Source organism: Seriola lalandi, unplaced genomic scaffold, assembly GCF_002814215.2.
Source record: "Seriola lalandi dorsalis isolate HSWRI2012SDOR001 ecotype SW California unplaced genomic scaffold, Sedor1 jcf7180002054580, whole genome shotgun sequence".
NCBI classification, from domain to species: domain Eukaryota; kingdom Metazoa; phylum Chordata; class Actinopteri; order Carangiformes; family Carangidae; genus Seriola; species Seriola lalandi.
In genome coordinates, this window is record NW_019525133.1 from 1,289,648 (window position 1) to 1,433,826 (window position 144,179).

The 144,179-nt window shown below is 39.9% G+C and overlaps 6 protein-coding genes across 13 annotated transcripts in view; all 6 read right to left on the reverse strand.

The window, feature by feature from the left end:
• The window catches only part of chrm3a (cholinergic receptor, muscarinic 3a), an 81,409-nt gene extending 66,379 nt beyond the window's left edge, over positions 1-15,030 (reverse strand). For 3 of the 6 annotated variants that reach the window (XM_087177096.1, XM_087177093.1, XM_087177095.1), the window contains exon 1: positions 14,761-14,919. Coding sequence is in view for 1 of the 6 variants with exons in the window: in XM_023418036.2 (XP_023273804.1) it covers positions 8,588-8,598 (11 nt within the window). In the remaining 5 variants the exon portion in view is untranslated. The other 3 variants (XM_087177094.1, XM_023418036.2, XM_023418037.2) reach the window with 3 other exon arrangements.
• Positions 15,031-39,978: 24,948 nt separating this feature from the next.
• Positions 39,979-102,014, reverse strand: ryr2b (ryanodine receptor 2b (cardiac)). Of its 2 annotated transcripts, XM_087177098.1 has the most exons (105): positions 101,967-102,014; positions 99,288-99,407; positions 98,525-98,629; positions 97,780-97,854; positions 97,570-97,648; positions 97,282-97,394; positions 96,786-96,909; positions 96,342-96,438; positions 96,178-96,252; positions 95,626-95,782; positions 95,289-95,453; positions 95,015-95,136; positions 93,956-94,139; positions 93,733-93,868; positions 93,394-93,489; positions 93,005-93,123; positions 92,522-92,655; positions 90,133-90,374; positions 88,995-89,187; positions 88,573-88,792; positions 88,309-88,413; positions 88,033-88,136; positions 87,778-87,861; positions 87,491-87,650; positions 87,254-87,401; positions 86,429-86,637; positions 85,480-85,654; positions 85,073-85,281; positions 84,728-84,914; positions 84,284-84,416; positions 83,917-84,031; positions 83,443-83,603; positions 83,080-83,239; positions 82,783-82,869; positions 82,318-82,544; positions 81,799-82,012; positions 81,070-81,699; positions 80,782-80,982; positions 80,534-80,645; positions 80,273-80,413; positions 79,658-79,934; positions 79,397-79,511; positions 79,042-79,174; positions 78,478-78,581; positions 77,928-78,063; positions 77,013-77,199; positions 75,999-76,107; positions 74,922-75,042; positions 74,560-74,729; positions 73,759-73,979; positions 73,043-73,133; positions 72,795-72,935; positions 71,629-71,792; positions 71,297-71,375; positions 70,961-71,050; positions 70,465-70,608; positions 70,238-70,315; positions 69,696-69,771; positions 69,487-69,607; positions 69,022-69,137; positions 68,538-68,614; positions 67,621-67,742; positions 67,331-67,380; positions 67,127-67,187; positions 66,404-66,651; positions 65,880-65,961; positions 65,365-65,495; positions 64,909-65,229; positions 64,550-64,787; positions 64,157-64,244; positions 63,958-64,044; positions 63,624-63,785; positions 63,421-63,483; positions 62,245-62,352; positions 61,219-61,331; positions 59,610-59,706; positions 58,494-58,624; positions 57,531-57,582; positions 56,981-57,034; positions 56,652-56,751; positions 56,261-56,340; positions 55,587-55,663; positions 55,345-55,418; positions 54,971-55,051; positions 54,567-54,655; positions 54,218-54,346; positions 53,949-54,053; positions 53,731-53,812; positions 52,346-53,640; positions 52,269-52,271; positions 52,064-52,134; positions 51,612-51,759; positions 51,351-51,437; positions 50,579-50,794; positions 50,225-50,355; positions 49,952-49,994; positions 48,006-48,142; positions 47,071-47,131; positions 46,531-46,677; positions 46,135-46,269; positions 44,816-44,972; positions 44,538-44,602; positions 42,784-42,884; positions 41,301-41,352; positions 39,979-40,344 (listed from the first exon to the last, which is right to left on the reverse strand). In XM_087177098.1, the coding sequence occupies exons 1-105, from the start codon at positions 102,012-102,014 to the stop codon at positions 40,249-40,251; spliced, it is 14,886 nt and encodes a 4,961-aa protein (XP_087033224.1). In that variant the 3' UTR covers positions 39,979-40,248. The 2 variants fall into 2 exon arrangements, with proteins under 2 accessions (XP_087033224.1, XP_087033223.1); XM_087177097.1 differs by lacking the exon at positions 52,269-52,271 and having other exon boundaries at positions 51,612-51,756; positions 62,245-62,373; positions 69,487-69,610; positions 92,522-92,667.
• A 3,160-nt stretch (positions 102,015-105,174) lies between these two features.
• On the reverse strand, positions 105,175-124,247 carry actn2b (actinin, alpha 2b). The gene is made up of 21 exons (XM_023418075.2): positions 123,944-124,247; positions 120,400-120,514; positions 120,079-120,198; positions 119,867-119,953; positions 119,520-119,607; positions 119,005-119,083; positions 115,989-116,070; positions 115,538-115,623; positions 115,202-115,294; positions 114,664-114,894; positions 114,184-114,331; positions 113,634-113,784; positions 111,238-111,346; positions 110,263-110,403; positions 109,837-110,019; positions 109,369-109,503; positions 108,830-109,009; positions 108,420-108,566; positions 107,388-107,453; positions 107,111-107,269; positions 105,175-106,889 (listed from the first exon to the last, which is right to left on the reverse strand). Exons 1-21 carry the CDS (start codon positions 124,070-124,072, stop codon positions 106,731-106,733), a joined length of 2,688 nt encoding a protein of 895 aa, XP_023273843.1. The 5' UTR covers positions 124,073-124,247; the 3' UTR covers positions 105,175-106,730.
• Positions 111,926-113,609, reverse strand: LOC111663766 (uncharacterized). Its single transcript, XM_023418076.2, has 3 exons — positions 113,094-113,609; positions 112,940-112,998; positions 111,926-112,818 (listed from the first exon to the last, which is right to left on the reverse strand). The coding sequence occupies exons 1-3, from the start codon at positions 113,114-113,116 to the stop codon at positions 112,052-112,054; spliced, it is 849 nt and encodes a 282-aa protein (XP_023273844.1). The 5' UTR covers positions 113,117-113,609; the 3' UTR covers positions 111,926-112,051.
• A 127-nt stretch (positions 124,248-124,374) lies between the features above and the next one.
• p4ha1b (prolyl 4-hydroxylase, alpha polypeptide I b) lies at positions 124,375-138,544 on the reverse strand. 2 transcript variants are annotated; one of them, XM_023418088.2, is made up of 15 exons: positions 138,324-138,544; positions 134,224-134,306; positions 133,919-134,015; positions 133,629-133,780; positions 132,872-133,009; positions 132,383-132,622; positions 131,186-131,403; positions 130,908-131,084; positions 129,727-129,797; positions 127,912-128,011; positions 127,718-127,771; positions 127,554-127,619; positions 126,736-126,804; positions 126,098-126,194; positions 124,375-125,841 (listed from the first exon to the last, which is right to left on the reverse strand). In XM_023418088.2, exons 1-15 carry the CDS (start codon positions 138,335-138,337, stop codon positions 125,771-125,773), a joined length of 1,647 nt encoding a protein of 548 aa, XP_023273856.1. In that variant the 5' UTR covers positions 138,338-138,544; the 3' UTR covers positions 124,375-125,770. The 2 variants fall into 2 exon arrangements, with proteins under 2 accessions (XP_023273856.1, XP_023273855.1); XM_023418087.2 differs by lacking the exon at positions 129,727-129,797 and adding an exon at positions 130,575-130,645 and having other exon boundaries at positions 138,324-138,543.
• Positions 138,545-139,215: 671 nt separating this feature from the next.
• LOC111663734 (dual specificity protein phosphatase 26-like) lies at positions 139,216-141,647 on the reverse strand. Its single transcript, XM_023418025.2, has 3 exons — positions 141,479-141,647; positions 140,655-140,791; positions 139,216-140,244 (listed from the first exon to the last, which is right to left on the reverse strand). The coding sequence occupies exons 1-3, from the start codon at positions 141,508-141,510 to the stop codon at positions 139,592-139,594; spliced, it is 822 nt and encodes a 273-aa protein (XP_023273793.1). The 5' UTR covers positions 141,511-141,647; the 3' UTR covers positions 139,216-139,591.
• Positions 141,648-144,179: the final 2,532 nt, after the last annotated feature.

Consider the following 144,179-nt stretch of genomic DNA (forward strand, 5'->3'; position numbering starts at 1 on the left):
GTGATAAACATTCCTTTTCAGTTTGTGAATATATAGGCCTGCACATAAAAAGAGGGAAGCGCTAATTGTAAAGGGTCAAACCTCAAGGCTAAATTTTCAATTTGGTTGATGAACTACGAGGGTTTCATTTCTCTACCTTGTCATTAGGCTGCTGTTGTCTGCTGGTTACTATTAAGAAACACTTCAAATCCCCATAGGGACATTGTGCACCTGCGTCCCTCTTGTCTAATTTTGCTTTCAACCTGTCTAATAAGATCCCACCACTGTGCGCTAAAAGAGCGACAATAAAGAATTGAACCAAACACTTCTTAAGACGCACACTGACAAGATAGGAAATTGGAGTAAAATTATTTCCATACCTTTTTTGTTGCTTTAGACTCATGTAAATGTCAGCGGATGATTTGGTTCACTGGCCTGAGGACTGTGGGTCTTGTTGGCTTGGATTAATATTCCTCTACTAAGTTTAGCCAGAGGGCTCGCTCTACATCTTGCCCTAGCCTGGTACAAATTCTACAACTCCCTGTCTGCTTCTGAAATGTCAATCAAACTGAGGAAGGAGGAGGGCTCAAAGAAAGGTGCTGGTTTGCACTCCCTTTACAAGACTGGCCAAATTGTCACTCTTACACCTGCTTCAGGGAGAAAAGCTAGGAAAATTAAATTTCAAGTAGCGCTGTCCGTTTGACTTTACTTTGCACATGTCATTCTAACTTTTGGCGTTTGGTGCGAACTTGGGCAGGCGATAATACCGAGAAAGGCACAGAGCTGCACAGGAGGCAACCTTCAAGCATCATTAAGAGTCCAGCTAGAACAAACAAACTTTCGTAAGAGAGATGAATCAGGTATAATGAAAACCAGCTGTGTAAGCAGTTAACGAGTTTCACAACTGTAACATTAAAGAAACGATCAATATTTGATCCCCAGAGCATGACTGCAGCATCTGCTCAGAGTCTTAATAGTACTATTCTGTGAAAATAAAGGACAGATGTTTTTCTAAAAGGCTTGTAAGCAGCACCATTGTGTTCAGAATGTGGTCTGAGTAAAATGTTAAACAGGTTCTGCATCTCAAGACATATGTGTACATACTGTATACACACACCCAGACACACACACACACACAAACACACACACACACACACACAACAGATAGACAGACAGACAGTCAGACAGACAGTGCATCAAAAAGGTAGATGTTAGTGTTAAAAGGCTGGAGTGCCCTTTAATCCCATGAACCAACACAAACAGCCACTGTCACAAAATGAAACTGTAATGGAAAAAACTGTTTTCCTCCATTTCAGGTTACGTTTTCTTTTAATCGGACTGGACCAAATGAACCGTATGAACTGATCTCCGCAAATAAATGTACACTTAATGTTTAAGCGAGATAAACATACTTTGTACCCTGGATGAAAGTTGAACTGTCTGCTTAAACATGTGTATTTGATAGTGATTGGAGGGTGTCCAGACTCTTGATACCGTTGTGGTGGAGAGAGACTGCACCCTATTTGGCCAAATAGTAATGTGTTGATCTTTGCCTCTGCTTATGATCATTGTGTTGATTGCTGGTTGTTCATTCTAATTTGACATAGTGTTCGGTAATAAATCTTTGAATCACGATAGATTCATTGTTGTCTGCTTTCCTCACCTTAGAGCAAAATTGCCTCTACAGAAACCAGCAACTTGTTGGGATGTCTCCAGTGATACTACTCATGCCTCAGTAGCAGAAGAAAAACACATCACATCAGACACAGTGGCAGAATTTTAAACCACAGCACACACTCTATAGTAAACATATAGAAATGCTGCTGCTTTGCAGAGTATCTCTGCCCAAATCTTATCAAAAAACACATTTGGCTGCAACTCAGCATAGATATTAGCTCTAACAGGTTGGCAGCGCGGCCAATCAACAACTCCAAATCCCCTTGACAAAACCACTCGCTCACCTTTTTAAAATTGCATCCCTATGCGCAAACTCCTCGACAGCGTCCTTTATCTACATCTAGTACAGGTATGATCCTCTCAGCAGACATAATGGCCAGCCCATTCTCTTTTGCCATATGCTGCTCCATGTGTAGTTTTTGATTAGTTCTGATTTGGGAAAAAGGTTACTCATGCCGTTTTAATTGTGCGACAGGTGTTAAATGAAAGCGTGGCACAAAAAGGCCCATACTTCACTCTAAATTACAGAGGCCCATTAACAGAGATAAAGCCAAAACAGCAGCAAAGGCAGAGCAGCAGACACATCGCTGGGGATTAAACTGAGAGATGATCCACAACATTCAAGAGACTTTAGTGATTTCAATTCTTTAACACGCCATTAATATGTGCAAGGGCCACATGTATGCAATGGATGTCACTAACCTGGATATACTGTCTACATCTCTAACTCTAAGTTGAAAAACTATCTGATATGGTTCACCTACTCCTCATGACACATTCCTCTACCCCACCCCACCCCCCAGCCCCCTGTGGAAAACAACAAACAAAATCATGTGAAATGAAGAAGTCAGAAAGCAGCAAAGATAATAATCATTTATGCTAGAAAGTTCCTCACCTCGCTCCAACCCCTGACATGATTTGGAGACGGAACATTACAAAGGCAAACAACGCGATTAAGTCAAGATATTCGTCAAAGCTGAGCGACTCGACACACAATTTGACTCACTTGAGATGTGCTTGATGAGCTGTATTACAAAATCAAGAGGGAGTCGGGCAGAAACAAACAACTGGAGAAAACAAAACATAAAAAGGTGAAGCAGATTTTTTTTTTTTTTTTTGTAATGTGTCAAATATTTCACGGCAGAATCCTAAAAAGAAATTACTTATTGATAAATTCTGACAGATTCCTTTTGACAGGAACCTAATCACACAGCAGCATCTAATCTTACTTTATGTTGGAGTGATTAGACATCAAACACTTTCAATTTACTTTTAAATTACAGTGTTCTTGTTGTGACATTAGTAAAATGGATTCATCAGCCATAATCTCACACTTATAATGAAAAGGTATCCTCACTAATCCCAGAGATATATGTGCCTGAGCACATAAAATGATATGTAATCAGGCCGTATGCTTATTGGAACCTGTACCCAGGAGTTAAAGCATTTTATTGATCTAACAATAGATTGAATTGATTGTTTGTTTGTCTACACTATCATCTGTCATTGGAAACTGTTACCATGAATTATGAATTATCTTTTTATCTTAATATGTAAATTTTTTTTTTCCACACAGCATTAATTCACACGTCCATTCATCTTTATGTATAATAGCATCGCTCCACCCCCACTATGCCATTATTCAGTCCATGCAGCGTGGCACAGTAGGTGTTACTCTTTAGATTCCTACAGTCTGAAAGATTCCATCAAATGTCCCGCTGACAGACATCATCGTCACTTTTTCCAACATAACCCATAATGGCAAATTGCACGGTCTATACTGTCACCATAATGTTGAGAGATAGCTCCCTTGTGTGTGTGTGTGTGTGTGTGTGTGTGTGTGTGTGTGTGTGTGTGTGTGTGTGTGTGTGTGTGTGTTTCAGACAATACTTTGAATGAGTGAAAGCATTTATGTAAGTTAAACATAAATGCCTCCACTCTGGATCACATATGTTGTAGTTGAAATGAACGACGACTGCTGCACTGTCAGGGCAATGTGAGCAGACGTGGTCTTCGGAGAATTCAGCAATGTGGAAAACAAGAATCAGGAACATTCAAAGGAAACGCACTGTTTTAGAAAGGAAAAGATGTATTGTGGACTGGCATCGTTGTGCTTTTTTACCTCGATTTTCGAAATGCTTGAAAAAGTAACATCTTTTTGCCGCTTTTGTTTTGTTCTGTGTGCTTTTTTTTCCCAGGTGGCTAAAGCATTGTACAGTTATCCCTGTTTTTCCTCTTTGCTACTTTCAGTCTCCCTTCATCCACAGTAGCAGTTCACCCAGGCAGCCGTCTAGTCACTGCTCTCTAAACATGATCTTACACTAGCTACTTTCAAGATTATTAGCTATAGAGTATTACGAAACTGAAGCCATTACATAGCAACAGAGGGTAATTGCTATCTTATGAACACTTGAAACTTGCAGCCACCAGTCCTAACATAAAATTAAAGTGGAAGGACGAACAAAGAGTTCATCAAGGGAACTAAACGTTCGGCTCACAATTGCTCAAAATGTTTACAAAGAGCACATTCTTGTTAGAAATGTGTTAGTTTTACATAAACTCCAATGTCCCACAGCTACCGTAGATAGCTTGTGATAGATCAGTGTGCAAGAAGAAAGCGAACAGTATGTTAGACTTTCATTTACAAAGCAATCTTTAGTGTAATCAATTCTGTGTGAAACTACATTAACTCAGAATAATAAACAAGCCATCAATGACGGCAACATTAATCGGAAACAAAGCAACATATGGCTGCATATTGAGAGTTTGAGGCTGGTCCAGACTAAGTCAAACATCCATCATCATCATAATTTCCCCTCTTTCTGTGTGTTAACACCAGTCTCTGCTCTCCAGTGCTTGAGCTGGAGCTGGTGCACATTCGCTCTCGGTTGGTAATTTGGTTTTTGACTCACAGCATACATATTTCACCAGAGCTCTATCGTTCGCTGTTGTCTTGTTCCCTGTCCCTTGTTCTCCCTCTCTGTATGTGGAGCACAGGTGTCTAGAACTCCACTGAAAATGATGGAGGGCAACTTGTTATTGATTTATTTGCAAAGAACAGACAGAGAGTAGACATAAAAGTGCAGCCATATATTAGACATGAATCTGAATTCCCCCAAGTGAAGTTTACTTTGTCAAGAGAGCAGAAGTAAAGAGGGTGAGACAGTGAGAGAGAGAGAGAGAGAGAGAGAGAGAGAGAGCGAGCGAGAGAGAGGCAGTGACACATGACAGATGTAGTAAGATAGACAGGGCAACTAAAAATTCAGAAAAGGGATGTGCAGAGAGAACCGCGGAAACAAAAAAAAAACTCCGAACAAAGATCACTAGTGCACTGGAGTGCACTGGCGGTTGCTAGACGTTTCTAAACTGTACAGAAATACGGGTAAGGATGGCACACAGTTGCAGCTGACAGATTCAAATGGGCACTCACCAGAGAGTTTATATGCTGAAAAGACCTGCATGACCCTAAGTACACAATATTATCGACCCCCACCCCCCACCCCCCACTCTGCCTCTGTAAATCTACCTTCCAGGCCAATTTCTGACCTTTGAACTATAACTCACTCACATTATCTTGATTTGTGTGTGTGGATTGCTGTGTGCTGAACATACACAATATCCTAAGGCAAACATGAGGCTGCGCTGTTAACAGCCCTGAGGTGAGCACCTTATTGCCACCAATAAGGGGCAGTTCCAGCTAAACTTTTAACGACTTGTAAAGGTCATTGAGTGATGATTGGCAGTTTAACACATATGTTATGTTAGTTATAAAAGCCTCCATTGCATCCACAGTGCAACATTATTGCAAGTAATATAACCATGAGACGACCAAATAAACTGCAATGTCAATAACCTGTTATTTGCATTACGTACCTATATAATTATGATTAAACCCACTCTTATGTATTGAATCTAAGTTAATGGCCAAATACAATACATTTCTGCTTAAACTGCCAAGATGTCAAGCTGCTTATTAGGCCACTGAAGTCTGTCTATGTTTTCCCAGCACTGTATCTCTGAAGCTAAGCAGGCACTATGAGAGTGGGACAACAACAGCGGCTGCCCAGAGAGTGGAGACAAAGACAAAGAGGCGAAGCCCTCACCTCATAAGGCTTTACTGTAATTGCACCCTCAGGCAGCATCTCTACTTACTGGAGAAACAAGCAAAGACGGGAGAGGGAGCGCGGGGCTGCATAAACACAGCTGTTTATGGACAGGTCAACTGAGCAGACACTGATTGACAGCCATCCATCTGACGCTGAAAATCACCTTTCCCCATCAGCTCTGGAGAGTACAAGCAGCACAAAGGTTGCACCTCAACGCACACATTTAAAGGCTGCCTACATGGAATTTGTGTTATTGTTTTAATAATTGAACCGAGATGGAAAAGTTTCTGCCCATGTGCTGTCTAAAGATAGACTCTGTGCTTCGCTCTGCTGCGGTCTGCATGGCTGTGAAAGTGGATTAAACAGGCTTTAACATCAAGACGAGCTCTAATGAAACCCAATGGGGGAGTTAGCCCGTCTGTTTGGCCAGCTGACTCCCGTAAAATACCCATCACTGTCTCCTATTGCCTGCTCTAAAAGTAGCCTGGTGGTGCCAGTCTGTGCACGCTTGTGCCTGAGGGTTAAATTGTTTGATGCTTTTGTCTGAATCAAACAGCAGCTGCAACGCTCTATTTGTCTAATTCACCCAATCATACATGTTTTTTTTTTTCCCCTTATTCTTGTGTTTTATTGTAATTTTTTCAACCTACCTGGTTGAAATAAATTGAAAATGATATGGTGAAGGGCAGCTCAATCGCATCATAATCATACTGTTTTAAAGGAACATTTTGGGAAATTCACTTCATCCCCGTTCTTACTGAGAGTTAGATGAGAACATGGACACCACTCTCATGTCTTTATGGTAAATATGAAGCTACAGCTGCAGCCGATTAGATTAGCTTAGTACAAAGACGGGGAAACGGCTCGCCTGGCTCTGTCCGAGGGTAAGGAACATCCATTCACCTCCAAAGCTCACTAATTAATATCCCATTTGTTTATTCCTTACAAAAAGAGGACAAGTGAAGTTGTGGATATTATAGACTTGAAGTGACATTTTGCTTTTGCACTTATGAAACAAACATGTTCATTATTGTTTCGAGGTGCGTTGTTTCAGTTGACTTCAAACAGCACTATATCCCCTTGTTTCCAGACTTAATGCAATGCTTAGTTAATCACCAGCTGGCTGTAGCTTCATATTTACTGCACAGACACGAGAGTGGTATTGATCTTTTTCATCTGACTCTCATTTAGAAAGCAATGAGAGTATTTCCCAAAATGTCAAACTCCTTTAATTTTAGAACTGAACTTTAAGGAAAGAGCTTGACTTTAAGTTCCATTAAACTACAGTGTGATAGGTAGGTGGGTTACCCAAACACTCCTCACCAGCGTTCATTATTATTTCAAAGGCTTCAGTACATATTCACAAGCTTGGGACTAATAAACCAAAAGCATCAGCATCTGCCAAGGCAGCACCCACACACAACAAGTACAGCAGATGGTAAAAGCAAAGACATTTTCATCCTACTTGGAGCCATCTACAACTCTGTCACCAGGGCCAGCACTATCAATGTACCATCCTCCACCCCCAGTCCATTTGGGAAAGTCATAATGATGATCAATACGGTAGTAGCACTGTGCACAACAAAACCATCTATCAAGGGAGGGAAGCCTGAAAAATATTAGTCAACCAATATCAACCAGAGCTCAAACAATACATCAAGCCATGAAAGCTCTACTGCTGTTCACCTTTCTCTCTCATCTTCCCCTTCACGCGTCTCTTTTCTGAATGTCCTCCACTGCGTCTCTCCCCACAGCAGGCAATGGAAAGTCACAATCATCTAAACACATTCCTGCTCTACCTTTAACAGACTAGTAGCAGACCGTGAATTCGGCGTGAAACAGAACTTGACTGGACTGTTCCCTGACAATGGCTTTGTTGATATATTGATACAAAAAACATGCTGGTGGTGTTGACATATGCAACATAGTCAAATGTTAAACTATTGAAGGCTTCGCAGCCGTGCTGGAGTAGTTTGAGATTCATATACGGCTACTGTATTGTCAAACTCACACTGTGGCTCCTGTGATGAGTGACTGCAGCCGTGGACTAAAAGGAAAATATTTGCACCATGGCACAGATGCCATTCCCTCTGCTCTTACTCATTATCCAGCACAATGTCAAAGTACCCCCAGGTCACTGAGAGGGAACATTCCTTCACATTGCCATCTATGGGCATCATAAATAAACAGTCACCCCAATTCATGAAAGCCTACCACTTGCCATGTATGGACACAATTAATTTTATCCTCCGTACACAGCAGTGCAGTAACAATTACTTTGCCCCTCATCACCATTCTAATCATAAATGTGCCACAAGAGGGAGAATACGCATTAAAAGACCAGCCCTTTTTTAGTGACAACGATTTTCTTCTTTTTAATTAACCTTCACTTTGGAGAATTGAAGGTAGGAAAACTGATATTTTTCCGTATTGTTAATTAACTTTACAGGAGCACATTTGCTTTAAAAGCCACATTGTCTTTAGGAAGGAGATGCATCTGAAGAGCGCAGAGGGCTGGGCAGGGATGCTGAGCCGGGCAGCGAGGGAACAGCAGCAGCACTTGTTTGCCAAACTTGCATTTAAACAAAATCACATCCAATACGAGCTTCCAACTCTAATCTGGATACAGTATATGCGCGTTGGAGTCATGCACAAGTAATTAAATAGGATTCTGTTTGGTCTGCAACTTCAAAAGGCAGCGTTTTGCAGCTGAAAACGTGGCACAATAAAGCAGCTGTAAATCGGCTCTGGGAGTGGGAGAACAAACACTTTGCTATTAAACAAATATTTCTAAAACTTCAGTCTTCAGCCTTATTCCCACTTACCTCATGAACATTCACTGATGCGCGTGTCAATAGCAGAACAAGTAGATGGGAAAATGGCAATCCAGTCAAAGTTGTCAAAGGTTCGTGTTTGGCACAGCGGCGGTACGGCAGTCCAGCCCAGTCACATCTGAAGCGCTAACGGTACACAGCTAACGAGGCTCGCCACCTTCCACCGTCACAGAGTCGTAGCTTGGACGGCAACGTGAGGAGCACAGCGGGATCTCAAAGGGCGCACTGAGAGCTACTGCGTCAGGATTGGTCAGTGCAGCCGTGACGCACCAGCAGGTGGCACACCCGGCGAATAAAAGTCGAGATTCATTCATAGATAATAGCTGTGAGAGACCATAGGAGCTCAACACACACACACACACACACACACACACACACACACACACACACACACACACACACACACACACACACACACACACACACACACACACACACACACACACACACACACGAGCAGATATAACCAACAAACACTCTATGGGAGGCATACAAGATCCAAAATTTGTCAGGGTCCTCCTTATGTCATCTCTCTCTCTCTCTGTAAGCTCAGATGCTATTTTTTTCCCGTCTTAATTATGGCACAGTGTCATCATCAACCAAAGCTTCAAGCTGTTTAATTTGGCACAAAATGCTGAGCTATTTCATTTGGCACATAAAAAATGTCTTTTTCTAATTGCACTGTGTTTCCAGAGGTGATTCTGCTGCAATTTGAAAATAACAAAACAAAAGGCAGGTAAAAATGATTTTTACTTAAAACAAACGAACAAAGTAGGAGAAAGACAGCAACAAACAAAATTAAAAAAGCAAGAAAAAGAAAAGCAGTAAGTACAAACAGTAGTGCAGTCAGAGTCTGGGGACTACTGCAGACAGCTACACATAAATAAAATAGAGAGAACTTATGAAGGTGTTCAATCAGAACTTAAGAATTACTTGTTTATTTCACCTAGAGTGCAGGGAAAAACAAGGCAAGTGGAAACTGAGTGTGTTGTGACACTTGTCTGAGTGTAATTCAGGGAGCCAAAGCAAATGTTTTAATTTTTTTTTTTTTTTTTTTTATAAAAACAAATAAGGACTGAGTGGTAATCCTCGGAGGAATGTGTAAGCCAATTACAGCTGGCTGCAGGGACTTGTGGAATGGAGCCTCGGAGCTTCCTGCTCAGACTCAGTGCAGACCCTCGGACCACATTTCCTGTTCCCAGTGCATGAGCAATATTTCTATGAAAATATAGAACGGTTAGAGACATGAATAGGATATCGTGCCGACTTCCTCCCAACATTTTCAGTACTCTCATCATCCTAATGCCTTGTAGGCTGCTTGACACTGTGCCTGTGTGTAGTCTCCCATCAGTGGCTTGTTTGTATCCTGTGAGTGGATGCTGGTGTATACGTGTGTGCGTAGGCTTACATAATATCGTGTCTGTTGTAAGTAGATGAGAAGGATGGCTTAGACAGTTGTTGATCTGGTTAGTTAATGTTCCGGAGTTCATGTTGGGTGTGCTGTGTACTATGCTGTGCTATAGACAATTGCTAATCTGCGGGTATTTAAAGAGTCTTGCTTGATGTAAAGGAGAGAAGAAAGAGACAATCGAGGTAGAATGAGGGCAAATATTGACATAAAACCCAATTCATTTTTATTTCAATGTTAACTACAACTGGCCTTATAAAACAAATATTGCAGATGCAGGCTGCAAATGACATCTGGGACACTGGGGATAACCTACGGCACAGTGATCACCGCATTATCTGCACCATCTCTGAAGTGTAAACACCATGCTAATAATAAAAAAATGCTTAATGAAATAAGGTACCAGACATCTCACAGTAAGACACATAGTTAGTCTGGTGTCAGGATTTATTTTTTTCAAGTCATAAATAATAAAATGGTAAAGAGAACCCAGTCAGTGGTTCTAGTCCAGCACACTTGCTATGTGGGCCTAGATAAACACACACTCTAAGCTGAGCCTCCACATTCACCTTCCTGCAATTTCACACTGTCTGATTCCTCGAGAACTGCATGAACACACTGATAACCGAGTCACTGTAGCCCAGTGGTCTACAGAGACAGTTTCACTTCATAATGGCCTCCACCATCCAGCTCCCCCTCTTAAGTTTGCCGACAAAATACACAATTACATAGAAATAATGTGGAAACATTGAAGTAACTTTTTTACCCACGTAACACCTGAACAAATCCCCTTCTGATGAAAAATTCAAGGTGCGATAGACAATCAGAGCTCGAGTTTGATTCCAACAAAAAGAATATAGGCTATGCTTCTCCTATTCTGATTTCTTCAACTAGAAATAAAGTTCTGCGAAAAAGAGAAAAAAAAGCTTTGTGCACGACGTGAGCCACAGAGAAAAAGGTGCTGCAAACTGCAAGATATAAAATAAACCTCCAGTGTTTGTGCACATTAAAAATATATGAGAATCTCATAAGCTGCCATGAGCACTGGTGGTTTATTTTTTGTGAAATAAAATTCACATTGTTAGCATTGAATGCTATCTGGAGGAATGTTATACATACTATACATGTAAAGCTTGACTACATACTGTATCTACATGAGCAGTTCCTATTTGCATTTTGGAAAACTACATGAGATGAATACGGACTGAAATAATAAACAAAATATAATACAACAAATTAAGTAAAATAAAGTTAATACAATGCTGCCAGCATTAGAGTTATTTTAATTTCTTCACTGCTGAGTCTTGAGACAGAAAACGCTCACAGCTTTTGTGTATTAAGTCAACACCCAGATTGATACGATAGCATGAAAAATCAGTATGAAAATTACAGAAAAGTTTCACAGATGTAATATTCTCCTGTGAACTTCTTATTGGTATATAAAAATAACATTTGATGGGAGAGATACCAGAAAAAGAATAATTGAGTTCAACCAGACAAAAAAACCCCAAAGCTTTCAAATACACCAGCTCTATTTCATTTTATTAATTTGTCTTTGATTTGGTCATTACAGAAAAAAGGAGAAAAGTCACAGCATGAAAACATCATGCATCACTGCTTCAAATCATGAAATGTTTTATAGGAACCACAGTTGGGGTTATTCGGGGTTATACTCAGAGAAAACGTTGCCTGCTCGATCCTACATTTCTGATTTCACAGTGTGAGCAATTTCCACTGATGATTACAGCTCAGACATACTGCTATGAAGCTTCAAAACCTCATGTTGGCAAATATTCCTGGATAAACACATCTGCATTGATTAACAAATTACGACCACATACAAATAATTATCACAGTTTTTACATAACTTTAGTCTTAGCATAAAAGCGGCTTTTACACAATGAAAAATGAACACCATGTGTTCTCATGTTTTGACACTTGTCGGGTGCTTGTGCTGATGACATGTTGAACACCACCAATCTTTGATTTTCTGGAGGGCTTTTCAATTTAGAATGCATGTTTTTTTCCTGGAAAATAATTAGAAGCTAACACCCTCGGGGTGATTTCTGTGTGTGTGTGTGTGTGTGTGTGTGTGTGTGTCCTTCCTTGACATGTGCAATGAGAGATTTGCATCTGAATGCCAATGAAGTGTTGAATTATCAAGCAATCCCAGCTCTACACTGCTTTGTCATATTTTCTCTTTCTTCCAACTCCTACTTTCGTTCAGTTTTTCTTACCTCAAGCATACACATTCAGCCCAGTATTTTCCCTTTTATAGGCTTCTCTTTATCCCTCTCTTCACATGAATAAAAAAACCTAATCCTCTCACTATGTCCAAAGAATTCTGCATTTTCATAGACATTTTAGCACTGACCTTGATCACAGCCTGACTTGTCATCTCCACTGTCATCCCCGTCCTTTAGCAAGTTGTAAGCAGAATATACAAGCAGGCCCAGTCTTTCTCTGTCTCCCTGCAGAACTTATTTGCCACACGGGCTGTCAACAGGATTCTCAGTCCTTCACCATGAAAGCTCTTCATGGTGAAGACTGGTACGCAAAATATATGGCTGCATGTTTCCCATTACTCATACAAACTCTGACAAGCAAAATTCACTGGATGCCCAACCGCCAATTGCAATGTGTCAATAACTCTGGTTTGAGGTTGGATCTGGAGGTTTCTTTCATGGGGAAACCATGGGGAGAGCAATCAGTCAGTAATCGCCCAGAGGTCAACAGCCTGCTGTTAGAGCTTCTGCCATGTTGTGACAAAGAGTAATCACAATCAAATAGAGTTAAGTATAGAGAAAGTGTTTCTTTTAGACAGGAGAGGTGACACATGCTGACTCATGGCTTGAGTTAATCAACTTTACACTCGGCTCTGATTCAGTGGTGGGATAGATTGGATTCTAATCAAAAGGACAGAGACACCGCTTAAATTTGGATTTTGAAAATTTGTGTGTAACGAACAGAGAAACAATGATTTTTAAAAAAAAAAAAAAAAGATGAGAGAAATGAAGCTAATTCGCATGGTACATACACAGTTTACAGTGATAACTGTGGCAGATTCACAACTTGAAATTCTTACTATTTTGAAACAATGGGCCCTTGATACCACACAGAGATAGACAAAAGCAGCCTCTCATTTTTAGCCCGCGACCGTCAATCTTGCCGAAATGCCATCTGTCACTGGCAGATTTCATCAGCTCTAGCTAGCTAGCTTGATTTAAAATGAAAACCCTATAAAAGGCTCCTTAAAAGGAAGGCCACGGCCAAATACATGATATCGAGATAAAAGACAGAGACTAAAGCTGCATGTCTCAGGCAAAAATCAGTATCCTCACCAGAGCCATGCAGAATACATGGGAATACAGAGAGCGTTCTTGCATTGCATTGCATTGCAGAGCTAGTTAGTCTTACAGTGAGTACAATTAAATAATGAAAAAATTTCAAAAATAACTCGCTAAATACTGTAATAAGGAAAACATCAGAATTGAACTTTCACTTCCTACAATGCAACTTGATAGCATCTTTCGTTCAGTGCTCCCTGACTGACAAACGTTCACATTTCTCCGCACCTCCAGTTTGTAACTAAGCGGTGACCTTCGGGACTGAAAAATGTAGCCAGCACAGATGTGCCAAAAAGTTCTTTGATCTGAGGCTGGCTCCAAAGCGAGTCAATCCCCATAGACTGTCATGTTAAAAGGTCCAACTTAACAGCAGAAATAAACATGTTTACAGTCTGGTAGCTAATGTCCCCCTTCATGACAACTGCACAAGGTGGTTTATTTTTAACTCACCCATTTAAATTTTATTAAGGTTTAAAGTTATGCATAACTGAGGGCGTGGCCACGTTTATATAACGTCTATGTTTGTAACACAGGCCTGTAGTCTCAGCCAAAATGTGAATAGCCCTGGCAGCATCCATATAACATTATCTGGGTTATTTTTTCAGACTTTTGAGAGCTCCTCCAGAGTCACAGGAGACGTTTCACAAGTTGAATAGTTCTCCTTATGACGAGCAAACTGATCTGCATAAAATTGGTGGAGTGGCCCTTTAAAATGCAAACAACTCTGAGTTTGTTCGTTGAATTACTATTTCCTCAGTGTCGTTCATAACCTAACACTGTGATCCACAGCCACAAGATAATGTTAAGACTTCTTAGTCATCTCATGCTTTCATTCTCAGACTCGAAGACGCTGTCACTATTGTGATGCATGTTACACAGTGTCCTTCAAGAAATCTTACATATTCTTCTCAATAGAATTAGGTAGAGTTAAAAATTCAGCTATGGAGTAATTCTGCTTCTGAAAGCATCATTGAGAAGCAACCAAACAAAACAGACTCTTCAAGTTGACAAACACATTCAGTCACCCCAGACTTTCCTGTTTCGCCTTGTTTCTCCATGTCCCATCTGTCACCAGTCAGCAGCTATTCAGTCAGAACAAAAGTCAGATTATCGAGGGTTTTAATTATGCTGAAGGCATAAGCTAATTAATTATCACTATCAGTGGTATGGAACATCCCCTTAGATAAAAAAAATGAATGTAATTATCTTTTGACCTCTCTCTCTCCCCTCAGTAAGCTCCTCAGCAAGTGTGCAGTCAACATGCAACACTCGTGAACTTGAAAGTCGAATATTAATATTCTGCAAAATTTCACTGCAGAATTCTGCAACAAATCGTGTTCGCTGGCATTCATTGTCTCACAAACACACAGGGGATAGACTGAAGCTTTTCCATGCTTGAGATAACTTACCAGCATAGCTCAGAGCTTTGACAGACCCAGTTGGACTAATTCCTCCTTGAGCCACAAAAACAGGGCTTCCCGCACATCCAACAACACAATGCCAAAATGCATCAGTGCCAAAGTGCATGAATCACTTATTTGTATCAGTATGCCATGAACCAACCACTTGCTCACCATATGCTTCTTTGTCTCTCCTCCCTGAGTCCCAGCTCCACTCCTTTCCTAATGATTTACCAACTGCGCACCTGGTTAGTCAAATACTGATCTTCCAATATTTACAAAAGAAAGAAATCCAACAGGGGTTTTACTGGGTACAGTTCAAAACGCAAGTACTCATGAGGACATGTGTGCGTGCTTATGATAAGCAATGAGAGTGTGACACTGAAAAAGAAAACAGAAAAACAAGAAATGGAAGGATGGATAGTAACAGAGCCCGATTTCTGAGTTTTGAACTCTTATATGAACTGGATAATAGCTGAACCTTAGAGGCCAATATGAAGGTGCTCATCCTTTTTGTCTCCTGAGCAGATTCTTGGCTTGGTTACTAATTCTAGACAAAGACAAGATAAACAAAGGCAAATAAAGGGACGCAATGTAATAAAAATAAATTTGTGTCTGTATATGTGCTGTCTGCCCACACATGCAGCAAAGGTATGTCTGCATGTCTATCTTTAAGCACCCAAACTGACTCTGTTTATCTCTTTGCACTCAGGTTAAGTGCTGATAATTATCCTCCTCCTCCTCAGCTGTCTGAAGAAAAACCACATCTGGTCTTGGTTGTTAAACTCATATTTGCTCTTTATGCAGGACTAATCAGAGCCATCCCAGCCGGGGTTACAGGATAATACTGGATCATACCTTTTTGATGGACTGAGAGCCAGTGCTCTGCTAACAGTTTATCGCATCACATTACTTCATGAGGAAGCATCTGCAGACACCGTGCTATCTTTACTTGACTCAGATGTGATACCTCTGATGCAAACACACTATTGTGTATATTGTACTACCGAAGGATGCTGCAGCATACGCTTTATTAGTCACACAGCTCATGAGCACATTCAAAATCAATTTAGCTGAGCTACATGAGCTGAACTAGCAGCTCTGTGAGGCTCTATTTAGGGACAGTAGTGTTGGCATTAGGGTTAGTTGAAACGAAAGTATTGGACTGACTAAAGTTTTCACTTGATGATGACACTAATGGAAAAGTTCATCTTGACATCAATTCATCCTGTGGGAGACAAGAGTGGTGGCACTACAGGAAAAGTCAGCAGATTCCAGAGGTCAAGAGGATCCATCATTGGGGAAATGTGAATGCCTGTACAATTTTTGTGTCAATCTATCTAGTAGACACAGATATTTCACTAGAGACAGGGAAATTTGGCTTGCTGGTGGCTCTAAACCAGTAGTCACGGGATCATCTGGGCTCCATATATGTCTTTTCAAATGCCATGGCAATCTGTCTATCTGTTTTGAGATATTTCAGGCAGGACCTTCTCGCTTAGAGGAAAACAGAATTTTTGTATTTCATAAAAAAAATTAATTAATTTTAAAAAAAGGCATTTTGACCGGGACTCAGGTGACTGTTCTTATCGATAAATTATTCAACGCTGCACACTCATGTTTTCAGAATGAAAAATGTACGTATTCTGTATGTACTGTATCATTGTAAAAATGACTCTGGCAGAAACACATCTCATATAGCTGAGCTGAGTGCTCAGTTCCAGTTAAGGACGACATAACACAATAAATATACACACAATTTCAGGTTATTAAAATGGACAGATAGTTTATCATATCCCTCTGGGTGATAAACAAAGAGAATGAAGAGCGGAAAAGACAGAAAAGAGGCAAAACAACAGAGAGTGCAAGTCATTCCCACTCTGCACTGTCTCGTGCTTCTTACTAACCTTTTACCACAGAGGTTTCTTTTTTTTATCTAGTGTAGACAGAAGTGACACTTTCACTGTATTTTCCTCCAATGTGGAGAAACTCTGGAGCTCAACTTTAATGTTTACATATTTGAACACTGGTAAGTCCATGAAGTGTCTGTTTTTTCCGTATCTCAAAAATAAGTTTCTAGCTACAGTGGAAAATGTGACTATGTGGTTCTTTCTCAACTATTTCCCCCAGCAGCAGCTATCTTTCAGATACGAAGATTTGATTAAAAAAAGATTAAAAAAGGTCCAACCCCAGATAATTATAAAAGTAGATTAGTAGATGCCTCCAAATTGCTTCTGAGCTTCAAATATGACATTAAAATACTGGCAGGTTTTCATTTAGTTTTTCAGCAAAATTAAGCTCATTTTTATACCATTAAGACAAAGATAATATGAAACAAATATCCCACACCAGCTTCAAACCTAAATGAGAGGCATGTAACATTCCCTGTAGCCAAGGAGAACCAGCTACACTGTACATTCACAAATTAATAAAACAATAGAAGTAACCTCACACTAACTTCAACTTGGAGTCTCTGATAAAGGATAATTCGTATTAATTTTGTAATATTGCGAAAGTTTTCCTCAACCTCGTCTGAAGTGGTTCAACAAAACAAGGAGGGATTGCAGACATTTTAGCAGTGACGAAATTTGCAGTACACCACAAGGAAGAGGAGCGTTGAGAGTCGGGGGGCCGTTCCCCCTTTATTTCAAATGAACAACTTCAGAAAACCACAGACACGGTGCAGAGTTTGGCATCACCTGATGGCATTCGCGACATCGAGGATGTTACAAGCTACAAAGGCCGGAGGAGCCTCTGCAGTGACAGAGGAGGCTTTCACAGCATGTACAGACCCACAGTCAATACATGGCTGTCACTGTAAAAGCCCGTAGCAATACAAAAGGGATATACTATGTAATACTGACTGTGTCCTTTTTTTTTTTTCCACACCGGAAACTGGTCCTCATAGATGAGTTTTTCCTTATTCTCAATTACCTGTCAACTGGATGCACCAAGAGAGGGATTGGCCACCATTTTAATATCCACTGCACAACGGTCAGCAGAATCATTATAACATGAGCCAACTCCCTCTACTGCCTGCTTGGATCCGTGTGAACATGGATGACACCTGAAAAAATTTGAGCTCATCTTCGACATGAGTTCAGGGACTTAGCGCCTTCTTCCCTGCTACTTCAGAGTGAAGTTTTCTCCTCATACAAGGCTCGCTGCACCCATTAAGGCCATGGTAGGCATGACACCCATGGTGCTCTAACATTCTTGTCGGCGCTTCATGAAGGCTCTGTGAGTCACAGACAGATCGTCAGACAATCAGGCATCATAAATCTCATGTCCCCTGACATAGCTGATTGGTGATTGGTTGATAAAGGCTTCCTAATATATGACCTTGCCTCTGGCAAAGTTCACCGGCCTCTCTGTCTAAAGGAAACCAAATGTCAGCAGGTGATTGTTCTTGAGACCCAGTTTATTGCTCGTTTGAGAGTCCCCATGGAGAGGTTAATTAAGAGGATCAAGGAAAACAAACAGTTTGATTCTGTAATTCCTCTGTCTCTGTCTTGAGCATCAATCAGCTATTCACTGTGGCATGTCTCCTCTCCAATTACCAGAACGGACTTCTGGTCAGAAAGTGGAGAGTAGAAGTCTGAGGATGCCGTTTGGCATAAAACACTGAACACTTGAGTACACACCGAGTTGATATGCTGTTTATTAAGTTTAATTGTTTTTATTTAAGTTTATGGATGGATTTCTCTGTAAACTAAAAATCTTTGGTTTTAGACTGTTGGTCAGACAAAACAAGTGTCCCATTACTCTGAAAAACGACAGTGATTCAAGAAAAACCAGGCTTCTTAACTTTTTTTGTGCATTGTCAACAGACCTCACAAACAACTATTCATGGAGGTACAAAAAAATCTCTTATCACTTGAACCACATCCCCGTTTCTGTATTGTATACATGTATTATCTGCCTCTGCACACACCACAAAGTCACACCACTGCATCCCTGTAATGAGTAGCTTACCCTGTATTTGACAGTAGTATGCATGCCTTTGCTTTAACTCCAGGTCATCATTTTGCATATTAAGATGTGGATAGTCAATACAGCTCTTTACTTTAGGACATTTCATTTCAACAAGGCCAAATTGGGGATTCTCAAATGGGTACAAGGCAACCCTGTCTAGCGATGAGCCAAGCCATGGAACACCAGGGTAAATTACAAACCCGCAAGGAAAGTAGCTGACCGTCTTGATCTGGCAGTATTCCTGAATGGCATCTGCTTCATTTCAAAGCCCCTTTTCAAAGCTGCGGTCTGATGGATCCCTCGGAAAATCAGGTCAGCCAGCCGTTCTACAGAGCTCCGTTGAGCAAGGCATATTTCCCCAAAATGTCAGGAGGTAATGTCCTTAGTAGGTTTCCTGGTTGCCCCCTCTATCTTGTGAGCCACGTCAAAGGTAACTTGAAGAGACTTTAAGTTCAGCTGTACATGTTCACTACAAGTAAACATGCATGCAGATGGTTGTAGTCTATAACTAACCAGTGGTAGATCTGGGCATAGTGGAGCTGTGAGGTCACAGTGGCCTTGACCTTTGACCACCAAAATCTAATCAGCTCATCCTTGATTCCAAGTGTCCAAGTGTCCAAGTCTGTTTGTGCTAGATTTGAAAAAATTCCCTAAAGGCGTCCCTGAAATATTGTGTTCTCAGGAATGGGATGGACAACCAGGAAACAGACTGACACAGCTGTCACCAGAGCAGAGGCATAAAAATGGTAGTCAGCAAAACAAACAAGAAAGAACGAGGAAGTTTACTATGCTTAATAAACAAACTTCCTTGTTTCTCGTTACAGCAGTAATAAGCAAATGAGGAAGAACAGTACGTGAGCAATACTAAACTCAAACTGTTCAATCCCAATTATTTAAACAAGTTTAATGGATGGATGAATGAGTGAATGAACACATAAATGCATGACTGAATGTCACCTGTGGGCAGAGTCAGCTGAATAAAGGTCTATTTTAAGGCTGAGGCTTCTAAGTAAGCAGAGTACTTGTACGTGTGTGTGTTTTCTTAAATTGGTGCAGACTGTGGTGTGCTGACTGAAAACCTAAAATTGATTTAAAAAGAGGGAAAAGTTAACTTCTGTGTAGGCGTGCGTGCGTGCGTGTGTGTGTGCGTGTGTACATTAGTGCTACTTTGCCACTGTGCCAGGATCCTGATGTGTTTACAATCACACCTTTGTGTTATTGGTTCTGCATCAAGGACTGCCAAGATACTGCCACCACTGGGAGGACTGTCACAGCATGTAGAATGGGTGTAAATAACATCTGGGATAGAGAGTGCCCACAAAGAGAGGCAGACAAACTGGAGTTACTGCCTCAAGGTTGTATGCATCTGCCAACCAGTCCACCAGTCAAACTGCAGTTTACATCTTATGCTGCTTCTTGGCTACTACTTTCCTCCATGAAACATCATCTGGCATTGCTATCCCGGCACACAAGGCCATCCCAGTCCAGACTCTTCTCCTTTGGTTCAAGAATCTTTCGAAAAGACTCATCTCTTCAGAGAGCACCTCCTCTCCTAACGCCTCTAACACCCTAATATGCCTTACTCACACTTACTGCGCACTTGCACTTTGTCTTATTGAACAGATTTAGTACGTAGCACTCACTCCAAGGTCTCCTACTGTACTGAAGCTGGATTGTTATCCCTCACTTTTGATTCAGTTGACCATTGACCTTGCACCACCAAAGTCTAATCGGTTCGTCCTTGAGTTCAAGTGAATATTTGTAGCAAATTTGAAGGAAATTCCCTCAAAGCTGCTGAAATACTGCATTAATGAGAATGGGACAGATGGAAAAACCTGAAAACATGCCACAGCTATTACCTGCTTGAGGGCATAAAAAAGAGACAAAAGGAAAGACAGAAAAAGACCCACACACTCGTGCATGGATGCACAGTTTTCTTTCTGATGTAAATCTTAAAAATCAAGTTAAGTGCAAAGTATATAACTTCTCCTGCTAGTTTCTCCATCAAAACAATAACAAAAGACAGCATTTGGTGAAGTTATGAAGTACGAAAATTGCTGGAAACATTTGGAATGATATAAGTGCACAACTCAACAAAATGTATAACATAGGCCTAATCGAAAATTGGCAGTGGATATCACTGGATATCAAACACGGACTAAAATGACCACCTCCAAATATTGACAGCTCGATACTGCTGATGTAAAGTGATTGAAGAAGCCTTTTGCCACACACAAAATTGAAATGTCCTCCACTTTGCAAATAAGTTTGCAAATTTGCCAACTTCCATGCCTCCAACCAACTGTATGGTGGAAAGATTTGTCCAGACCTGAAGACTTTGTGGACAGGGGCTTCAGCCAGGCGTTTAACGTTCACCCTGAACTGCATGTTTGGTTTTTCCTGGTCTGTCTGGCAGCTTGCCCTGCAACATGACCCAACTCACTACCAGGAAGTGATGAGCTGACAGCTCTGCTCTTCTCTTCATCTCAATTTTTGCTAAGGTATTCAGGACCAAGGTACACTCATGAACTACTGTAAAAACAAGGGTAGAATTTTATTCCCCCACAATTTCATACAATCATGTGCTGAGAGATACAAAATTACACGTTCAGCTTACAATGTAATGTAATACAATAAAACACTGTTGCAAATGATGGTCTTAAAAATAGAGTTGAACCAGGTATTGTGCCGATTAAACCAGCTATTGTCCTTGATTGCAATACATTGTCCATGTGTTCGTATTGTTGTGATCACCCAGTTTAAATTTGCATGACAATAATTAGACAGCTCTTAGGTAGCAACTGTGCTAAACAGCAATGGGTGGAAGAAAGGGGGAGAAAAAGGAGGAAAAGATGAAAAGAAAAAAAGAAAGCACAGCACTTCCCAGTTCAGCTGGTGTTAATCTCACAAATTCTAAGAAGTTTTTAACGTTGAACTCCATGGTCAAATTTTAACATTTCTCTTTAACAGACAACACATCCATGAGAATAAAATCGATCCAACACTATACAGTAAACAACACTGAGCCAACTGCTAAATTAAACAAATCCCAACAGCAGCGTGTGGCTCTCACTGCTGGCTATATGTATGTGTGTACCTGCACAGACTGGGTGAAAAGTTTGTTCCTTATTAGAAAGACGAAGGGTTGCGAGGTGCCGGCTGCTTGCTCTAAATTGGGCTGGGTGAGGAACCAATTAGTGCTGCGTAGCACTGTTAAAATTCTCATCCCCTCCTGTGCCAATCATCATGATGCAATTTCAGCTGACAAATTAAGTCCAATTTACGGAGACAATTAACCTAACTAAAACCAGAAACTATTCTTAGCCCCCCCTTCTCCCCTCCTTTCCACCCTCACGGATTCAACGATAATATATGTATATATTTACCCCATTTATTTATTTCTGAAGGAGAAAGCAAATGAATAAACCTTTATCTAAGCCACAGTTTATGAGTCCTCGCACTACACTTACACGGACAGAGGGGCAAAAGGAGAAATAGAGTGAGAGACACACAAGAGAATCACAATTGTTCTCCAAAATGGTTGCATTGGAGATGAGCAACCACTTCAAGGTAACTGAACAATTCCAGTAGCAGAGTAACGGTCTACTGCCGACTCTGAGGCTAATTTACACCATACTCAGGATCTAGATAAGAGACATAGCGAAGTGTGTGTTGTGTGTGTGTGTGTACGTGACGGTGATAAAGAAAGGAAGTGGACAGATCCTATTAGAATGGAAAGCTGACGATGAAAGGCAAGTGTTCAGGACAGATAATAAGAGCAATCGATAAAAGTCTGAATGCCGGTGTGGAATATCCAGTTAGATAAAGTATCTTTTTTCTTCTCCCTTTCTTGCCCCCCCTTGCAGGTTTGTTAAGGCAAGAGTGTGTAATTTTTCCCCTGCAGATCACACACACACACACACACACACACATATACATACACTCTCACATTATGAGAAATGGGGAAAAAAGCGAAAAACAAAAACAAAATGTAAAATATATAAGTAAATATAAGTAACAATAAAATACAAAGTGAACTGAGTTTATCAAACATAGGAAGAGGAAGGAAGAGAAAGAAAGAAAGAAAGAAAGAGTTTGTCTATTGTCTCTGTTTCTGGGAATGTGCCTGTGATGTTTGGGAGATGGTTATCATAGCTGTGGTCTGTGGTCATGTACATGGTTTGGGTCTTTGGGTGAATTCTGTTTTAGGTTTAGAAGAGTTAAGAATATATTCCAGGTTTTGAAAAAAGGCTGATTTAATGTTCTTTCTGTAAGATGCTATTCTTGCTATTGAAGTGTGTTCTGTAACTAGGTTAGAGTGATTTGTTTTTCTAGATTTACAGTTTTGAAAGATTATTTCCTTAGCCATAGTTAAAGAAATGAGTGTTGGGTTGGTGTATTTCGTTGTGAGGGCAGCTTGTGTAATATCTCCCAGCACGCAGAGTGATGGGGACAATGGGATTCTGCAACTGAAGATATTGGAGAGTTTCTCAGTTACCGCCGTCCAAAGGGAGAGAACTGGTTGGCAGACCCCAAGTGGCATGAAAATAATCGTCTGTGCTGCCCAAAGTGCATTGTGAGCAGTAAGCCAATCCCATTTCAAACATGTTACCTTGGGTGATGTGGGTTCTGTGGATAGTTTTACATTGTAGAAGTTGCAAATTTGTGTTAGTCGTCATAGAGAAGGTGTTTTTACAGATTTGTATTCATTTTCCCATTTCATCGCTGGGAAGGTAATGGAGGCATTTTTTTTGAGCTTGTGTCTTTCATGATCTCGTCACTCAACTGAGAAGGTTGCTAGTTTCGGATTTATATATGGTTTTAAATTTTTTGGTAGTGGAGGAACTGGTCTCTCCCAACCCCGTACAACCGGATGAGTGAAATGAATGATATGAATTGGTTGTTTTGGAATAGGTGATGGAGACGAGTGATTCCCTTTTTGCAGCCATGATGGTGACATGCCATGACGCCATGTAGACAGTGTAGCTGGAAATGTGGATTGTGCCAAATTGGGGTGTACCTACATGGTGTTAGTGATTTCATTGGTTTTCCACCAGGCTGTCAGAGTTGAGGAGATTGTTTTATTCTTACAATAATAATTCAGTTTCTTGATTGATTGTGGTAAAAAAAAAAAGAAGAAAAGGAATTGCTGCTGTTGAGGTTGTTTTGATCTAATTTAGCTATGGGTTGTTGAAGTTGTGCTCTTGGGTGCATTTGAATAAATATTGTTGTTGATTTTGCCAAGAAATAGTAGATAAAGTTTGGTGCCCCAAGTCCTCCATGTAATTTTCCATTTTGTAATGTTGAGAGTGAGATTGTTTTTTTGTAGGTTTTTTTTTCCAGTAGAATTGAATAGTTAATGAGTCAGATGCTTTGAAACATTTGTCAGTGGGGGATGCGGGAAGCCCTGAAAATCAATAATTAATCTAAAGTATAGTTTTCATTTTAACATGTAGCGATGCGCTCAATGAGAATGAGTGGGAGTTTGGTCGAGCGTTTGAAGTCATCATATTTTTTTTTTTCTTTTTAGTAAAAGGGGTGTGATTGAGGTTGAAGAGCTCTGACAGCCTGGGAGAAATATTATTGCCTAAATATTTTATGTTGCCACTGTGAAGTGTAAGAGGGGAATCTTGGGCTGCAGAATCCCAAGCATCTCCAGACAGTGGTAGTATAGTTGATTTATTCCAGTTTATTGTGTAGTGTGAGATTGTGGAGATGTTTAACGTTTCCTGTGGTGATGTAAGGGTTCTTAAAGTATTATAATAAATCATCAAAAAGAAAATCAATAAAAACTGATTTTATGCTGTGAATTAAACATCCTGAATTCCATCACTTTTATTGTTTTGTCATATTGCAGCTGCAAGTGGTTTGATAAAAATTGTAGATAGGGATGGGTAGAGTGGGTTTCCTTGTCTGGTTCCGTATTGAAGTATAAAGTTCAGTGAGGTGACCCCATTTGTGATTATTGTGGCTCGAGGTGAAATAAACAATGGATGAATGACTCTCCAAAACTAAACCTGTGCAGGGTATAACAAATAAAAAAGTTCACTTTACTTTTTTTTGGCATCTAATGATACAATTATGGTTTTCTTTTCTTCTGTGGTGATAAATTAAGTTAAAAAGCCTACAGATGTTATCTGAAGCACGTCCACTTTTGACAAAGTCTGATCAGGGTGGAGTAGCACAGCGAGTGACTGTCTCTATTCTGGTCACTAGGGCTTGGGTGATCATTTTTAAGTCAGTGTTGATTAGTGAGAGAGGACGGGAGCTGGAAGGGTGGGTTGGGGGGGTTTATTGGGTTTTAATAGAAGTGTCATGACAGACAGTTAAATAAAGTAGCATTATTTGAAAGGACAGGACAGCTAACCAAACCAAGTGATGATGACTCTTCAGCTACTTCTTCATGGTTCAAAAAGCCAACTCCTCTACATCTGTGCTAGAGACAGACCATTATCTATGTGCAACTGTGCCTAGGATTTTTTTCCACGCTAGCATGGCTCTGTGTCAGTCGGTGCACCACACATATCTCTAAAGGTTTGGATGGATTGCAATGAAATATTTGTACAGATATCCATGGAGCCAAGTAAATGATTTTCAATGACTCAGGTGAACCATATAAACGTTGCTCTGGTGCCACTGAAGTTGACATTTTTTCTTAAAATGTCTCAACAACTACTGGATGAATTGCCATGAAATTTCATATGGTTGCGACTCCACTGCCTTTGATGAATGAGTATCTCACACCACACTGGATGTTTGCAGAGAAAACAAGCAGACCAAATCTGAATACATCTCTGCCTGCTGCTCCTGTTTTGTCAGTGGACAAAAGTAAATTTAGGAGTAGGCTCCACCTGTTCGCAATGCAAACTAAGTCGCTCTTTGGCTTGATTTTGCTTTGAAAGCAAAGGGGAAAATTTGCATTTTTAATGGAGTAAATATGGGCAAAAGTCACCTCTTGCAGAAGGAAAGAGAGATGACCAGAATATAAATTGGGCAGTTGGCACTACAACATGTCTCTCCTAATCTACGGAGCCAAAGGGATTACAGCGGAGCAATGGCACAGCATTTTAACCTGACACATTCACTGACTGCTACACTCACAATCTATCTGTCTGACACACTCTCTCCCGCTCTCTGGCAGGAGGCGAGGCCTCATTTCTCATCTGTCAGGGGGCGTGGAAAGAAACAGACAGACAGGTGGACTGACAGACAGACAGACAGACAGACAAACAGCCTCACTGACTCAGCTAGCAGCTACAGTAGTCTGGGAACACCGAGTCCAATGATGACAACACATTCCTATCATAGCCACACAATGTTCTCGGAGTTGCACATCACATAACGTCCCTGAAAAGCTCCCATGGGCAAAATATATTGAAACTTTTCCCCGGCTTCTTCCAAAATGTATTAGTATTGTAGAGCTGAGGAGTTATACTTTTCATAACCATAAATCCCTCTAGAAGAACAAATATTGAAAAGGAGCAGCTTTGGGCAATTGGGTTAAACACCGAAATGTCTGAGTGGTTGCTCGGTGGAAACATGAAAATACAGCTACTGTCACAGTATCTCATGACAGACCTTTTTCAGATTGCACGATGGTACAAGTAAAAGAGGTCATTAGGATCCCAGATTATCTGCAGTTATGAAGATGAAAGTGTTCAAAATTAATTTACGAAGTTGCATTGCATCTCGTGTCAGATCCGCTTTGTGCTTAGAGATCTGTTGGTTGTCAAATAAACCGGGCGGGCTGCTCGGAAACAATTTGCCTGTCATTTGAGGTGAATTTCCTGATGCATTTAATGGAGAATCATGCAGAAGAAATGGGTCACTTTTGCATGGAAAATGACCTGTCAGCAAGTGCTGATATGCACAAGGGCTGTATGTTAATGGAAGATTGTGCTGAGGAAGGGAGAGAATTTAATTAAACTTTGTTACAGGAAAATTTCAGTGCATCAAAACAAGGGAGCTGCACTGAATCACAAACAAATTGTAGTGACTTCTTAGATAGGAGAGGGCACAGGAGTAATAAATAAACCCATTGTCTCACTATTAAGCCAAACAGACTGAAAGTTGTGGCTGTGTGGTCAAACATGAACTTGGCATCCATTAAGCTGCTGATGTGCTACGGTGACTAGACTCGTTTAATGAAACATTTAAACTGTGTCTATCCATTTATCCTTTCTTTTGTGTGTGTGTGTGTGTAGGTTTGTTTCGTTTCTATTATATTTATTATATATTCGCTTTTTTTAATCTTTGAAATGCATTTCAAAACATATACTTATGCCAATATTGCTGTTATTTATTTTACTATTTCTGGGTTTAATTTAACTGTGTGACTATTAGTATTTTGGCATAACAAAATTTTCTTTTCTTTTTTCAATGTGCAAATTTTAACACTGAATCTTTTAAATGTATAGTTCAGATTTCTTTGACATACTGAAATTCTCCAGCACTCAAAATGTCAAAGCAAAGAAGATCCCCCAGTTGCTTCCTATGTACCACAGTCCTGATTGGCTAAAACCCAAACATTTCAGTCACTAATTCAAAATATTAATTATGGCAACAAGTGGCAGCACTGAACACAAGCCTGCTGAGCAGTTGATGAGCGTCATCTTTGATTTAACATGGAGTTTATTGACTTTAATCACCCCCTTACCATCTGCCTGAGAGTGATCATTTGTTTCTTGACGTCACTAAGGAGCTTGCTTTCCCTCCAGTGATTTTTTGTGTTTTCAGTATTCTTCCTCTAACGGTTTTTATGAACGCCTGAGTGACTGAGACGTTAAGATTGCCTCTGATAGACGCTGATAACTCCGACACATAGTATAATGGTTGTGCATTACCACTGGGATATGGCATGAGCACACTGATAGAAATCTGGCATTATTCCTGATTGGCACGTCCTCACATTCACAAAGCATTAGACAGTGATTGAGAGACAAATTAAACTAGACTACGAGGAACTAAATTACCATAAGAGTGTAGGCTACTGCCACCTGATCAAAGCGCCTACTACACAGCTGTCCGTGGTGACTGATAACTTAATGATCTGAATATAATGACAAAGATAAGCGGGAGGAACAGACAGCAGCAGTCATCCATCCAAATCACAAAGCAGGACAATAAGCCCGTATTTATATTCAGAAACCTCCAAAGGCAGTTTTGGTTAAATTAGGCACACACACACACACACACTCTCTCTCTCTCTCACACACACACACACACACACACACACACACACACACACTCTCTCACACGCACTTAATCAAGAGGCAGATTTGATTGAAGGACTATCGAGAGAGGGAAGTCTGCACAGACGTGCGAGGTTGAGATCGACCGTGACGATGACTTGTGCTCAGTGTGTTGAACTGATGTGATGAGACATTTGTTCTGTAGTTACATAAGTGGACACAAATGTTTGGACTGACTGATGAAGCATCAGTCTCTTTCTCTTCTGCATTCAATCGGATGCCTTCCAGTTCATCTGTGGACGCTGAGCACAATACAGCGCAAATCAACACAAATAAACAAAACACAATCATTAGTATAATCAGTCACCAATTACGCAACGTACTGTTTGTATCGACACTGTCTATATATATAGATACATATCGATCTTATAGATTACAGGAAAATAAGAGGATGCCACGAGGAAACCAACTAGAGAAATATAAACTTCTAATGTTTATTTGCAGGATTAGAGGCTTTAAATTGCAACCAGTAATCAAACATGCTTCAGCATCTCAAGGCAACCAGCCTGAACTCTGACCCCTGAGGAAATCGTTGGAGATTAGTGTCACTCAGTAACTGATTCGAGTCTGTCTGCGGTGTGTGATAGTATCTCCATGATAACCTCCAGTCGGGCATTTGTATTGGCAGGGAAATGGTCTCCCTATGACCTTGAAAGAGGAGCAGACGTATTTTATTCCTCTATTCCTCTCTGTGACTGCATGCAAGATTGTTGCCTTTCTGATTTTAGCGATCAAGCATGGCAGGTATTCTGAGCCAACAGCTAAACGATGAAAGAAACCCAAACTTAGGAACTATGCTGGCTTGTATAAGTCAGTACTGCTGGGTATTTTCATAATTGAATTTTGAGGATTTACTGTGAATTACACAAGCTTATGTAAAGTTTGTCAATGCCTTGAGCCATATTTTATGCAAACAGAGGAAGACACAAGTGTTTTCTAACCCATTAAATGAGTTAAATGTAATCAAAATTATACTTTTCTAGTGGGCTACCCATGCTTGACAGTGTTTAATGGACCCACTCAGAAAAAAAAGGCAAGTGTGTGTGTGTGTGTGTGTGTGCACTTAATCGTAACACTGAGCTTAATTATGACTGTGTGCACATGTGGGTTTCCCTTGGCAATATCTGGGTCATTTTAGGAGACAAGGAAAAAGCCCATTTGCAAGCAGTGAGGCCATTCACACACCACATTTGCCCCTCATTCAGCTGTGTTTCCATCAAAGCCAACCAAAGCCATCTGCCACCCTGCACCAGGCCGTGGCACAGGTAAGGCAGAATTGGTCCAAGCTTATCATTTATTCACAGACCGTGAGGGAACCTCTGTTTTAAAAATTTCCATTTCTGCAACCTTTTTGTGTAGTGCGTCAAATATAACAGATATCTATTTATTTTATTTACAGTGACTGTCTGGCAAGAAACATCATATTTTGTGAAGGAGCGGTGCAGGGATGGGGTTTGGATGTGAGCAGCATTTGTCACATTTCTATGCAAAACTGAACCTCATGAGATAATGAACAGGACGACTTCTGCATCCATGTGTGTTATCAGGCAGAAGCCCCTGCTATCAAGCTTGATAGATTGCACCTTGATACTTTAAGATGTGTATCATTTTGCTACCTTTCTGCCTGCTATCAATCAAAGAGGTTTTCTGTGTGAAAGGAGGGATTTTCAGAAGACTTACTTTATTGGCCAGATTATCACTGTACGTGCTAATGGAATATGGCCCGAGAGGCAGGATTTGTGGTTAAGTACCAGAGAAAATGGAAAGCTAGATTTGATCACAGGCAGTAAAGAATATACTATACTATGAGTCTTTGTTTTCAATTAGAGATTGTATGTTTATTGTAGAGCTAAATTGATAAGTTGATTGACACAAAATCAATCAACAAAAAGAAATTGCTCAGTTATGGTTTCTCTTGAATAACCTTTACATTTTTGCTTTTGGTTGAACAAAACTATTTTCTAACATTTCAAAGATCAAACAATCAATTAATCTAGAAAATGATTGCATGGTTAAACAACAATGTACATACAATAATTGTTAGTTGTAGCTACAGTGACTTTCTTATTCATTTTAGAAAAATGAGCCTGTATTACTGAAACAGTATGTTTCACACAGAATCCAAAACAATATGTTTTGTCCAACATAGAGTTGCATTTCTAAAGAGAAATGCCAATACTGTGAGATTAGTTTAGGCAGCAAGTCAGGCACGGATGATTTTGTGCTCAAAAGCGAATTGAAATCAGTGGAGAAGAGCAAAGGGACGTACAGTAGAGAATGAACAATAGCTTATCAAAGAGAAAAGCGATAAAGCAATGTTTAAGAAATTAGACACAAACTCAAACACACTGCATGCAGTGCAACAAAAAATGTGAGTCTAATCTAATGTTTTAGAAATGAAAATGAAAAACCCACACATTTATTTTTCAGCTGCCCTAAATACGTCCCGATGTTTTACATTTTTAAAGCTCTGTGCTGGTTGTATCAAATGCTACAAAAGAAACATTTTTCAGACATTATGTAACGTGTAATATAGAAAATAGCTGAAAAAACTACAAGATTCACCACAGTCCATACATGATAGTCTATGGACGACTGGTGGATGAGCATCTTACTGGAATGTTATGTGTTTATCCGACCAATAATAATAATAATAAACTAACATTTCTTACACTTCATTTGAGCTGAAAGTTTTGAGCTGTTAAACTGGTAGAAGTAAAAACTTGCACACTACTTATCTACTGATTCCTTCATCAAGGGAAACTGTAATACTGATTACATGAATTTCTTTTTTGTCCTCATAGGAGTCCCCATAACATGAGTAATACAAGTGCACAAACACGCATGCACAAGCGCATGCATGCACACACACACACACACACACACACACACACACACACACACACACACACACACACACACACACACACAAGCTAAGGATAACAGCTGAGCAGGCACATGTCCAGACAGCTGTGGATACAAAAACTGTTTTGAGGAATCTTTCTTTAAAATCAAGCCTGGCTTGAGACTCCAGATTAAAGGCCTTTATGAACTGAATACAATGATGATTAAGAATAATATTGATATTCATCTCTCTTGGCTTCAGGTAAGTCTACCTATTTCTGTGCATAGATACGATAGAAATCAAACTGATGTAAAACTCCTAATAATTCCTTCCAATGGACAAGTGCTACTCAAACTCGTTTTTGAAATGCACATAATTCCACTTGGCTGGAAAATGGGTCATTTCCCCAACTGCTGGAGCTTACCTTTGAGTGAGCCAATTTGCCAGTTTCAATTATTAAAGGCTGCACCTGTCTCTTTTCAAATTTCAGTGGCTCAGTTCACTGTGCGAACAGCCCCGCAGAGACAAAAATCCAGTCTGTCTGCAGATTTTAAAGCAACTGCCATTGAAATGAAATAAGATGTTGGAGTGATACAGGATTTAAAAAAGAGTGATACAAACAGACCTCATCTGCTGGGATATCTACTCACTCTCCAGCCTTCCTCTACCCCTTTTCCTTACAAAACCCTCATTGAGTAATTGGCTTTCTCTTGGCATGAAGGTGTCCAATCTAAATGGTAATTTTGAAGGCCCTCCTCTCGTCGCTGGTGGTAATGCTTGTTTACTGAACGACAGTTACTCTATAAGAAAATTAGAGTTGTAATGAGAAGGCAGGGGTCTGTGTAACTGTCATGAGACAATACATGTGAAATCTGACAACCTGGCACGACAACATATTGCCTCCGAAAAAGAAAAAATAGTTTAAATTAATATATCAACTTGTTTTTCACTACATTTTTATCAATCCAGCTCTCTCTCTATTACCCGCTCCAGGTGCTTTGGTTTCATCCCACATTCAAAACACATGCAAAGCAGGTATATTTGAGTCTCTAACATGTCCTCTTTGTATTAGCTCTGATGCACTTGACTTGGCCAAGGTGTTTTCCTGCCTTCCCCCAAATAAATGCCAGGATAGAACCCAGCCCACCTAAAATTTAAACAGATCTAATGGAGTAAAGACAGACAGTAAATCAATACATCGGAAAGGGTATGAAAGTCAACGAAAAGCAAAACAACAAAAGCAGGAAGATTCGTCCTCACATTTTAGATTCTTTTTGGTATATCATTGTGTTTCACCAAAAATGCAGAATAAAACTTCCTTTTGTAGTTTTAATTCAAACATGCAACATTTTTCCACCTGCACACAAATTCTGTCAGATGTGTTCTCGGTTTAAGAAAATACAGCAGGTCTAAATTTCACCTGACATTTTGATATTGAAGTATTGAAGTCAAAGGCAAGGATGTCTGGGAAATTAATCTTTTGTCATGTCCTCTTTATTGGTTTCTGACCTTGCAAGGTCCGTACATTTCCCACCATTTTTTTTATCCTAACTTTTGGATATCATGACAGCATGTCTAGAATAAAAATTGTAAAAAAAATAAATAATAATTTTTAAAAAGTTTAGAAATGGAGCACCATGATTTCAGGGTCAGTAGGGTCAGGTTCTGTAAGTAAATGGTAATGTATTAATGTTCCAGAGCTTGAAAAAGGATTAAGAGTGTTGCACGTGCAAAACAGGACACACAGCAAAAAACTCTATCAGGCGGTTCTCGTACACTATGTATTTTTTGATCTTGTGGGTGGGAGGGGATGAGTCGTCCCTATAGAAAAAAGAAACATGTTATGAGCAATTAAACATGTGGAGTTCTCTTCAGCAGTGTACTTGACACCCTCTCACTATAAGTCTATTATTTTCACACACACACACACACACACACACACACTGTCATGACATCATCATTATCATCACACAGCTGCATTAGAGTAACTTACGACAAAACTGTTGACTCTGTCAAGGCTGTAGGAGCGTCTGCAGGGTCATATGTAGAATGCAGCCCTTGGGAAGCTGCCACTGAAGAGCTGCCCTCTAATGGATCGTCATCCTGCTCTTCCTCCAGGTCCAGACGAGTTCTTTTAGAGGGTCTCTTTACGGGTGTTGATGAAAAACACACAGGATCTGCAGAGGTAGCAACGGATGTCCCAACACCAAAATCCTTGCAGGACACAGTAGCCTGGACACCTGTAACCAATTATATATTTTTTTATAAAAGAAACTTTAGCAATGTGACACATAAACACAGAACAATAACACGTTATAAGTGAAAGTATTTTATGAAAAGTAGATGCACTTCAAGTGGATACAGACCTGTACTTCTGATGTGAGGCTGAAGAGTCCTCAAGGAAAACTGTGTGCCTACAGTTCGCATCTCCAGTGGGTCAGACTGGCAGGCAACATTCCTTGTTGCAGGAAGCCCTGCAGATGCACTTGATGTGCTGGCCTGCACAAAGGAAACAGAGGTTACACCAACATCTTCACAAATGTGTCCTATGGCAACAGCTGCAAGCAGTGCAATAAATAGCCTGCTACATGCATAAAATGCAAAAAAAATGTGTATTGTAGCCTATCCCCTTTCACATATTCCCTGTAACTCTGCGCTTATCTAGATATTCCCTGTGGGTAATGTATGTGTAAAATTATATCAAGTTAAAACATCATCATAAAGGATGACTCCTCATACTAACTTTCACAGCACTAATAAACAAGCCCAGACACCTATGCTAATCACTGCAGGGCCTATTTTTAGTCCAAATTTTACAGGCTTGACTTTACAAACAGCTAAAACGCCTTTCAAGTATAATACATTTAGCAGGGTGTCTCTAATCAACGTCACACAGCGATACCAAGCAGAAGAATCACATACAATCTGTACCCGGCTGCGCGTCGACGAGGCAAAGCGTTAGCCACATTAGCTGCCATGCTAACAACACACGCAACAGGCTCTCGTGTACAAACAGTAAAGCAACATAAAATGGTAAAACTTACAGCTCCCAAGTTCGAAGTTTGGTCACGGACAGTCGGTACTGATCCATGCTTTATCTTTAGACTTGTAGCAAATCCTGCATTGTACTGGCCCTTGTTGAGAAAGCAGTCCGAGGTGAAATGGTTAGCACACACGTACAACACTTTCGGAGTTGAAGCGGGTACTTTTCCATCAAAAATAAAATGAATCCACTGGGTCTTCAGATCCTCTGGCGTAGGGGTTAAAAAAAGACTTCTGTGTTGGTTTGTGCAGCCAACAACAAAGCAACTAGCGTGTTTCGCTCGTACCTTCGACATTGTTCTATCGAAAGCCAGTGTTTCCGAGGGAAGAAACGATAGCGGCTGCAAGGCGGACTCAGTGGGCGGAACACACACCTTGCTGGGGGAGTGTCACCCACCTGGGGGAGGTGTTATTTCCCTTCATGGCGACATCAAGTGAAAATCTCTAATTCGCCTGTGTGAGCACACATTTTTTGAAAGGTGGAGATAGCAAAAGACGGAGAGGATGGACATTTCTCATGTTTGGGGGTTTGTAGAAAGGCCGGGGAACACATATTACTGATAGAAAACCATGGAAAAGTGCATTTTGCATAATATGTCCCCTTTAATCACATCCAAAACTGTCGTCGCAGGTACTTGATCTGCCACGATCAGGATTTTATGGCTACAAGCTTAAGGGATTAATAAGACTGCATTCAATTACTTGTAACAATAAAGCTACTGCCGCCAATGGGAGTGCATTGTTTGGTGAGTGCTCACCATGGTTGCATAAACCCCGCCACCGCCTCCGTGATAATCCAGTTCACATGACTTTGCAGTTATTGTTGAGGATTCCTTATTTACAAGACTCACCCATACTGATTTAAGCAAAAACATCCAGTGGTTTGCATAAACTGGCAGAACAGTTTTGACCATGTTTGATGCCACAGAAATCCATGAGTTTTGCAGCCTAACTATTTAATCAATTTAACCACAATGTATCAACATGCATCATGGTGCTGGGTTGTGGTGCAGCACTTTTCAATTCAGAGGATGTCTTGATGATTTCAATGGGCTGCTGGGATTTAATCACCTGAAGGGGGGAGTTTTTCTTACAGACCCGAGGTGTTGTGAAGGACAAATCTGGGAATAATAACACAGTAAGGTCAGCACAGATTGCTGACCGACTTATGCCTCTGTAAATACAAGCAACAAAAGAAAGCTGTGGTTATCCCAAAAACAACTTTCTGACTTTAAAGTGAAGAAGTTGCCTTATTGTGAATGCATGAGCAAGACTCAACCTGTGTCTCTCCCTAAGAAGCCCCCATATGCTACACAGCGGCAGGCAGGCTTCAAGCGATTTCCCTGACAGGTCAGGGAAACTGAGAAAAGAAAGAGAGTGAACAAGGAAAATTACTTTGGAAAGAGTGTCTGGAGTGGACAGCATGGATGAAAAATAGACCACTACTAAAGTTTAATCTCAACTGGACGAATGCCCATAAACACACGTACAGTACTCATGTATACTGGGGAGGATGGAATTAATCAGTTGTTCTTATTAAAGCTTTTTCTAACGAAACATAAGTTGCATATTTGGTCCTTGCACTCTAAAGAAAATTAATACAATATTCATGAAGCCGAAAAACAAGCAAGACTGCCCAACACTGACCAAAGATTAAAATGAAATAAAATAAACAACAATTACACATTCATAACACAGAGTCAGTCAGTTTGAGTCAGACAATAGCTCCCAAAGTGAAATCAGAGGCAGTAACAAAAAGGAGTCACTTCTCATATTTAATTCAGGATACTTGGCCTCAGGTATGAGCAAATTCACAGCTGCTGCACCACCACCACCCACTGTCTTTCCTCTTGTCATCTTTTATTGATTAACAACTCAGGGTACATTTCCATGATATATTTGGGTGCAGAGTCATTATCTCCCAAACAACAACCCAAAGTATCTGAGGCCATATTCAGAATCATGCAGCGCCATGCCCTCATATCCATAATCATTTTACAATGCCCTATATGCATACCCAGCTGTTGTATGCCAACCTAAAGCCATCTGCCCATGCATAATTCCCAGATTCCTTATTGTTGGCTACACATACACACACACACACACACACACACACACACATTACTGTACATCAGCACAATGTCTCTGAATAATGCAAACCTGAAGGCTACGCACGAAGGATCCATATCTCATTGATTTCCCGTTGACGACTATGAGAAATACGGCTGGATCTATTAGTCACTGCATATATTGTGCTTATGTGTCACTAGGTCAGATCAGTTTATATTATTTCTATGTCACACACAGAGACCCATTGGCTTTTTGTGATGGGTTGTATGACACCAGTGAACCTCAGTAAGATACGATCACAGGAGCTTTCTATTAGGAAGCTCGGCAGCAAGGCATGATATCCTGCTTTTGCAAAGAGACAAAAGGGCTTCTTTGATTCTACATGTAAAGATATTCATGTCTGTAAAGCTCTGTATATTCTGCATAGATCAAAAGAGCCAACAGCTATTGTGGAGGCTGACAGATAAAAACTGCAAAGGCAGTAGTGGCAGTGACCTTGGGAAGCAACATACCTCAGCATGTCAGACAGCATACATTCCCTCTGCAGGTGTGATGTTGCTGATATTCTGTCGTTATGGTACAAAAATTGTAACTTGAATAAAAACACAGCTGGTGTATTTATTAATTTGAGACATTTCGGTCAGCTCAACCTTCATCGGGTTGGAAAAATTATAATTGACATACTACATCCCACAATTTGCTAAGCCTGGATGCTGTTTTAGGTTTGCACTTTCAGGTCAGCATCTACCATTTCAGAAAGGAAATGGCTTTCCCTTGTGCATGTGAAATGAATCTCAAAAAAGTATGCGCAAGTGTTTAATATCAGTACGCCTGGCTGGGACTTGGTGTTGGAAGGTCGTGACTGAGGGGAGCGGCAGTCAACTTGATGAATAGCCACAATGATGAGGTGACTCTATTGTCCTACTCGCACGTCAGTGGACATTGTAGAAGAAGCTGATTGTCCAACCAGACACACATCAGCTGCAAAGCCAGTTCTAACTAAGTTTCATCACCTGCTTTACAGAGGAAGGTCCATGTGACATTTTTCCTTAGACAGAACAGACCTGATCTGTGTCACGTAGTGCTACGTTGCTGCTATACTACTGTTCATACTTGCAGTGAAAATTCCACCACTGAGTTATGCTCCTTAGCCTAAACTACATCCAGACCTTCTGGCCTCGGCATTACTCAACCACAGGATGGAAAGATCACGTAGACTCGAGGGGGGAAGCTTGGCGGCAACAAACGAACATCCATCTTATCCAATATATCTTTTGATGCAGCGGATGTGGCAATTATCCTCTGGAAAGTCAGTATATTTAATTTGGGTGTTTTGGTGGAGTTAGGTGACCTGCTTCGAATCTGTGGTGTTCTAGTGAATCAGCTTGCGGAAGGCTACTCCTGAAATTGTACCCTGTGTCTCCTGCAGATGTGTGGTGTGAGAGCATTGCAAAAAAAGGGTTTTAGATGTCTGTGGGTTTCATGTTATGACGGTATGATTGATTTTTATACACACTGGAAAGGGATACATTTCCAGATGAAATAGGCTTTTGATGAGAGGTTTTTCCCCATTCTTCAGTCTGTGGACTTCGGCTAATGTGGCAACTGATCAGCTACGTTTTCTGTCTCTGGTAGTTTAGGAGCTGGTTGCTAAGATCCTTATGAATCTTCAGCAGGAACGTGATCTTCATGGTGCTCTCATCTATAGATATTATGTAGATATTGATAGGAGTATGATATGGTGTGCATTGAGAAAAATGCTTATAGTGCTGTACATGACATTTTTAGACATATATTGCTGTAATAGTGATATGTTGTTTACCCTCACTTTTTAAGCGTGATACTTAATCAATTAAAATTACATGAAGGCCATGAAATGGTCAAAATAATATGGACATAAACTGAAATTCAAACTTCATATATACAGAATATATATATATATATATATATATATATGTGTGTGTGTGTGTGTGACCTAAGTCATTCAGTATATACACGACTACACATACTATATGAAATTATTTGATGTGTGGCATCATTAACATAGCAACTGGCTCAGGGACTTTGACTTTCACAAAAACCAATGCAATAAATAATATCATTTACCTAGGCAACAATCAGCTAACAGACATGATTATATAGCCCATCTAAGTTTTAAGAATAGCTTCAAATTTAATGATAAAAATTAAACATATCATAACAATATTATTGGTCATTGTGGTGGTTTTTATTGATTTGGAGCTTTTAAGAATAGAGTTTCTCAGATAAATGTGCAAAATGACACAATCCAGTCAGACTCCTCTCAGATTCACCGCTCAGAGGAAAGTGAAAACAGGCCTATTATTGCCAGAATTTATGTTGAACAAATAATCATACACCATGCTGAAATGGCATACAAAAATCACCGGTCATGTAGCATGACTCCATTACTGATGCCTGATGACATTTTTCTCTAAATTACCTACAATCCCAAAGGAACTAGATGGAACCCCCTCCATGCTCAACAAAGTGACCTGCATGTAGTTCTGTGTTCAATGAGCAATGTGTTTACTGAAGGTTTACTTGAGGTCGAAATTTAAAAATAACAATAAGTACTAAATTACAGCCCCGGAAAACTTTACCTAACATTAAATCTTCTTTACTAGATAAACAAGTCAGAGCTAAAATTCAAAAAACAACATATTATTTTTGATCTATTTAAAGTGTAAGACTCAAAAAGCGCTGTGTGGGTGTGGTTTGACCAGAATTGATTTGATAGTGGCCTGGAAACATGAGAAAAGGCCACGGCCAAGATGTATGGTTTGTAACACGCCCTTTTCCCCATCATGGCTCCGCCCACTTGAAACCAGTGAGAAATAGAGTGAGAGAGTAGTGAGAGTGTACAGACAAAAAGACAAACACAGAAATCTCTAATATTGAAGAAAACTGGTCAGACTTTGGCTGACATTTTGGTGCGTTCATGCACGACCACTTCAGTCAAAAGAATCCCCCCTTCAAGAAGCTAATTGAGGAAATACGTTTTCAGGGCTTTTAAATCCTAATCCTAATCAAAGCAGTGCTCAGGCATAATGGTGACAATTAATACCACCATAGATCTTTAAATGGGGAAAGTGCAGTAATTCAAACAGAAGCAATTTTATATTCTATTAAGCCTAGTTTTAATTACAGCATTAGCCACATAGCAAAATTGCTTATTAATATTTCTGTTTATGCAAAGAACATAATCCAAAACTTTTTCATTTCTCATAAGAAAGCAAGAGTTCCTCATCTTTTACCCAATCTCTTTTTTTTTCCTGGACCTTCGGTAAATTATGACCATGAGCTTACAAGTCATAACTCAAAAGCAACATGAATACATATCAGCAGCAGACTTGTGTAGACTCGGTGTTCGACCTTTGCATAATGAGGACGGTATCTGCAGGTGGCCCTCCCACGCTTCAGTCATCATGCTGTTAAGCTCTGTGCACACATGCACGCTCAGTGCAAGTTCTTAATAGTTTAACAAAGCTTGCCACGCTCCTTTAGTCAGTAAGTTATACCCAGGGATTCCCTAGAGACTTTCTTGGCCGTCAGTGACTGTGATCCATTTCCTTGGCAATATTTTGACCTGAGCAATGGGAGACCTGCTGGCATGTCCTAAAGTGGCTACTAATGAAGAGGGGAAAAGAGCTCAAGATGAGGGACAAGAGGAGAGCAGAATGAAGGGGGGGGGAGAAGGGAATAAGAGGCAAGGACAGCGGGAGGAGAGGGATCCTGGAGAGATGAGCACAACAGAAAAGGAGACAGAGCTTCAACAGACAGAGAAGAGGAGGGTAAAAAGAACAAATGCCAGAGGGAGAGTGTTTATCTGGATGTCACACAGGGGAAAGGGATGGGAGGCTGGGATTAGAAAGACAAATCATTTCATTCACAAAACAGAAGCTTTACCGAGACACATCCAGCCAGCAAAGTGAATTTGGATTGTCAGCTTTGACTGCTTGAGATAATGATGCATAAAATAGTAAACTGTCACATTACTCTGAATACTTTTGTTGTAGACTGAAAAGCAGCACATTCATTTTGCATCTGAACATAAACAAGCGGTCCTTGTTCTTTAGTTTCCAAATAATTTAATCAATACCATTTAGAAAAAACTTGTGTGCATAAATATCAAGTAAGTTTACTTTCAGGGAAAACCACTCCAAAGTTCAAAATCAAATCAATACAGTGAGAACACAAAATTCAAGGTAATTTAGTGAGCCCAAGGGTAACAATTAACATGGCTTCTGTGTGATGACATTATCTAGGCAGGCTTTAGATCTCTCAGATTTCCTTTCATCCCAGTTGATCCTCATATTGCTTACGGAAACAGTCTCCCACAGGAAAGAATTCCCAGCAACGCTCCTGGTACATTTTCCACACATAGGATTCCTGGCAAAGTTAACAGAGTGGTAATAAATCTTTAACTCATTAACAATTCCAGACTTATCCATTCTAAGACGGTGAGCTCACGGGATGAGTAAAATAACAGTGTCCACAGAGAACGTATATTTAAATTTACATTCTGTTTGTCTGGCCCAGTGCAGACACATTTTCTACGTTCCAGCTCGCAGCTCCCTCATTAATCTACACCTAAGAAAAATACCACACTGAAAGAATACACATAGACGAGTCCCAGGACCCAACTCAATTTGAAAATAGCACCCAATAGTGCAAAATGTTTCAGGCTGATAAAAAATTGAAAATTTTCTTCCTTTTATCAACTCTGCAGCATCACATCCAAGATACATGCTGTACCGCAAAGATAAATCCAAATCATTCTAAATGAGAATGGATTTATCTGTTTTATATTATGCTGTGCAGCATTTAGAATTAAACATGTCCTCATTTATTCTGATGCACATCCCTTTCACAGATTTAAGCACAATAAGCGTTGCGTGAGAGAGACACAGGAGAAAAAGGGAAAAAGATTCAGCTCTTTAAAATGAAAATATTTATGCTTATTTATAGCGCTCCTCTTACACCTGTGTAACAGTCATGTTAAAGTAAAAAGAATTAAAGTACTTTCCCATTTCAATATCTTTAAATTTATAGCTTTAATACTGCAGTGGTTTAAAAAAGAAAAAGCGAGGGCTATGTCTGTGTATGTATTATCATAAAACGTGTGTGCCAGGACTGATATGGCTTTTGAGGGACAATGTGAATGCGGATTCTGTCTTAGCTGAAAAGGTTACACAACAGCTTTGTCATTACCATAGCAAATGCTGGAAATAATAAGTTAGAGACATGGAAGTATATTTTAAAGAATGTGATATATGGCAATTGCAGTAGACTTGCTCTTACTTTGACTGGATTATACAATTAAACAGAGGAGATAACTATTATACCTGTCCTGTGTGTTCAGTTTCATCCTTGTTTATAAGGTACATCAGAAAAAATCTGTAAGGAAACAAAAGGGGGATTCATGTAGCAATGAACGTCCCACACATACATAGACAGGTGGAGATAAACACTCAGGTAGGAAGATGTAGAAGCTGTGCACAAGTCCAAGGATTGAAGTGATTATGGAAACAGTTGTTAGGTATTTCAAGTGGAAAGCTGCGTTCAGACATGACAATCAGGTTAAATATTTATTGTAATGCTTTAAATTTTTTGATGACTGACAACATGCAAGTAACTCATTTTATCAAATTGTGAATTATGATGTTTAAATCAATAGACCGCTATCAGATCAGCTTAAATGTCACATGAAGAACCACCACAGATACACAGACATGAGCAGGGAAGAGTCCATCAGTCAGGGGATGCGAACACTTCTAGCGGAATCCTTAGTAATTAGGTTCAATGAGCTCCCGGCACTGGCAAATATTGATGTTGCAACAGTGCATGATGTACCAACACCTTCCAAATAACAGTTTTTATCCATCCACATAGAAGAGACTGTGTTCATTAACTCACTGATCAATTGTGCTTCCTGACAGGTGGTTTATTCTGTTTGTTTTGTTTGGGTTAGAGGCAAAACTATAGAACCATCTTAAACTTTGATATAATCCTTTAGTTGGCATGCTTTTTTTTAAAGATGACAGACCAGGGCAATTCTTCTGTGCTTTCAGTGTCTTAAATCCCTACACAAATATTTTCTCACTTTTGTTGGCATTTCATTTCTGTAATGATTTGATGTTTTTATTTGATGAGTATTTTAAGTTTGTTCCCTGTTTTTTGCATGTATTGTCAAGTCAACGTGTATAAGAGGACTATCGTATTATGCTGTTTGTAATTGAAAAAGCTTTCCGACAGTGAGTGGTGTAAATGCTGCAAAACGCGTTAGTGTCCTGCTCATGTCTATATGTCTATATGTCTGTTTGCATAGAGGTGGAGCTCCTTGACAGTTTAAGCCAACAGACCAAAGCACTGGATTTTTTCTTTCCATTTTTCGCTTTCCCTCAGACTGTGAGGTGCTCAGCTTTTTCACTGATTGTCATTACAAACTGTGAGATGATGTTAACTGATGTACATATTAGTAAAAAATAAACAAATAAATAAATAAATATGAAACAAGACAGTGGTTTGAATCACAATTATAAATACACATACGGATGCATACTGTATCAAAATTTGGCAGAAGGTTTATAGGGATATCATATGAATGATTAACCACTAAGAGCAATGATGGATTTTTTTTTTGTTTGTTTGTTTCTCATAAAGGTTTAGTGGTGGTGGAGCATGCAAACTATTTATGGTTCACTATATCTGAGAAAGGCAACAAAACAAATGCCAGCTTTTTCAGTAACAACATATCAAGTTGTGAGTTTTAGTATTTGCAAAATTATTTGGTTGAGATAATGAATCATGTGCTTGGATTTAACTCACAGATAGTTGGCCAAGTTGTGCTCCTGTAGAGTGTGAGTCTCAAAGCCATGAGGGACTGTATCAAAGTATTCACTTCCTATTCCACATATAAAACATTTGGTCTGCAGGAGGAGAGATATAACACATGTTATGATTCATGAAACACACTTGGACAAACAGTATGTTCTCTAGAGTAAAGTCGAAGAAATTAAAATAAAAATCTGGAACTAAAGACCAGAGGTTCAGTCTTGAGTTTACAATTTTTTGTATTGTTTGTTTTTCGTTTTAGTGCTCTGTGACTCAAACAATGTATTTATTCCACTAGCACAACAATATGACGCCTTTTAAGTTTTTTACAAAAACATTCAAAAGGACACCCACAGAAGGCAAAAGACTGTAAATAACAGCAACCTAATACTTCCAGGATTACTCACTGCCAGGTTTTCAGAGGACACAGAGGGACATATTTGCTGAGGATGTGCACCATTCTGGGGCTGCTAAACAGCCAAATTACCTTTGCCCGTGTTTTTGTGGTGGTACAGCGACAGAAAAAAAGCTTCACTGAAATGTGTGGTTTTTGGTTTAATGCAATATTTAGGGAGACAAATTATGGATGGATGGAAATAGCGGCTGAACCTGATTAATTATTGCTGACTGCAGCACAGCAAACAGCATCTCAAGTTGAACTCCTGGGAAAAGCAGATGTAAAATATGTGTGCACCGATTATTTTTTTGAGACACACACATAGTGGGAAAGAGACTACTTAGAGATTAAACAAATTACAAGTATGCATTCAGCGACATCACATCTGTGCCCTTTATATTTATGGGGTAGCTCACCACTGTTTTTCAGATCGTCTATGTCTATGTTGCCTTGTTTCCTCAGTGGTTTAGCCTTTGGAGTTGTTTGCCTGTTGCTAGTACAAACTGTACCTGTTCCTGACTGTCAGCCTGTCTGACCACACAACGTCTCTTTTAACCTTACTTGTCCTGCCTGGAGGGATGGATTTATTATGGTTCTGTTTACACCTGTTGTAGCCTTTAGACACATTCCACTGAGGGATGCATGTTATGTGGCTACCTGATCAATAAACTCCACACACACACACACGCCAAAAAAAACAAACATTGCTAACTCTATCAGTATACAAACATGAGTGAGACAAGACTTAGAGCCTGCAAGTGGAGAGCAGGTGACAAATAGTTGACAAAAAAGCAAAGGATGTGTGTTTTATCAAAAATATACACGCATGTGTGCTAATTACATTTTAAATGATTTTAAATATCAGGGGTTTGTTTATCTCAGATTGAACTCTCTGAAATTATTACGCACTAATTATCCAGGAGAAAGAGCTAATGGCCTCCTCTCATTAAGGCCAATGGTACAATGCTTCCTGTGACACGAGTTCCCACAACAACTAAATCTACTTGATCTACTTAATCCAGTGCACACACAGTCATCTCTTCACACACACTTCAATTACTACTGACCTCAAGCTCACTTAGAAACTGACCTTAAGTGAACCTGCTGCTAAATCATCATGGTTAGATGGTCCTAGAAATGCAATAGACTTACAGTGCATTTCGAAAGTGTTCAGACCCCTTCACTTTTTTCACATTTTATGTTGCAGTTTGGATGGTATGTTAGCAGTGTGCTCGTCTATGTTCTAATGTGCGTGCGTACAGAGGAGAGTATTTTTGTGTGTGTGTGTGTGTGTGTGTGTGTGTGTGTGTATGTGTGTGTGTGTGTGTGTGTGACAAGTGTCAAATCTCACCTCCATATCCTCTTTCACCTGTTCCTGCTGGTCACGAAGCTCCCCAAAGGCATCAATGATCAAGCCTGAAAAAAAAAATGAAAAAAAAGGGACATGATTGTGTTTGTCTGTGTATCTGTTTGAGCACTGTGTGTGAATGACAGGTGTTAGTGAAAATTAGAGACTGAGATGGACAGATACATGAATTATTCATCACATGGTGATTTTTGACTTCTCATTTTATGCATTTCCTTAAGCTGAGCTGTACCTGTAAAACAAATTTAGCATGCGTGACTCACCCTGAATGATGGCCAGGAGGATGATGATGACGAAGAAGAAAAACGTGATGTCAAAGACGATGCGCTCCACTTCAAACTCATCTCCAGCAGGGTCTTCAATCTCATCACCAATGCCCCCACCTGCACGCACGCCCACATACATGTGGAACATGTAGCACTGAAAGAAATCATATATTCTTTTATTGTATAGTACGTATTTCACCTGAGGTAAGTGGTGGAAATGCATATTATTATCTAAGGAGGACAAGAGTATTGTGTCTCCAAACTCCAATATGTTGACCATTCAAGCTGTTGAAAGAAACTGAGAATTTATTTAATGCATTTTTATACCTTCCTCCATGTTGAATTGCTTTTGGGGGATATTTAAAAGTTTCAAACAGCCAGCGTTTTTATACAATTTCACAGAAGAGTGGAAGGTTTTTAATCAATATTCTTCGCCTCAGACGGTATTTCCCCACAAGGGGTTTATGTAAAAGTGTGAGGAAAAAGAATTAACAAGTTGTCTAGCAAGGACTGCACGGTGCTTTTAAGTGTCAAGGATGATATTTTCCTGAAGGAACTTGAACAAAAACAAAATAAAAACTGACGGCCAAAATTTCAAGGAACATTCAAAATTTGAAAGCGCTATTTCTTCCATAAAGGTTCAAAAGCAGACTAAACAGTAGAGTGAGGTGTTTTCTGCTTATCTTTGTATTCATATTGAATCATGTCACATTCTACTTGTCTTAAAAAATCGTTGTTGTGGTGTCATAATGATGGGAAAGGGATTGAAAATGACTGTTGCTAAAGTGCTACTGAAAGTCAAGCATAAACAATAACACAGTGAGTGTGACTGAGGATTTAATGTAACATCCCCTGTCTCCTATAATAGTAGGGTTTTATTCAAATGCTAACGCTGCCCATTCACCTGCTTATGTGAGTGACAGTAAAGTCCACATTAGAATAGAGCAGGTGGTGGGGTGTTAATGTTGCGAATGGCCAGACAAAGAGCTCTGCCGAGGCTTGAGGGGCTGTATTCTATCCATGTGTCCATCATTTTATGGAAAAGCAGTGGAAAGACTAAGACAAGAAGCTGTCCTCACTTCAACAATGGGGATCACTGTCAGAATCCTCCTCTACCCATCTCAATCTGAGCAGCTAGGAAATGAGGTGTGTGGCTGTGTTTGTGTTACAAAGATAAACATAGGGAGATAAAGAGGATAGATAGAGGTATTTAGATATATGTGGAGAGGCAGACTGCTGTGTCTGTGTGTGTGTGTGTGTGTGTGTGTGTGTGTGTGTGTGTGAGAGTGTGTCTCTCAATATGCACTTCAACTCACAGTAAGCATGTCATTGCACTTCATGTCTCGGGCGTCCTTGTCGTCACTTTTGTTGTAAAACTTCCTGAAGAAGTTGAAGGCCACCACAGTATAGAGATACACCACAACTGCCAACAGGCCGACAGTCAGGACCAACTGACACACACACACACACACACACACACACACACACACACACACACACATAATATAAAAGGACAGACAGAGGCAGATGGGCTTTAATACACTTCTTCATCTTAGAAAAGCCCCAATATAACCCTACAGCGTGAAAGCAAACATCACAGCATGTGAAATGCACATATGAACACACATTGAGACAGATGGAAAGAAAATGAAAAAGAGACCCCCCCCCAAACACACGAAAACACACAAAAACGCACACACACACTTACATACCTGTTTCCCATTGTGTGTGACAGAGGAAAGGATGGTACGAAGTGTCTTAAAGCCCATGGCAATGTCCAAAAGGTGGGCAGCGAAGAAGAAGTTGTTAAAATGACCCAGGACTGACATGAGCATGTACCAGGCCAAGTACAAGAAGGACTGCAAACACACACACACACACACACACACACACACACACACACACACACACACACACACACACATAAAAACAGGCAATATAGATTACCAGGACAGAGAGACAAATGTGTATTTTAGATAAGGCAGAATCACAGGATATTACCACCATCACTTCTGCAGCATGTGCAATTGTATCAGACACAAATCTAAGCACAGCAGAACAAGAGATTAAACAAATCAGAAATAAGTCATAAAACATCAGACATGTTCTACACACACTTCTGTGTCACATTTTATTATCTGTGAGCATAAATTGCAGGATGTAACACCTTTATCTTGGTTTTGAAGGAACATGAGAGCACACACAAACAAACCAGGCAAAAGCCATAAAATCTTAGACACAACGGAACTTACATTGTCAGTGAACACAACTCCTAGTTTCCAGACCTGGTACTTCATGTCAATGGAGTTGAATCTGAAATAAACAGCATTATCACAGATACATGATGGCAAGAGCCAGAAAAATAAGGTCAAAATGTTCATGGCTAAAATCAGACCCTTGTTGCTACAGTGTCTTTTCTAAAAGAGCCCATCTGTTATGTGGCTTCATCTCAGAATGTCCTGTTCTTCCTCAAGTACAACATAATGTTCTAGGACCTTCTTTTGTCTGGTCACCCCTCTTAGGTAACACACACATGCGCACATCCACACAAACACGTACACAATATTGGTGAGATGGCTATTGATAATGGCATAGGTCATTAATGATCAATCGTTTTCAGATGTTAATTCAAGGTGTCACTAACACGCTGGACATAACAGTAAATAAGCCCATGGTGTTAATGTTCATCAGGTGGGCTCATTCCGGAGTCACACTCACCTCTGCAGTAAAATGCATTAGAGACAGAGCTGCATCGATTTCCTTATTGGAGCATTTCTCTTTCTATTTCAATACCAGGCTGGCTGTATGTAAACATACTTGCAGCTATCATACAAGGAAGGATCCCACATTGCCATCATCATTGCAAACTGCTTTTTGTGCCGCCAAATACTCATCTGCATTCTACATTACCTGTCAAAGGCCAGAATGATTTATTATTTATAATACAAACACAATTACGGATTATTTGAATTTCGTGCTCTCTGGTGCGTTATGCCTCGGTGTACGAAAAACATAAACAAGAAAAAAAAACATTTCAAACGCTCTCCTATTTCATAATCCACCATATTTTTGATCTGAAACTGCACACAATGCAAAATAAATGACAGACTAGATAGCTGCATTTTCACCTTGTAAGAATCCAGAACTGCAAGGACCTGGACATGTTTTTAATACTTCATCTACTCACAGAGCACCCCAGGCTGTGTCTTTCTTGAGCCACTTCCTTCCTTTCCTGTCAGGGCTGAAGTCTAAAGCAGCTTGATCCAGACCCAGGAGTTCACTGATCTTCTCACAGCCATAAAACTCACCATACTTATCCATCACCTGGCAGGGCAAGAAGACAGGTTTACATAGCGACTAAAGAGAATTGCTTCTTCAGTGTCTTTTCATCTGAATAAAGAATGACAAGGGACAGCTCGAGGTAACAGGCTGAATTCCTCTGCACAGTCTGTGCCATAACGAGATGGCAGCTCTGCTGACAAGATGATGGTGCTGCTGATAATAGTTATTGAGCAAAGTAGTAAAGTATTTTCTTGTGCCCCCCTATAGTGGCATGGTGGTTGTGTAAATAACTGAATTTATAATAAATACAGATTACACAGTATTGATTTAGGCTTATATTTTACTCTTTACTTTCCTACTGTTGTATATTTACAGTGAACCTTGCTAGTACATATTTATTTTACTTTATTTAATCATGAAACAGATGCAGAGTTTCTCCTAACTGCGCTGCTATGGCTCTAAGAAACTTTTTGTCACTTGATTTATTAACTTATACCAACCAAAGTCTAGTTATATTGCAGACCCATTCTGTTATTACAAACATAAGCACTTCAGCATATGCTAAGTAATATCTACAGCCTCCAAACTCAAAAGTGGATTACCAGAAGCACTTGAAGACATTATACCATCTATTTTACTGCAGGCTCTTAAAATGATGTAATACAGAGTATTAAATGTAATGTGGCAGTGCTAGAATTACTTTATATAGACCAAGTGGCCACCCCTATGGTAAAAAAAAAAAAAAAGAAGGCTGAAGCCCAATGCGGAAGTGCCTTAAAATGCATTGCCACTAATGGCTGCTAGATGCTGGCTTCAAAAATATTACTAGCTCCATGGAGATGCATTCATAAAAAGGGGGCCACTTGTCTCAATAACAATGAAATTCAAACGTAGTACATTTGTTTCATTATGGGCTCAACAGCCACTTTCATTTCTTTTAATGTCAGTGTTTGTGGAAATAAAAAAAATATTATGGCTTACAGAGAGCATGTTTGCTAAAATGACAAACAGTTCAGTCAATCAAAATCAGCTGTGGGCGGTGCGACTTCCTGGTCCCACTTGAGCACCCTTCAGGCCACCTGTCCTTTGTCCATATTTACAACATTCAGTCAATGCAAAGACATTCTGGAGCAGTAAAATCAAGGCTTCAAAACATCCCTTCGCATTTCTTTGAAACAGACAGTATCACTCCTTAAATGAACAGTGTATTTCTATTCATTATGTTTCCGGTTTGGAACAATATGCAACAGAAAGTTGGAAAAGTGTTCCTTGTTTAATAATATCATTTGCAAGTGGAAGCTAATATCCTCTCTGGCTTTTGTCCTTTGATGAGGACACATGCTGATGAGATTCTGCTCTGACAGCTTCATTTGAGTAGTAGAGAGGAAATGTGCTCCTCTGAATACATTTGAAGACTTACGGTTAGATTTTGGTGACTGATTTAATGCATCTGTGAACCAGTAAAACCAGGAACAGAACTCCAGTTTAAGATTAGAATACCACAGTTTTCTTTCCCTGCAGTAGGTTATCTACATTCTTCAAGCCAAACTTAAATGTTTTTACAAAAGAAAAAAGGGGGTTTCTTAAAACAAAGAATAATTTGATCTCCCTTCATAAAATGAGAAGTAATCTGAATGAGGAAGCTTGGGGTGTTGCACTGTCTCTGGAGACAATTAAACGGTTTTGTTACCCGATAGGGGAATAATTACACCTGCCATGAAATGCTTCATTAAATTTCAGTTAGCTTCTTAATGTAGTGTCACCCACTGAAATATGCACACAGTTACAAACACGCATAAGCACACCTAGAATAGGATGTGTAATATTTGTGCAGCCTTCTGAAGATCTTACCTTCCTTTTCACAAATTTATCCCAGTAATTACTTGGAAATGATCTGAAAAGATACAAACATAGCATCAAAAACATTAATAAGGAAAAAGATTATTATTATTTAATTAAAAATGTAAAGACAACTAAAACATCAACGTGAGGGAAACCTTTCTCTACTGTATACGACTATAAATAAATGCCAGCAGTGAGTTTATAAAACTTTAAGCTTAAAACATGATTTAATTCGATGTTATTCCAACGTCACCCCAGTTGATTATGTGACTATGAACATACGGTGTGTTAAGGACCAGTCGGTCCCATTGCCCTTTGATGTCCTCCTCAGGGGGCTGCTCTGTCACGTAGAGCCCATCAAACTCCAGCCTTCGTGCCACTTCCTTCTCACGTTTGAAGATCACCAATGGTACCTGCCAGTCAAAGTCATTGGAGCAATCACTTGTCTCTTTGAATAAACACATCAGTGTTAAATTGAAAAAACAAAAAATCTCTGAACCTCAGACTAGCTGCATGGGTCACAGCCTATCTAGTTTTGAAATAAATTCCCAGTCAACATGATGGGAAAAAGAAGATTCATAGAAGTGGAATGTGTTCATTATTAATCTGAAAAAGTAAAGGGTCAAGGCAGTGTACCTTGAGGCAGTAATAACCAATGATACAACAGAAGGAGATGATTGTGTGTGCTACGGCTAGGAAACGGAGAGAGGGCTCCATATATCCGCTGCTCTCCTCCAGCACAAAATAGACTCTGCCCTCATCGTCGTCGTCTTCAGCAGCAGAGACCACTTCTTTGCTGTAAACAGATGTGATCACTCCGTCCTCTTCTTGTGATGCAGGCAATGATGCAACCTGGGAGCACAGTGAAGCATCCAAAAACATTATAGACAGTTACATGTGGATCATCTCTTATCTAGAAATCCTCTTACTTTAGTTAAACCATTACTTGCAGAATGGTTAGACAGACTCTAGCCAATCAAAACAGCATGTTTATGATTCAGCAGAATTGACCTACAATAGCCTTTTTAAGTGAGAGTCAATATGTCAGATGGTGCAAAGCCACTAATGTAGATGAATTAAGTGTTACAAATTTGCAGTTGTGGAAGAAGCACTTTGATCCTTTCCTTAAGTAAAAGACACTATTTTACAAGTCAGAGTCTTGCATTGAAAATTTGACTTATTAAAGGAACAAACAATACATTACATTATTGGAATATTATTACTGATGCAGTCTCGTATCAGGATTTTACTGTTCGGGTTGATCGCACATGTAATACACTGGAGCTGAACTATAAAGCAGCATAAAATGAGAATATTCATACATTCAAGTACATCACTTCAGTAAATGTATTTAATTACTTTCCAAATTTGATGTAAATTAGAATCTCTCTCACAAGCACACTCTCACCTTATAGAAGAGGAGGATGAAGTTGATTGCAAAGGCCACAAAGAGAGCCAGCAAGCGCATATTGTAAAAAGTCCTTGCAAAGTAGTTCTGGAGAAAAAAAAAGAAAAGAAAAAAAGAGCAACATTCAGGTGTCTTTTGCCGTAACATGTTTGTGCCTGTGAATGCAAACTGAAGTGGATCTAAGTGTGCATCCTTATCTGTGTTGGTGTATGTATGCATAAGTGCAGTAGCATGTTTGTCATGAGTGTGTTTGTATATTACCAGCAGGCTCTTGTTACATGTGCTTATCGTCTCGCAGAGGGCAGAATGTTGGTTCTCTGGTTCCTCCGACTTATTAGAGCATCTCTTTGCTCTCCATCCTGCCTCTACTTTCTCATTCCCAGTTTTTTTCTCAGATTCCTTCCCTCTGCAAATAGTCCAAACACAAACAGAGAAGGAAGGTCAAAGAGTTTTATTTTGACAAGGGAATATCAGAGATGATGAAAACACTGTTCAAGTTATTGTTTGATTAAGTGCGACATCAACACCTCTGTGCTTAAATTGACAACATACTTTTTATTGATTTTAGCCCCACCGTGCACTATCATCACTACCAAATGCAATATAGTCATTATTTTCCCAACCTTAACTGACTCAGCATCTAATGCTAACAATGTTATGGGGAAGTTAAATAATCCTTCATTGAGGATTTAAGGTGGAAGGAGGAGACTCACTTTTCATTCTCTATTTCAGGCATTTTCTCATCTTCTGCTTTTTCCTCTGTGGCACTGTGGGCCTTAAACTGCTGTCAGTAAAATTCATGAGAAATCAAAGATTAATATGAATCAATATCAATAGCAATATCAATATCAAAGCAGCATGATTAAGAAAATGAGGCTGAACAAAACAAAACAAAAAAAACCTTGTGAGAAATACCACCTTCTGAGCATCAAACATGAAAAACAAATACATGTAATGGATGTGAACTCATATACAAGATACAAATGAATCCATACCGTCCTCTGATGCTTTTCAGCAAAATCACTGGTGGCAGTTGTTCTGGAGGTTGTGCTGAACAGGTCAGTCAGACTGGCCGTGAGGTTTTGTGTCATAAGTCTGTATTGACCTCCATCTTTCTTCACTTTGAGGCCGAATATGTCTGATATTACATCCACCTCCCTGGGGGAGGTCACAGCTGCCACCTGCCCCATCTCCCTCAATTCTCTCTGGGAAGAGAAACTGGCAGAGTACTTCCGCAGCCGATCCACACCACTTGGCACCTCCATGACCTCATCGAGAGTTGGTTCAAGGATACCGCCGAGCAAATCTGATATCCTCATCTTTTTGGCTCCCTCAATGAGCCCACCACTGACAAAGGCTATGTACAGTACATATATGATACTGCGAATTACAACACAAATGCACCGGACCTGAGCCATAAAAATGAATCTTAGGAAGAAAACAGCTGACATGAGGATATCCTTCAGAGTCATCTTCATTAATGTCTTCAAGTTTTTCACTGACAGTAAAGATGTTAGCAGGAGCCACCAATGATACATGAAAAACGTTCCTTTTTTGTCCAGGCCTTCCTTTTCACTCCTGCTCTTTTCGTCCTCTTCTTTTGCAGCATACCTCTCTCCAGTGTCAGAGTCAGATATCTGGGCTGCAAGCTGCATCTCAAAGATGGTGTCCTCACAGAAATTGACAAACATCTCCATTTTCTCCTTCTCTCCACCTTCATTGACAACATCAAAAATGAACTGCCTCTTGGACTCTTTGACCTGTGGCTTCTCCCACTGTGTGCGGCTAGATTCACTGATCTCAAAGTAGACACGCTCAATCCGTTTCCCACTGCCAAGGATCTCAATGCGTCCTAGATAGGGCCGGAAGTAAGTCAAGACACACTCTGCTGGTTCCAAGAATGTCCTTAGTCTTGAATCGTTGGGCATGTGTTCAGACAAATTGGTGAGGAGAACTGCAATGCTGAAGCCGATGTCTTTGGCCGGCTCATGGAAGCGATCTACAAAGGCCTCGTAATCTACTATTTCACTTTTGTCAGTCTCTGTGCAGGAGAGGAGGAAATTAGTTTCGGCTCGGGAGAAACGCTTGCAATTTTCTGTGGCTTTCTGAAAGTCCTTCCGGGATATGCAGCCCTTACGATCAGGGTCATACTCTCTGAATGCATCTGAGGAGGTGAGGGCTTTAAGTTTGAGGAACGTGTCAAAAAACCTGAGGATCATCTCCACATTTCCTGATGATTCCACCAACATGTCCACCATCTGCTTTCCAATAGTTCCATTGACAACATTACCTGCGTGGACGAAAAGGAGAGAAATATAGATCTAGATTAATGATAAGTTTTAACCCAAATTGCAAACAGCAGGATATGTGGAAATATTACCTTCTAACATGGAGAGCAAAAACACAACCATGTCCTTTTGTAAATCCATCAGCTTTTTCAGAAGCTCAATTTGCCTTGAATCCTGTATGTAAGAAAATATAGTGATAGTTACACCTTATGCTAATTGTGCTATCCTAATTGTGGATCTTATATTTTCCATATTGATGTTTTTAGAGGGAAATAAGCTAATTAAATGTCAGTGGATCAACATGCTATACCTGAGAAAGTTTCATCTGCATGTGGGCAAAAACATGGAGGAATCCCACTACAGCGTCCCATAGACGACTGTGAGCTAGACTCTGTTGGTTCCCAGTACATGGCCCCTGCATGAACACACTGATAACGTGAGTTGCTTCATTTAAAAAATGCATTTAAAGTAGTAGAAAGACAAGATATACAAATATTCAAAACAGCCAGAAGGCAGATGTTTTCATGCCTAGGAGTTCACAAACTACGACACTATATCTTTTAATGGAAACTGACTGACCTGTATGTACTCAGTGAGTGTGTTGAAGACCTGTTTGGCCACTTCGATGGCCTTGGAGAAGTTGTGTTGGCCGTGTATATCAATCACATCTTTCCCTGAGTAGTACCAGTAAAAGTCACTGATCGATTCCTGCAGTGTAGCAAAGCAAAATGTTTTTTTGTGGTCCATTAGCTTTCCTTGTGGTTCATTGAAAACAGATGAACTTGTATTCACACAGTAGCCAAGTAAAGGCTTTCAATGATCATCAAACCATTTGGGTTTTAGAAACACGTATGATCAATAACTGGAAAAGCCATTTACTAGTTCTGCATGATGAGTTAGTCCAGGCTCACTGTCACCGCACTTTTACCTGTACTCTTAGTAAATAGTCCACAGTGGATATAATGATGTTGACAGTTGTGTTGTTGCCTGATTGTGTCCTCAAGTAATTCTGGAAATCTAACACATAAAGAAAGTAGGAGCATATTGAATACAATGTGAAAAGAACATTACAATGTATTTCACCCTGTGTGGCAAATGTATTTAGACAATGGACATCCACTAGAGCAAAGCCAATGTGTGGCGCAGTAATTATGAATCAGTGCTAAGCTCTTATTACCATAATTTCTAAGTGCCATTGAGGTGAAAAACAACAGAGCTGGGTTTTTTTCTCGTTTCTTTAAGTATTTGTTACAACATTTGTCCTTTATTCCATAGACATCAGTATACTTAATGTGAACAGTGTATATGTGGAAACCACACAGAGCAAATAACCTGAGTTGTGTCCTTCACAGAGCAGCTGTAGAAACCGGAATAGGTCACAGGTGAGGTCTTTGTTAGGCATTACCTTCTCTCCTGGGAAAAAGATTTGCAGAAAAGGGCAAGATATGAAAGTATGAAGTGCAAGGAGTGGAGTAATAATGTGGGAAAGGTATGAGAGAGTGAATGAGTGAGAGAGAAATCAGGTCACAGTGGAGTGAAGGGAGACAGCTGTTAATAATATTCAAGACTGAAAAAGGCAGAGAAAAAAATAGGAATTTGGAGTGTGAATTTAGAGTATGTTCAAGGCCAGGGATCTCACAGCTGGCTCTTCTGCTATGACATGGCTGCAGAGAAATGGATTTTTTATTTCCATATGAATACAGTACCTGAGCTCTCGTCCATGGCCATGCCTAATCCCTCTGCTTTGTTCTGCCTCTCAAATGCATTCAGATCCAGAACACTGGGTAGCAGAAAACCACACACACACACACACACACACACACACACAGACAAAAGGATAAACAAAGCTTCTGCACTCTTACCATTTTTATCAATCAGTATCTGAAGCCTGCCAACCTTTGTGATATTTGACAGATTTCGACAGAGGATTTTTCTTCCTTTTACTCACCTACATGACCGCATGAGTCCAGCCATGCTCTGAAAGAAGCCAACATCTCGCTTCTCTCTCAGATAATCCAGCATTTTCTATCAAACAAAAGCATCAAAGACAAGGTCTGACAAATGGAGGAGGATGTCATCTGAAGGTATGATTATCTTAAAATGATTTCCTTTTTTCCTCAAGGCACAGAGTTCATGAGAAGACACAGAATATGAAAGTGATGCGTTCTGAATAGGGAAGAACTGAACATGCTGCAAAAAGAGCCCTAACTTTAAACAAAATTCCTGAGTTCGTGGTGGGCTCTGTAATGAGTCACCACGACTTGAAATCATTTATTTCTATTCATCTAATATATAATAATTTTTGTTATGAAGCTGCCACGGCAGTAGCCTACATCTTCCACAAAGTTTTAATATACTGATGATTTATTTTTCCTCCAAAATGCAATAAATCTAGAAATCGAATCCATCTGCTGCATATCACCTTATTTCTAATCTTATCTCTTACTTATCTTATCTGTGTTAATAATAAGTATCTTTTGTTTCATGATATTAAAACATGAAGTCCCTGCCTGAGATAGGGAAGTGGCCAGTGTCAGTGACAATAAATATGCAAACCTATTTTGGAGATCCTAAGAAAAAAATCTATTACAGTTTTAGGGAGACACCAAAGCAGTATTGTACCTGTTGAACAGTAGCATTCCCTCCGTTGAGAACAGCAATGCCCAGCTTCAGTGTAGGGGCAATCATGGAGCCCATGGCCCCTAATGGGATTAGAAATTAATCATAATATTCGGTACAGTACTGACTCAAAAGCATAATGCTGTATGACTGCTGAAGATCACGGTGCACATTTGAAGGAAGGGGTGAAGCACACTAAATGGCTAATCCACCCTGATGTTCTTTATCCATCTTCTATCTCAGGGAACTAAACATTAACTGAATCCCAGAGGAAAGTTTCACTCTAATTTCAGCTTTTGAGTCTGGGAGTCAGCTCATGTTGATTCAGTATTCAACAAACTTAAAGTCTCTTGCTTACAAGTGGCCCATCTAAAGATACAACAACTTTTCCTACCTTTGCTGGCACTGATCGTTTGCAGGACCATCTCAGAAGCTCCACGAAGATGCAGCCTGGCCTGCTGGTACAGCAACTTCTGTTTCTCCATCTCCTTCTCCTGAGCCACAGAAAGGCCAGGTCATGTTTTAGGACATGTATTTATCTCATACAATTTTAATACATTTTTGTTAAGCGATTATAACGCTAAGTGTCAAATACTATTAATTCAATATTTTATTTATTTATTTATTTATTATTATTATTATTAGTCCTCTGGAAAAATGAATAATTAAGGTAAAGAAGAAACATCAAACGTGTATTTCAAAAGTGAGAGCCCATTAATTCACCTCAAAGCTTTCCACCTCCTCTTCTTCATCGTCATCATCCTCTCTGTGGCAACTCTGTGGCAGAAAAGAAATGTTTCTTTATCAAGAAATGTGATTAAAAAGAAAGAAAATATAATGAATAAAAACAGAAGAGAAATTTACAAATTAACTGCCTGTGTTTTTGACATGCACTTTTTGCAATATACATGCACCAAAACATCGAAGCAAATAAATAAAAAAATAAAAACAATATGTTAATAAAAACCCACTATATGGTTTGTGTCTCTTCAGTGTATTGCAACCTTCGCAACACTGTCTGTAAAATTTCAGTTCTTTTTTATTATGCATCTTGTTTCCCCTCTGGCACTGAGCAATCCTCTGGCCCCCAGAAAAGGAGGACACTTCTTAAATACAATATTAGCACAGTATGTCCTGACAGTGTAACAGTATATACTTACAAGCAGTCAACCCAATCAAATAATGTTTGATTTGCATTATTTAGTACATGCTTTTGAACACATCAACAGACATTTAGATACCACCAATTAGGTCATTGTCCATGTTGCATTACCTTGGCCATAATAGCAGCGTAGGACATATAGAGACTGTCATTTCCAAGCTTACTGTGGACAGGGAAGACAGATAACAAAATATCAGTGTATGTCAATGTATGGACAGATGCAGCATTCTAGAAATGGCTGGTCAGTGACAGGGTGCAAGCCAATCTGTATCTGATCCTCAATGGATCCTTTCAGTGCTTAAACTGAGCCCCTTGACTGCATTATTGAATGTACCACCATCTCAGAACACCCCGAAGCCATGTGTGGATCTAGACTGTGACCATTTTACTCACAAGTCTGCACAGTGGCATTGAACATTTTTATTGAACACACCAGTACACCTGGAACCTGGCTGATTTGATCACATCTCTGCAGCTAGGGCACAAGTGGGAGTGCTCCCCCACCACTAATGCATTTACAGTGATGTGGAGCAAAACTGTTAAATGTTATGGTCTCAGATATGTGAGCATATCTGGTATTTATGGTATGTGAGTCTCTGTAGGAATATCATGGGAGTATCACAGAAATGCCTCAATTGGATTGGTGGACTAAATCATGTATGTGTTAAGAGCACTACAGGAATACTAGGAGAATACTTAGTTACGTGTTTGTTTGTCAAGGAGCATTAGAAGAAAGTATAACACTACTGAAGGTGTCATAACGGTAATACAAAACATATGAACCTACCTATGAAAAACAGATAACACTATTGGAATACCATAGTGTTACCATAACTTCTATTTAAAAAGTATCTAAGATAAAATATAATAATAATTTCTGCAGGATAAATAAACATATTACAGATTTCAGGCTTTCCAAAAACAATGGCCACAGATGTTAGACAAAAGAAAATCACACATCTGACCAGTTTAATATTGATTTTTCTTGGTGATGGGTGATGACCAGTAATAAAAGTAGAATTGGGTTTTTATGGCATGTGATCTTTTATAATGAACACACACACACACACACACCTCCTTTCTGTCAGAGCGCTTCGACTGAAGAGTGTAATGAGTTGCAGGAGGGGATCGATTGGTTTGGCACCTTCTCCCACATCCTTTTCCTCCCCTCTGTCGCCTCCACACAGCTCCATCACTCCTCCCCTCTGCAGCCCAGAAAAAGAGAGTAAAGCTTCTAATGTGTGCTCTTAAATAATGCCACACACTGACCATCCACATCCCCTGGTGGCTGACTAAAGTTTACACACTGCAGGTTTTCTCTCTTGTAAACACACACTGCACACACTGCACACACATACTGTACTTAACTTAAACAAACTGATGTGGAACTTTTTCTATATATACATACATACATACATTATACATTATACATTATATATGTACAAAAACACTAAAGGTCTGGATGTTTTAACTTTTGAAATACATTTCAAATGTTTTAATTGTTTCATATGGTCAATTTGAACACAGTTCACACTAGGAAGTGTGTCCTGCAGGTAACGACTCTATGCTGTAATGCCACCGACATTCTGCCAATCCTTTCCAAATTCTATACTACATTACTGCTATACTACTACTATACTAAATAGTCATGAATGTAGCCAAGAATGCAGTCTTTCCATTAAGTATACTCAAGGATGTTAGTATGCATTTTTAATTTGCTTGGGTGTGATGTTTAACAAATTATGGTGAGATGGCTCTAATACTGGCAAACACAACAAAGGAAAAAAGGTATTAAATATTTGGAAAAGACGTTTTCTTTCTTGTAGTGGCAATTCTCAAATTTGGTTTGATTTATGCCTGTCAGAGGGAATCTTGTATCAATGCCTATACTGTACTATAGTTAATGTATAGTGTGAATTTGGTGCAGCAAAGTCTAAGGGATTGGTATTCAGCCTAGAGGATATGCTGCCTAAAAAGCTTAACTAAGGGCAAGAAAATGACTGTGCATAAAATTAACTGCTTGCAGGATCACAGAAAGGCACAATCAACAGTGAATCCAAATCAATTTCGGGCCACATTTGAGTTACATTTCACAATTAGAAATTCTGGGTTATTAATGGAAAACTCTAAATATGTTTATTTTACTCTTTTATATAGACTGATGTCAATATGGCCTCCTTTTCCACTCACAGCTAAATCCTCCATGAGCTTCTCCTCAAAGCTGTGGTCCTCAGCTGATATCCAAGATTTATTATAACCTTGGAGGAACAGGTTGACAGCTCTATGCCTGTGGGGGGGAAGAAAACAAGAGATTTACATTTGTCCTATTTGCGTTATACAAATGCAAATAAGATAATGAAAAACAGGTAGCACAGACAGAAAGTAATACACTATAAAAAAAACTCTGATTAGACTCATTATTACTCATTCATCAAGGACTCCTATACCTATACAAGGTGATGACTGTTAAATCCACCAGAGAGCACAGCGTGCTACACTACAGCTATAATTCTCACTCACACACACACAAACACCAAAATAATATTCATAAATCACCTACAAACAACACACAGCCACAGGGTTTTAATATGCTAATTGATTTGCTCCCTTTGGACCTGATATGGCTGTGACTGATAGCCTAGTTAGGTTTTACATTACCTCTCCCTCACAGTATGTCTCCTGTACAAAGCAGAGCTGCCATTTACACACCTGAATCGGTTTGACGTCCTACAGTGCTACTGTACATTTAATGCAGCATCCTCACCATTTCTTGGTCCGAACAACAGAAAAAAAGTTATTGAAATAATGTGTGATGAAATAATGGTTTTCCCTGACTCATTTTGTGTATATAAGCAGGTCAAAATAAAGCGCTCATTGAATGGCTCAAGCAACAAAATATCTGATTACAAACACATAAAGGCTAACTTTGATTTGATTACCCTTAATTTAATTATTATTCTGACCTCTTTTCAATCTTCATTTTGAAACTATTAAAATGGATGTCTTTCCTCAAGCAAGACTTATCTAGTGCATGTTCACCAAAATTGAATAAGTTCTTAATCTGTTCACCAACAGCACTTTTGCGTGACCTTCGTACGCATGCAGATGAATGTATACGTAGTTTTAATTTTTCTTGATTTATCCGCCACCTTTGACACCACTGATCGTGACAGACTATTGAAGTGGGTTGGTTTCTCTGTTACTGCACTCCTCTCTTATGAGGGGTCCCTCAAGGGTCGATCCTTGGACCCTGTCTGTTTTCACTTTATATGCTATCTCTGGGTCATCTGCTTAAATCCTCCAGTGGTAGCTCCTACCATTGCTATGCTGATGACACACAGCTTTACTTCTCAGTTAAACCTAACAACATCAATAACCTCACCACCTTTCACAACTGTCTAGCTTCAGTTACAAACTGGATGTCTCAAAATGTTTCCTGATTGTTTTATTAAGGAAGTCACTCTCTATATTGGCCCTCTTTCCAGAAACATCAAATCCACCTCCAAGAATCTTGGTGTTCTCTTTGACCAACATTTGAATTTTGAACCTCCCACTAAGTTCATTCAGTCTTGTTTCTTTCAGTTGAGAAATATTGCGAGAATCAAACCTATACTATCAGTCAAAAACATGGAACTTCTAGTACATACCTTAATTTATTAAGGTATTTAATGCATGTTGATTATCATACACCCTGAAGTGTGTGTTTCAAAAAGTGCTGTATAAGTAATATTAAAAATTATAATTATTATTATGACGATGATGTGAGCAAACCATGCATCTATACATGATGTGTTTGTACCTGGGGAGGTTGTAGAGGGGAGCCATCCTTAGGCAGGCCACCACTGCTCGTTTCCTCTGTTTAGATAACACCTTGTGCCACGCTGGTTTTCTACTTCTCTGCGGGTGTTCCACCTGAGCCCCAAACCAAACATAAATAATGTAACAAATCGATGAATATGAACCTACAATAAGTTCTGTGTCAGCAAGTTCACACTATTTTGGAATATAAATGAACTCGCACCACTACAGCAAACTTTGACTTAAGGACTTGAGGGATTTTCTTTAACAGCAGACTTTACTTTCTTGAATGCAATGCATTCTAAAAAAATGTGTGTTTGGAATAAGAACACAACCATGTTTTTGTCTCATTAGCTCCCAGGCCATGTAATAAACATCTGAAAAGGAGATCCTAGCTTGCATTAACAACAGTTCTTGGAAATTAATCCAAAGTACAGCATTACAGTACACCAAGGAATGTTAAATAAACAGTAAATACAACCTACAGAAATAAGGAAAGCATCTTAAGTAAATAATAAAAAATTCATTCTGTCAAATTCTTGTTCGTGCTTACTGGATTCAAGCTTCTAAGATTATAAATCCGCTTCTTTCACTTTCCTTAAGAATTTATTATCACCCTCTCCCTGTCACAGACCAACAGGCCTTTTTCTTTTTTTTACAGCAGCTATTTTAACTTGTCATTATAGGACGAGAACAGGTGTTACTAAAAACATTAACAATGGGTCCCTTCTGTTCCAGTAAGCCATGACACTGAGCCAGCAAGCATAATACCAGGACCCTGAAACCGAAGCAGCTCAATGGAATTTAGCCATCTTTAATTTCATTATTTACACCTGTGCTCTTCCTGCTGTGACATGTCAAAAAGAAAAGTCTGTAAAAAGGCTGAATGCCAAATGTTTGTCTTGTTGTCACTTGTCATTTGGTGACAGGAAAGTATCATTGGTAGTATCAGTACACACTTTTGACAGATTTGAAATAGAAATCTGAATGATTTTCTGGTAGTTTCAACACTGCTTTAAAAGCTCACCTGGTCTAGATAATAAAGGACTTGAGCTATTCCCACAATCCTGTCTACAGTCCTTGGGGCATCCGTGATGGCCCCTAGCTCGCTCATGTGTTCAGCATAACGGGTCTCCTGCTTCCAGCAACTTGACGCCTATGAGAAGAACAACACATTTATTTCCTTTTTTTCCCAAGGTGCTTGTATTTCAACCATTCAATTAAAAACAATTTCAGAAAAGCTATCGGAGAGGTCCTCAAAACAGCATAAGGTTTATGGCATTGAGAAAAGAGAATCAGCAGTTCAGAGCCAGCACCTTTCATACGACAAAGAAAGAGTGAAAGAATGAAAAAGAATGAAGGAGCTTGGCTGGAAATATGAGTGCTAGCAGTCATCATGAGGGAATCAAGTCCTGAATTTAGCTTTCCCCATTTTGCTTGAATTCTGTTATGATCAATAACAACAAAGACTCAGTGCTGACTTTAATTTTTTAACAACTAAGAAAGGATGAATAAAGGGCTGCGCGAAAATATGATCAAAGTTCTGTTTATTGATAAAGTTTGTTTATGATAATGACAAAGCACAATTTATGCTTTTATTATCACTGTCTTATGAATAAACATATTCATCACTGACACATGAATAAACAAATACTGCATGCATATTTTGTACCGTATGGTGCGTATGTCATATTGATCTCTGGTGAACAATGAGTCATTGACCAAGATCATTAAAAAACAGCTTTGGATGCTACAAGAGCATCATTCAATTTAATTTGCCACACACTTGCTGCCTTCCACAAATGAAAAGTTACATGTACTCAGGCATGTCAATGAATATGCAGATTGTCAGCAGAATGTCAAAAAGATACGCACTTCAATTATACTCTGAGAATAGTGGATTAACAGGATTTCATTCACCGGATATATATATATCAGCCTCTTCTTGACATCTTCGTTCAGTTTATGCTCCAACTCAGGATACACTGATAAAAGAATGTCACTAACCACATCATTCAATTTATTTATCTTGTAGGATTTTTTTGTGGCTTTTGAACTATAAGAATCTTTTGTGCAAACATATAGAATAAAACCTACCAAAATGTGTTGAAACACAACTGATACTGTATTTTAAATGAAAATACTCAATTCTGTCAAATGCTGTACAAATGTTTACAACACAAAAATAAGGGACAGCCTTTACCTGACCCTGAAGATGCATAAGGCCATGGAAAACATGCTCTCGAATCTCATCTTCCGTGTTCTTCTATGAAAAGCAAACAATGGCCAGCATTAAATGTATTTGCTGATAAAAAAAGAAATACACTCATTACACTGTGATTCAGTGAAGGTTTTGTTGTCACAGAGACAACATTAATGCTTGTACTGTTCACATTTCCAACCAACCTGAGTGAAGCTGGTCTTAGCCAACGTGATAAGGCTATGGTCATTTGGAAAACAAACCCTCAGTCCCACAGGGAGCAGTCTCTTCATGGAAGCCACAATGAGAGAGGTGTGCATGGAATACCGATCGCCCTTCCTCTTCATCTTCCTCTTCTCATGGTTGAACTGAGTATTTAAAAGCCATGAAGATAAAACTTTTTTTGAGACTTGATTCACAGTTGCATGTTTTTTTGTAATTACCATACTACTACTAGTAATATCTACCATGTAAAGAGATGCAGCTTTTGCACATCTGTGTATGCATGATGTCATAATGTCAATTACGAATAAGGTTTACCTTAGACATTTTGTCAGTGTTGACCAAGAAAGCCAAGTTGTTAATTTCATTTTGGACCACGTAGTTCTGTTCCTCCCATTTGAAATTCTGTTGTGTAAATACAGGTGGGGAAAATTTACATGATTTATAGGTTACAATATCCACTAGGATATTATTGACATAACAAAAAATAAAAAACAGGATTATGTGTCATCCTCACATGGGATTTGGCCCAGAATATAAAGACCTCTGCCACCATGCTGAACAGCTGCTCAGCCTCAGGGTTGGACTCTTTCAACCAGCTGGCTCTGAGACAAAACATAAGAAAAAACATAATCTTATCACCAGAATTTATTCCTGTTCAGCTTAATATAAATATGCTCAAAATAATAACTAAAATACAAACATTAATGGAAAACTTATTGCATTAAACAGGTTTCTGAAGGACTTCAGAGGCCAGATGATAGTTACTGGTGGGATGATGTAAATTTAAAATAAAGTAACAGTGTCATTTTCATTCAGTCTATAAATACTTCAAGTTACTCCTGGAGCTTTTGGCCTCAGAAAATAAGCTTGCTTTCCCACATCTAAGCTCCATAGTAGCATGCCTTACCGATTAGAATCCACAAACGGGATGAGGAGGGGATAGAAGGCATAGAGGTCTCGCACCAGCACAGTGAACTTCTCCTGAATCTGCAACTCTGCTTCAGAGGTACAACAGCCCTCTGCTTTCATCTGCTCCTCCTCCAGCAGCACACATTCTGCCCTCTTCTTTAACTTCTCCATCAATGGCAGGAAGTGGCTCTTTAGCAGCTCAGAGTGGGCTTTAAATATAATTGGCTGAGAAAAAACTGAAAGACATGACTGATAACTGTTAATAAGGGGAAAAAGGGAGAATGAAAGGCATAACTGACATGGAATAGAGAAATATATCCATTAAACAAGTACTGTGTTGTATATGACCGCAAATACCTGCCAGCTGTTTCATCCAGTCACCCTGGCTGGCGCCCACATGGTTGTGGATGATACGGAGGATGTGGCCAAGTAGGTCACTAGCATGCTGAGGAATGACAGAGGTGCAGATCAGGCTAGCTGACTGGCCCTCAGGGCCCCAGTACCACCAACGGGACATGTAGCTGCATAGCATGGGCAAGGTGACCTCGGTGACATGGATGTAGTGGGCCTGACGAGCTCCAGCACCAGCGCCTGCCAACTCCTCCACTTCCCCCAGAGCCTGTTCCAGAGAAGGCAGGAGGGGACATATGTCCTCCACCTGATCTGGCAGCCCCAGGTCTAACAGAAACAGATATGGAAAATAAGGCTGAGAAAGCAGGGGTTTAAGATGTGGGGGTGGGTGAGAGCTATTCAAAACTAATAGAAATATCAGTGTGTATGCAGTGTTTTTAATGCAGTGTGTTTATTTATTACCTTCTTTCTCAGTAGCACTCTGGGTGTTGAAAATGGAGTGAGGGTTGTTTTGGTTGAGGGCTGGCTCCAGGAAACATACAGGGAAAGCTCCAGTCAGGGCTGCCAGACAAGCGCCTTCTGCTGGCCTTTGCCTGAATAGATATGCAATGTTAGTCAGCCCCAAGTTTATGCCCCAAGGTCCACATTTTATCAAGCTCTTCAGAGCATGATTGCTAATTTATGATCACCTGTCACTTCCCTTCCCTTGTCAGTAGTACATTTGCTTCCCTCATGTTAAACCGTTTCTCTCTATCAAACCTTTTTAGCCTACCAATTACTTGTGGACAATGATAATGTAAAATCAATCAACATAGACAAATCATGCTTTTCGTTATTTACAATATTGTACATGAAGACAAAGTCAATGGAATCATATTTAAGTAAACAGCAGCAGATTACAGTTTAGATGTTAAAAACATGGAAAAAAAGGTTTAAAAGTGGACATTTTCATCATCACAATACAAAATATGCAGTACCCCTCCATGTAGATGCTGCTACTGTTGCCAAGAGAGTAGAGGCTGTTGAGGATCCTGTAACAGGACACCTGGATACCGCCCACTGGAAAGACAAGGGGATGCTTAAAGCTGAGATCCCTGCAAATTTTCTTTCAGAAACAGCAATGAACAGTAAGAGAGCTGACAGCATACAGTCACAAAGAGATGGTCTAGCTGGACAGCTGCTGATTTGGGTAATGAATGACCAGGCCAGGATATTAGTGAGAGGGACAATATGCTCCTGCTGCTCTGTGGCCATGGTTGAGATTATTTAATGAGAGCTGGTTTCAAAGATGTGGAAGGTAGGAAGTTGTGGGGAGGGCAGCCCTGAGTGATTTCAGTGTGTGGAAGCCAGCTGTTCATGCAGCTCCTTAGCATTTGGCAAGAATCCAATGTAACTACTCACGACTGGTGGTGGTGGTTGTTTTACTATTGTGAAATGTTATGCTACATTTGTAACTTTGTATTTTAGGGTATATTTGCAGATACAACAAGGCAGTGCTTACCCAGGAGGTCCACTCCATAGTTCTGGTTGCCAAGATGCTGGAAGAGAGAGGTGAGAGTGGGGAGAAGAACGGAGGTTGTATAGCTGAGAACCTTGGCCACTCCTCTAGCTTGTTGACTCCTACTCTGAGGCAAAGAGACCAAGTTCACAGAAAGGTTTTCCACGGTCATCTCAAGATCAGCTGCAGCTGCCTCAAAGAATGAGTGCAGAGATGCTTGGATAGACTCTGGGGCTAACTTCATCAATGTCCTAGGGTGAAAGGGTGAAAAAAAAAAAAAGATTTTTTTATGACTTGTGTTCAATAATTTCTGGTTATACCATTTGTGTAACCAATAAATAAATAGATAAAGAAATGATTTGTTTTCTACAAAAATAAATACTGTAAAATGAACAATAGTAAATTAAAGTGTAGAAAATTAAAATATTTCATGCAGTGACTCTTTTGGATGACTATAATAAAACCAGTTAAGTGGACTAAATCAGTTGCTAATCGATCTACCAGACAAGTCTAAATGACACCAATCTCTGCTGAGCCAATCTCTCAGAGGTATTGTCCTCGGGGAGTAAAAGTGATATCAACCACAATTAGATAGCATCAGTGTATCAGTGGCTCAATTACACCAGTCATATCATCCTCAGACGTGATGGAGTGACACTGATTTGACCACAGGCAGAGTGAGGAGATCGATTTAGGCAGAGTGTGACAGTAGTGCCATCTAGCTACCTGGCATCCAGAGCCTGAGCCAAAACATGGAGGCAGCTTGCAACTGATGAGGTTTCGCTTCCTGAGAAAACACACACACACACACTTGAACATAAAGTAGATACATTTGTGGACAACTAAAGAGCAAACCCAGAAAGCATCAAGCAAGAGAACAAGTGGAACAAATTGGTGTCTGAATAAGCATCATTTTCACACCGTCCTTACCAAAGAATGAGATTCTGTGTCTTACTAGGGTTGCAAGCTTACAAAAGAGGCTGGATGTGAGGAGAAAAGACAAGTGAAGTAATGAGGAGAGAGGAGTGGAAAAGTAATTAAAGGACACAAAAATGAAAATGACAGCATAGAAGAATGAAACTTCTGTGACACAAACTTAAATTAAATAAAACTTGTGAGGAATTCTCATATAACAATATGATGGGCAAGAGCATGAGAACATTTTAAATTACTACTACTGTAATCAACATACTGTATGTCCCGTTGGGGGTAACACGTACCATGCAATCATCTCCTTTTCTTTTTTTGAGGCATGAGTCCTGTTTCCACTTGAGCAGAGAGAAGTGGACAGGAAGTACAGATGGTGGCTTTTCACATATTGTTCCAAAAGAGGAAGGATGACCTGTCAAATGGAGTAATGGCCAATGGTCACTTAATAAATCAACATTTCCCTTAAATTTCCTCTGACTAGCTTCTAAAATTTTATTTGATTTTTTAATGGCTAAAGCATTGCACTAAATAGATAACTTTATCACTTGCTAGTTAAACACATGTCCTTGAAATTCACCCTGAAAAATTTCAAATGTCTTGAGACCATGATTAGAATTTCATGAAGTTCTTGGGAACTGAGCGATGCCTGCCAGTATAACATGAGTTCTTAATGATGGACCCAACAAGGACAAGGTTTTGCACTCTATTAGCTCTTCTTATGAAGCACTGGTAATTCAAAGACAGACAGACAGATACACATACTCAGAGAGACGTGTGTGTGGTTGTATGACTGTGTGGTTAAGTAGGAGGTGTAGGGTGTAGAAATCTGAGGCATGACTGTTCAAGGTCTTGGTTGACTGGGTCTGACTCAGGGGGTCCCATCAATGAAAAATAAACCCTTTTCATTTGCTGAATCCTCAGAGGCAGAACTGTGTGGGAAGCTTTAATCAATGTCCTGATGGCAATCGACACACCCACATGGATTTCCAAAATGGTTAAATAAATTACACAGCCACAAAGGGTTTCACTTAGAGGGGTTGCCCCTGGCAACCATCTAACAAAACTAATTAGATGATGTAAATGAAAGGAAAAAAAGGCTAAGGAGAAAAAAGAAAATGTCACTGGAAAAACTGGGGTGGGGGGGGAGTCTCCTTATCAGACATTAGATTTCAGCTGTGTTTAAATAAGCATTTGATCTGAGACAAACCTTGGGAAAAAAATTTATTGGTTGCTGCTGTGGAATTCTCTCTCCTTTAGATATCTGTCCTCTGGCTTGCATCACGTCTGGAAAGAAAAACACAATGAAATAATGAATCCTATACAATCAAAGACTGTAACTTCCATAAAACTATGGACAAAATCAAAAGATATAAATGATAAATGTTTTCTACGAAATTCAACATAAGACAGGTTGACATGTCCCGGCCTGGTGTGAACTATTTTGTGGTGGTTGAAATCAAATCTAACCTGAGGCAGGCTTCCTGAATGTGGACTCAAGAGACTGTTGCTCATTAAATTCATAAAATGAACTGTGAAGATTCAAGGCCCAGTGATATGTTCAAACCTTTACAGTGTCAGATAGATGGTGCACATCCCTTTGGGATGTATAATGTGAAACTTCTTTTAAGACTTTTATTTTATATTTATGATCTTTTTTCTGGTCTATCCATTTATAAAGAGTATAATGTTACCCAGCTCCAACATGTGCTCTTGGGCCTCCTCAGTGTGAGACAGGAGCCGCTGAAGGAGAGTGTAGCTAAAGCAGCTGTCTGTGGCTGGAAAGTCCATCTCCACTGTCTTCCGATCCCTGAAGATGGGAGTCAAATCACACAGGGCTAATCAAAAAAACTACTGCTGACAGACAATGAGCTTTAACCTTTATACTGTATCATTTGAACTATGTATTTTATTGGATTTTCAAGACAATGTAGTGCTGTACAGTGGGAAGACAATTAGACAATGCAATTATGTTATTCACTGACAGTGCTGTATTTCAGGCTGTGACCTGTATTGTTGTTAGAGGTCTGATTGCTACAATGCCAACATTAGGACTGCAATAACAGTGAGACATGAAAACAGAACACCTCATTGCTCCCCACCTCATACATACTGTGTCACATTGCCTTATTACAATCACTAGCTCTTTCAGTACTCACCTCCACACAGTGTAGCCATTGAGCTGAAGGAACTTAAGGACATCCTGGGCTCTTTCTCGGAATTTGGTCTTCTCTTTGGCAGTAAGGGTATCATAGGGTACAAGCATTGAATGGCCACCTCCTCCTGAGAAAAGAAATGCAACTGTGAGAGGAGAGGAGAGGACTTCAAGAAAATATTACAGATAGTTGTTGATTACATGGTTTAGTACCTTTACTCTCAAGTTCTGATTTCTTCCTTTTAGCCCAGGTATTGTGATAGTTTTCAGCTAATTGTTCAGCCATAGCCTTTAGAAAAGAAAAAGAAAAGAAAAGAGTCAAATCTATTTTCAACTGTCTGGCACATGAATTTGGCATGGAAAATTAGTCCTGTCCCCCAGATATGATTACACAGAACTCCATGTTACCAAGGGCGGATTATTGCGACTTCGCATTTCAGGAGACGCTGAGTTTTTTGTTCTTTTAGAAGACAGTTATGTCTCTGCAGTTAAGATGCAAATGTATTAGCAGAAGACATTTACATGACTGCATAATCTTACAACTCCGAGTAATAATCCTGTTTCCATGAAAGGAAATGTTATTTTTGGATTATCCAGTTGTGCTACACAAGATGAGTAACTCTTTTTCTTATACACAACAAAACTGGCACTAGGCCATCGTTACCACCTCTGCCGAACTTGTGCAAGGATTGAAGTAGAACTAAAGTTATACCTACTACAATGGTGTATAAAGCAAAAGAAATGTAATTACTTACACATTGCTCCCATGTTAAGGTGATGCTGCTCATGTCCATTGGCTTGGGGCTGAAGGTTGATGCACCCTCAAAAGACAACTAGAAAAAACAACAAATGGCTGATTACACAATTCAATTAGTAAAACCCATTTTGGAAGAAGTTTAGTAGTTAATGAGATTACTTTTACTACATCAGACACATTTGGTGCCCAGTGGCTAAATGAATGTGGCCTGTGGAGTACAAATACCTGTCCAGACCCAGACTGAGAGACTCTGCGTGTACAGGTATGCTTGCCAAATGCATCTCCTTCTTTAGTCCTCTCTATGGTCCAGCCAAAGGCCAACATAGTCTTTATTGTCTCTTTAATGGCCCAGCGGTACGCCTCCTTCTCCTGGAAAACACAGTTATATAGATATATATACACACATATATATATGAATAAACCTCATGTAAAAGTGAAACTTAGCCGGCGATCAAAGAACAGCAGAAGAGCAAAACATGCTTAATCTATCGTGATATTTCAAAGGCTTGTGGCTTGAAATGTGTTGCCCACTCTACACACCAAGTCACATAAGGAAGGCAGTGGTGTAATAATTAAAAGACCACAAACGAGGTATTCTAATCTTTTACATTACATACACCACATTTGGTATGCAAATGCCTCTGGGATTTGTCAGTTCATTGCTTCTTTACTATGCTTTCACGCACTATCACACACACACACAACAAATTTCTCAGTCTACCTTCTCAGCCAGAGTCCTGTATGGCTTGAGGAGAGGGTGGACCTTGGTGTTCTCACATAGCTGCTCCCCATGAACCCAGCCATTGGCAAACTGACAGAGATAACACACAGATTTAGTTAAAAAAAGAAAAAAAAAATGCACATTAGAAAATATGCAGACATCGACATACTAGCTCAACCACACAGCACAGTGAGATGTTTTCACATGGTCAAGCAGAAAAATTATGTTAGACATATATTCATAGGCGGTTCAGTCCTGTGCAGGATATCATACATCAACTCTGCTTTGTCAACTTCAACAGGTCGTTCAGATCAAAAGAATAATTATTGTGATTACCTTGTCCAGTGACCACCTGTCATGAGTATGCTCTGCATACTTGTTCACTACAAACTCCAGTCTCTCTGGCACTGACATGCTAGTGCAGGGAAAGAAATAATACATCATTTAGCTCTATCACACAGGAACATATTTGGATTACAAGATTTATTAAGAGCATGAAAATAAATGTTTATATTCCACCTCTTTGAATATGGTACTTTATTAAGTTAATTCTGTCTAACACATTAAAGTTTACACTTCCCCTGGAACAGAACAGCTCATCTTCACGATATCCAGAATCAGCAATTATTTTGTCCATAATTAGTAAATATTGCTGGTCAGTATCTTACCTGGAGGCATCTACAGGCTGGGGGTCAAAGTGTCCATCTGTGTCCATGGAGGTTTTTTTCTCCATCTGAGACACACAGCTTGAGTCCATGTGGTCAGGAGGCAGGGCCTTGGCCACTGCAGCCAGGCACTGAACACACAGCCTAAATAGCTGAGGCTCATAGGGCTGTAGTGTTGGAGACAGAAAGGGGGCAAAGGAAACAGAGTGGGGAAGAGAAAGAGAGAGCATAGTATGGGGTAAGACAGATATTGGTAAAGCCTGGGTTTTGGTGCTTTGCCAAAGTAACGATGTGTGTCCTTGTTTTTTTTTTTTTTTTACTGTGAGCGTGTGTCTGGATTTTAGACCACAAAACAGCTGAGGAAACGAGCTTATTTAATTCAGTTTTAAAAACACATTGGATTTAATTATTTTGGATACAAAGACATACCACTGTTGCAGAAATACTTCCCTTCAGTTAAGTCTATCTCATGCACACATGCAGCCATGTAAAAACCCTGTTAGAAACCCGGTTATGTGGCCAAGAAATTTCATTTCTCCAATGGAAATTTGACTCTAAATCTAAATCCGCTACCTAAGTTTCTCTTTTCCTTACTATACAGTTTCCTTCGAATATGTTTCCATCTTAAATTCAATTGCAACCAATCTGCAATACGCATACTAATACAGTATATATATATAGTAAGTTACTCTTGGGGTTAGGGAACTCTTTGTAATGCTGACTGGAGCTCAGTCTCTGAGATTTTTTGGTGCGGGCCACATGTGGGCCTGGAATGACCTCATGAGCATTTCTTTGATGTTTTCATGTTCGGAATAAGTCAGGTAAGTGGCAGAAATATTCTGGTGCATGCTGACAGTGAACTGAGAGACGATTCAGTTATTGATTACATCTCTCACATTTCCAACAGGCCTGCTTAAGGGTGAGAGGCTACATACCAGGGTATGAAAAACTGACTCTTAATCTCAAGTGTGAACTCATTTTACTGTTTCTCCTGAAATACGGGAGGATGGAAAAAGAAAAGAAGCGGTGAATCAATGGTAGGATTACACGGTCAAAAAATGAAACATTTATTCATTTTCTGCAACATTTTGACTCAACGGGAAAATATTGTAATTTTAAATCATTATAATAAGATCTTGAGATTGATACAGGTATTCAATACAATTTACCTTCTTTGCCAAGGCCTTAAACACTCCCCAGAACAATTTTCTAGACAGGTGGAGCTCTTCTTCAGAGGCCAAACCCTGGTCCATCTGCCCACAAGTTAGCAAGTAGTACTTCCACCTCTGCTCATAGTGACTGGTCAACAGCTAGCAGATGAAAGTATTGACATTTTGTTGAAGTTAATAAAACAGATCATTTTAACTTGGTGTGCTAGTTCACACATGCTGTAGAAAACTGCAACTTGTGAATTCACCTTTAGTGGCATCTTGCTGTGGTCTGTGAGTTGGGGGACATCTAAGACAAGACGACGCAGAAGAGGCTGCATCATAGATGGTTGGAGTTTACTGAGGACACCAATGAGTGCAGAATTAGTCACATGAGAAGATGAACATCACACACACACACGCACGCACGTATGATGAATGATGAATGACGTTATGACTGATTATCATGTCTCATAAGATTGATACATAATTAAAAAGATGCCATAGGAAAGATGTTAACTGAATTGTTAACATTTAGACTGAATCGGGTAAATTATATCAGAATCGGCCAAAAAACAGAATTTATAGTGATTCATTAAATATAATGAGTGGGAATAAGAGAGTGCTGATCTGTCTGCTTCAGCTAACAATATTTTATTGCCGTTTCTTCTCAACATATGATTTGGTCAAATAACAAAAAGACAGTGAGATCAATGGATATAGGAAGCTAATGGTGCAATAATGCAATCATTAAAAAAAATAAAAATAACTGACCAAAGACAAAGATGTAGACACTAAAATAATACTGCACCTCAACATAATCTATCGGATAGAATCTAATAAAAAAATATAATATAATCTATCAGAAACTTGCTGAAAAATCAATACCACGTACAGACAGCAACAACTCTGTGCAATAATAAAATTGACGAGACTGAACCCTAAATCTGTGGGTTGCTTTGAGACACCAACTAAAAAACTATACCTGCACACGGCCAACAAGCAATCTTCTATGGTGTCTCTCTGAGCCTTAGTCAAGCTAAGAGCCCTGGAGAGGCTGTAGACCGCCTGTATGAGAGAGTCGACCAGCAAGGTGTGGTCCTCTAATCCACAGAAGAGGGCTGAACATTTGGTGAGCAGGGGAAGCACAGCTGTACACAAGTATCTGTTGAGGGCCAGAGCCATATCAGTGGATCCTAAATCAGCCTGCAGTACAAAAGAGAGGTTACACTTACACAGACTCCAATTACCTAAGTGGAACTAAACAAGGAGTGAGGAGGCAGCAAGAAGAAATGGGAACCATGATCAGGAATGCAAACAATGTTTCCTTAGACTGAACATAAAGACCAAAAAAATTACTGTATACGTATATATAAAGAAAACTGAGGAAATGGAAAACATTTTCATACCACAACAAGTCTATTACAAACACATTAAACCTGAACATATATTAAACCTTATTTGGAAGGAAGCATACTATAATGTTTCATGGAAAAACAAAACACAAATTATTAGTATTATCAGTATTAATTAGTGTGGGTAAATTGATCAAATTGAGACAACAGGGTCTTCTGTAAGTAGGAGCAGTGCATGAGGTCATGTTTACAAGGATTTCTCAACAATTGCAGTAATGATGCGAGTGACATGAGGGCAAGGAGGTGGATATTTTTCATTGGTGACATGATGCAGCTTGGATCAATACAAAGTCACAGGTCACTCCTACAATGGTACACTGAATCTGTCAAGCAGGTGAACAGTGGAACAAACTAAAATTTTCTCTGCTCACAGTGTCAAGAGAGACAGCTGCCTGAAGGTCAGGCAGAAAACCAACTTCTAGGAGGTGGAGAAAAAAACTCTGGTTCTCGATGCCATAAACCCGGTCCAGGAACAGAACCATAGCGGCCTTGTGGTCGGGGCAGAACACTGTAGACAGGTCAGGCTCAACCACCAGACCATCTGGAGAAACAGAGAGAAAGGTCATATTGACATAATGTGTAAAAATCTGATTGGGTGGGGCTTTAATTAGATTCTAAAGAAAATCATAATTTAATAAGCTGCCGTAACAGACAGGTCAGGTTTCTGTGCAATGTCTTAATATAAGTTGAATGTACTGTAGTGATGTAAGATTGACTGATTGACTCTTTTAACCTTTAGACACTGAAGGGATTTGAAAGGAGATGCTGATGACTCCCTCAAGGTCCGGAATGGGGATGAGCGACCTCAGAATGGCCCGGATGCGAATGGCTTCTCCTTTACCTCCTTGAATTAACTGGACAAGAATTCAGAACAAAACACTGTCATAGGTCAGTCATTACACGGGATTGCAGATAAAATTTTTGATTGTATATATTGTATATTGCATTACATTGTATGTTAAGTGTTAGGATGTATACTGATTCTATTAAATATTACAGACATCTTCCTAATGTTGAATTGCAGCTCATTTTGCAGTCCAAATCCAATTTGTCTCAAAGTTGAAAAACTGAGTTGAGCCTGATTTGTTTTCTGAAACATCATTGTGTATTAACTCAAATTACAATTTCATTAGTTTTTTCATTAATTTTTAAAGGTTTTAAGGCATTTTTATGACTTCTGTAAAGCATTTTGAACTGCCTTTGTGTTTGAATGATCCAAAGACAAAAAATGCACTTCAATCTCACTTTTACAGGGAAAATAAATTTTTCAGGCGCCTATACTGACAGTCAGGTGCACATGCTCGCTCCCCAAGCTGCCCTAGTGTGAGGTTGGTGCTGCAGAGAACCTAACACGGTGCTTACTGTTGCATGTCGGCCATATTCAGACAGAGTTAAGACAATAACTCAGAATCTAGTTAATATCACCAATGAGTAAAATTGGATAACAACTTAGTATATGACAAAATGTATACTATGAACATAGTGTTTCAAATATTCCATATACCCACTGTATATTAATACAACCTACAGAAGTTTCACTGTTGTGGAGTTTAATTAGATTAATACTGTAATCACTGGTATTGTAGTAGTGATTCTGACATTTAATTTCATTGTTGAGCAAATGCCCACGGTTATTACTAAATATCTAATTTTTCAGTTTATGTTTGATCATTCTGTGTGAGGACCAAGCCATTATGTGACTCAGTCTCTAAAAAGCAGTTTGCAGCCTTTTTCCATTCGGCTTCATTGTTTTAGAGTTTTCAGTGGATACTGATGGAGAATGGCTGCTGAAGGCAGAGAAAACACTCACATGCATCTCTGGAGCGCAGCGCCCCAGCAAGTCAATAAGGGCTGAATAGAAGGTCATGATGGCGTGTCCCATGTGAATGAGGTCATCATCATGGTCCTGGGCAACATCTCTGTTACAGAAGATAATCATAATGGTCAAAAGCTTGTCATGAACTCAAATGAATCAATAAGGATTGTTAAGAGAATCGAACAATTGATTATCCCTAAATAAAGCAGCAGGTTAGCCAGGCAGGATAAGAGCTTTACTGATTACCTCAAATTCTATTTAAAATTCCGACAGTTACAATGATTACAAGAGATGCAGAGAGAGCAGGGGTCAGTTCTTAAAAATAATCTGTGTCATTAAACTTTTGCAGTTTTGATTTCATTAAACTTCTATTTACCAGGGGCAGGTTGGCTGAACAGACGTTGTGCTTGAAATGCTCCAAAAAGTTAGGGAGAAAATTACTCCAGAGACTTATTTTGATAAGGCTTACGCCTAATGTAGTGTTTAATTGCATTTAGATGACTTTCCCATGTCCATTTTTAAAACTAATATTTTTGATTGCATATTTGACATTTGTCAATGCTGGTTACAGAAAGCATAGCATTTATAGCAAATCCTTCACCACACACAAAACCTCTCGACTCTGATTAAGATTAATCATGTTGAACTTTGATCCCATTTGCCAATGAACTTTCACTGCACAACCAGTGAGCTGGTGAACCAGCAGAAATGGAGAAGAAATACAAAATTATTGAAACTGATTTTATGAATATTACTCTACAGCACAAAATAAAAAAAAAGGAATGCACCGAATCTATTTGGTTGTTTGCAATCTTGCAATCTGCCGTCTGTTTACTGCAGAGCTGAACACCAGTACACCATTAGGCTGATTTTTATGCATAGAAATTTGTGTGTGTATGTGTATGTGTGTCTACAATATTAAAGCAACTTTTTGAAATACATATCCAAAGTTATTTTGTACACAGCAGTATCAAAATAGTGATTTGTTCACACACTTCTAATACTGACAGTGTTCTGTTGGACTGGTACGTGGTGCAAGGTCCGTCTATAGAAGGGTCCTCAGAGATCCTGATGGCTTCCTCCATCGCTGCAAGCAGACCATTTCCCCCATCACCCCGCAGGGCAGGCCCAAAACACTCAGGCCGACGAATCAGCAACTTCAATACCACATAAGCGTTTTCCTCTACACTCTCACCTGTGGACAAAGAACACATGGAACATTAGTACTAACCACTGGCGGAACTTATGGATTGTGTGTGGGATAGCAGTCACATTTTTGTCTTTTTAATATATTTCTCCCAATTTTACTATTGAAATTAAATGACAAAGTCTCTCACTGAGTTTTTTGGACTAGAAGTTGATAAATCAAAAATACACCAAGAGGATCAAAAGAATAATGATACCCAGGTCAATATATGTACAGCTTATAGACTGAATAGAAAAAAGGTAAAGATAAAATCAATTATAGGTATGTGGTACGGAAAGCCAATGCCCTTTGGCTGAACCGTCAATTCCCTCTAGGACAATTTGAACCGATGCCTTCTGGGCATCGCTTCAAAGTAATGAAAATCAATAGTAGAATACCAGAATATTAATTACCTCTATTGCAAATAGCTTAATTAATTAGCAGCATGAAAAATGCAGCTGCGTATAGCTTTTCAGCATTTTGCTTTTACTATTCTTGCTGCCAGTAAAGATATGTTTGAAGACAAATGGCAGAGTAAAGTAACCAAGTTAAGCACATTTTTGTGCTAGGACGAAAAAGTTTACATAAAAAAAGTACATTTTCAATTATATAAAATGACTGGAGTTATCAGAACAACATGACTGTCTCCAATAATTGCAATGTGGATATTGTGTCATTTAAAATCACAGAATGTCCTCTGAACGGGATAAACTTTATGGATAGAACTAACAGATTACCGTTGCAGAAAACAGCAAAACGTAGAAAATCCAGGTAACGTTCTCCCTCTACAGGGTTCCATCCAACATCAGGATAGCCTTTTGCCACTAGCATTGGACAGCTCTGGAGACCACATCCCGCGAGGTACTGCACCACCTTCAGATTAGATTAGATTAGACACTGGGATATTGTAGCAACAAATAATGGGGTACAACAAAGAGAAAGTAATCTGTGTTGTTTTAATATTATGCCCTTCTAGGAATCTAAACTAGAAAGTATGATTTCATTTTTTCCCTCATTTGATTCCAAGTAACATATTAATGTTGGTGGTGATACTTATAAAATAATGTGTTGTTCAATATTACTGTTGCCATCATTAGACACTATGTACAGCAGAAAGGCAGTGGGCAACATTAAATACAGAGAAAACTGAGATTTCACGGTCAATGAAAAACAGTAAGCAAAGGCAGTCCATGTTCAATGTAGAGAAAAGCATTTATCCCCGTATTATGACATAAAGGAGACGGTTAAGAGCAGTGCTGTAGAGGAAGGCACAGAATATGAATTCACCTTCTCTAGGTCGGGTTCCTTCAGTGCTAAGGCCAGTTCATTATTATCCATTACAGAGGCTGCTGCCACATCTAGAGGAGTGGCTCCTCGCATGGACGGTGAAGCTAAGGGACAAAGGCATAAAACAATCAGAGCACCAACTCATGAACTACATAGGTCAGGATGTTGGGGTTTCTTATCGTGGAGACAAGAGCCAAACAGCTTCACAAGGTTATTACAACCCAAAGATTTAACACTTACTGTATATCCATGTAATTCAGTGCAGCAGTCCTGCTATACATTTTTACTTAGCAATCTGCCTCTGTGAAACTTTCATAAGTTAGACATTGAAAATTTTATGACACCCTTACAACAACTCTACAAACTAAAAGCTCAAGACTGCGAGAGCTGAATCAACACCTCTCTGCAAAAACTGACAGTTATATTTATATATAGGTTCAACAAATCCAGTTTGCAATGAAAGGTTATTGTATTACAATACATTACAGTAGATTCTACAAGGCTTTCGTTTACTTTGCACATCATTTATACATAGACACAGACAAGTGTGAAAATGTGAATTACCGAGTCCAACACTGCTGTTTTCCAGCAGGTAGCTCAGATGGTCAAATAGTGCTCCCTGATTGTGACGGCTGATCCGGCAAAAATAACACAGGAATCGACAGCAGCTGGCAACCATCTTGGGAAAGGTAATCTCCTAATAAAAGAGAATTAATGTTCTGTATGGCCATGCTGCATGGAGTATTGCCCATTTAATGATGAACATAAGCCAGAAACCATTATATTAGCTTTGGCTGTTTTTACCTTTGGAATACCAATACTGTTAAAATGAAAAGATTTAAACCACAGTTGATGACCTGCTTCTTTCGTTACACACATTTATTTCCATATATCACTATAAATTGTATTTATCTCTCACCTTTGATTCCCCTTCTCCAAGAACATTGACCATCACCTCCATCACAGTCTCATGCATCCCCAGTGTCCTCATGAGGTTGGGGTGTTGGTAGAAAACTTTATTATTCATGATGTCTCTGTACATGAAAATACAAAAAATGTGACTAAAACCAGCACAGGAAATGATGATGAAATGTGTTAGAAATTAATCAATACCAATCATCACAGATCAAAAGCTGTCAAAAGAAGCAGACTCCAATTCGCATTGCCAATCTCCCCCTACCCTAATCTTCTGATCATCAGCCTCTCTTCCTCTTTCCCCATGCGGACACTGAGGAGAGAGCGGATTTGACCCAGGGAGGACAGGAGAGTCATGGTGTCCTCCACTGATGCTTGGCTGATCGTATAGGCTTTGCAGAGTGGTCCTGCCATTTGGCCCCCAAGGCCCTGATACTGGCGGTGCAGCAGTGAGAAGACGGCTCTAACCAGTTCAGGGTCCTCTATCTCACTCTCCTGGGCCCAGCGCACCATCATCTCAGAGATCAGCTTTTTGAGGGACTCTGAGGAAGTAACAGCAGGTGAAAAGTGATTAAGGAGTGGAATCCTACTATCCTTGTGCTTTAAAAAAAAAACAAAAAAACAAGGTCAGCTGTGCTGTATGGCAAAAAAAATGATTTTTTATGTTACATTTTTTGGTAACAACTCTGACTGGAGGTCAATACTTAACATCCTCATTTACATATCCACTTTCACCAAACTCTTCTGTCATTACAACCCAGCTATGATTGTATATACTATTGTTCCTGAACCAAATAAAGTGTTGCATGCATGACCACATGTACAGGTGAATTATTGGGAATGGTGAAGTGATGGGCTTTCAAAGCACAGATATACTTACTGGCGCTCTGCGGTCTACACTCCTCTGCTTCTATGGGTGTCTTCTTCAGCCCAGAGACTCTCGCCACTAGACTGAGAAGTCGATCTTTTACAGACATCTCAGCATCCTCTTCATCTTCTGATTCACTGTCCAATTCAATGCCTGCACAATAAAAGCAGGATAAGATGAGACCACCTCAGTGGCAATTGTGGTAAGTGCCATAGGTCCCTGGCTCAATGAAGATTAATAATGAATCACTCAAAGATAAAACAGTGTTCCAACCACAGTGTGTGTTAAGGAGGTTATGGAAGTCTTGCAGGAGCTGTTGGATTTCCTCTGGACATGGACAGTTCTCCTGCTGCTCATCCTCTCTGAAGCTCAGCAGCATGTTGATCTAAAGACAGATGATAAATGACACAGACAGTATAGACATTGTACAGCTCCTAGAACATAGGACAAACCACAACTTAGCATTTTTTTTTAACACCTTAATCCTCTCCTAACATTTCTAATTTTTCAGTGCATTCAACCTGCTCCTGTGGAGGTGAGCGGAACTCCTTGGTCTTGCGGGCAGTGAGAGCGGCAGACATGTTGAGTGCCTGCATGACCTGGTTGTAGCGAAAGCGTTGGTTCTCCTGCAGCTGACCAGCGAAGTTGTCGGAGAAGGCGACCACAGCTTCTACCCTGTGGCGCACCTGGCTGTCACACAGGTAGGACAGCAGATGGCAGAGCTGGAGAGGGAAATGTATTAAATCTTCTTTAATAATTCATTTTAAACTGCGTATAAGCAGCTCATCTCAATCTGCTTATTTGATCACCTCAAGTTTGACAGCCTCTGGAAGCTTCATTTGAAGAAGTCCTTGTTTAGGAGAGTCCTGTTCCTTTTTGGCGCCCACTTTCCACTCCTTTTCATCATCACCACTCATCTCTTCTTCCTCTTCCTCCTCAGGAGTTTCACCATCTATGGAGAAGACTCCCGGCTCTATCAGTGTCAGAACTTTGCCCAGATCCTCATCCCCAAACACCCTCATTACCAGCAGGGTATAGAACAGTCTAATTAGGGGAACCAGCAGAAGCTCAACGCTGCCTCCTACAGGATCCCTTACATTCTGACCCACAGCCCATGCCCCTGCAGTCAGCATTTCCACTGTCAGATTCTTCAATATGTCCAGAGGGATTTCTGGGCTGTCTGTGCAGGCTATTTCAACTGCACCATCTCCCTCTATCCCATCACTCCTGACAAAACAAGGAGATGAGAAGTGCATCTGTGGTTTCAGGGATGTGCTAAGACTAGTGCTGGGAATGCCTTCTGGAGGTTGACCACTCCCCCCATTAACACATTTAACAGGCCTGGGACAAAGGGTGATTTCTCTGGTCTGGTCTGTCATGGGCACGATGTATTCATGGTTCATCATGAGACATGCTGTGGTGTAGCTGCTGAGGTGAACCTAAAGAATAACAAGAAGAATATTAATTTAATTACTCTAAGAGGTTTTCTTATCCTGTTGTCAAAACAAAAAAAGACACAAACCCCAACAAGCAATCACCTGAATAAGTAGCTGGTAAAATGCAGAGCGGAGTGGGCCGGGTAGGTGGGGATTCTGAATAGCATGAAGGACCTGGGACTGGTCCACGTGACTGCAGAGGGCATGGCAAACTCTGGTGTTTCCAAGGGTGCATAAAGAGCAGTAGAGGAGGAGGGTGTGGCGGTGAAAGGTCAAGAGGTCATCAAGTTCGGACAGCTCCAAAATGTCAACACACCTAGATGTATAGTACGGTCAATTTCAGTGTTGTTGCTTAATCAAGAACAAATTACAAAATCCACTTGATAACTTGGCACAACAGTGGTACATGGAAAGAAAGTCAGAATTTGCAGCTACAGTCTGTTGCATTTTTGATGATGTTACACATCAAACAAGTGTGTACAGCTTGGTTCTTGAACATCACAGTGAAAGACAAGACATGTTGGATAATCGCAACATTATAAACAACAGGTGCATTACTTCCTGTGGACTCCAATCTCCAAGCCCAATTCCAAAAACACATATTTATTCCTGCTCTTTCACCTGTTTTCATCAGGGATCTGAAGGCTCATGACTTGCAGGGGCTCAGAGCATTGGACTCTCCAGCCATTGCGCTCGTCTGGCCGATCCACCAACACCTTTAATGGATGGGCTGGCACTTTGGTCCAGGAAACCGGGCTGAGATGCTGGATCTGAAACCTTGGAGGACATTGAGGAGTGGCATTTCTTCTTTGGCTGCGAAGCAAGCCTGCTGACAGTGGCATCACATTCTGGATGAAGAGAAAGACGTATCCAAGTAGTAATGGAGAAACAGATCACCAAACAGCTGTTCACTAAATCGCCAGACTGCAACCTAATTAATTACAGATCCAATCTGTCCACAACATTTTGCCCAAATTTCTTGAATATGCTGCTTTTTTATATATCATGCTGACAAGCAGACAAGGTCAAAAACACAACGTTCTTCTAACGTCTTTGACGTGATTCGAGAATGATTACTTCCTTTACCTTAACGCGTCCCAGTTCAAACTGAAACATGTTGCTGGTGGTGGGCTTCACAAAAACAGCAGGAAACAGCTTTGTACTGGCTTCCACCTAATTAGTGGTGAAACAATAGTACCTCAGTTTAATAATGCAACGCAGCATGTTTAATATTATTTACCATAATTACTTAATGTTATTCTGCCAACTGTGGCATACACAACTCAATATGAGGTTGATGTATATTTAGATTAATGTATTACATTAAGAAAAAAACTCAATCACTCAATCTGAACCACTCGGATAGTTTCCTGTGTGACCTACTTGGTAGAAAGTGGCCATCTCCACGCCACTGGAGGTAAAGGTGAGGAGCCCAGTGGCTGTGTCAATCAAACAGCCAATTTCCAACCCTGCACTTCTACGACTCTGAGACAGACCTGTTGCTTCTCCAGCACACACCATGTAACAGTTACACCGCTTCACACTTCACAAAAGGATAGGGATATGTACAATTAATAGTTTGTTGCTAATTTATAGCACAATGTAATACAATATTAAAGTTCTTCAGGAATACACTGTGTTGTAATATTATAATAATCATGCCAAACCAACAAAATCTCTGAACAAAGTTCAGTATTTCAATTCTTGGTCAGTCACACTAATATCATTTTCCTGGTGCACACTGACCTTTCTTGGACTTTGCCACTGTCATCTCCGAGGGTGACAGTCACGGTGTGGACATAGTCAGGGTCAAAAGTCATGTCATAGTGATGATAGTCAGAGGTCACCCAGCCTACCCACACATTAAACGGCTCCTGGCCTGGAAGAACCCTCACTGAGTAGTAATACTGAAACAGAGAGGTGTCATTGTTTGGTATTTGCATTTTGCATTTTTATTGTGGCTGGTAATTACTGTAGATCTACCAGCAAAGAGCTGAAGAACAGTGTATGTGAATAAGCCCTGCAGCACAATTTGTTTCATTTTACTTTATCCTGAGGCAGCAGTGCCCAAATACATTTTGTCTTCTCTGTCATTTTTTCTAGGTATTTAAAAGTAATTTAGAAAAAACATCACAAAACATTTTACTAGCACTGAATTGTTTTTGTACTGTGGTTATGTGGTTATGATGGGATGAAATAATGAGAAAATCAAAGCCTTACTCTAGAGCTCTGGATGAGGTGATCGTAGTTATCTTTGTCAACTACGACATCTTCGAGAAGCCGTGCGGACGAGTTACTGCTGACTAGGCCTGGCTTAGTCCTCTTCAGCATGAACCTGACAGAACACACATTAATGAGAGTCTGTTTTTTATCTTGTTTATTTTCACAATCTTCATTTTTTCTGTTTTTTGTCTCATTTCATTTGGAGAAACGTCTTTTACAACCATACTTGTCATTTTGATCACCTAACAGAAAAATATGGAAAAGCAACATACATAATATTTCTAAGTAACTAGTACATTATTATCCCAAATAAAGTATCACTACTGAACAAAAGAATTGTGCCTTTATGCTTACTACAACCTACCGTTGTTTCAGTCTTGATGTTTTGTCCTGGCTATGATCCTTATAGTTGAGCTCATCTCTTGAGCCAGCAAAGCTGTGGGCTGACTTCATCAGCACTTCAAAGTCAGAGTCCACCTCCTCCTGTTCTTTCCTTCCTAAAAAGGACAATGGGAATTAATTACAGCAAGGCACTGGGGAGCTTTAGCAGAACAACTCATCAAGGTCATTATGGGTGAATATCAGTAATCTGGATAACTGCAAACAACAGCTATCAAGATCTCACAAACTAATTATTTCACTGAATGTTCATCTTGTAATAGCTTTCTAATTTAAACAGGCTGCATCATTGATAATGTAATTTGTTGAGTGTTATGACAAGCCAAGCGAGTCCTTTGTGAAGTATTGTCGAGTTCTCTGTGGCTAACTTGAGCATACTGTATATGATAAGATGTAATATCATCTGAACCTGGAGAGAGTGTGTTGGAGGCCACTGGAAGCACGCCCCCTGCAGGGCTAGTGAGAACAGCAGCACATTCAACAGACATGCTGAGCCGATAAAATCCCATTTCACTGCCTCCACCGTGGTGTGCAAACAACCGCTGAGAGACCCTCAGGCTGGATAAGGAATCCGCGGAGCCACTGGTTTTAGTGACCTTGGATAAGATTTAAACAACATTTTCAGCATCAGTGTTGTCAGTTAACCAGTGCTATAAGCAACCAAGGGCCCCGTAAAGGTACAAAATACTTATTAGCATACACATATCGACTAAACCGCTAGAGGAAAGAAAGCCTATAAACTGTAAAAACTAACTTGTAAATTGTGATCATTGGGTGGTATGGAGGTAAACTGAGGCTGTTTCCAACTCATCCACAGGGCTGGATCTCTGGCCATGTTGACAGCAAATGGCTCATAACCCTCCTGCAGGCCACACACAGTAAAGTACTGCAGGGAGCCCACATGGCGACCCAGGTTCAGCCTCCCCACCTGGTTCAGCCCAACACTGACCACAGGCAACAGGCCTGGGAAATATGGGGAGAGAAAATATGGAAAAAAAATTCAATCTGATAAATGTATAAAATATATTTATTAAAACTTTAATATAAATTGGACTTTCTCAAGAAATTTTTTTTTTTAAAGTTTGATTTATTATCTTTCAGTTAAATGGACAGTATAAAGTCTGTACAATACACTATATAAAGTCAAAAACTCTTCCAGACCGTCTCTGGTATCAAAGTCCTTGGCAGCCAGCTCTGATCCTCTGTCATTAAACAGCACCTCTCCATTGAGCGTGACCACCATGGTGCGTTCAGCCATGTCCACCAAGCAACCCACCACATCACCTCTCTGCCACGGACGTCCCAGGGGTTCACCGCCCTGATGGTACCACTGAGCCTGAAAGCAGCAGGAAGACAATTTAGACAGAAAAAGAGACAAGTGCAAAAATCTCACATAGGAAGAGGAAAAGAGGTAAAAGAACCATCACTGTTCAGAACGAGATAAGATGAGATGCTAGCAGGATCATCACACTCAGCTCAGCAGATTGCGGTGATACTTCACTTTGGTTATTTCAGTACTATATCCCTCAATTTACTTAATGGCAAATATAACAGATTTTTTGTGTACTGGTTTAGCAAAAACTCACGCAGGTTTAATCAGGGTTACACATCTTAATTACAGTAATTGTGACCAGCTGTGTTACTATTCAAGCATCAAGTTCGATCCAGATGATATGCCACGGACAAGCAATTTACAAGCTGAAGTTAACTATTCTGTTGGACTTTTATTTTTCATTTCAATTCGTTTCATTAGACTGTTACTTTAGAGACCAGCATAGGGCCACAGTATTGTGTTTTTCTGCTCTCCAAAACATCCTCTGGCATCACCACTGATCACACAGCCAGAACACTCGAGTTTACAAACAGATTTTGATTTTTTATTAGATCCAGTCATAAAGTTATTCTGTAAACTGCGAGAGTAAATGAAGAAATATCTAAGAACTGTGGGAACATGAAGCAACAACAACACTTTAGTTTTATCATGCAAAAAAGAAAATAATCCATATTTGAGGCTGTAACAAACTCTCACAGTGATTTGGGCTTATTGCTCTTTTAACAACAAGACTGAACATGCAGTCATGTTCAGAGCTGTAAACTTTTAATATCTCACCTCAAATCCATCAAAGACATAAGCCTGGTCATCTGAGCCGAGCTCTTTATCGAGGGTACAGCCTGGTCGAGCCCAGCCCACTCTCATATTCCCTGCTGTCAGTATTTCAAATTCAAAATACCACTTCCCCCAGGTCACAGCATATGATTTATCTGGTCTGAACACTCTGCATTTCTCAGCAGAGAAGAGACATGGGTATGATAATGCGGCTGGAAAACCCAAGAAACAGAGAAAATATGTTTATGTGCCAAAATAATAACTGACGTGCATTTAAGTCCTGTTAAACAGAGTGTATCTTTGCAATACAATGTTGACAAATGTTGCAGGATTGTCAATAGTCTTGCAAAATGGTGCAATTAATACTCGGCAGTTTAGTTTTGTTTAACTTGATAACAGAGAGAGATGTGTCTCACTTAAACTTACATTTATTATCTCATGCTGGTTACAATAAACTGGCAGGCAGGCCCTGCTGGGGTGGGCATAGAGCCACTGCAGGGGCGTGTGCATAATCAGGGGAAAATATAGAGTGACACTAAGTTGAATGAATATGATTTATGTGGGAAAATAAACAAAGAGGAGTTTGCTGATGCTATCATGCTGAACTATATTTCACTACATTTGAACATGGATCCATTTTTATATTACTTGCTTCCTCTATCATTGTTAATGATTGATAAAAATTGTGTGGGGGAGGGGCTAATGAATTATGTTTATTCAGCTTCTGAAGGGGCCTTGCCAGAGAAAGTTTGGGAACCAGTGCAATAAGTAAAGTGAAGTGAACTGAGCTATAACTGATAAGACTGATAAGAAGGCTTTGAGACATACTCCGCTCCTGGTTCAGGGGCTCCAGGCTGTAACCGTAGGCGAGCAGGGTACAGACAGCGTCTCTGACACTCTCCCTGCCCGCTCTCCTACTCCTTTCATCAAGGAGGTTGCATGGCACGAGGTATGGGCTCCGCTTCGCTTTCACGTCCTAATAATACAAATGCAAAAAACAAAATCGGCATACAATACAATGACATTAAAATTACTGAATGCAGTAATACAATACGGAACATAAACCTGCTGGGCTGCATAGGTCCATCCCTGCTTGATTCTCTCTCTGGCCCATACATTGTGATCATTTTCTGCCAGCAAGTTAACCACTTCCTCATGGGCTGGGCTCAGAAAAACCTGGCTCAAGTCCACTGGGGCAGGTCTATAGCCACTGGGCTGCTCATACCTGAGGGAGAGAATTTAAAAAATGGACACATAGAAATGACATTCAAAACATTATCGTCAAATGAGTGGCTATGGTGTAGTTATGCTTTTGCAGACACAGTTTAATAAGGCATAACAAATTTACATACTTTGTGACTAGGCTCATGTATTTGACTCTCTCCGCAGCACGGTCATCAGTCAAACCAATGTGGAAACCGAGAGCAAGCAGAGTCCTCCAGTGCAGAAATAAACAGAAAACATTCACTAATCACAAAAACATGCAATTACAACAGACACTGGTTACTCATCAGTTTTAAGTGAAAATTTTATTAGACAAAATGAATGAAAATAATCAAGTAAACAAAAGGTTTTGTCTATTGTATGATTCAGGTAATAGACCTCACCTCAAAGTATCCTGAGCCACGTGAAGGTTCTGGTTCCTCTCCTGCTCTGGCAGCTTGGAGAACTCCACCAGACAGGGGTCATGTCTCTTACTTTCATCTCTCACCTGTTTGACAAGAGCTAATAATTTTCAAACTGCAAGGAGCTCTGAAGTGAGCTGGATCAGTCAAGTTTCTTTATAATTCCTAAATACTAAAGTTGTTATGTAATAATTCATCATTTGATATGCAATGATTAAATAAAGCTGGTAGTTAAATGATGTGCTTCTCTTTTCTTACAGGTCCATGTGTCCATCCGAGATCAATCTTGTCCATTGCCCAGAGTTCATGGATATTCTCAGCCATTTTCTCTCTGATGTCCTCAAGTTGTGTTGGCAACACCACCTATGAAGGTAATATGAGTAAATTGGTATATTTCAGCACAAAGGATCAAACTGAACATAAATGTGGATTTTTTTAATCTGCAATCTCTAAATGTAAAATGATTTAGCAATTAGTTTTTTGTAGAATAAAATGAAACCTGACATAACAGCTGATTTTTACCTTGCTGATGTCTACTGGCATGGGAGTGAAGATAACCGGAGTGGCAGGTACTAAGGGGCCGATGAGGTCTTGTTTCCCTTCTCCGTGATCCAAGATATATTTCTGACATGGCTCTACCTTTAGCTCGACTCGTGGGAGCAGCGCCTCAGAGCATGGAGCAAAACCTGGCGGCGGTAAGAAGCGAAACTCTCCGTGTCTTCCCCCAAACAGAAAACGAACCCTGGTGTAAAAAAATAGGCATTTACTACATGTACTGAAGTCCTAATAGAGACAAAAACATAAACTCAGACAAAAATACATACAGCTTCCTGCAACAAATTACAAATAGTAATGAATACTGCATGTTAAGTCAACATTAACTTGGAGGAACCAAAAGCCAGCCATGCCCAACAGTTAAACACAAGCATATCTCCACTACCGACCTGACTCCAGCAGAGAAGCTGACCACAGGATAAAGAAGTCCATCAGCACTGAAGTTCTCCAACATGCCCTGCACAGGTAGACCGTTGACCCGGAAAGAGATGCATGGCGCACTGAGGTCAATACAGCAGCTAACCACATCGTCATTTTTCAGTAGGTGAGGGAAGGGGGAGCTGACTCTGCGGCCCATGCAGCCTAAGATTCAGAAGGCACACAACCTCTTAAGTCATCCATGTACACATTTCTCTTTTATTTCTCCTCAAATCAAAATGAGACAGCATAATAAGGTTTAGCTTGTTTAATTAAACAAACCCCCCAACAACTAAATTAAAATAAAATGCATGTGTATGTACAGTATATAACACATGCGTGCATCCATATGTTGTAACAGTTGAGGCGACATACATTTTTGGCTTTTGGGCCAGCTGCAGGGCTATGATTTTGTGACTGTATTTCCATCTGGCATTTACAGTAAACAATCAGAGGACATGATCAAATGCTATCAGATTAATGCTAAATGACCAATATGGAATCACTCTGCTTTGTATTCAGTGTTACTTTGCCACACTGGAAAAACTAAAAGGCAGTTAGCGCTCTCTGAATAAGTAAGTGTTGCTTAACAATGGTGCTATTTCAATGGCAAAGTTTTCCTATACAGGCATCCATTTTGCTGAATTTCTTTATTCTGTTTAATTAGACATGGTAAATATCCTATATATGACTTTTAGTCACTCAATTATATGCAGTAAGATGGATTTTAAATCTGAATTTTTATCTTTTTTTTTTTTTTTTTTTTTTTACATCTATAGATACTTTTGTTTGTCTCAAAAAGTACCCTGGAATATGTAGAGCAATATATTCAAGTGGGTATTTTTTCAACTCGTCTGTAAATCTATCGTTTTGGTTTTCTGTTTGTCAAAAGATTTAGGATTACAGAATGCAAATCAAAACTGTACGCTAGGTCATGTATCATTTTCTGTTGATGTCCCACTGTATATTCCATCTTTTATTCTATTCAAGTTAAGGATCAGTAAAAACCCAGTGACAGCTCACTGTGATTCATATTCGAGTGAGCGAGTTCCCCACTAGCACTTGTATTGTACACTGAATCCCATATCTCTCGTTTGATCTCATCCTCACCTGACCAGAGGTGAAGCCCATCAAAGCCATATGAGCAGATGTCGTCTCCCACCCCGTTGCCCCCCCAGCCTTCTCCTCCTGTCAGCCTGGGATGGTAGCCCTCAGTGCGAGCCCAGCCAACACGCAGGTGGGTGGGCTCAGATGTGAGGAAGGGGTCGACATGATCCACAACAAGCTCATAGTACCACCTCCGATGCTGGGCTGAATCTTCCCCCATTGCCAGGAAGATGTTTGGTCTCATGCTGTGGAGGTGAGGTGCACACAGGAGACAGACAAAAAGAGAGAAGATAGTGGTGCCTTTATTTGGTGAGATGAACATATAATATTCATCTTAAAGACATAAAAATATATTTGGAACTTGAAAACATGTTACAAAATTGTATAGCAATGAATGAACAACTAAAAAGAGCAGGAAATTAAATTTAAAATTAAATATTTATTTATAAATATAAATAAATGTATCACTGTGTGTGAAAAATTCAGGTGCTCAACTGGAAACTTCGGATGGGGGGCACAGACAAATGGAGTGAGCTCAAAAACACTGACTTTTTTGTTGTACCAAAAACAATCACTGAACTGAATATCTAATTCATGTGTACACCGTCTCTGGTGGATGCTCGTTTGATTTTGACCATGCTGCTCTGTGCAGGACTACACATTTCCATTTGATACTCTGTGTAGCCGACATATAGCATACCTTAACTTTCATGGGCACAGCACAGTGTGTTAAAAAATATATAAATGAATGAACAAACACAGAACCAGACTCTTGTAGCTTCTCCTTTTGAACCTTCCAATAACAGTGCTGAGGCTAAATTACCAGAGATAATTTGGAATCAGAGAATGAGAAACAGTAACATGGAAAGGTATGTGGACGGGAAAATCACCAATCTGTTCGAATCAAGTCTCACCGACACCTTGTTTGGAGAATAAATTTTAGTTCATGTAGCGACCTTGTCCTTGACAGAGCTCTCATGGCAGTGGGCATTACAAGAATGGGAAAAGGACACAGAGAAAAAAGTATGACCTGGTTAAGATAATGTAAGACATAATAGTGGATAAGAAGAATGGATAAAGAAACTAGAATTAAAGCCTTGCAGTTGCATGCCTCTGCCTCAACCAGTCAATTTGCAGTTAATAAGCATGTGAATTCTTGAGTTATGGCCAAAAATGTGTTTTGTGTGGTCACAGTGGCCTTGACCTTCGACCAGAAAAATCTAATCATTTCATCTTTGAGCCCAAATGAACGTTTATACCAAATTTGAAGAACTTCCCTCAAGGCATTCCTGAGATATTTCGCTCACGAGAGTGGAACATACGGACGTACGGACAACCCAAAAACATAAATGCCTCCAGCCACGGCTGTCGACAGCATAGAGGCATACAAATAATGGGAAAGACAGCATCTGGAAGAACTGGCAAATTGTGGTGGGTAAGGAGGAGAAGATGGAAAAGAGAAAGAAAACTGATGAGATGAAGGAAATGAGAATGAAAGCAGATGTACTAATGAGACATTTAGTTGAACAATAAGTAAAAGTGATAGAATGAGAAATGGCTTGAGGAGGAAGAGAGAGCTGGGGAATGGACTGAGCAGGTGTGAAGGATATGAAACAAAATAAGGCCTGAGGAACAAAATAGGCTGCCGATCGAGAACGGCCTGATAAAAGAATCCAGCTGCTGTGGAAGAAAGGGAAGATGGAGTCAAAAGAAAAAACAAGCTCAAAGGAAAAGGAAAATGGAAACTGCATACAAGATCAAACTGGCACAGCGGGCCAAAATATTGAGAGACAGAAGAAGAAGATGAAATATGATGAAACTGATTAAAAAACGTCTAAAGATTAGAACGATTGAGCCATACCACCTCAGGCAGCAGGTAACTTTCCCCAGTCTCATTGGAAGAGGCTGAGATAAAGACATCTGTACTCTGACATCAACATTATTGGTCTGATCTTTTCAGACAAAAGGAATTAGTGCAGCAAATTAAGAGATGACACTGACAGAGACAAGTAACTCTTAAATTAACTCAAGTCAAGCAGAGAAAAGGATGGGCCTGCAGCAGTGAGATCTCTACAGTTGACAAACAGCACTAAATACATGCTGAAGCAAGCATGAGAAGGGCTAGAGAAAAAGTCCTGAAGATGCACTCCATTCAACGCACGTTTTTTAAATGTGCTCCTCTGATATAACATTATATTATTAATAATTATATTTAAGATTTTTAGCGATTCTGTAACCTTTTTGTGTCTGATTTATTATTTAGACAAATCTAAATGCTGAGGAATTCAGAAAAAAACTGAAAAAGAAAAGAATAAGGCAGTACAAAACAAAGAAGAATGACTTGGAGACAAAACACGGTGGTCCTATTGAGAGAAAACAGTCTAAATTTTACCTGGTGACCTGATTAACCAGCCGTGTTTGGAGCAGCAAGTCTCTGTCTGGCAGCAGGTTGTCACAGATGTGGTTCTGATTGGACCGCACTGCCACACCGTTGCACACACACAGGGAGCACAGCACCTCCAGCACCTGGAACACAGCCTGTCAACACTTCACCCAGCAATAGTTTGACAAACACATGGAAATGATCCCACATTAGCGAATGAATTTTCCCTAGGGGATAAATAAAGTATCTATCTATCTATCTATCTATCTATCTATCTATCTAACAGATCAACAACTGCATAATAGTGCATGTCATTTTCTCCATAAAAGCTACAATTAGATGAACTACAGCACTTCAGTCAGTTAATACAGCACTAACATGACCATAATGACAGTATTGGTCATTTTGCTTCCACTATTGATAAAGATTGCACATTACTTCTCACAATTGCTATACAATTGTTATACACAAATAAGACCCTGCATACACTACCTTGTTGTTGCATCCATGCTTGTCTAGAAAGGAGATGAGGGAATGAATGTGTCCTTCTTTGATGACATTGAGTGCCTCAGGACTTTCCAGTAGGATACAGTGAAGAACCTCCAAGACTCCTGTACATGACAGCATGCAACTGCTCATTACTATATGGAAGCTACCCTGTATTACTCTGTATATTATCATCAAATTTTGCTATGATGCTGAGATAATGTATGATAATTAATATCAGATGTAATGTACAGCATGTGCACCTGGAATATTTTACTACATAATCACCAATCTGAAACAACCCAAACAGTCACACCCTAAATATGAGATTTCTTTTTAGTATTTTGCCCCTAAAAAGTAGGATTAATATTAAAATGCATACAAATTCAACCAACCAGAGGATGCCTCCAGCCGGTCTAGCCTGCTAATCAGCCAGTCCAGAGATCCTGAGAAATGTGCACAGTTTACACGGTTTCCCCGGATCAGAGCAGCTGAAGGGGAAAAAAGAAGGAAACATTAGGAGTAATATTTATACAATCAATTTTATTCATGCAAAATGGCAGAATTCAAACCACGTTTTTTGGCAATGTATGAATAATTTAAGTTAGGTATTTTAAGCAAAATGCATCTGAATGGGTTCTTGGTTTGGTGTCTGTGTCAGTAGATAATCACCGTTGTGGGGTCAGTATTGAAAATGAAAAAGCAATCTATACTGTATGTGTGATAATTCTCACCCAGTAGCTCGTAGAAACGATTGAGGGTTGTCTCCCACTCTTCTCCCATCTCATTGTGCGCAGCTTCAGCAAAACGAGAAGCACTACTATACTGGTGTAGACGGTCAACACAATCTAGGACCAAATCTATTACACCCTGAGAGGAAAAGTTGGTATTCTTATGAAATAGTGACAAACATATCAGATGGAGGACCAATTTTTTCATTTGCACATATAGATTTACCTCTTCTTGAAACATGTTCTGCCGATTCTTTACAGCTGTCATGCTGTTCTGTTTAGCTTCATGGCCTAGCCCCTCTAGTGGAGGCTGGAAATACTTTATCAGATCCTGCAGACTGCACGTCACTTTCTCTGTCGGCAGGCTGACAGAGGGTAGGGTTCCTTGTTGACTAAAACCATCCAGTTTCCTACAGAAAAGATGTATAAAGAATACAACAATATAATCATAGAGGTGATTTGTTTCTGACCTGGACTCAAACTAACAGACCTCCATCTTCTTGTGGGAAAACAAGCCTGGATTTACTAGTATTAAACTTACTAGTATTACCAGCCCTTGCAATTTTTTGTAATACTGGGCTCCTTATCTGAATCAAGGATAGAGAGTGTTGTGTGTTGTACAGACTGTAAAATGTATGATTCCGGGATAAGTAAATAAAATAAAATTAAATTAAATATGTATATGTTTTTTTACAATGGGAAAACAGAAAGTTTGAGAGAGTATCAGAGTCACAAGTGATTCCATATCTCAGAGTTTTCTCACAGTGCAGAAGTAGGAGACCTAATAATGCAATTGCAACTTATAAAAAGAATGGCAGCGTTCCCATGGTATTTTTTGAAATCTCCTTTGGGTATTGCTGTAGTACTGTATATACCACAAGGAATTTCTTTGAGTATTCCAAGACAGCTAAAGTCTGTGGAAGTGTGGAAGTGAAGTGAAAAGTGTAGTGTAGAATTTGGATGTTCTGCGATACCTAAATCAAGTACCACTCGTATACTACAAAGACTAAAGTCTGTCACTAAAGCAATATCTTATTACACATCAGCCAATAATACACCAATATATCTGCAATAAGCCGATATTGGCCTGGCTGATTTATCAGTCTACCTCTGACAAGGGCATACACAAAGCTTGTGCTATAAACTCACACTCAGATAGTCATTTAGCACAACATTAAACCTCAAGAGAACACTGCAGCTGGAAACAACAACCTGTGTCAGTGTAACCATGTCTCTATCAACCTGATATCCACAAATAAGAGGGTCTAGATATGGCATCCAGTACCTGATAAACCCAGTGAGAAAGAGAACAGCACTCCGGATGAGTCTGGCAGTTTGAGATTCTTCCCTTTGAGAGCGAGACAGCGTCAGCCCATCGTCCATATGACCCTCAGTATGCAAAATGGCCTGGGAACACATCGTTTGCAATTATTCCCTATCCATTCTTTCACTGTGTTAAAAGTGTGAATCAGTGCATTTTCACATTCAGCATTTTGAAAAGACGGTCAATTCGGTTAATCAATAATAATTCTAATCATTTTGAATCTAAAAAGGTTTACCTTTCTCTGGGTTGTTCCCATGCGAGAAGACTTGGCATCGGTGGCTTGGTAGGTGAGCCAGAGCCCAGAGTCTACATGCTGGACATAGCAAATGGAATCTCCATACTTGATCTCTGGGATGCCCATGCCATCGACAATAGTCTTTATGCCTGTGTCAAGCTTCTCCTATAGGCAAAAATCTATTATTACATGTATCCCAAACAGATGTGTCTCTCTGACATAAGTTGGACAATTGTACTACATTAATGACCTTAAAGTCTCCAGTCTACAGACATTTTCAGATTATGAATTGTTCAAAACACTCAAAGTCCAATGCATTTTTCATGGGACTCCTGACCTTCGAGGATCGGAAACAGAAGGAGGTTGAGTTGATGTCAGCCTTGTCCCGATCAACCAGATGTAGGCCTTTCTCTTCTGTAAGACCCAGGTATCTCCCAGTGGTCACATGGCACAGTCTGAACGGCTGCCCCCAGCATGTATGTCTACCACTCCAACTGAGGAATATCAACACAATAGTGTTTTTTGTTGTTCTTTTGTACTCCTTTGAAGGAAACTGAACAATCTATTACATTTTGTTTTTCCTCTTTATTGTTGAAACGGCAGGGAGTAAGGGAGTAAGAGAAACACAATCCTAATTCCGTTCTGGGACAGTTATATCAAACATGGTTGTGGCAACTCTGTACAGCATTCATGAGCAACAACAACAGAAACAGAAATTCTGGACTCTGTTGAGTCCCTCTATGATCTTAACAATCAACTACTGTGTGCATGTGTGCATTATTCTCTTTGTATGCAAATGTTCCTGCAAGTGACACTATTAAATATTTTGAAAATGTGATGCCCATTTTATACCATCAAAAGCTTTTAAGTGAGTCTTAATATTACTTACACAACATGCAGAATCTCCAACCTCCAGAGAGAGCGGGCGTAGCTGGAGACCGAGCCAATCTCATAATGCATTATCCTACAGTGACAAAACAGACATGACCAAGGAACAAAAGGACATTTTCAATAGCTGACACTAGAAGTGATTAGCCTTTTCAGCTGACTGACCTTTGCAGCTCCTCTCCCTGCTGTGTGGAGGGAATTGTCAGACATGCATCACTATGGCTGTGGAGTAGCCGCAACGTGTCGCCCCCCTTCAGGTATCCTAGAATTAGCACAACAAACACCAGAAATATTCTCTACTGAAAGAGACATTTTGTTGGATCTTTGAAACAGGCAATAACTAGTATCTAAACAAGGCTATAATTATTCTAAGAATAATGATAGCACAGAAGCTATTCTTCATTTCAGTTGTAGACACAGTCCACACTATAATATTTGCCACCTGATTTTGACTCATTGCCAACATCAGTGTGCAAAAACAAGCTGGAATCTCTTTGAACAATCACATTTCTTGGACACAACAATCAGGTGGATTATTTCATTTTAGGGATTGATGGTGTTTTTCAATATGCTTAGAGAACAAAAGAAAAGAAGAAAAAAGAAACTTGCCTTGAGCAACTCCACCTCCAGAGCAGATAGGAGAAACACTCCAGAGAGTCTGCTGGAAAGCTGCATTAACAATCAGACTATCACTTAAGCTTCTGTTGTCAAATACAGTGCCAAAGGACAGGTGCTGGAAAGAAACAAAAATGGGCTCATCAGCATTAAATATAAGTTCTACTACAATAGGTGTTATCATATACAATTATGCTAAACAACTCATCAGAAGCAGAGAGAACACAGACTGCTAACTACTGAGTGAAGTCAAAGGATATGAAACCAATGACATATAAATTATAGTGTTTGATTCTGTAAAGCTCAGACGAAAGATGGAGAAGAAACGCAGTGAGCACGCATTCAATTTAAAAACTACAAATGTTTGATTAGTATCTTCTGTAATTTCTTTCAACAGATTAATGTGTTTGACATTTGTTATTGTCTGAAATATCTAAAGTAGATTTATTGTTATGTAAGAATAAAACATTTCACTACTTAACAGACTCACCAGATATCTCTCTGAGGATATATTGACCAGTATGAGGTCATCTCCAACACGCACTTTCTCACCCTCTGACCTCTGTCTAGATGCTGGGTGGACAGTCCACCAACATGCCTCACCTGATCCACACACACACACACAGAAAATATATATATACAAAGGAAAGTTTTTGCAACAAGTTACTCAGTTACAGTTAAAGATCACAAAAAACAAAATATAATTATATAAAGACAATTTAGTGTGATTTAAAAATGCAAATATCTCATCTGTTTGAAAAGGCCCACCACCAAATACCTGCTTTATCCTCTTGCAGACCAACATCAAAAGCCAACTTGTCAGTTGAAGACTGAGATGAAGACAAGCAGCTAAGATACTGGGAGTAAAACAACAGATATATATTTCAGTGCATATATGAACAAATATTTGGAAAATGTTAATAAATCCCTTGGAAAAATAAGACTGAAACATTCTAATTTATGTCTGCATTATATCAAGATGACTCACCATGCCACTGTATGAGTGTAGGAACAACACTGCCTGGCCATAAAGAAGCGTGCGATGGCTTCCTCCTGCTCCCACCTGTAAAACACAACCACGTAGCATACTATGACTCACAGTATGAGAAAAGACAGTAGTGTGAAAAGTGAATAACCTCAAAAAGATCATTATAAAATGTGTGCTTGTTACTTCGTGTAAACACCAGCTGTTCCAGTTTTATGATGATAACCTATTTGTCAGTGCTAAAAGACGGTGCTAACAAAGCAAAAAACTGCGTATGAAACATGGTGATCAAAGTTCGCACACTGTGTGTGACCCTCAAGTTAAGAGTATGAATTTTCACCCTGTTTTTACACATGACTTTGATTGGACAATGACAGTTCAGTCACAAAGTAAAGTCCAATCAGAGGGCAGGTAGTCCCATTACTTTCATCTCTACCGCAGGCTCTGAAAGGTGTAGGAGATTTTGAAGATAGATGATGGCACAGACTATTTTTCAACAGTGTACAGAATACTTAAGTTCAAGAACATGTATTTACTTACAATTTCATGTAAAGCTGATATGAGGTCAGTTTAACCTGGCAACATATTCTGGCTGTAGTATTTTGAAATTCCAGTAAGTTACTTACCCCACATGGCAATCTGAACACTATAATGATTCTGCTAACATAGCAATAAATAATTAATGCATCTTCATATTTAAGGAATATGAAGATGCATTAGAAGAGAAAAGAGGGGAAGAGACTCTCACCTCTGCAGCCAGGTGCTTACTGTGAGCCAGCATCTCCTGCAGAGCTCGGACAGAGAGACACTGGGCCAGCACGAAGCCACATACAGACAAATCTGGTGGAACATTCTGGGGGAAATAAAAGGACAGTAGTGCATAAGTGTTTGAAGTAGCTTCTTATCTGTCGACTCATTCCACAGGCCAACAGCGCAATTAGCAGGATCACGGCCAATTGGCAAGTTGGCAATTCAAATTTGGGAGGAAAGTGGGAAAATCTGGCTCACAAAAAAGAGAAATACATAAATTATAAAATTATTCTGAATACATAAGTGAGAAACATATTAATACTAGATGAAATATGAAATATTAAAAGTCATAAATTATTAATTTAGAGGTGAATTAGTAGTAAGGCACTTTAGGAAAATAAACTTTTATATACTTATGAATTACAAACTATCCAGGCACAATTAACAGACATTCATTAAAGCTTTATGTTGAAAGACAGACAGAGGTCAACTTGTGTTACAAGTTTCTGTGTAAGTTCCTGATGAAACAGCCTAAATGTTTGGTTACTATACAGTGTATCTTGGTGTTAAACATACAGAAGATAAAGTACTTCTGTAGGTCAAATATTGTAAAACATTTTTAGTGAATTATTTGCATCATTTTACACATCTCTCTATTATTATCCCAAATGTCAAAAGTGATGAAGGGTGACAGAAAATGAATAATGAGCTGCTCTGGCAATGAAGAAAAACTGCAAAATCACTGAGGTGGAGCCCTTTACCTTGCAGTTAGAGGTGGACTCAAGCCTGCAAAGTCTGCTGCCGAATCCCTCTGCAGCAAGACAGAGCTTCACATGTTCCTCCTGGGAGGTGAAGGTACTTTTCAAAACCACCTCATCTCCCTGAAAAACACACAGAGAGATGACAACAGTAGGCTCAAACTTTCATGTGCAGAAGAGTTACAGATTCTCATATATCAAAATTATGAAGCTGTGGGGGGTCAAATTAGACTGTGGTGGGCCGCCACTGTCTAGGTGATTAATGGGTAACTGGAGCACATTCACTGAGTGAGATTCATTTAATTTGTCTGTGAAGGCCTAAGCTGATATGGATCAATTACAGACCTTCATCATGCCAAAAAGGAAAGAAAAAAAAAAATCAAGCACTTGGTACTCCATCTGAAATGTATTCTTGTCAGCATTGAGGCCAACGTATAATAAAATATTGAATCTGAATCTTTGGGCATGGTGACACAACATACCCAGTGCTAGCATATATAGACAGAAGACCTGTTAACCAACCCACAAATATTTAAGAAATAAATTAAAGAAACACTAAACAAATTACATCAAAATATACAGTAAACTATACACAGAAAGGTTTTATGTTTTAATTTAAGTGTATTCAGGAAAGACCCTCAGTAATACTGGCATGACTTACATATCAGCACAATATGGTCTATCTCTACTGTAAAAGCATGTACAGTAAATCTCTGTCACCTAAAATTTATCTTATCTTCAATGAAATGGCAAGTCACCCACGTCAAAGGAATTGGGCTTTCACGTCTATTTAAGGAGCTGTAGAGAGGGACAAGATGCCTGGTCCAGTCAGGACTACCAACACCTCTCTCTACCCTGACTGCATACCTCCATATTGGAAAGATAGGGCACAGTCTGACCCCTGATTCACCTTTCTTTCCACTCTTCATATCAGCAGTAGTCTGCAGTCAGTCAAACACACTGCTCAATGCTCAGGCATGGTGGAACATTCAGATGGCTAGAGGACTCAGCTCTTCTTCTTCATTTGGCAAGTGAAAATTCTCAATGCCACAAGACTTAATCCAAATGTCAAAAGCCCTGGCAAGTGGAAATGCATGTTCATTCAGCTGCAACAGACTTTCAACAGACGGGTTTTGGATTTTAAACTGACACTCGTATATATTCCCATCTGTACATTTCAAGGTTTCCCATAGTGTTTTATAGTGGAGGTGGACCACCTTGCCTCAAACAAAGACTACTTTTTGCTACTATCATAAAAAGGGAATACACTTTTATGATATAAAACATTAACCTTCACTGCTCTTTCACAAATGCTGTATATATTTAATCTGCGCGGCCATTATGTTTCTCTTGTCATCTACTAACTGAATTGATCATGAGACAAGATTCGTCATGATCGGGTGGCTTCTCACCTCAGATGAACAATTTCCTGGGGGAAATCCTGCATTTAATGTAATAATGTGTGACACAGATTTCTACAGTGTAATTTTGTATTGTGGATCGATCTTGCAAAATGACATCACCCTAGGTACTGGGTTTAGAGACACCATCTGCCTGCGGAAGTATGTGTCTTGTATCCACACCAGACACTCTCCCTGTGACATGCCCTTATCAGAGGGCAAAGATAACAAGCTGTGAGAGGATAACTTACAACTGGGGAACAATGATATCATCTCGCAGTGAAGATTAAAAAAAAACATTTGTGGTTTTCCTTAACTGTCAGTGAACCAAAAAAAAACTGCGTGATGAAGACGGCGAAAATTCTGCTGGGAGATGTGCGCTAAAAAAGTAAAGCACACATAAATGAAATGTTACTGTAGTAAATTAATTAACAACTTTCAATTGACAGCCTTGGTTGTGCATCAAATGGTCACACTTGATTTTCATAGACCCATGCTTGCAGGCAATATCAAAACTGAGCTGAAAAAATTATGGAAAAAAATATTGTGGAAAAAACGTAGTCAGAGTTAGATTTCAATAAGTAAAGATGTAGCAAACATGGAGTTTGACACATTTTGTATCCTGACACACTATCAGTGGTGGGAAGGAACGAACTACATTTAACTAACTAAAGTACTTCAGTGCACTTCTGAGATACTTGTACTGGGCAAAATAAGCATTGTGAATGTTTCACTTTGGGCGCTAATTGTGATGGGCATTTCTCACTATTTTCTGAATTTTTACAAACCAAATCATCAATCAGCTAAAGAGTCAGGAGATAAATCCATAAAAAAGATAATCATTAGTTGTAATCTTATATAAACAGGGTTGTAAAATGAGCTGCACCCCCACCAACTACACTAAAATACAAATACAAATACAAACTACTCACAAATGAATGCATGATCGCATTAATCTAATGATATAATGTACAATAATCACAATGGGCTACTTTTACAGTCCATTTTGCATATTTTCACTTACATTTTTAATACAGAACCTTTGTATGAGATGGACTATTTTTACATGGTGGTGTTAGTACTTTTGAGTCTGAGTTCCACCACCAATATTGACTCACTGGCTCCTTTCCAAAGACCTAGAACTAAGTTAGCTGTTGACACCTCTGGAACTAATTAAGTCACCTTAGCTAGAAAAACTTTTTTTTCTGGGTTGACCTATATATATATACGCACATCTTTTATCTTAATATTTATTGCTAGTTTGAAAAAGTGTCCTACTCACCGTTCGTAGGAACTGGAATTCGTCGTCGCCCTCTCCAGTGTCAGTCATTATTTGGACCAAACTAGCTACATTAAACAGACGTTGGTGGTAGTTTAGGCAAATATACTCAACTGTCCCTGGTTTAGGCCAAATGACGCTTCCCGGAGCAGTGACACTTTCCAGGCCATTGGTTCGCCAGAAGCTTTAATCCTCGAAGCTTCATTTAACACGACTAACTAGCGACATCTACTGTTGAAATGAATGTGTAGCAGCCTGAGGCCCAATCCCAATGTCTCCCCTAAACCCTGAGCTCTGAACCCTCAGACTTAATTGACGTCACCTGGTGAGTGATTGAGTGCGAGAGGCTGCAAGGGGTCAAAATGGTATAAAGAGGAATGACGACACCTTGATGACGCCAAACATTTGCATTCACTTGTGGGTTTGGGACTTTTGATTCTACATTTTTATTCCCTCCCTTCGCTCCCTGCGTGTAAACAAAATAATAATGTTGGATCAGATCTGAATTCATCATCACGTCGTCATAGGACAAATAACTTCACAGTTGTGGCTCTGAATCACCAGAAAGCTGTTTATAGAGTTAGGCCTCGTTGCTTTCGTGCTTGTTTGTTAACCGTTTTCTTCTCTTATTATTTCTCGCGTTTTATGGCCGGTGTTTGCAGTTTTTTACGCTTCCGTGCGTCTCTGATAAACATGGTACCGTGCTTAATGTCACAACGCTGGGAAATTTGGCTAATTCCCTCAGGCAAAGTCTGCAGAAATGCGGATGTACGGAAAGTGTGCATTAAGGGCTCAAAATGTCTGCTTGAGAGCCTTCATGCCCTCGATGGTTTCACAGCCGGACGGTCCTAAACCCTCACGGATTTACCGGGAACGTGCCTCCAAGTCCGTGAGGCTGGACATTGGGATTGGGGCATAGACTGCTGAACATAAAAATGGAGGTTGTCGCCGGGTTTGAAAAGTGAAGCCAATGCGGAAGTGCCTTATATTTGCTTCCTTTCTAATGGCCAGCAGGGGCGACTCGAGGGGGTAAGGGTTGAGTTTGGATCCAGTATTTTTGGGCGCGATTACACTGAGCAGTGGCCCTCACCGGTACATGTATCTGTTACACCAACTTCTCTTTTCTAGGTTATTAATTGGCGATGTTAGAAACTCCCTGAGCATCTCGTCAGTTAGAGCACCTAGTGCTGTTCTGACAATATCCGGTCCCCAAATACTCTTCTTGACATATAAAAAATATATATATTTTGAACCCAATTGTCAACCCTTTGACGATGGATATGTCTCCATATTGATTGACAATCAGCGTGTAAATGTATCACTTTTAGATACAAAACACCTTCCACATACGTAAAAAGTATAAATTTGTAAACTAACAAAAATGACTCGCAAATATAAAACGGATCTGTAGATACACAAACAAATTACACAAATTAAAACATAGTGAATACGGTCAATTAATGTACAAATAAATGAAAAGCATTTGTGAATATCTTCCTAACATTTACAACTTTTAAACGGGCATTTGTGAATCAATTTTCAATTTGTGAAGCAAAAAGGATTTGTGGATCTAGTGTAGAATTGAGATCCACAATTCCAAGCCAGTTCTTGCGGATTTACAATGTAAATCTACAAAAAAAGTGGATTTAAAACAAAAAGTGAACTCTCCTTTTTTGGGTTGTTTTAAAGGTTCTTTAGCTTGTAGTCCAGTTTTACTGTAGTGGTTTATGTCTGGACCTGATCCAGAAAAAGGCAATGAAAACACCCTTTCTTGTTTTAATGGATAAGATAAATTTTACAAATTTGAAAGTGGGTTCTAAACAGTATTAAGGGTTTAACTAAAATGTAACACCTTTTCACAAAAGTGACAGGTTAAAAAAATACAAATTTAAATGTTATATTTTATGGGTTTGTAATTGTGATTATACTGTAAAATTGGAAAGTCCTTAAAAAAAAAAAAACTTCTCCATTCAAACTTTATTAATTGACCTTAGTCTTCATGTTTTGAGATGTATGTTTATTGGTAGAGAGAGCTCACTGACCTGCCGTTACTAAAAGCCTCCCTGGGTTACATTAGAAATCGTCTATATTGGAAATGTACCAACTGTCTCAATTTCCCCCATAATCACAACCAAATTACAGGAAATATCTTGAATATCTTATATTAATGACTCCAGCAATCCTGCCTCCAGAGACACATTCAGGTCGATTTTCATTTGACTAATGCTTTAGTCCTTTCTGTATCTGGTAATAACAGATGGATTTCCATGAAACTTGCTTTAGATAGGAGATGAATGCAAGTAATTGATGACCCCCTGTCTGACCCTCTTACATTTTCTAGAATAAAGTACCTTGATTCTCACCAGAGAAACCCTGCCCACTTTGGGTCCATGACCTTTCTTCTATAACACCACAAAAAATCCAGCACCAGAAATCCACTCCCACAAAAGACAATGTAATAGATTGATTGCCTCAACATTTGTTGACCATGTTCATTCCCCTTAAAGAGAGAAGCTTTTTGGGTTTTTCTGATTCATTGCTCTGTTCTGCAATGCCATCCTAGGATTAAATTCTATATGTTTAAGCCTGAGAGGCAATGCTTTATGAAAAGCTACATTACATCGCATTGTTCTTTCCATCCAACAATTTAATATGATAAGGCAAACGAATAGTTTCATCCTCTAATGATGACATTGCAGATATCGCTTTTCTACTTTGACGAAACAAAAAATTTAAATCTATATTTTTGATTAGGTTAGCTTTGCTCTCATGGTCCAGCATATTGAAGTACTTCTTATTGTAAAACTATACTTAAAATGCAACTCCCCTGGCACTATATAAATACATCTTACTCAATCCATTTCATTGGTATCTTCTCCAAGTCATAGTTTCTACTGTCTATTGAACTGGCACCTGTTCAAGCCCACAACTGTAATCTTTTTACCATGTGGATGTTAATTATAATGTCATACAGATAGGAATTTGGCATATAGATGCATGATCATAAATGAAAATACAGGCCTCATGTTATTTTTGCAACCACTAATATAAACAAGTCTTTGATTTAGACTGCAGGGTCCAGTCTTGTGAATTTGGGTGACAAGGCTTTTGTTTAAATGTAAATTATGGCTGTAAAACATTTTGCAATGTGGTGGGAAATTGCAAATGAAATACATAGTACAAACATTGATTTATCAAGTTGAAATAAATGTTTGAATTAAGCACAAACAGTTTATTTAATTAATCCATTTCCCTCAGGTACAAAGTTCAATTGACTGAATTTGTTCATAACAGAGAAAGTAATTTTCTTTAAGGTGTCAGTACAGCCTGAGTATCTTTATTTTCCTGCCAAAATATAACATATTCTTCACCAAAAATGAGAACACCTCTTGGACCTACAGAGCTCAGTAGTTTCTGTAGCAATGTTCATCAGTTAGAGAACAAAATAAACTTTTCTTTTAAAGGGCATTGCTTGCATCTAAATATAATATAGAGCCTTGGGTTCAGTTTGTGTGAAAGGGTAAATTTCATTATTTTGATCACTTCCACAATACTTCAGCTCACTTACATGAGTGTGAAATCACAAACACAGAATGCTATCATTTTAATTCATTCAGAGCATTACATAAAGATTGTTGTAGCAGAATGTTATTAGCATAGAGTTAGTATCAAGTCAGGTCTATTTGCTGTATGAATGACATTTATAGTAGTAGTAGTATTTAACTACAATTTCTTAATTTTTACAGCATACAACATGAGTACAGTGAAAGGTAACATGTCGCCAAACAGCTTTTAATATGGACAAAAGTGGATAAATTGATGTATATTTCTACTAACAATAGGCCTTAAAATGTGTCAAAGGAAAATTGGGAAATCACTTGATGCTTATTTGTGTATTTATTTTTGTGTATTTATTGTAGTATTTTCTAGGCACATGTAACCGTTAACATGTTTGCTGCTGCCAGAGAAAATGTTTTAACTTAAAACATGTTACTCATGAAAACCGCACATTTAGTCTCCTGTGTTTTCTGCACTGAACAATTGTAAACATTTACTTTTGTATTCATGTGGTTTCCCACTTTTCCTCTGTTAGTGCTATGTATTTTTAGCCCTTTGGGAACCCATTTCCCACTGTGTTTATTGTTGGATGGCAGTTGGTTTGAAATTGCTTTTACAAACTGTAATTCACTTTAAGTATCTCAAAATGCCTTATCAGGAGATTGCATTCCCAAAACAAAGGCACTGTGCGGAAATATGAAAACAATACATGACGGGGCTAGATGAAACAGGATTTTTATGTCTCATTTCTTCAAATGATAAACTACTGAAAAGCCATGATCCTGTTGCTGTAGGAGCATTACCAAGTGATCTGCATTTTTGGTTGTGCGAATTTAGTTTCACCATAATCACAGAACTCTACTTTCTGCACAAATACCAAAACACACACGGTAAAATGTACAATGCATTGTTTCTCAAAATATAATTTGAACTTGGCAGTTTCTATTGGTTTAGGGGGCGTGTTTTATCCAAGAGGACATAAGAAGAGCACTGAGACACATGACAATGCTCGGCAAGCTTGTAGACAATCGAATGCGTCAGAAAACTAATCAGCAAAAACTCGGTATGGTCACAAACACATTTCATTCAACATATTTGATCCAACTTTTTTATAGATTCCTTAAATTCATCAAGAGATGGAGGGGAGGCATGGAGGGGGTGGTTAGGTAAACGGTCAGTAGTTTAAAGGTTTTCTAGTTTTCTAGTTAGTTAAAGGTCGCTCTCTCCATAGAGCGCGGTGGAGAAGGCGGTGTAGTCCAGTGCCCCTGGTGGTGCTCCTTGGCCGGCGTAAGGCGGCATCCTCATGATGCAATACTCTGCTTGTTCTGGAGGAAGCTCTCTCCTTAGCTCCTCCACTAGTATGTAGGGCTGTGGTGGTGGAAAGAGGATGTGTTTCAGGCATGTTTTACAGGAAGATTCACGCTAATACCAACTTTCTATTTTTAGCTCATGAACAAAATGGTAGATCATAAATCATCTTAGCATGGCAAATTCTTGGAAATAATGACTGGAATAGAATAGATTAGTGTTGGCTAAGAATATCTGCCCATGTGCCGGTAAGCCACGCTAACACAAACACACACACATACCTTATCAGCTGCCAGGATCCGGAAGGATGCCACAACCTGCTCGGCAGTGTCTGTATCAGCTGTCTCTCTGGTCATAAAGTCAATGAAAGACTGGAAGGAGACAACTCCAGTAGTATTGGGGTCCACCAGCATCATTATACGGGCGAACTCCACCTCTCCCTGAGAAAGGCATGGATGGAGAATGTGAAGAGGATGAACAGTATATGTGTAGAATACAGCAAACAGAAGCAACTGATAACGTAGCCCCATCCACCCACCCACAGTTGAAACACCTTACCAAGTCGTATCCCATAGAGATGAGGCAAGCTCTGAAGTCATCAGTGTCCATCGCTCCGTTCTTTTTCTACAGTTGGAGGCCAAATGTCAGGTTCACAACACAGGAAACAAAGAGGAAAGTAGAGTCAAGGGGAGATCACAGAAAATGAAGCAAAACAGAGCAATATTGTAAAACTAAATGAAAAAGTTGTATTCAACATGCACAGTCTTTAACTTTTTCCAAATTTGACACTGACAGATAGATGTTCTGCATAATAATAAATATCACAGAGGAGGAATGCTTTCAACTTTAAGCACATAAGCTCTTGGCTTTTGTGATAAGGCACTGAAGATTGGGAAAATTCCATGATAAATGAGAACTTAAAAACTCAGGGAAGAAGCAATTGTAACATTGCTCATATGCTTGGATGAAGACAGCACATCTGTACACATGGAGGCTATATACACAGACAAAATGTTTCTTATCTGGGACATCGCTACTCAGCAATAGTTTGCCAATTTTGTGCTGCAATTTCTATTTGTTTGGTGTATTATCCACGCTGTTACACTGGCAATGTGAGACAGTCTGTGAAATTCCTACAGATGTCGCCTGAATAAATGAAACAGCATAGATAAGCCATCAGTTGTTACACTTCCATCAAAACTGCAAGGATCTTGCTCAAAAATGCATAAAAAACACCTAAATATGACTTAACATTCCACAGTACAATAGTGATGACTGTGTATAATGGATTATTCATGGCAATTTGTAATAGCCAAGGGAGAAATGTTCTGTCATCTACCCTCTCCCCCGGGCATCACTTTAGGTCAAATATAGGGTCAGATGCTGAACGCTGCTCCTGGGCCTGGCAAGAATTCAGCCTCTTGCATGCAAACAAACACCATGGAGGACGTTTGGGTCACCGTGCTCAGAGTTATAGGACTATCTATAAATACGTGTCTACCCCCTGCTCTGTCTCTGAATCGCTCAGATTGCTTTAGGTCAGTCACTCAAATGGACAATGTCACCATGTGAAATGGAAGAGAGCCGTACCCGGTCAAAGTGGGTGAAAGAGGATCTGAACTCATTCATCTGCTGTTGGCTGATGCCCTTGGCATCCCGGGTCAGGATCTGGGTCTCGATCTCATTGATGGTTCGGGCGATGGTTGTGAGGAGCAGCTCCCACCCGACACGGATGTGCTGTTGATATGGTACAGAGCAGACATGTTCAAACAGAGAAGACACACGTTGACCAGTTTAATGAATAATGACTGGATATCTATGGTAAATGTATATTTGTATATGTATTTACATATTCGTGAATTTCAGTATCCATGCAGAGCTGCAGTGAGTGAGTGTGTATGTGTTGAGTGAGTGTTTGAAAATACTAACTGTACATGCACCTACTGTTCATGTCCCCATGTATGCATATATTTGTAACACTGTTTGCCACTGCCCAGTACCTCCATAGTGTAGTTGGTGTGTTTGTTATCAAACACCAGGGACTCTTGGATTAGCTGGTGGTCTCCCTCCAACTTGTCGACGTTGGGCTTGTAAGCGACAATGACGTGCTCACATTGCTTCAGCTGGGTCATCTGGTCCTCCAGGGTGCCTCCTATGTCCATGGAGCAGCGCCCAATTTCCTGTTAGGGTAAGACATGCAACAAGGTCAACTTAATTTTTGGACCAATTTAGATCATAAGACGCTGGTCTAAAGATCTAATGGTTTTGTTACAGATACTGCAGGAAGTCATTTACCTGTGGCTAAGAGTAAATTCTGTCAGGACTTATATCATTTGATAAAGAAAAATTGTATGTGTATAATAATATTCGGTCATATTACTTGGCATTATTTCATTATCAACATCATTATCAGGAAAGTCACCATCATTGTACTTCCCTTATGCACAGTGCATTTGAATAGAATTATTTTCCATTTTAGGTCTTTATTTGATTAGACGGAGATAACTGTCAAATTGCTTATGAAGCCTGTATGTCTAACCTCCATCCTGGCCTGTATCCAGGGACCAATGAGATTAGCCTGGGCAGCAAACTGCCGTCTCAGCCTTTCGTGGGCATGCTGGCGTGCCATCTCCTCCTGGAGGGCACCATCCCTCTGAGGGACCAGCTTCTTCACCTAGAAAACACACACATGTACTCAACAGAGGCCTTACATGGTATTGTGGGAAGCTGGCTCCTCCTGAAAGGAGCCGTTAACATTAAACAGAATTATGCTGATATATTTGTATTATATGCTTCAGGTCCTTACTGGGTGCCGAGTCCTTCAACTCACTGATAAAACATTAGAGCAGTACTTCTCCTTTACTTTATCAGTAGAGTATAGACACTGCTCTCCTTGCTAATATTTCATAATGACTGCTTTTATATGGCCAGACAGCCACTATCAGCATAATGACTCTATTCCTTGATACAAGAGTCTGTATGATGTGAGTTTTAAAGCTGTAGCTACCTTTTCCCACTTGTTGAGAAGCTCCTCAGTTGTAATGGTGCTGTAAGGGTTGATAATGTTGGCCTTGATCCCGTAGCTCTGGGAAATTTTCTGCACCTCGTTGTGGATTCCCAAGATGGCCTGTCTCTCTGCATCTGCCTCAGGTAGAGTAGCTTTGAACTGCTCATGAGCTGCGATTAGACTCTGGCAGGGGAAAAAGGAAGCCATGACATTTTAGAGTGTTAATAAGAGCGTTAATAATATTATGTTTTTTGCAGGTTGGCCAGATCTACCAACATTATGCATTATACGACATTAAACACCTCATATTTATAATGAAGACAACAGTCTGCTGTCTTAACAGTAAACACACAAATACTGTAAAATGCAACTACAATCTCACACACTGAGTCTGAGTCTACTGTGCTGAGAGAACTGTATGCCTACCTGGACTTCTTCAATGGTATGCACAATGAACATGTCCTGCAGATCCTCCATGGCTCCTTCCATCCAGTTGTTAAAAGGAGCCGACCTCTTGGCAAACTCCAGGAACAGCTGATCAATAGTCTCCAGCAGCTTCTCAGTCCGCTGAAAGGATTACAAGACATGACATGCATTTTCTGTAGGTTTTCAAATCCTGAAGAACTGACCAATATCCAACCTATAGCTCAGCATTAGACACATACCTGAACTGAGGAGGAGTCATCATCTTCATATCTCACATACAAATCCCAAAACAAAACCTTCCCTCACTGTTTTGATGAGTAATCCCAGGGTGAATAACATTGATATGGCCTTGTTAACCCCCAACTTCAGCTTGGTTGTCGCTGACAGACTCCCACCCCTCAGCAGAGGATGGTGGGGAGCAGGAGTCCCTGTCATTCAGACTTAATCCTTGGCCCTTTTCCCAGGCCCTCACACATTTGCAGGTCTGAAATGGCCAGCATGGATCAGAAGAAGTGGCCTGTGGGCTTTAAGCCAGTCCTTTCCCTGGACAGGACTCTTACATCTATTTCTCCTTTATCCCCCCTCCACACTCCAATTTTACCCTCCTATGTGGGTCAGGGATTTTAGAGGGGATCCAATTATCTCTCCTCATCAATCAGTTGTGTCATTTCACTCTTCAGATGTCAATGACAGACACCTAAACATGCTTACACTGACATTTTGCTTAAAGTGGTTGCGGATGCAGCTTTAATTCTACCTCTATTGTGGTCAATGTGGAACATTAGCGCACTCTTGTGGGCACTTACCAATCTATCCTAACATGAAAAATGAATCCTTCAAGTTTTAGGATTTTAACAGCCAATATGAAAAAAAAAAAAACCACTACGCTGGTCAAATGGATATGAATGTCATTCATCTGCTTTCAGTCAAACATTCCAATATATAACCACAGACAACCTTGAATGTTGCCCATACCTCCAGTGCCTCTCTCCTCTTCTGAGTCAGGGTTCCCAGCTTGTCCCACAAGTCACAGATGCTCTGGCAACGCTGGTTCACAGCAGCCACATCATGGTAGTCCAGCTCACTGAAAAAACAAAAGCATGTCCTGGTGTTTGTTTCAGTTGTGGAAAAGCTTTACAGCCCAATTTCCTGCCCAGGTTTGAGTTTTTCCTCCCCAAACAAACAAACTGGATAGAGAATGAAATCCAGCAACAGAATAAAGTTAGACAGCCATTTTGATAAATGTGAGTCAATGTTAAAAGCCTGACTATGCAATATTGAAAAGAAACCACTCAAATTAAGAGAACTCTGCAGTCAACACTAAGTTAATGTGCAAATGCAGGTACATAGGCAAGTTGGCTTAAGTTGAATTTGGGGGAGAAGAGACCCCCCCCCCCCCAATACACCTTTAGACAAGCAACCAGCTCATGGTTGCTGCTAAACAGTTTACCAGGGACATGTGCTGCATTTCCTTCCATGACCATTGGAAGTTCAATTACATTTAGTCTCTTGAACAGCTAAGACTAATTCAGAGCCTGTGATGCAGACTGGATTTGAGCTTGTCAAATCCTTAACCTGAAGCTTCCCCTGCAGTTGAATATTTTGAAGCCATGGGCAAACTTAAGCCAAGACTAACCAACCCACAGAGAAGAGAACAAAAAGGTTAATTTAGCATGTTGCATTTTATTTCAAACTTGAACACAGATGTCAAATACACATGAGTTAACTGAAGGAGCTACTAGAGCTGCCATTTTCCTCAGCTTTGTTGTTTGAAGACCTTCAGGCTTGTTTAAGACTTGAGAGTCTTGCGGCTTCTATAACTGGGAACCTCCTGGGTCTGAGTTGAGATGACTGGACTTTGAGCATCAGGGAAGTGGTATCTCTCATAATGGTCTTCATCCCAGTAGTTTCTTCCAGTTTCGTAGTCTGCCTGGTAGTTCGTATATGTGCCAGGAGGAAGTTGACCCGTCAAGAAGAGGTAGTACTGGCTTGGTCCAACTGGTACTGGTTGCAAATGGCTGTCAGAGTTGGGAAGACTCTTTAGCTCAAAGGGAGGGAGACCTATCAAACCAAGTCCTGGTTTCCCCTCTCCAGTTCCATGGTTAGAAATGGATTTATAGTCAGGGGCAGAATATGGAGGTGGTGGGGGCACAAAGTTTAGCTCCTCCGTTTCCCTTTCCATATTACCATGCTCAAAGTTCTCTTCATAGCGCTCAAGCTCACCTGCCTGATAAAAAGGTGGAGGAGGAGGAAGGCCAATGTCGGGTCTGGGCTGAGACACACCACGAGCAGTTGTGGACTCTTCCACAGGGTCCCAAGCAGGAGCCACGTTCCATGAAGCCTCACTGGACAAGAGTGTAGTAGGACCAGAGCTTGCTGGGTAGGTTTGAGGGCTAGAGTACATTCTCTCATCTACTGGTTCATGGCGGAATGAGACAGCAGGCTGATTCACATAGGAAGGCTGAATAGGAGCAGCTTGGGATGAGCGATAATGGAGGCCAGCAGGAATATCCTGGTTAGAGAAACTGCCCTCATAGAGATTAGGCTGGCTCCAGCCTAGCAGAAAAATAAAAATGTTTTGGTTAAATTTAATGACCCAAAAAAGTGCAATAACATTTAAAAGTCACTCAAGTTTGTAAGCATCTTAGCACATTTATAGTGAAATTGGAGTCTTTACCTTTTTTAGCAGGGAAGCAATGGACATTCCAACTTAACAGTGCAATGAGGAGCAACTGACTGTAAAAGAAAACAGCATGGTCAAAAACTTGAGTAAAATAAACAACCCACAAATAGAAAATGAACACACAAACATAGTTTTAACTGCCACATACCTTGTAGGAAACCACACAGCCATTTTGCTTGTCAGCTGAAATGATATCTTCCTCCCTCAGAGCACTGGTTAAATATGAAACAGGAAATACTCTGTGGCCAATCCCAGGCCGAGAAGGTAACGATGGGCAGGTGCGTCATCGTTGACTGCTGATTGAAATTGTGAGCATGCCGGTGAACCACACCCTTCACCCTTGTATCATTGCATTGAGACACACTTTAGTGACAGACAAGAGCAAGCTAAGAAGAAGATCATCTGGCATGTAAAAGACAGTTTAGAGATAGTGAGGTAATATTGTTCCAACTTTCTTCTTCTTCAATAAAGAGAGTGAATGTTTATGGGATCACTGAACTACTGCATATTCCACGTGAGTGCAGTGCTATTGCTATGAGAATAATAGGCTTTTAGAATAATATTTACAGGAGAGAAACAGAAAACAAGACCACCACCACCCCCAAATGCTTTGTTTGGCAGGAGTGAAAACATACTCCTGGGCCTCCATGACACATGACTGCAAACATCTGCTATAGGGAGTACGTACTTTAGTTCCTGTGCAATGGCGGCAATCTGCTCCACTCTGTCCTGGTGGGCTGCCAAGTCACTCTCAAAAGCCTCGTGTTTTCGAAGCAATGCTCTGATTTCTGTCAGGGTGGCTGTTTCATAGTCCTTCTGGGAAAGGATCAGTTCCTTACCTGAATGTCACAAATAAGCAAACAGACGAAAGGATGAGGTAAGAGAAACGAACAACAAGATAACTAATAGGTTAGGTCTAAACAAAGGCCTTATTTGGCCATTGCAGATGGAGAAAATGACCTTTTACAGTCCACTATAGGCTGATTGTATTGGACAGACTAAAACCCTCAATCAAATCTCATTAGGAACAAGTCTAAACAAAACCCAAGGTTAAATGAAACACTTGAAGACTGAAAAGCAGTCCGAGAGGCAGGAATACAGATGCCTTTAGATAAACAAGGAGCTAATATGTCAAGATAAACAGATAAACATGCAGATCTACTGACATAGCAGTGAGTGACAGATATGAAAACAAACATCCAGACCGTTAAAAAGCTAATTGCAAAACTACAACTGACCGCTGGCCCAGTTCTCATGATTGGTGGCTTTTTGGCGAAACTTTTCTGCCAGGTGGTCCAGCCTCTCGAGCCGACGGATCTCTGTGAGGAGCCACTCCTCGTACCCTTTCTCTGCCTGCTCCAGGCCCTGCCACGCACTGGCAATGTCCTGTAAACAAAATTAAATCGAAAAATCACAGTTTAAATTAACTTAGTTAAGAAGTTTAGAATTGATTTCACCCCGGCAAATTTGAAAAACTGATCGATAAATATTAGTTGAAGTTGCAAAAAAAGTGCAAAACAAATCACCTATCAACTATTGGTACTATGTCAGTGCCTGTTACTCCTTAGTCCTGTGTAAGATTGAACTTCTAAAGCATTTGCCATGAGACTAATGTGGCAGAATGTGATATAAGACACATTAATAGTGGTGCACACAATCACAAACACTTCTTCAACTGTTGAATTATAAACGGAGGAAGTACTGGAGTCGTAACTTACAGATACCATCTTCCCCTCAGAGGGCATATAGGCAGGGCGATTGCTGATGCGTAACTTGGTCTGCAGGGTGTTGAAGTTAATTTCCAGCTGGCACTTCTCCTGCACCTTGGGGGGCTTGTGCTGGCGTCTGTAGTCTCTGAAATCCTCCAGCTTCCGCTGCATCTCTGCCATGGTCTTCTCTGGGGTCCGGTTCTCCAGCCAGGGAGTAGTGCGGCGGATCCACTCCAGCAACTGGGAAACACAAGGACAACATGGGAATAAGCTGAGAGGAACGAGAGCTCCATGTTAAGATAGTAGTATGTCAGGAAGACTGATGAATTATTCAGTTTTTCAACAGATGGGTCTCAGCTTATCACAGAAATGGGATTCATTAGTGTGGGAAAGAAAGATTTTCTAATCTAAACTTAAGTCTGTCCTTGTTCCGTATAGGCCAGATAAAGTTTAGTTTCGCTTTGAAAAGTCAATGGTTTCATTTCACGAAGTGTCATCATCATACAAGAGGATATTTTTTTTAATGAAATTGCAAATCTTACTTTACCTCACTGGCCAGTCTCTCATACTCCTCCATCAGTTTCTCATTCTCCTGGTTTACACCGAGCACCTTACAGATCCTGTTGGCAGCCGTCTCTGCCTGAGAGCACAGGGCACGAGAATAATGTAATTACATCAGCAAAGTAGCACGGCAGGCTACGTTCCCATTCATCCTTCCAATATACCTAAATAATATTATTCTCTCAATACATTTTTTTCGATCAGAAAGACACATCAAAATCAAACTGGCAATAGAGTTCTGCACCTGACTCTCTTCTCAAAATACAAATGGACTGGACTCTGCTGACTCATCTGAAAATACTAATTGGTACGGGGACTATACCTGCTCAGCTCCAGCAAAAGCATGGTAAAAGCAGGACACATAGGTCATGATAGCTCTTTCATCAGGCTTGGGGGTGTTGATGATATCTATGGCATTGAGAGGGAGAAAAGGTCAAAGTGGCAGAAAGGGGGAAAAAAAGTGAAAAATAGGTGTAAAATTACTCTGGAGAATATAAGAAGATAAAATACATCCACTGTCTACTTTGAGGGTAATTTTAATTTATTATGGTTTCTGATATATAATTAATGTATAGAAATATATCTATATATAGCTCCCTGGTTACATCTCTGTGAAGGAGACCTGTGCAAAAGTAAACCTCCAACAGACAAAACATTTTAACACATACAGAAACAATTATACTGTGAATACATATTTGAAAGAAAAGTATTTGAGAAAGTTAAACATTTTAATTCAAAAACTCGGATTTGTCATTTGTTCCATAAAATATTACCTTCAGCGTCCAGCATTTTGGGAATGTCCAGGTGTTTCTCAGCTATGTCAAAAGCCAGGTTCAGGTTCCCCAGAGGATCATCCTAAATAAAGAAACACAATTCTACATCACTGTACAGCAATGCCGGACTTAAAATGCCACCGCGCTGACCTCCATGCTATGGTGGACACATTATAACTCGCTCATCATCGACTGTACATGCACATTAATTTAATAGCACTTGTTTTTAAATTTATATTTGATATAGCTTCTACACAAAACTTAGAATAGACTTTTTTTTATTTCTCTCCTGAGCTGAATGCTCATTAGGCCTTTCATGTGATAATTATTGCAGTTTGATCATTTGCATGAAATCATCAACTCTCCATGAGAAAGTCACTTGTTATAATTTTCACTTATCAATTTTTGTTCATGTTTTGCTTTTATCTGACAACTATGGTTGTAGTTGATCTTTTAGTCTGTAACTGAAGGATCAACTACAGACTGCACCTCATGAATATTACTATTACTGATTCTTTTATTCAATTAAGTAACTGATCCATGGGTCTGTGACATGTCAAAGTGAGGTCTTCCTAATGACGACAAAAGCAAGTGAATCTTCAAATTCATGAATCTGCCACCATATTTTATAAATGACTTGAACCACTAAACTATTAAGATAAACTATCATACATTACTCAGCAAGGAAATAAAATCAACTAATATATTATTCACTACAGTATACAGCGTTATTTTCTTTTCTCTCACAAGTGACTCTGACAGGACAAACCAAGTGTGGGAGTGGTGCATTAAGCTAACAGCTGACAGTGAACCCTCCCCTGCTGATGGAACAGTCAGTGAGAGTGCAATGGGGTAAAGGGATCATGCTATCATGCTGCTGCTATTGTCCCTATCTCTGTAACACTGTTCCATGAAGGAAGGGGGTGACACACTACATGACAGGGCCAGCTGCTCACAGATCCAGTGCAAGACAGACAGACAGACAGACAGATGGATGGATAGGGTAGTAAATTGGTGGTGGGATGGATGAAGGGATGGAGGGATGGATGGATAGAAGGATACCCCAAGGCCTTTGTGTATGTGTGTGTGTGTGTGTGTGTGTGTGTTTATGTGCCCCTGACCAGAGCTGGTTCAGCAGGCGGTACCACTGCAAGCTTAACGAACACACTCACCTGGAGCCAGACACAACAGCTGCCTGGCACACAATGAAACTGTCTCCTGGCAGTGTGAGCAGAACTGAGAAGCTGAGGTGTGACTGACTGGGTGAATATGTACGTCAAAAAGATGAGGAGAAAAAAATGAGAGAAAAGCAGCAGAGAGAAATAGATATGGTACCCTGTGTGTGTGCCTCATCACCCATATTTAGCTTGAATAGCCTTTCCTAATGATGGAAATATACACCATCCTTATAGTGATACTTGAAATTTGACTAAGAAATACCACAGTAACCATCTCATAGACTTTTATGAGGGCCGGCAGCCTTTAACTGGGGAACACTATGTGATAATGTGGACAATAGCAGAGGAAAAGCTAAGCCTGAGCTCTGCAGGGACTAGGCTCATGTTTCTGTGACTATTCAGGGTCAACTCCAAGTCAGGCCAGTGAGTTGTGTGCTGAAAAGCGAGCGCTTCTGTTTCCAAAACCAACGAAAATGTCACTCTCCCAAACCAGCCATGGTGTTCCCCTACTACACATTTACAGTACTGGGCCAAGGTAAAGTAAAAGTAAATTTTCCTATTTGAACATTAGGTTCTCATGAATACATTTGGCTGGTTTTTAGACCACAAACAATTTATCTCCAATATGTGCTTTAGGCTCTCAGTAGATAAAATCACTATGAAACCTTATGGGCAAGATCTCTATCGCCAGTTTTTTACTTAAAAAAAAAAAAAAAGACTTGCAGTCTTATATCCAAAACAGACTTTGCAATGGAAGAGTGAAGCCTCACATATTCACAGAGCAGCCTTCTTGTCTAGCAAAGACAGCACCTTCTTCCAGGAGGGAAAGGCTGCGTTACTTGTACATTATTGTCTCTTGACAGACATGGGAGGGCTGTCAGCCGCACTCTCTAACTCTGTGAATACGAAGCACAGCTCAACGAGGCCCTCACCTGTTCACACACAAACATTGAAGAGTCCTGGAAATCCATTAAACCCAGAACATTTAAATGAGCAGTGGATTTGTTTGCTCTGAGAAACACTTAAAGATCAGGTAATGCTGACTATACACACACACACACACACACACCCATATGCAATACATGTTGTGTAGGCTTTGAAATGGATGAGAAAAGTCAAACCGCATTCTTTTGTCATATTCTGAAGCTAGTCAAGCCTTGGTTTGCATATTTATCACTCTGTGTCATAAACAAGAGGTCACATGTCACCACCATTAAACCCACTGTTGTGACGGGAGCAGCGGGGTGCACGACAAAATGGACTGAGGCAACAGTCTTTTTCATGCTAATTATGCTGAAAATTTTGTATCAAGTAAACTGCTTTAGTTAAGAGTAATGAAGCATGAGGTGAGAGTAAATGAATGCACGCTGCTGTGAAGTAGAAACACATCCATAAATTAAAGTAGCATTATATCCATTAGCCAAATGAAACACTGTTTATCCACAGAAAACATTACTGCACAGAGCTTGTGCCTATGACAACCAAGTGGACTTCCCATAGACAGCCTCCTTCACAGCTTCCAGTAATTTTGTATGTTTATTTACAGTAAACAATATGGAGCTGGTCCTATAAAATGACACATATTTCTAAATGTATCATATTCAAATAGATGGCATACACCTCCAGCAATATATATAGACTAATTTTCCTCAGTGATTCCCAACACGACATAACGTTATAAAAAGTACCACAAAGTGCCATTATTGTGATTTCAGTGTGTGTTTGTTTCCATCAGTTCACACTGTGACAGAAGTGAAGTTATTTTTTTATGGAAATCAGTATGTTAGTGTTTGGGGCTGAAACACAGCAACCTGGTTACAAGTGAAACCACACGACACCTTGTTGAGCTTAGAGTAGTCGAGGAGGTCGGGTCTGTGTCTATGAATCAGGGCACAGAAGGCCAGGCCATCCTTCCAGCTTCACCAGCCGATGAGCAGAGAGAACCAACATGTCAGTTCAGAGGAAGCTTATTAACTTGACTCAGAGATTAAGTTGCTGGGGTCCAGGTCCAGCATTTACCATTTGAGGTTCAACAGCACTTTGCTGATGCCAAACTTAAGTCTTGATATTTTGAACTGGTCAAATCAACTACAGGACTAACTTAATTCTAACATTATACTATCAGATCAACTTATTCACTATACAAACTCCACATTACTGCAATATGTTATAATAATTGATTTTGCCCAAATGAAATGAAAAGAATATTTTGGAACATGTGCTGAGATTTATCATCCCTTTGCTTGGAATATGACAAGATGGTAGAGAATGTTAACTTAACTTACAATCACATAAACTATCACTATAACCAAACAGCATGTAAACTGCATTTAATATTGTGTGAATCGCTGACCTGACATGGAAGTTTTGGACATTGACATTCCTGTAGGGGGCGGTCTTTCTCTGACACCACAGGAGAAGACCTTCCTTGGCAGATGTTTCTGTGGAGAGAGTGAACTCACAGAGATTGGTTACATAGAAGTGGTTACATTGTACGCTGCAATTCTGCACAAGTCACAGATTGTTTTTTTTCCTCTAACACTCTCAAATTTGCATTTTACGCCATTACATACTGTCCTTTACCTTTTGCAGTTGTCCATGTCTATGCTCAGTTGACACAATGTCTGTAGAAAATGAACTAGATCTTTGGATCTAGTTCATTTTTTTGGATCTTATTATCTTTGGATCTTATTATCTCACCTTCCACAGAAATGTCCTGAATGGCGAAGCGGAGGATGATAGTCCAGATCATTCCAAGAGTCATCTTTACATTACCGTCCACAATCTCTGAAAGGCAAACAAACCGTTCTAATTAGTTTGCACAAGAGTGAATAAAAGAAAATCAGATTATCACTCCACTCCACATCTAATGGAGTGCACTATATTCATAGGTTCAGGAGGGCTTTTGGTACCTTCAGCTCCAATGGAGACCAGTTTCACTCCTTTGCTTGTGATGAAGTCCAGTGCTTTGTTGACGTTAGCAATCTTATGAAACCGCATCTTCCCTCTGTCTGGCTTGGGTAACCTCTCTCCTGCAAACATAAATATGTGCGAAACAATTATCAAAAAATGGTTTAACTGATACAATTATATCACATTAAAAGCAAAATAAACCACAAAATTAACTACAGTGAACAGTGGATAAAATGTGCACATCATCCTGCTGGTGTAGTAGCACGAAGAATAAATCATTGACAGAAAACCTTGAAAACATTTTCCTTTAGTAATCTAACCTGAGATAACTTCCAGAAGCAGCATGAGCTTTAGTCCATTCCTGAAGTCTTCCTCAATGTTTTCGATTTGAGTACCAGCTTTCCTCAGGTGGGAGTTGCACCAGGCTGTGAAGGTCTAACAGGAAAGGGACAAATGCATGACAACGGCAGTTCTTTCTGCATTTTCTATGAAGCTCTACTGGTGCACCACAATTCATAGTTTGAAGTCCTAAAAGTAATTTTTAATTTTACTCCACTTAAATTCTCCTTTACATTATATAGATTAAACTATAAGCATGATATCCCCGTCTGCAATAGACCTAAACAAACTGAGGCAGCTAACAGCTTAGCAGGTCTTCACTTCAGGACTATATACCAAATCGTTGTTAACCTCGGACCAGTGCTACATTTTCAGATTAACCTTCAGTGACCCTTTAGTATCAAGTTTCCACTTTTTCCTGCTGTAGTTTCCCAGCTAACAAGCACCAGAACAAATGTGTGCTTTATGCGCGGCACTGAAATACTGTAAATCAAGTTAAGACAGGCTCATTGTCTTTCGCCTCCTATTTTTATAAAGTCTCTCAATAGCCAGCAGCAGAGTTCACGGGCGCTCAGCGCTTTGCGGATGAAAGCAGGGAGCCGACCACAGAGCACATTCCGAACGATATAAGGTGTTAAATTTAGACTGCTCTGCTGTGCCTCACGATAAGAGACTGGGAGGAAAAACGTCAAAACGTCTCGCCATGTCAACAACATGAGTGAAAATGTCACGTGGATGCAGAGCAAGTTTTCCCCTCACGTCACTCTCTGTCACTATTTTGCCACTTCTAACGTGATTGGTTACAGCTGCAGGGAGACAGCTTTATCACAGTACATGTATGCTGATCTTCCTGGTCACACCCTTTACTATGCGTGAAGACAGGCAGGATGGGAGCATAGTTAAAAAGTTTACATTTAAAATCTTGTTAAGGATATGCCACAAGGATCAATAAATTGTTCTACCGCAGTGTCAAAAATGTTCTGACACAATAAAAAATATTTAAATCAGCTACTTTCATAAATCAGCCCCTAAACTTTAAAGAAAAAAAAAACAAAAAAAAAAAAGTTCTGTAATGTAAGCTGAGTGGATGCTAGACTTGATGATGCCATTTTGCTCTTTTACTTTCCACCGTCACAAAAACAAATAGGTCCTTTCACATGAGTAAATTTTATATGTAGTTTTATTGGCTGATATATAAATTCAGCAAAGTGACATTACTAGAGGAAGATATTTTAGCACTTTTACTTTTACCAACCCTGATTCTTACACATCCTTGCACCCTGTAGGGCTGCACACGGTTGCCCAGCCAGCCACTCAGGCTGCTCCTCTGGGTTCTGGTTCAAAAACAGAATATTACCGGCTTTAGTGAAAATCACATTGAACACAATGGCCTTCCCCGGGGTGTATGTGACATTGAACTGCTGCCCTCCTTGTTAAAAAAATGTGGCCTGCTGGTCCTCCAAATTTGACTCAGCCACAATGACAGAACCCTGCTGCCCACTTTCCAAGCCCCCCCACCTCCCTCTCCAGCAGTGCTAACCAGTGACGATTAAAGCTAAAAATATTTATGAATCACATCCAGCGAGGACCAACCCTATCGCTGCCTGTGGGGCCTCACTAGGTCATAGGCTGGCAGGCTGTGTCCAAGAGGATGGAAAAACATGAGAACTGAATGTTTAACATGTTGAAAAGACAGAGCCTTGTGAATGGATCGTTTCACTTTCACTTAATGTAACACAGCCCTCTGGAAGTGCACTAAACAGGCACTGAAAGCTTGGTCAATCTCCTTGATAAACCTGTCTGAGTCGGTAATAGATTCAAAAAGGTCCACATAACCACAGTCACATTAATATCCACTGAAGGAAAGCTACCCCAGCTGCTGGTAGGATTTGAAATAAGCCCTTTGTACCATGGCTTGAGCTGGATAATAGATTTACAGCTACTGGAGAGAAATTATTTCAAAAAAGTGACTAAAAGTGTCCCCTAATGACGCAAACAATATCATGGCAACACTTCTGCTCAATGTTAATGTCTAGCGGGGGTACATAATAAGCTGGTTGGGCCCAGAGCAACTTCATCACCTGCCACAGTGCCAAAAAGAAACACTATACCAATGTGTGTGTGCAGCCATCAATGATGCTTTATCAGTTCTGATAATTTTGAACAGCTGCTTGAATAAGCAAACTACTCTCCAATGAGCACTTGTCAACTGCAAATTATAATCAGTAAAAAGATAAACACTGGAAAAGTAGCTGTGCATATGGACCAGGGAGCTGACTATCGTGTTGCTGGCTTGTGATGCCAAAAATACACAGTTTTGTCATCCCTGCAGGGGCCACAGGAGGTTATAGGCGTTGAGCTGATGGCCACCAGTCGTGCAAAAAGATGCAGTGCAAGGCCCACGCCAACTTTTAAAGCCCTAAAACCAACTGACAGTGCCGGAGGGTGATGCTATATTGAGTTGAGCTGGTCTCGGTACAATATTTCTGCGTGGTTTCTATAAACAAAAGAATTCCGCACCAAGGACACTGGATTAACCCTACTATAATGCCTTTTGGTCCCGAGGTTAAAATTAGATGTAGCGTCCATTCTAATCCCAAGAGCGTCATCATGTGTTAGAAGCATCTGTTGACAGCTCGCATTCCGCGCGTATCAGTCTGTAGAGCCGCTGGAAGGCAGAGCTATTGTTAGCTGGTACCCACCGCATCCGTCCGTCAAGCCTCCCTGGTTGGACCCCGGGTGCGTCAAGTCTGCGGCAAGTAACTAGACCCACATCGGAAGTTAAGTAATACTGTCCTTCAAAATAAAACTACACCAGAAACTTGGACCCATTAATTCCCCGAGACAGTGTAGTCGTTGAACTACTCTGGCTTCGTCCTGTTGAAATGTCAGAGTGCTACACAGCTAACTATAGCTATAAAATGAAATAAATTCAGTCCAGTATCCATATCAATCTCGTCTAAGCTATGTCAGTGCCAGGAAGAATGTTTTTCTACTTTAACAATACATGTGATTTGACGAGAGGAGTTGGCAACATCGGAAGTAACGCTCAGAACGGTTGGTTATTAACGGTTATTAACGGTCAGCCAAAGTGTTTCTTGTCCCTTTTGACGACACACAGATGCAATTATAGTATATGAATATAGAATATAAATGTTTTATTAAAATGACCTCTATGGGAGGACTCACATTTGATCAATTTGCTATGTTTAATCCGTTCAACGCGCCTGAAAAAGTTTTTATTATGACAATGTTAACCGGAAGTCTGCCTCTTCGCTATGGCTGGCTTGACGTTAGGCCCAACAGAGTTACTGTTATGCGATACTGTATAAGAAAATGACTGGCCCATATTTATATGGAAATATGAAATATAATAAAAACAAACTTTTTCCAACTTTGATAATTAACTTCTAATGTAATTCCGCGTCACAACTCTGCCATTGTTTTTTCCTCTGTAACCATCAATGTAGCTTGAATATAATTCAGTTTAATTTTTTTGATCCATGTGTTTTTTCTTTGACTTACTTTCCTCTGCTGTTGCTCCCAGGCAGGGTCCAACAGCATGTCCCGGTCCCACTCATCTTCCTGTATCATGTATTCCTCCTCGTAGCCGTTATCATAGTGCACCGTGGTCTCCACCTGGGTCATCATCATTTTGCCGTTCCTTTCTGTTCCCCCGAAATACAAACGCGTGTTATCCTTTAACTGTAATACTGAGGAGGGGTGTTTCCTGACTTTCTCTTCTCCGAGCTGCTGCTGCTTCCTTTTCTCACTCTTGCACGCTTGCCCTTGTCCTCCCGACCTGACAGACGTCTGGCCCTGGTTGCCACAGATGAACAAGCGACGTTATCATTAGTACTGGACAGTCACGTGATGCCTTCATACCTTCCCCCTCAAATCCCTATCACTCACATCACCCACACCCACCCACCCACACAGAAACTGTAGCAGGACAGTTTATTCACTTGAGATCAACAAACCAGTCTTTATTGTAGGAAAAAAAAACAATTTCAGACTTTCATAAAAGACAAAAACACACAAAATAGGCTTGGGACATATAAATAAAATGCTTCTTCCTTGAAAAACCCATATATTCTCACACTGAAAAACACTGCTCACAACAGACACTGTTACAAACCTGCCAGAATCAATCGCTCCATAAAAAACAAGGTATTATGGCACGATGTAGTGTATCAAGTCTACATTCCCTGATGTTCATGTTCTGTTGGTTTTAGGTCCTTACACAACACTGCAACAATCAGGATGAACAAATACCAACTGAAGTTTGTGAAATATAACACTAAATTCTATGCAGCATATTGGATGTATGTAACTGTGTCTACATCCAGGTGTAAGTGTGCCCATGCATTTGTACACATGGTATGTTCAAGTACAACAAATCTGTAAATATGTCATAGTGTAATCATTCAAATGATTAAAAAAACAGTATGGCCTTGAGGCAGCCTAACAAGGTGTATGATATGTGATAATGTGCTGCATAGATGTAGCATTTTTTTTCACCAAAATTACTACTCTGGACTTCGGTCAGATTTTCTTTCTTTTTTTTTCTTTACCATTTTCTTATGTGCTGTGAGTCCTTTCAGTCCCTCCACATAGCCCATATGTTGGTTTTTAAGACTAAGTTATTGGAAGCAGAGATTGATACCCCATGTAAATCAAGACAGAAAATCTGTGAACCTATTGTACACCAGTTCATTACAAAGTTATACGCCTGGAAACGTTCCTCAGAATAGTTTGAAAAAATGACTTCACTGCTTTGAAGTGGAGCATGTAATTTTGCAAATAAATGGTTTACAATCACTGTGAATTTTTATTGATTTATACTGTTTAAAAAATCTTTTCATTTTCATAAAAATCACAGGTCCATGTGTTCTGTTAACTAAATGAAAGAAATTCAATGAATCAGACAGGCCTGTGAAAATGTGACCCGTCCTTTTAAGGTTATCCCTTTGTCCCTTTATGACAGGTAGGAAGCTGGTCCCTATAGTGACTAATGAAGGATAACCTCACCACAGAGCTAGAGTTCATACAGAGTGCAAAGAAAGAACCTGGGAGTGAAAGAGGGAATGAGTGTTTCTCAGAACCATACAACAATCTTAAGAACAAGTTATCAGTCACAGCAATGCTAATACTGTCCAGGGGCTCCACATTAACCCAAACAATCTCTGGGCTCAGAGCATAACAGCTGAGAAAAACAGGAGTGTTTGTAGAGAGAGAGTGAGCCATTTGGACTCTGTGTTTCCATGTGTATCATCTGTGATCCGCAGCAGCGTTCTTTGGTAACAAGGAAGGGGAGAGAGGGGCAGGGACGTGATGAGATTTCTTTTTTCATCATTCAGTTTCATTTAGGGCACAAGGTCGTCGCCACTCCTGGCCTCGTTCATGGATCCATTTGTTTGATACTAAATACAGAAAGAAAGGATAAAAAATAGAATAATCATATCCTTAACATAAGCTTTTGATTAATTTAGACACAGTACAAATGTTTACCCTTCTTGTGCTATAAGCTCAAGACCACATCCGACTCTTGGTTATGACACTGGGTTAAATTGCTTTTAAAAATAAACATTCTCTTCAGCAAAGACTGTGGTCTCATAAGACATATTGACTCCAGTCTTATAAATGTTTTTATTGGGAACTGGACAAAGAGGAGCTCACCCCACTTGTTGCCCACCAACACTGGGCAAGCTGCATGTCTGGTGCTGTAGTCTCCCTCCCCACTGGGAAACAAATTGTACCAGAACACTGCAGTACCCTGGAATACACACAAAGGACAGGCATCAGAGGTTAGCAGTAGTGCGAACCCTCCAGGTATAGCCAGCAATCTCACAGAGTCAGTCTCAGTCTCTTAAATTAATTCCCAGAGATTTTGTAATGGGTGAAATAACAATCAGAAAGAAAAAATGAAATACATGTTTGTGTGCATCTGCTACTGTGTGATTGTTAGAGTGTATGGGACTTGAGAAAACTTTCTCTCGGTGACAGGAATGAACAAATAGGCAATTGCTTATAATAAATGATCCTATTTTGCATGGAACTGTTACCCTTTTAGAGGATTTTGTTGAGTGTGTGTGACAGAGATAGTGTGTGAATAAGTGTACTGAATGTGCCGACTAATTGGTACTGTTCCTCGCTGAATAGCAAAAACAACAGGCACAGCATTTTGCACATTTTTTATTTGTGTGTGTGGTACAATTAGTTACATTGATTTAGCATTTAGTTGACCGATTCAGACACGACTATGGAGTCAGTAATAATGGATGTTAGTAAGTGGTGTAGCATGAGTGGTTGGTTACCTTTTGGGGCCAAACTGCTGCACCAACATCTGGAAATACTGTGGCTCCACCTGCTGCCACATCGCTCATCTACAACAGTGACAGAGAGGCAGAGGTCAGGGTTTATCAGTCAAATCAAATAATTCTGCAGGTCTTAATATATGAAACCATGGTCAGGGGTCATAGGGCTTCAGTAGTTGCATGTACTGTATTTTAATATTTAAAATGAACATTTAATGGTATTCAAAGTTGATTTTTAGACCCGCTAAATGAATTCTGAAAACAGTTTTTCCTCATCTCTTTCCAAGTCCCAGAAAATACAACTTCCTCCTTATTGCATCAGCAGAGTAGGACCTACTTTAACTCAGATGTTACTTTGATAACAGCAAAGACTTAGCACACTAGCACAGCTCATAATCAGACAGTCCTTGATGTATAATACCAGGGCGTCACCCTCAATTCATAGTGAGCTTTGCTGTTTCATCGACAAATATGGGACTGCTCCATTTATACAAGCTTTTCTAATCACAGGAAATAAATTTTACTCAACACAATATGGAGTGAGGTCCTCTTATCAAATCTACCCTCAACTTTGTTAAGTTAAACCTAATGAGATTCCTTTAGTTCAGTTCTAATTTGGAATTATCTGCTTTTCATCCATAATGTTGTATATCATCTTAATAATGGTTGCATCTTTTTTCTTGTATTCTTGCATATGCTTTACATTGCCCACACTATTTAAAATGTACATACATGTAAATAATGGCTGCTAACTGTATAATATTGATACAGAGCTAGGATAGGAACTTTGTGTAGTGTATTTAGGAGAGTTTACTCACATAGAAAAGCCATGTTGCTATGCGGTTGCCAGTGCCCAGTTCTTTAAAGGCATCAGGCTCATCTTTCTGTGGAGAGGAGTCAACATCAGGTTTAATGTCCTGCCATATTAACACTACTTTACATTCTGAAATATTTAATTTGTGGGAATCACAAAGGTTCTTACCCTTCCAAAGTCAAAGTGAGGTTCATATTGACCTCCAACACCATAATTTGCAACCTACAGAGATCAACAAAATAAGATATAAGTCTCACAACTGTACAATTCAGATTATCCAACAGAAAGATATATACAAAGTTGGGTTTTGCCTTGTCTTGGTTGAATGTCCAAGACTTTGAAATTATTAACCAACTTTTTACCTGCAGCTCTTCTGCAGTGTCCATTTCCAGCCCCGTGAGATCTTCAATTCTCTGGTTGATCTTTTCAATCATGGGGTCTTCATACCCAGTGAGCCAAGCACTGGAATACAGGAGGGAAAGCAGACCAGTTGAGAAAGAAGGGGAACTTATTTCACTATAAGTCAGAAAGACACATATTTGTCCACTAGATGGCAGTAAAGATTTCTTCTGAGATAGAAATGACTAAGAGACGTCATGCAGAAAAATTGCCGTGAAAAGCTCAAAAAAAGTTGTGCAATCAGATGATAGAAAGGAAGTGGAGAAGATGTAAAATTGGAAAACTGCCCAGGATTCAGAATCTCCAATCAGCTCAGGGTACAGGGTTGTTCTGATCTGACTCTGCACTTGAGTCTGGTGAGCATTTTTGCATTAGAGCCTGGTTGAGGATTATGGTAAAAAGTTTTCACTCTCTTGACACTAACTGCCTTTCATGCTCACTCCCACACCCCAATCTAAGAGAAGGCCCCTAATAAAATAAGCTCGTGATGAATCATGGCAGTGGACTCTGTCTGGTGAACTATTAAAACCTGACAAAACTCTAGTTCTGCAGATCACATTGTAAAGTTTAAATTGGCAGTTTATCTGTTATCCAGATAGAAAACTGTCCAACCACACAGGGTATTTTGTAATATGTAATTGCTATTAAGTCATCATCCCATGAGATAAAGGTAGAATGAATTCCAATTTCCACCACTCTCTCAAATTTAGAGGACTTTTTAAGACACAAAGCCCATGAGACAACTCCCAGCGCCTCTTGGAGGTGTTTTGGGGAATTTCTGCAGATCTACTTGGAAATGTGTGCATGTGTGTGTGTATGAGAGACAGTGGGATGAGTCATCATTTTTTATTCAGAGTTTGTGTTGATAATAAATTACATTTTTGTTGGGAGGCGGGACCAAATGTGAGCCAACAAATTCTTTCCTCATGTCTCTTACAGCCAGTTCAAGCACAGGTCAGACTCTTCTGAGTTCACCCATCTGTCCCGACTGTTCCATCACTAGATGTGCACTGAATTTGGAAATACATGCCAACTAGCACGAACACATACAAAACACCAAAGGAATGCCACACCCTCACACAAACACATTAATTACCAAGAACAGTAAAACCAAAGAAACTTGGGGGTTTTGGTGGGCTGCCAAACATGGTATTTTTAGGGTGGGTTGCAACTTCGACTAACAATTCAATCTGTAAAAATGAAACTACATTTAAACTTGTTTGCAGTACTTCTGTGTATTTGAGTATGTGCATCATGACTCAGGCCTTTTCTTGTTTCTTGCTGATATGGATATGGAAGTGGAAGAAGCATAGTAGAACCACAGCAACTGTAATGAGCTTTTATGAGAATGTGATGCAGATTCATTCCTGGAAAATGCAATGGGGAACAGAGATTCAGTCTTCTGGATCTCAAATAACCTCGGGAGGACTTCTAGGGGAAAGAGAACAGCTTGTCAAAACTATGCAGTTCCATGAACATGCCTGAATCATTCAGTGAAATGAAAGGACAAAGAAAACTTCATCTACACCAAAAAAACAACAACAACAGAGGCCTGTTTAATTGGTTTAAATTATGTTTTAGGCAGAAAAGTTTTTCACTTAAACCAAATTAAAAACCTCCTCTAGTGTTAGTTTGCCAGGTGTAGCTAAACATTTTCATTGTTTTTTCCATGGTGCTTGCTTGGTGCAGGGCTGAATTAGTGGCGCAGACATAAAGATGAATTGGATTAGGAGGAGGGGAAGGTGTTGTGGCCCTCCTGGTGACCTGTGACCCCTTACCTCTTGGAGACTCTGTATTGGGCCGTAGTAAGTTTCCCAGTTTGAGGGTCATGCACCGTGGCTCGCCTTAACTACAGTAGTTCCCACAGCACAAGGGCACGGAGGTCGAGGAAAAGAAAATAACAAAGGAAAAGGAAAAAAAGGACAATGGAATGTGATTCACACGGGAAGATGAGTGAAAAGTAAGAGGAAAGAGAGAGAGAAAAGAAAGGCAGATCTGGTCACTAATTGTCAATGTTATTCTTCAGTAGGGCCAAGAGAATGTTCCACGAGGCAAGACTAGAGACCAAATTTCTGTTTCAAAATAAGAAAATTTATCAGTAGGGAATTAATGCCTCTGATACATCCCCTGGCTCACAAAAAGCAACTATGTTAATATCTAATAGAAGAAGTAACACTTTTCCTCCCTCTATTTTCTCGTGTTACCTTTCTATAACAGACTCCTGAGCAGAATCATATCCACAACAGATCCTTAAAAAACAGCAGCATAATCCAAATAGAACAAAATATCTTCATTCTTTTCCTTTTTTTCTCACATTTCTGTGTCATTAATGAAAGCATCATGAGATAATCTTTTTGAATATTTTGAAACATCCTTTATACAACAAAAATTTGTCTATAAATATTTCTATGCTGTATAAAATCTCTGATCATTCTCAGCTGGATTGTGTGCTTCAGCTCAAGAGCCCTGAAGCTTTGGCAGGGCGGAGAAATGCTATTATGGACGGACGGGAATACAGAAGAGAAATAGAATCAGTTTTTGAGGGAAAAAGAGGGAGAGAACCTCACTTTCTCCCTCAACTCTCTCTTATATCCTCTGTTCTTGGTGGATCCTGGCTCTGCCTTACCTCTTGCTGATCCGGTATGGAGCAGTCTCCAGCACTCCTGTGATGGGGTTGGAGATGGTGGCCCTGCGTAGCTGTGAAGCCAGGGACACGATTTACCCACACACAGACACACACATACAAAGATGTGTGTGCCTGTGTGCTTGTCAAACTAGTAGCATCACATCATCCAGCCTCACAGCTTTGACCTCCCACCCCTGAACAATATTAAACCTCAAAACAGAAATTGAAAAAGCCTAACAAATCTCTCACTAGATCACAATAAGCTGTAGCGACCAATACCGCTTCATATGTGCATCATATAGCAGCACAGAAAACTTCTGAGAAATCACTTACTCTTGGCTTTGCAAGCTGCTTGACCCTCTCGATTTCTTTGTCGGAGATGATGTCAAGGAAACGGACAATGTAGGGGCGGTCCCACTCATCTTGCTGTCTGACAGGTGCCAGTACATACATGGGATTGCGATTGTTGTCATAGTAACGACAGAACAGTCGGCTCTCCCTTCGGGGGGTCTGATTGAGAGGAAAGCAAAGCAGGAGACAAAAGAGTTAAAACAGAGTTTTTGTATTTTTAAATTATAAATTCTTTTTGGGTATCTCTTTGTCTTCCTCACCATTCTGATGCCCTCCCCACGACAAAGCATCTCATACTTCTTCCTCTCTGGGATCAGCTGAATTGATGCCTTCTTTTTGGGCTTCTTCTTTTTTTCACTTGTTTCTCTTTTCCCTCGCTCCTTCTGTTTTTCACCTTCAGCCTCCGCAGCCTTTCTCTGCTTCTCCAACTGGAACTCAAAGTACTTCAGGTTGCCATTGGCACGCTGGTGCTCCGGGTCTGAAATAGAAAAATTCAAGACCAACAAATAGTGATGACTGCAGAAATGTCATCTAAAAATATCACACTGCCTGCAATCAAAATAACTGAGCTTCCAACATGACATAACAATATGCAATTTGTTCAGTCTGCCTTTATCCATTTCTGAGAAACAATCGCTAAAAACAGGACCAACCAATTCGTCTGCTCTTTTGGAAGAAAACATACGACAACCAGCTCACCACCAAAGCTTCACCAGAACATTGTTTCAAATTCATGATACCAAAACAACACAATGTCGTGAAATGTATCACGGCATTCACTATCAAGTGCATTAGTCAAGAGCAAATGGAAGTAGTGGACTGCAGGTTGGAGTTCTACAATAATTCACAGTCAAATGATTATAACAAATAAACCAACTATTCTGTGATTACCCTTAAATAGTTAACAGTAAAGAGCAGGTCTTCTCTAAGAAGCTCTATCCACATCTCTGAATGGTCCTGCAGAGAAGACTGTTTTGTTAAACGGTAAATCTACAAACATCCAAAAAAAACATTCAATTAGATTTGAATCAGACCAATAGAGGAATATAGGTGGTAAAAACAGTATTGTTTACAGACAAAACTCAACAGACTGGTAATGGCATGGTTGTTTAGGCCCAACCATGGTAATGGTCTGTACTATTTATGTCAGTACAGCTTGAAAGTGTTGGCCTCTGGTTCACCTCTGTTTAGTATGTCATTCAATTCAAACCAAAGTAAAGTTCTCATTTGTTTTGTTTATTGCTTAAGTGCTTTTCTTTCTTAGTACTGTCGTTGTGTATAGTCTTATCTAATTAAACAAGATACAATATAGTAACTGTGCAAGTCTGGGCAAAAACTGATGAGAAAAGTTCTAGCCTATCTGACCTTCAATGGGAAAATATCGCTTCACATCGCAAAACACACCTGTATGTACTTTTCAAAATTGGAAAAATACTTTCTAGTGTGGAGAGACTCACCCAGTTCAAGCAACTTCTTGGTGTACTCCAGGGCTCGATCAATCTCCCCCTGCTGGTAGATGGCATAGCTGAGGTAGTCGAGCACTGTCACCTTATCTAAAGTGGACTCCTCTCCCTGATCAAGCTGTTTCAGGGCCTGGGCCATCCACAGCTCTGTGTGGTAGTAATCAACATCAGAGTACGCGATTTTCCCAAGCTCGTAACAGTCCTCCACTGTCATAAGGCTCTTGTGTTTCACTCCTAGTATACAGAGGATACAGGAAGGAAACATTTACATAGAGGAAAACAGAATCACCTCATTCATGTTGCAAATCACACGGAAACCAAGCAAAACCTTCTATCCCCACATGGTCCGCTATTTACTGTGTCTTTGATGTCATTCAATCTTGTCTATGTCTGTTATTTGACTGCTTCCTCTGAAAAAGTGATTTGTGGGTACACAAACTTTGTACCACGTAGGTGAGGTATGCACTGATTCAAGGTCCGTACCAGGTAGATCTCCGATAGAGATGGTGTTGGCATCCAGTCTGTATGTGTCTTGTAACCGGAGCAGAGCTTTAGCAGCCCCAGTCTGGTCCTCATCTGTGGGGAAGTGCTGTCTCTGGATGGTCAGGTTGGAAATAAATCCTGAGAGGATAGGAAAGGACAGACAAGGTATAGTAAGATGATTCTGTATGGGATCCATAACAGTGGAAAATGAATGCTCTCTTAATGGTAAGGGAGGCTGCTTGATGTGACTCTGATCTTGAGTGAGAATTATAGTTACATTAAGCCAGATGTGGGGAAATTGGCTAAATAATGTTCTCGTTTACCTCAGTAACTGCTACTAAAATATATCAAGTGTGATTGTGCGGGACAACACAAACAAGCAAAGATACACAGCTTTTTCCCCTGGATAAATATGTGTCTTCTAAAGGTCCTTTTTTTTTTTTTTTTGGCTGTAATGGTAAACAAACAAAAAACATTCCTGCACCCTGGAGACAATCTGTTGCACTAGTCGGTTCCATGTCCAGTCAGTGTTTATGTCTGGAACAGACCAGCGTCAAATAGTGTTGGGGATCATTCTCTGAAATTCAGTGCAAAAGGTAAGCTCATTGCAGTGATATAAACTAATTAAACTCAAGCAATTTCCCGTGATTTTCTAAACTTCTGGCACTTAACGTAGCATCTGCCAAACACCAACCCACTAGACAGTATCAGCATACTGATTTATTGCTGATTTGATCCAGGTTTTCCTTATCCATACCATCAGTGGTGTCACTGAGGACAAGGCTCTCCAGGTCCCCCCACTCTGTGTTCAGCCTCTTCATCAGTTTGAAGGCATTCACAGGGTGCCCCAGGAATCCCTCGGGGTCTTGAGTGGCTGTGGCTGTCAATGAGTCCAACTTATCAGCCCATCTATTACAGAGAAGGTAATACAGAGTTAGATGCATTGCACACAATTGAATCCACATGTGCATCATATTATATGCTTGTGTACACGTACGTATGTTTGTGTATCAATCCATGTGTGTAACTTTATGTCCACAAACTTACCGTTTAACCTGCTCAAGCTTGTTCTCCTCTGCTCTGATGTAGTCCTTTAAAGAGGTGACAAGGTCTTTTTCTGTGTATAACAGATCTGTCATATGGCCTGAGGAACACAAATCAGAAACACTTCACCATCAATACTGTACTGATAATATACACAGGGAATCATTAATACGATCATTACAGCATCTTACTATAAACTCTGCTTACATATATGTGGTAAAACATGAAAAATTAGAAACCATATGCAGGGAGGTCAGCAGAGGGACCATTTTACAACATGAGTACCATATGTTGTTTGATGGTTTTACCTATGGAGGTGAAGAAGTCATTGTGGGCTGAGAGCGACTTCAGGCAGCTCAGCAACAGTAAGCACCAGCACGGTAGCTCCATCCTGACAAAAGAGTGAGAGATACCTTGTTCAACAAATTATCTTGAAAATTGAGTCATACTTTAAAAAATAATGTCATCAAAAATAATGTCATCAAGGTAGAATTGACAACTGACTGTCATGTCAGACCCATATTATAGCCACGACTTACTACTGCAAGCTGTCACACTCTAATATCCCTAAAATCACAAAGATGTTAGAAGCTCCTTTTTCAAGTTTTAGTCGTCTACTGACTGGGTTACTTTAGTTTACTCCGAGTGAGCCACTTCAAACATTCCAGCCCTTACAACCAATCCAGAATTTACTGCTTCCCCCACTGTTTCCCATATTGTTGCCTTCCATTACTAACTACAGTGCTGCTCCTACCGATTTCAAAACCTGGTCGTTAACTCAGTTTAAAACTGGATAATCCACAAACCTACTTTGGGCAGTTTAGCTTTATTTCATTCTTCAGTAGAAAATTGTTCCCAGTGAAAACTATTGGCAGCAAAGTCTGTGGATTGTCCAGAGCAACTTGGTTATTGTTTCTGGAAAGAGATGTTGCTGTTGAGTGAGCAGAAGTCTTAGAAGCAGTTATCTGGAAAAGATAAAACAAAAACTATCTGCATAGATAAATATTACTTTAGGTAAGTGGGAACATAAGTTTTCAGTGATTAGGCTGAACTGACCATTTAGGAAACACAGAACTGTGCACACACAGTGCAGCCTCCTACCCCCCACACAAAGCCAAATATAAGTCTGTGGTTGCTGTCACTGTGTCTGGTTTGGCTTTGCCATTGGCACAGCCATAACTACCACTGGGTTTTTGGTCTGTTAGGAGTGGCACTGTGATCTCTCTACCCATACAGACAAAAAGAGAACACAGACAGACTAGCAGGAAGTCACGTTTACACATGGCAAGGTTCGTATCTGTGGACATGAATCTTAAAAAAATCCCTCTTGGATCCAAACCTGTATCTAGCTCTAAATCCAAAACACATGGCTTCTTCCCTTCCACCACACTTAACTTAGATGTGTTAACATGTTTTTGAGATATCATAATATCAAACAAACATATAGGACTGGTAATGTACCCAAGGCCAAACCGTGTTGTGCTTCTGTGCAGCACATTGTGACAAAAATGCTTCCAATGCAACTGATAAAAAACGAATTAGCCTTGAAGGAATTTGTTAGAGAGAAACGATTCCAACAGAATCATGATTTCCCAAAACTATACAACACAAGTCTGAAGCTGTGTATACAGACTTTGGTATTTATTCTCTCTTGGGGCATGTTAAACAAGTACGGACACTGGGTTTGTTACCAAATCACCAGTGAAACTATGACCTCTGGGTGTTTTCATGGATTATGTAGTTATATGCAACACAAGTAAGATAATAAGCTGAGCGCAGCTCGTCTCTTACTTCTTGAAAACTCTGCCCTACTAGAGACAGCACCATGTTGTTTGTGAACTTAAGCAAAACTATTTCTATGTCAGACATAACAAAGGCAAAAGGCTTATGATAAAGTCATTAACAATTAAATTCTCACACTCCAAGGCATTGGTTTGCAATGACGTGAAGCTCATTTAACTGTAAATGGTGAAGCAAACTCATGTTCATCCTTGTTACACACACACATGTACACACATACGCCTGGTGGGCAAAGTAAAGGTCATGCATGAGCCATGTATCTGTGCCTCTCACTGACAGCAGACAACAGGCTCAGGCAGGTTCTGACTTTGCCACAAAAACAAGCCTTCAGTGAAAATACAAGAATAACTTCACATGGGATTTCAATTTAGGTCAGCAGCAGGCAGCATAGAGGAAGGAAAATATATCTGTCAGAACTCAACTTAGTCAACTAAATCAAAATTAAACTTCATTAAATTCAAATATTCTCTGGATATTTAAGTAGAAAAAGTGGCAAAATGCAATTATCCTTAACTGTTACTGTTGTTTTTCCAGAATCTGTGGAGCCACTCAGTCCAGAATAGCATAAATGTGCCTTTGCCACTTAGATTTCCACCAGGATAAAAACTCAGTAAAATGTAATTATTGTAATGACAGGGTGACAGCTACTGTGTCTCTCTTGTTATAATAGTTTAGAAGTGTAATATCAAGATTAAAGCTGTAAGTGTAACAGGTATAATTTAGATCCATATGTCAGGCCACACATGAGAGTGAGTGGTAGTGAAAGTGTCTGTGTGCATACATGCTTGTATGCTTCATGCTACTTGAAATAAGGATATATCACAGTGCCATAAGCAGTTGCTCCTAGTGCTCACACTTGTGGATTTTAAATGTAAGAGGGAGAAATAGCTAAAGTAAAAGCTGTTGGTGCATAAATTGGTATTTCTACCTCCTCTGCAAGTGATTTTATGCATACATGCTTGTATGCACACAGAAACCAAAACATTCCTGACAGCACATAAACCATTTAACAACACCTGCCAGACCACTGCAGAGCCACTTGTTTAGACAGAACACAGGACACTCATTTGTATAAATTTGGCTTAAAAGTTTTTTTTCTGACCTTTCAAACTATGCGTAAACTGGGCAGCAGCATTGTGTTTGAACATGCTCATTAGGAGACTCTTTTTTGCCTCAAAGCTTCATGCTAATTAAAGGAAATGAGGATATATCACAGTGCCATAAGCAGTTGCTCCTAGTGCTCACACTTGTGGATTTTAAATGTAAGAGGGAGAAATAGCTTAAGTAAAAGCTGTTGGTGCATATATTGGTATTTCTACCTCCTCTGCAAGTGATTTTCTCCTCGACTTATCATCTTAAAAACTCAAAATGCAAAATGGTGAATGCCTGAGGAAGCCTTGCTCTTGGAATTTCACATCCACAGTATCTGCAGGGAAATTGTACCTCCAGTGGGTAAAAATCACACAGCAGAGAACCATTAATAAAATAATCAATATAGTTTCCTTAAAAGTATTAATGTATGGTTTATAATGATTTTATGGTTTTACATCAGTGTTGTATACATTTTTTTTTTACTATCTCCAAGACAAAATGACCAAATTATATCATAAAATAGGGCTAAAACACTAGAGTACCATTCACCTTTCAAGTATTCCAAGGTATTGTCATGACGTGAATTTCTCAATACATTTTTTTAAGCCTCACTGTAGTTGCTGTACTTTTGAACAAATATGAGACTTCTCTTCTCAGTATATTACAGTATCTTAAAGTATCTTCTTCACTGAGAAACTTCCAGCATCACGACTGTCGTCTCCAAGTTTTACTGGGAGTGAAGCTGTGGAGTCAGATAACACAGGATGTGGATGGAAGAGGACTGCCACGTCTTCGCCCCTCCCCGCCGGGGAAACTCATGTGAGGACTGCACACTGCCCAATGGAGTCTGACTGAATTATTTTACCTGTTATAACCCGTCAATAACTCCTGCAAACTGACTCACCACAGAGAGGCTTTTAACTCCTAGACTGCAGCTAGGGTTGTTTGTTTACTCCCAAACGAGTTAGGAGGTAGGCTTAAAGTAATTAGCCTACAAACAAAAAAAGCTTCCATTGAACATTAGCTTTTATCCCCTCACTGCAGTGTGTCATATAGTAGCCTGCGTGACTGTTAATGTGTAAAATGTTGGCTAGAAAACAGATAAAATCAGGTGTATGCCGTTAAAATGAAAAATGAATGCATGCAACACAGAGCAGAGTGACGGCAGAAGCATCCCACGCTGCATTGCATCGGAATTCAACATTAACGCTAGTTTCATGGTGAAAACCCAGACTTGGTTTTCTTTAATCGCTACTTTTGCCGTGCTTTAACTGAGCTTGGCTCATTTCAGTCCGCCTCAATCAGTTAACGCTTATCATATTAGTCGCTGCTGCCGAGAACTATCACAAATACCAAAGTTTCATCCAGGTTTAGCTAGTTTTCAGCTAGCTAGCTAACCTAATGATGGAAACATAAATAAAAGTTGTAAACAGAAAATACGGTGAAATGGACAGTCCATAACTGTACGGTTGTCAAACTACCTGAAATGGCTGCAAGGAGAGGAGTCGATATTTACCTAAGCGAGAGCATCCAGTGAGTTAAGCAGAACTGTGTCCCCCCCGGTCGCTGCGTCCTCTGAGGAATCAGCTCAAACTGACCCGGTGCAGTTAACGGTAAGAGGATGAACACGGTGTCAGTCTGCTGGTTCGTCCTATTTGTGATGTTTCGGTGCACTGTTGGCCATCTGGTGGTTAGGGCTGGATTTCTACAAGTCCGAGTCTGAATGCTACGTGCAGATTCTCACATGCAGACAGCCTCCTACTACTAGATTTGGGGGGGCCGTCGTTTGTAAATTGCTAGGGGAGGTGTCTATAGTTGTCTTGAGCCGTAGTAAAACAGCCACGGATCAGTATTTACCGTTTTAATTTAAAAAGAAATAAATAAACACATAATAAATAAAACTCGGGGTCACCCTTTCGCCACGTGTTGAAAATGTAATGCAAAGTCAGGGGAGTTTACTTCTAATTCTCTGAAAGAAAAATCACTGCATAACTCTATTTGACATGGTATTTACGACCTAATCTCAATAGCCCCAATCAAAGTGATGGTTTGTGAGGTTATGTGTGTGTATTCTTTAGTTTATCACTGCAGTCTTTTCTCCTCTCACTTCTCCCACATTCCAGAAAATTCCTTCCTCCCAACCTAAAAGTGTGTTTGGAGGGAGGGAATTCCTGCTGCATGTTGAGTTCAGCAGGGTGGAGCTGTGTGTGTGTGTGTGTGTGTGTGTGTGTGTGTGTGTGTGTGTGTGTGTGTGTTAGAGAGAGAGGGAGAGAGAGAGAGAAAGAGCAGCAAGAGTAGCAGAAGCTGTCAAATTGACTGCAATATTTCCAGATGGATAAATCTAGATGATTTCGATAGAATATCATCACTTCAAGGGATAAAACTGAAGAAAAAAAAACATCCTAATGTAAAATGTAATACATACACTTTATTATTGTACTTTTTCTATCAACTATCACCAAGCAATATCTCATAACAGGGATTATATTATACTGAGTCATACAGAGGTCACAAAATTAAACATCTGTATGATTACTGTTGTTATTTAGGCATAGCACTGCGTGCGGCTTCTCAAACTCATGGGAAAAATACTCCTATCCAGTCTTTGAGAGTCTTTCTTGCAGTAAAAATTCCACCTCTGTTTGCCCAGTCTCATCTTATTTTACACTTTTTCTCAATGTGAAGTGTGGGAAAAAAATATTATACACTTTCTCTCAATCTGAACTGTAGCAAAAAAAAAAAACATCCCACATATCCCTCTTTCCATTCCCCTTCTTATTCCAGTCATCGGCGGATGTCGTCTAGGGTGGTGAGTCTGCTCCCAAACAGCTGCTCCTCGTAAGTCAGCAGCTGACGCAGGAAGTTCACGTTGGGTGCTGTGCATGCCCTCCTCTCCTTCAGCCATCGCAGGGCATGAAGCAGTGACCATCGCTGGTGTTCCATGAGGAAGGCCAGTGTGAGTGCTGAGCTGCGACTCCTGCCCATACTACAGTGGACCAGAACACGGCCAGCTGGCTCGGCCTTCAACGCTGTGTTGATGAACCTGGATGCCAGCGGCAGAGCCTCCACCAGGTCCTGCTGGGCATCATCGCTCAGACGCAGCTGCAGGTAGCACAACATGTTGGGGAAAGCATCAGGACAGTTGGCAGTGGCATTGACCACATGTGTGATGTGTAGATTCTTGATGATGCGGTAGTCAGAGGCCTGGGAGGCAGAGCCCTGGTAGAGAGCTCCCTCCAGGATCTCTGAGGGGTAGATGGTGAGGGTGTGCCGCTCAGGTTCAAGCAGGACCATACTTGGTGTGCACAGGAAAGGATAGAGGGAATGGAAGGCTGAGAATCCCCCCAACAGGATGACAGGGTCCATTCCCAGTGCACTGAGCTGGAAGAAACAGCGCTGCAGGCCTGGGGAGTCTGCCCTGGCCTTCACACTGCCCACTGAAATTTGTACAAATACAATTACAGTGACAGACTAGAGAATAAATGAATACAATACAATCAGACAGCCAGGTAATTTCAACAGGACAAGCCTAGAGCCGTGTTAGCGGCACTGTGAAGCTGTACCTTGGACAGTGCTACCTTGAGCAGGATGCTAATATCAACATGCTAACATGCCCGCTATAACAATGCTAAGCTCATGCTAAGCAGATATAGTGATACCATGTTCACCATCTTAGTTGAAATATTTGACTCTGGACCAGCAGACTGACATTCTCATCTACAGAGCCATGCTGCTGGCATAATTAAAACATGATTATGATGGGTTAGTGGCAACTCATGTTGTCCAGTATGCTCTTCTGCATGTGTGCATGTCTGTTTGTGAGAGTGCATGATTATGGTTTGCTGACCTGGGCTGCATCCTTCCTCTGCATACAGCAGTATTATAGAATACTTCTGCAGCTCTATACAGCTGATTAGACAGCCCAGCTCGGGGTGGATCACCGTCACAGCGGCCCGCGCTGTCACCACGTGGCTATCCTTGTACCTTAACACACACATTCATTCATCATATGCACGCACATTTAACATAACGTGAGGATGAGGCTGGTGATATTCTGCAAATATAGTTTTGTTAAGTGTAAACAAACTCCATGAAAAGTCTAGTTTTCTAGCAGCTGATTAATATGTATTTGGTGCTCTAGCAAGTATCTCTGCCGGGAGGACAGGTTAATTACAGCATCCACGTTTATTATAATGAAAGAGTATGTCAGCCAGTGTAACAGTGTGGCTCACTGATGTGTTTCTAATAGTTTTTGGACAACAATGGAGCCATATGGCACATACGTTTGGATACACAGACAATATTTATTGGTCAAATCAATTCATTGTTGGTTTTCATATTTTCATGGGACTTATTGACAATAAGAAAAGTACAGAAGATCACCAAACCTATCCTTTAAAATAGTAATATTTGTACATGTTTAGCCAAACAAAGCAACTGTTATAGCAAGTAATGCAATCTTGAAAAAAGTCACATAGTCCTGCATTAATACTGTCTTTGTGAAGTTTGTAATGTCCAGTTCTTTGTTGAAGTAGATGTGTTGACTCAAAGCTGGTAATTTTTGAGGCCAGATTGTTAATTTGATGTGATTTTTCTGCTCATGTATGGTTTCTTTATACAAGGCTGAGCTTGTGCTTGTGAAGAGCCCTGGTGTATCCGTGCAGCACCCACCTCGCTGCACTGCGACAGTCCAGGATGAGCATATAGTATGGATCATACAAGGCGGGCTGGCCTTCTTCTGCATTCAGCAGGTTGTACACTTGCTGTGGGGTAATGTAGCCTCGCTCTACACAAGCTGTTTCTGGAAGAGCAGGAACTAGCACCTCTTCTGGCTCACACGCTGCTTGCAGGCAGAAGAAATACAAAGAGTACACTGTGTCTGTATGTGTGTAGTTGTATGTGCATGCATTTTATGTGTGTAAAAACAGCGAGAGTTGGAAGTAATTTACAGCCTTTACCTTTGCTCTGGATAGGTATGATGGAGGAATGGTCACTGTCTGTACTATTAGCTTCTCTGTCAGAGATGCTGCTCACTGTTTGGAATGTGTTGACAGGCTCTCTGGAGGCCGCTCTACAACTGTTATTCACTCTGACACATAAACAGTGGCACATACACACAGAGAAGCACAATATCAAAACAGATTATATGTTACAATTATAGGAGACTAAACACAAAGTCAGTTATGATTATTTAAAAATACATCGTTTTAGACTTTTAAAAGTGAAAAAAAAAACAGCAGACATCTTTACCTGGACAGTACTACGCCCATCTCGTTTAAGTCATTTGGCAGATGCATCAGCTGTTCCCACAGCCCTTCATTAGAAGAACATGATACACCAAGAAACAAATATATAATGTTAAAAACATTGAAAAATTGTTCTCTTATTCTCTCAGAATGCCAACAGTAAATAACAAGGTAAAAAGATTGAAAAAAATCCACTCTGCACTATTTGTTGTTGCTGTGATTCTTACTCAGCCCCGCTTCAACCTTGCCCTTGATTTAGCTGGTGGTCTTGGAAACACAGTAACGGTTAAGTGCCCTAGAGGGCCACATGGTAGCTGGCTGTGACAGGTGACGTGGATAGGAGTCCTACTTCACCCAAATTAACTCCCAATACTTGCAGTGTACATGATAAGGGACGAGGTTCCAAGTTGATCTTACAACCATACAGAGATCAAGGCAGTATTTGGATGAGACACAGAAAGAAGAAATAACAGACGATACATAAAAGTCCACATTTCAGGGTACTACTTACTATAAAACACATTTGTTTTTATATCAATGGTTAATAAATCTTTGCACAAACAAAAGTACGTTTGAGGTTGCCACATGAAAACACTGAATAGACAAATCACATTCTTTATATAGCTTGCTTGATAGCAGCCAACTGTTAATTAGAAAAGATCAAGACAAAACAACCTTATGTTAGCAGAGAATATACGCCGAGTGAAGGGATCCCTCAGTAAAATATGGCTCCACCAAGGACACATTCATTTATCTTAAAAAACATAAAACACAATGAACTATGTATGCCCAATATCCACTGTCACATGTCTCCTCCAAACCTCATCTTGGTTGCTTCATTGAACTATTTAAATTTTGAATCTTACTGTACGTGTTCCTGTGCCCCTCAGTTGACAATCTCAGCACCTTCACGCCACCTCCCTGTTAACCCCATCTTCCTCACAGCACCCTTCACACACACACACACACACACACACACACACACACACACACACACACACACACACAGTTATAGGTCCTTGACACCAGCCTGTGAGTCAACAGTCCTTCATCTGTATTGTTATATGTCAACAAACACACCTAATTAAACTCAACGCAGCTGGTCAACGCTCCTGCTAATGCCTTTTTCCATGACACAGGCTACCTGTCCATTGTTGGTACTCTCATTTGTTTTAGTTATTTCTATTTCAGTTTTCCATTCCAGATGTGGCACACTGTGACCCAGTTTCCTTTTAAGACAATAAATGTACTCGGCTACTACTGCCAATACCACTAGTGTAGATCATTTTCAGACATGCATGAAGATAGATTTTTCTAATCCCACTGGGAAATTACAGCCAAATTACACATAAATCACAACAACAAACATTGTTAGGACACTAGAAGGGGTAGATAAGTATAAATGCATGTTTATGGCAGTGTTGGAAGTATTTGCATCTTTTCACTAATACCACACTAAAAATAATTTTACTAGTAAAATTTTAATAATAATAATAATAATAATAATAAAAAAATAAAATAAAAACAGTACAGGTCATCCAAAAATATACCTAAACTCAGTAAATGTATTTAGCTGTTTCCCACCATTTGTATTGATGAAATATATATATCAAACTGACTTATTTTGGAAAGTTGTGGTTTACTAAATGCCTGTTGTCATATTTTTATTTACCTGATAGTTGTTATTCCTACAAATGTGTCCAAAGCTTGGGAGTGAGAGAAGAAAGCTGGAAGCTGCTAACATCCAAACAGACTGTGACTGCCCCCTGTTGTGCTCCTGAGTGAGTGTACTGAAACGACCTTCTCTACACTTTGTGAAGGGTCAGTGAAGAATCTGTACACACATGTCAGTTTACACATACACGTACAGTATATGACTCATATCAGTGTACACACAAGTTTGTGCACACGTTTCCACATACTGTATCAGTGTCCCAGCGTGCACACATGTAATATTTACACACACGATCAGTCACCATCCTCTTTTTTTATTGTTGCTGTTTTGCAATATTCAACCAGCCTAAACGACACACAGATCCATGACTGAAAGCCCCCTGAAGCTCACAGGCCTGTTGCTATAGTACTCTGGATCAGTCAGGGCGCTCATGCTGCTACTGTGTTTGTCT

What these genes read in the sequence shown, in the direction of transcription:
- actn2b (XM_023418075.2), bottom strand. Translation starts at nt 124,072, where the DNA reads ATGATGATGACCCAGGTGGAGACCACGGTGCACTATGATAACGGCTAC. An exon ending in GTCCAAAACTTCCATGTCAG is followed by an intron (nt 119,084 to 119,519) that starts GTCAGCGATTCA and finishes CGGCTGGTGAAG; the next exon opens with CTGGAAGGATGGCCTGGCCT. An exon ending in ACTACTCTAAGCTCAACAAG is followed by an intron (nt 116,071 to 119,004) that starts GTGTCGTGTGGT and finishes TTCTTTATTTAG; the next exon opens with GATGATCCTCTGGGGAACCT.
- LOC111663766 (XM_023418076.2), bottom strand. Translation starts at nt 113,116, where the DNA reads ATGGCTGTGTGGTTTCCTACAAG. An exon ending in GCTGTGTGGTTTCCTACAAG is followed by an intron (nt 112,999 to 113,093) that starts GTATGTGGCAGT and finishes TTTCTTTTACAG; the next exon opens with TCAGTTGCTCCTCATTGCAC. An exon ending in TTGCTTCCCTGCTAAAAAAG is followed by an intron (nt 112,819 to 112,939) that starts GTAAAGACTCCA and finishes TTTTTCTGCTAG; the next exon opens with GCTGGAGCCAGCCTAATCTC.
- ryr2b (XM_087177097.1), bottom strand. Translation starts at nt 102,014, where the DNA reads ATGACTGACACTGGAGAGGGCGACGACGAATTCCAGTTCCTACGAACG. An exon ending in TTATGCATCTTCAGGGTCAG is followed by an intron (nt 62,374 to 63,420) that starts GTAAAGGCTGTC and finishes TTCTTCTCATAG; the next exon opens with GCGTCAAGTTGCTGGAAGCA. An exon ending in CACTCACTGAGTACATACAG is followed by an intron (nt 54,054 to 54,217) that starts GTCAGTCAGTTT and finishes GTGTTCATGCAG; the next exon opens with GGGCCATGTACTGGGAACCA.
- LOC111663734 (XM_023418025.2), bottom strand. Translation starts at nt 141,510, where the DNA reads ATGCTCATCCTGGACTGTCGCAGTGCAGCGAG. An exon ending in GACTGTCGCAGTGCAGCGAG is followed by an intron (nt 140,792 to 141,478) that starts GTGGGTGCTGCA and finishes GTGTGTGTTAAG; the next exon opens with GTACAAGGATAGCCACGTGG. An exon ending in AGAGGAAGGATGCAGCCCAG is followed by an intron (nt 140,245 to 140,654) that starts GTCAGCAAACCA and finishes TACAAATTTCAG; the next exon opens with TGGGCAGTGTGAAGGCCAGG.
- p4ha1b (XM_023418088.2), bottom strand. An exon ending in TGACTTCTTCACCTCCATAG is followed by an intron (nt 134,016 to 134,223) that starts GTAAAACCATCA and finishes TGTGTTCCTCAG; the next exon opens with GCCATATGACAGATCTGTTA. An exon ending in CTCTATCGGAGATCTACCTG is followed by an intron (nt 132,623 to 132,871) that starts GTACGGACCTTG and finishes TCTGTATACTAG; the next exon opens with GAGTGAAACACAAGAGCCTT.